The sequence below is a fragment of the Necator americanus genome, chromosome V (assembly GCF_031761385.1).
Source record: "Necator americanus strain Aroian chromosome V, whole genome shotgun sequence".
Classification (NCBI taxonomy): domain Eukaryota; kingdom Metazoa; phylum Nematoda; class Chromadorea; order Rhabditida; family Ancylostomatidae; genus Necator; species Necator americanus.
This window is the reverse complement of record NC_087375.1, coordinates 37,019,761-37,138,665: the sequence shown is the minus strand read 5'-3', so window position 1 is coordinate 37,138,665 and position 118,905 is coordinate 37,019,761. Positions and strand designations below refer to the sequence as shown.

The 118,905-nt window shown below is 40.0% G+C and overlaps 9 protein-coding genes across 19 annotated transcripts in view; 6 read left to right on the top strand and 3 right to left on the bottom strand.

The window, feature by feature from the left end:
* Positions 1 to 4,567: 4,567 nt before the first annotated feature.
* On the top strand, positions 4,568 to 21,495 carry RB195_016337 (uncharacterized protein; the record flags this gene model as incomplete). Of its 3 annotated transcripts, XM_064207449.1 has the most annotated exons (17): positions 4,568 to 4,576; positions 12,769 to 12,896; positions 14,841 to 15,025; positions 15,081 to 15,235; positions 15,792 to 15,956; positions 17,264 to 17,419; positions 17,472 to 17,554; positions 17,612 to 17,759; positions 17,960 to 18,073; positions 18,411 to 18,488; positions 18,627 to 18,722; positions 18,802 to 18,908; positions 19,049 to 19,202; positions 19,426 to 19,497; positions 21,100 to 21,183; positions 21,262 to 21,316; positions 21,377 to 21,495. In XM_064207449.1, the coding sequence occupies 17 exons, from the start codon at positions 4,568 to 4,570 to the stop codon at positions 21,493 to 21,495; spliced, it is 1,908 nt and encodes a 635-aa protein (XP_064063329.1). The 3 variants fall into 3 exon arrangements, with proteins under 3 accessions (XP_064063329.1, XP_064063328.1, XP_064063330.1); XM_064207448.1 differs by lacking the exon at positions 19,426 to 19,497; XM_064207447.1 differs by lacking the exons at positions 4,568 to 4,576; positions 19,426 to 19,497 and adding an exon at positions 4,646 to 4,648.
* A 1,280-nt stretch (positions 21,496 to 22,775) lies between these two features.
* On the bottom strand, positions 22,776 to 34,679 carry RB195_016336 (uncharacterized protein; the record flags this gene model as incomplete). The annotated part of the gene is made up of 11 exons (XM_064207446.1): positions 22,776 to 22,941; positions 24,498 to 24,640; positions 24,694 to 24,855; positions 26,323 to 26,430; positions 27,809 to 27,931; positions 27,994 to 28,131; positions 28,281 to 28,387; positions 28,466 to 28,584; positions 28,890 to 29,014; positions 29,925 to 30,090; positions 34,549 to 34,679. The coding sequence occupies 11 exons, from the start codon at positions 34,677 to 34,679 to the stop codon at positions 22,776 to 22,778; spliced, it is 1,488 nt and encodes a 495-aa protein (XP_064063327.1).
* Positions 34,680 to 37,124: 2,445 nt separating this feature from the next.
* RB195_016335 (uncharacterized protein) lies at positions 37,125 to 39,095 on the top strand (the record flags this gene model as incomplete). The annotated part of the gene is made up of 5 exons (XM_064207445.1): positions 37,125 to 37,178; positions 37,235 to 37,381; positions 38,311 to 38,346; positions 38,889 to 38,960; positions 39,024 to 39,095. The coding sequence occupies 5 exons, from the start codon at positions 37,125 to 37,127 to the stop codon at positions 39,093 to 39,095; spliced, it is 381 nt and encodes a 126-aa protein (XP_064063326.1).
* Positions 39,096 to 39,490: 395 nt separating this feature from the next.
* Positions 39,491 to 63,752, bottom strand: RB195_016333 (uncharacterized protein; the record flags this gene model as incomplete). 3 transcript variants are annotated; one of them, XM_064207443.1, is made up of 34 exons in its annotated part: positions 39,491 to 39,764; positions 43,897 to 43,967; positions 44,360 to 44,508; positions 45,651 to 45,731; positions 46,326 to 46,485; positions 46,536 to 46,703; positions 47,917 to 48,062; positions 48,135 to 48,205; positions 48,262 to 48,361; positions 50,075 to 50,230; positions 50,285 to 50,369; positions 52,423 to 52,498; positions 53,912 to 53,955; positions 55,426 to 55,530; positions 55,627 to 55,766; positions 55,852 to 55,959; positions 57,893 to 58,072; positions 58,155 to 58,280; positions 58,366 to 58,434; positions 58,640 to 58,738; positions 58,814 to 58,901; positions 59,467 to 59,550; positions 59,751 to 59,899; positions 59,999 to 60,066; positions 60,116 to 60,292; positions 61,247 to 61,314; positions 61,481 to 61,555; positions 61,654 to 61,751; positions 61,814 to 61,890; positions 61,957 to 62,060; positions 62,212 to 62,322; positions 63,035 to 63,130; positions 63,288 to 63,384; positions 63,730 to 63,752. In XM_064207443.1, 34 exons carry the CDS (start codon positions 63,750 to 63,752, stop codon positions 39,491 to 39,493), a joined length of 3,723 nt encoding a protein of 1,240 aa, XP_064063322.1. The 3 variants fall into 3 exon arrangements, with proteins under 3 accessions (XP_064063322.1, XP_064063325.1, XP_064063323.1); XM_064207441.1 differs by lacking the exons at positions 39,491 to 39,764; positions 43,897 to 43,967; positions 44,360 to 44,508; ... (10 more) ...; positions 63,288 to 63,384; positions 63,730 to 63,752 and having other exon boundaries at positions 55,402 to 55,530; positions 63,035 to 63,115; XM_064207442.1 differs by lacking the exons at positions 53,912 to 53,955; positions 55,426 to 55,530; positions 55,627 to 55,766; ... (17 more) ...; positions 63,288 to 63,384; positions 63,730 to 63,752 and having other exon boundaries at positions 52,423 to 52,602.
* On the top strand, positions 57,077 to 57,295 carry RB195_016334 (uncharacterized protein; the record flags this gene model as incomplete). Its single annotated transcript, XM_064207444.1, has 1 exon — positions 57,077 to 57,295. The coding sequence occupies one exon, from the start codon at positions 57,077 to 57,079 to the stop codon at positions 57,293 to 57,295; it is 219 nt and encodes a 72-aa protein (XP_064063324.1).
* A 4,473-nt stretch (positions 63,753 to 68,225) lies between the features above and the next one.
* On the top strand, positions 68,226 to 88,742 carry RB195_016332 (uncharacterized protein; the record flags this gene model as incomplete). Of its 6 annotated transcripts, XM_064207438.1 has the most annotated exons (20): positions 68,289 to 68,332; positions 68,500 to 68,595; positions 69,054 to 69,159; positions 69,737 to 69,858; positions 70,365 to 70,417; positions 71,268 to 71,356; positions 71,430 to 71,553; positions 71,626 to 71,692; positions 71,816 to 71,907; positions 71,976 to 72,052; positions 73,747 to 73,907; positions 75,269 to 75,381; positions 77,668 to 77,782; positions 78,515 to 78,575; positions 86,400 to 86,468; positions 86,553 to 86,667; positions 88,026 to 88,162; positions 88,269 to 88,376; positions 88,436 to 88,579; positions 88,638 to 88,742. In XM_064207438.1, 20 exons carry the CDS (start codon positions 68,289 to 68,291, stop codon positions 88,740 to 88,742), a joined length of 1,998 nt encoding a protein of 665 aa, XP_064063319.1. The 6 variants fall into 6 exon arrangements, with proteins under 6 accessions (XP_013302071.1, XP_064063319.1, XP_013302070.2 ...); XM_064207439.1 differs by lacking the exons at positions 68,289 to 68,332; positions 68,500 to 68,595; positions 69,054 to 69,159; ... (5 more) ...; positions 71,816 to 71,907; positions 71,976 to 72,052 and having other exon boundaries at positions 73,756 to 73,907; XM_013446616.2 differs by lacking the exons at positions 68,289 to 68,332; positions 68,500 to 68,595; positions 69,054 to 69,159; ... (10 more) ...; positions 88,436 to 88,579; positions 88,638 to 88,742 and adding exons at positions 70,299 to 70,314; positions 73,109 to 73,184; positions 73,244 to 73,251.
* A 2,113-nt stretch (positions 88,743 to 90,855) lies between these two features.
* RB195_016331 (uncharacterized protein) lies at positions 90,856 to 95,971 on the top strand (the record flags this gene model as incomplete). Its single annotated transcript, XM_064207437.1, has 12 exons — positions 90,856 to 90,927; positions 91,037 to 91,182; positions 92,097 to 92,235; positions 92,350 to 92,531; positions 92,600 to 92,676; positions 93,275 to 93,408; positions 93,549 to 93,649; positions 94,858 to 94,948; positions 95,101 to 95,176; positions 95,466 to 95,623; positions 95,683 to 95,787; positions 95,882 to 95,971. 12 exons carry the CDS (start codon positions 90,856 to 90,858, stop codon positions 95,969 to 95,971), a joined length of 1,371 nt encoding a protein of 456 aa, XP_064063318.1.
* A 1,498-nt stretch (positions 95,972 to 97,469) lies between these two features.
* RB195_016330 (uncharacterized protein) lies at positions 97,470 to 108,383 on the bottom strand (the record flags this gene model as incomplete). Its single annotated transcript, XM_064207436.1, has 10 exons — positions 97,470 to 97,636; positions 99,047 to 99,101; positions 99,172 to 99,267; positions 99,326 to 99,444; positions 100,920 to 101,031; positions 101,125 to 101,245; positions 102,573 to 102,750; positions 102,868 to 102,938; positions 106,414 to 106,526; positions 108,303 to 108,383. 10 exons carry the CDS (start codon positions 108,381 to 108,383, stop codon positions 97,470 to 97,472), a joined length of 1,113 nt encoding a protein of 370 aa, XP_064063317.1.
* An 8,046-nt stretch (positions 108,384 to 116,429) lies between these two features.
* The window catches only part of RB195_016329 (uncharacterized protein), a gene marked incomplete at both ends in the record, with an annotated part of 2,921 nt that continues 445 nt past the window's right edge, over positions 116,430 to 118,905 (top strand). The window contains 9 exons of one of the 2 annotated variants that reach the window (XM_064207434.1): positions 116,430 to 116,509; positions 116,569 to 116,845; positions 117,823 to 117,890; positions 117,958 to 118,028; positions 118,088 to 118,152; positions 118,216 to 118,392; positions 118,471 to 118,625; positions 118,693 to 118,806; positions 118,877 to 118,905. The exon at positions 118,877 to 118,905 is cut by the window's right edge and continues 98 nt beyond it. In XM_064207434.1, the coding sequence (XP_064063316.1) occupies positions 116,430 to 116,509; positions 116,569 to 116,845; positions 117,823 to 117,890; positions 117,958 to 118,028; positions 118,088 to 118,152; positions 118,216 to 118,392; positions 118,471 to 118,625; positions 118,693 to 118,806; positions 118,877 to 118,905 (1,036 nt within the window). The remainder of the gene's footprint in view (positions 116,510 to 116,568; positions 116,846 to 117,822; positions 117,891 to 117,957; positions 118,029 to 118,087; positions 118,153 to 118,215; positions 118,393 to 118,470; positions 118,626 to 118,692; positions 118,807 to 118,876) is intronic. The other variant, XM_064207435.1, reaches the window with a different exon arrangement.

Below are 118,905 nucleotides of genomic sequence, written 5' to 3'. Positions count from 1 at the left end.
GATTGAAACCACTAAATCATTGGAATTCGATCGCATATGGGCATCTATCGATACGAAACTGATGCTGAAGGCTCGGCCCAAACGAAGTCGCTGAAATTTTTATTACTAAAAGGAATAAGCTCTGAGCAAACTAGAAGATGACCGGTATAGGGAGCTTCACGAACTTCTACCATAAAACAAAGAAAACCGAACTCTCATCGTTAAGAAAAAACAGGAGAATAGAAGGATTTTGAAAAGTCCCTTCTTTTTAAAGAAAAGAGACCTTGACATTTTCTGCTTCGTCTCACTTTTCTCGCAGTTTTAAATTAGGCTCTGTTTGACTTCCCACCATAGTTACCGTTCTGATTTAAAATTATTTATTTACTCCAGTCTCTAACGGTAATATGGTTAGAAGTCGGGCAATGATAGGAGAGCATTGCTGGAACATTCCTTAATTTTCTTATAGTTTTCTCTTAAGAAGACCGAGTAACTCAAATATCAACTTTATCATGCTGTTATAAAAAAACAGTACCTTATCCGTCCCTCCGGCGAATTCCTATATACACTTATAAACCTTACGCCCAAACTTGGATAATAGTGAAAGAAGATGGTATGATTAAGGGCATAGTACAAAATGAAGTTTTATGTTGGAACGAAAGGAAAGATTTAAATTTTTTTGGACTCTACTACTACTTCAGAAGGAGAGCAAGGTGTTTGTGTTTTTTTCGGTTGGGGTTGGCCAAAGGCACTTGGTCAATGAACAGAATGCCGAAATGGCTTTAGCGCATTTTTGCTGAATATCTGTCTCATAGATGCCATCGTTTTTCAGCACACAGCCCAAATAACAATGAGCTCAGTAGGTTGTCCGTCCACCCCGATTCCCGTTGAGGCTCTCGAGGAGTCCCGCATCTGCTTGCATTGCATTTTATTATGGCGGAGTCGCAGTCCGCAAACTGCAGCTAATTTCTATACAAGGTTAACCACATAATGCGTCTTCGCGCTGCTTAAAGGCATCACCCCATGAATCTGAGGTGGTGCGGATTTCAGGTGGAGTATTCGTATACGGGATAGTAGATTATGGAGAGGTTGGTGATTCCGTCCATTTCTTCCTAATTGCCGTAAAAAAAACGGCCCGGAAGATGCGGCGCCGCACAAGGCTGGCGCGCTCCAGTCGAACTCCTTGTAGAAAATAGTGCGCCAAAACGCCAGAAGCCGTATCTTTCGGGCCGTTTTTACGGCAATTAGGAAGAAATGGACGGAATCACCCCCCCTCCCCATAGTCTCCCATCCCGTAGACGAATACTCCACCTGAAATCCTTACCACATCACATTCGTGGAGTGATGCCTTTAAAGCGAATATCATCATCGTATATAGCGACGGGCCTATTCTGTCACGTGTGTGTGGTGTGGTGTGTATGTAATGAAATTCCAGATCGCGTGAGGCGTGTTCAACGACGTTAAATAGATGTGGTGATGCCGTAAAGCGATAAATTGGTTTGGGACGCTTTCTACGCCGTCGAATTAGTGTGCCAGTGCCAATAATCGCTATTATGCGTTGCGACGGGTCTCATGGCGTCGAATTGGTACGACAGCGTCAGAAAGCGATAAAATATAGTGGGACGAGTCCCACGGCGTCGAAGTGGTGCATCGACGCCGATAATCGTAACTATGAGGTGCCATGGGTCTCATAGTGTTGAAATGATGCACCGACGCCAATAACGTTATATTGGAGTGTGACGGGTCCAACAGCGTCGAATTGGTGTGTCGGCGCCAGAAAACGGCAAAAGGTTTACGGTTTAGACGGGTCTCACGACGCCGCGGAGCAGTAGTACCGCGCAAAAACTCGAAGTGAATTTGCGAAGAAGTAGACGAAACGTGCGCACGATAGCTGCGGTTCCCTTTCACCCCTATTTACTCAACAGCATGTCTATTCCTCCCGCACGCTTATCCCATCAGCTGGATAATATCTTTCCTTCGAAATTTGGAAACACGCATGCAAACGGCTGCTTGAATAGCAGCCAGCAGTTTACATAATCTGAAGTGGCACCTTATCTTTATGCATACAATGATGACGTTCATCTCTTTTCATGTCAGCACATTATTCTGGGGTAATTGTTGAGGAGGAAGAGAAAAAAAGTCATTCCTCGAATTCTGTTTCAAAATTGTTACGATATCGAAGGAATGTATACAGTTGTAAAATTAAGTTTGACTACTCTCCAAACGTAAAACTGAAGCGTTTACGTAGAGAACTATGGAATCATCTCTTCAATTCATCATCATTCCATGAATGTTCTCAAATATCTGAAAAAAAAATGAGCGAAAGAAACTCCAAAATCTTTAGCAGGAGAAAAATTATGGGAAATGTTGTAGCCGCCGAGAATATTTGTCTTCCCCATTAGTCTTGGTTCCCTTATAATTTTCCTTTGCAGCAATTTCTTTTCGTGTTCGCAGCAATCAAAAGTCACAGTTTTCGGACCAGTTTTGAGGATATCGTACGAGTGCGTCTTGTTACCGCTTTTTTCGGGGTCGGTTAATCTCTTCGTTTGCCAAACAACATTAGAATGTGTTTTTAACAATATGTATTGGAGGCTTTTTGCTGTCACCGTGAACACGTCGCCTATTTTTGTGACCGTCCAGTGCGTCCTGTTCCCCTCTTTTTGGGTTTGGTATACCGTCGTATTTGCCGCACAACATTGCAATGTGTTTTGAAAAACAGGTATTGCTATCAACGTGGGCATGTTGCTCCTTTTTGTGATCTAAAGGTCATGTAGTTGGTCGACATTCTCTTGAAAGTCTGTCCAGCGCAGTGGGGTGAGAGGCGACACTGCGACGAAAAACGTTGCCGACTTCTTCGCAAGTTCCCTGCAAAATCGCTACAAAAGCTTCTTAAATGCTGCTTTTTTGCTTTTGGATGTTGTTAGTGCGGCCAAGGTCAACAGCACCGAATCCATAGTCTGATTTGTAGCCGATGACGCAGCCCGCTTCTATCCGGTGTGTAGCACGTGTGCGTCATTGTGAGTCGGTTGTCACCAACACACAAATCGATATCTATTCTCGCCGAATGTGGACCATGAATCTCGGTGTCTGGACAGCTTCTGCTTCTATCTGCGGCGCACTCGCTTATCCAATCACCATTCCTGTGTTAATCCGGGATACTTTTTCATTAAGGTGCCCGCTAACGTGGCGGCCAAGAATATGTTTAAGGGAGGGTCTTAGTGCACTTGCTAGCTAAAGATTTTCCTCGAGTTATTCATGAATGCCTAAGATGATTTTTGCAGCACTTTTTTGTGAAGTGGATTTTTGAGGAATTTTTGTGAAATCCCTCCTGCTAACTCTGCGTCTCCGAAGACATCATTTCTGAAACTGGATAGGGGGACATTTGAAGAGCATGGGACATTTTAATGAAAAAGATCATTGTTATTATTATTATTTAAATTGATTTTCTTGAGCTGTAGCCAGGATAGGTATTGATCTTCCTTTACTAAGCAACAGCTAACGTTTCGCCATTATTGCCTTCGTCAAAGCTTCATTTACTATAATTGGTTATGCAATGGACCATCACATACACTATTACTATTATTATTATTATTATTATTATTATTATTATTATTATTATTATTATTATTATTATTATTATTATTATTATTATTATTGTTATTATTATCATTATTATTGCTATTATTGTTATTATTGTTATTATTTTTATTATTATTGTTATTATTATTATTATGCATAGTAATACAATAGTATATTAGTATATGTATACTGGTATAGTAGTATTAGGACAACTTCAACCTAAGCTTGCATGAATTTTAGTTTTTTTTAAGGCATTCCTTCATTTTCCAGACATTTCGAAATGTAACAATGTTATTCATTTACTAGATTTTGTTATTATTATTTGTTATTTGAAGTTTTTGAGGTTTTTGTCTAACCTTTTCCACCTTTTTCCCTATTACCCACTAAACATCCACCTGTTATATTGGAGATGACACCAGTTTTCTTCCGAATTTCTCATTTTCTAGAATAAACGGCGCTGTGAAGTGTATGCGCTCGAAGATTGATGAAATAAATGCGTCCAAATGTCACATTAATGTCACATCATGTGGAAATCGTTCCAAACGACTTGTTCTTCTGTTGTTGTCGAATTTATCTAAGTTTGTAGCTGGCACTAAAAAAATAGAGAAAAGCAGGAAAGGAAGGAATAGCGAACGGGTGCCACCTAAACGACAAACCTTTAATTGAGGCTCGCCGAGGTTGTTTGTAATCGACGCGACTTGCATCGAACTCTTCTCTACCAGTCGCAATTTAATCGAGCTCTTATGGAAATGAGATTACTCACATGTCCATTCATTAGGGAAAATGCATCACTCACTCCAGGAAATTGAACTCATCTCTTTTTCTTGTCTCTCTGCCTTTCTTCCTCTCTCTCTTTCTACTTTATAATGAGTTATTGTCTTTTGTCCAGATCACTGGCTCGGCGACGATGTGACACCGTGGAATTGGAGGACAGTCTCGCCCTTCGCCTCGTTCGGAAAACGCTCTCATCGGAAAGAGGGCGGGGCAAACAACTGTATACGCCCGTTTTGCGATGAGCGCAGTAGGTTTTTCACCTCTTGGGATGAAGGTTTGAATACGTTCGCCACCGATAGTCGTCATATTGTCAAATATGGTAAGAAATACTCTGAAATTGATTTCTTTAATTGAGCCGGACACTACTACTCTAAAATTGTTTTCTACTGGAAATTCAACTCATCTGAAATAGTTTACATTAACCAAGACTGAGCTGAGTTCATGGCAGTCCTTGTCCTAAATTTTCCATCAAGGTTTTGGAGATAGTTGAGTAAAATCTTTTTTTCTGAAATTTCCATCTGAAAATTTGTTTCTTTTCAATAGATCCTGTTCTTGTGGTTAAATGCCTATTGCTATGATCTTTTTTTTTTCTATTTTTCGAATAAGTTCATAAGAAATCATCTAATTGTTTTAGATTTTATCATTTTCTTTTTTCTCTTCTTCAAATAATTCCCCGTTTTTTTTGGATCTGATCCATGTGCCCCTACTTTGTTTATATCATTTGGTGAGTTGTTGAGAGAAGCCATCAGAGGAACTGAAATGATTGAGTGTAGCGGTTAGAGGTTCCGCTTCCCGCACGATCGATCGGAGGTTCGAATCCGCGCTAGTGCTCACCAAGCATTTCATCTATCTTGTTTCGATAAATTGGTAGCAGATTAGTCTGGAGGATGAAAACACTGACTTGACAAATCGGCTTCGTAAACCTCAAACGATTCTGAATTGAAGTGAACGTGGGGGCGCAGGTCCCAAGCGGGTTGATTACCGCCAGAAACTTTAAGTTTAACTTCAAATTTCCATTGATCCAATTTCCTCAGAACGAATGCTCCCTCAATTTCTGGAAGGTTCGCTCCAGTAACCTCTTTTTACCGATATCAATGTGGGATCTATGTATTAGGATTTCAGCGAGAAAAACAATAATATTAGAAATATCTTGTCTGGCAAAGTGCGGATGAGATCTCACCAATTAAAAATAGTGCACAAAAATCTCAAATACGCTATGATTCTCACACATGCCACGCATAGACCACACACAACGTTATTCCTTCTTTCGAATCCTGGGATTTCTTACAGACCTGTCACTTCTATGAAAATCTACATAATTTCCTGACTTTCAAGAAGCTTTATTTATATTTTTGTAATTCATGTTTACATTCACTACATTCCATGCATAATAATGGGGGTTATAAACCAAACATAGAATAATAGTAAAGAGAATTGAATGTTTTTTTAAAGAGCAAAGAGTATTACATATGAAACAGACAGATCTGTTTCCTCATTTCTTTATGTTTACCGTTGTTCCGAAACTTGGCTGGATAAAAATTTCGCAATGTTGTGATTTTCGATTCAGCAGTGTTTTGAAATAGTGGACTGGATTCCTGGTGTTCTGGTGGTGGCTTCAGGAATTTCCATCCTTAACACCTTAAGTGGTTGAAGAATTTTGAAGCTGTCAAAGGAAGGTTTGATGAAAATTGGAAAATTTTCTCCTATCTTCCGTTAACGCGAGATAGAAAAAATCTCATGACCGATTGTTTATTTTGAGTTAGCCTCTTGTCTAAGTGTGTTGAATATGATTCGGTAACATCCTCTTTCAGGGTCAGGGTAAATTATGTACTCATAGTTAAATTTTAAAGGTAACAACGATCACTTCACTGATTTCTAGCAAAGGATTCAGAACTTCTTAATGAGTTAGTAATTGTGCGACTCAATTCTAATTCAGGATAGACGAGTGATAAATAAGGTCAGAGAACTTATTTAGTCTGTAAAGAGTAGAATCCTTTAAACAGACAAGAGAAAATCTCTTCACATTTTTTACATTTTCAAAGCATTATACCACTCATATTTTTGCTTTTTTTTATTTTTGCTGATCAGTGGATTACTGTCTCCTTAGTCACTGAAAACATAATTCATGTTCTTGAACAATGAATCAAGAGAACCTTCTCGTGAACGTCGCAGAAGATTTTTTCTAACGAGTTTTCCTGGAACTAATGATGGTGTAAAACAAGTGTGCGGAATAATCGATAAAAAAAGATCAAGTGTTTGGCGTTAATCAATCCGCTTGGGATGCGCTGAAACGGTTCACTTCAATTCAGAATAGAATGAGCTCTACGAACGTGTAGTTAGCCTCTACAGTGATTGCAGGGGCCAGCGGATGTGTCAAAGGTTATTATCCTCCCAGACAGGTTTGCTACCAATGTATCGATCCGGTAGGGATGAAAATTTGGATGGCAACTAGTGCGGATTTGAATCTCCGATCGATCGTGCAGACTCGTACTTCTTACCGACTGCGCACCATCTGCCATAGTGCGTCTTTTTTTCCTCTTTTTTTTCGTCCTTTTTTTCTTTCCTTTTTCCCCCTTCAACCCTTCCCACCCGCAGTTCTTAGAGAAATCGTAGAGAGCTGTGCTGAATCCTGCACGATTGTTATCCTTAGATAGCCTTTCTCACATCTGCTCTTAAGTCCTTCAAAGATATCGGATTCATGTGCCAGAAATAATTTCAAAATTCTCGATCTTCACTCTTCCGCACGCAGTTCATGGAAATGAGCTGAATTCTCTTATTTTTATAACGTATCAGGCTACACTACAAGATCAAAGTCGCAGCCATTAATTAATCATTAATTAGGCAATCGTTAATTAGTTGCTGATCAATTTCGTATTTGATTGAGGCAGCAGGTTTAAAATTACACAATAACTGCTCTTTTTTTCGTTGGAAGATTTAGACTCGCTGGGAATTATTATCACGTTTGGTGGAAATGATTGTTTCCGTTCAAAACCAAAGTGTGTACTTTGAGCTGAGTTGCGGATCTCGTCGAAGGATGATGACAAAGTGGAGATCACCTTCGAAATTGCATATGCGAAAAAATTGTAGAGTTTCCGAGTTACAATATGTTATCTTCCTGAGAATGACCAAATAACAAGGAAGTGAGAAGGATCGAGGTCTTGGTCGAGGATGGCTAGAGCCGTTATTCACTCATTTTTGGGATATTTTTTATGCTGAGTTAGATTATGTGCCATAAAAAAAGAACATTGCCATAAATCACACCTGACCCTACATATTTGTGCAAAATTCACTGTTTTTGCTTTCGCTTCATTGCATTTGTTTGCACAGTTTTCATCCAATTCCATTGCTAATTTAATACTAATAGTATTAAATAATAATTAATATGAAATGATATTAATTATTATAATTAAATGACGTTCTGGACCCCGTTTTCAAGTGCATTAACCTCATCGCCTGTATTGACGTCCAGTTGATCTTCGATCTATACAAACCACAGTGGCAATTAAATTCGTCCCTGCGAGAGCTGCTCAGTGGCTTCTGGTCCCTGAATGACACTAAGAACACCAGTTCATTGGCAGAGATCAGAATAGAAGTTGTGGATTCGTTTTGTTACTCTCTTCAGTGATTGCTGTATTTGATTTCTCCTTAGGGTTGCAAAAAGGCGTCTTGATATCCCAAATAGTTTACAGTCTTTGTTTTTTAGATAAACAGGATCTGCAGAAAATAATCCGACCCGAAATAATCCTTTAAGCGGCAAAATTTTAAGGGAAGAGACGTTTCTTCGTACCAGAACCACAACACGAAGCTTCTTAGCACCTTGTTTGATCGAAGAAATGAAAGCGTATGTCACAAATTTGGCAGTCCAAACGTTACAATCAGTTCTCGTCCAGATAACTAAAAAGAAACAGATTTTTGTGATATTTCATGAATGCGTTTTTAATCTGTGTAGATCTCCGATACCAGGATCTCAAAAGTTAAAGTGAGTAAGGCTTTGTCTTTAAGTCTAACCCTATGGTTTGTAGTTCATCTGGTTTCTCAGCGGGAATTCTTCGCCGACGGCAGATGGCAGGGACTTTTCTTCTCCTGTCGACGTGGCGATCAATGGTTAGGAAATTCCTAGCAGCCTAGCATATGAAAAGCTCCTCACGTTTGATTAATCAACGAAATTAGCTTCTATTTCTTTGGCAGAAATTGATTTTGTAGTGAAATGGAGTCATTTCTTTTGAAGTAACATCGTAAGTATAACGGTGAAGTGTTTGGCGTTGAAACAAATTGGTAAAAGACCTGTCTGTCGCCTGGCCTCCGGAAGTCATTGAATAACCGCCGGTAGTTAACCTGAAACAATATAGGATTGATTTATGATGCGTTGGCGCACGATAAGAAGGTTGATTAAGGCCAACCACCTGATCTTTTAACAATGGTGCAGATCCATTTCTCTTTGACTGCCCATTATTCAGTCACAATTCCGTACTTTCGCAAATCGCAGATGTGGAGAGTGCTCTGGACTTGTTCGTTTGATCAAAGTATAAGTTTTAGAGATCTGCTGGTATCATCTTCGTGGATCCTGCTATTTATTGAAAGGCTATCAGCTGAGAGACAAATACTAATCTCTATTTTCTCGTGAAGGCTTAAGAAACAGACAATTTTTCACATTTGTCTTTTTCTTACTGTATGTATCTATTTTACACTCATGACTCCTCTAAGAAATCTCATAAAATGACAGGAAAGAAACATTCAGAAACAAGAATCAGAACCATTAAACTGCTAAAAGTTCTGAGATGATGACAAGTTTCCAGTACTATAATTTCCTTTGAAGACCGAGACGAGGGATACTATGCCCTTCTCGTTTTCGGTTTACTTCAGTGTTCATTTCTATTCCTTGGTCCCCTTAAGCTGTTTTAACTTCCCTCATCTGTAGGTGCAAGGCAGTAGCTATAATACGAATACTTAACTAACTACCTTTTCCCGTAACTAGCAATTCTGCGTTTATAATTGATCCCTTGCATGAAACCTCCAATTTCAGACAGTTTCTCGATAAAAAAAAATCTTGTATTGACACTTTCTGTGTTTGATGCACTTTATAATTGGTGGATGGTGTGGGCTGACCGATTAATTTGTGATGTTGGTGTTCGGGGTTCGTCAAAAAGTCAAACTCTTTCTTCAGTGACCAAACATTACAGTGGCGCCGTTGTTCGAATGTTTGGAGAAGTCGAATCAATTTTTGTTCGATGAAAAACAGTTTACGCGCTAAAATTCGAAGAAATCGGTTAGGCTCAAGAGCGAAATAGCGGGAAAAGTGTTTTGACAGTTTTGAACTGCTTGTAACCGCTGATTTTTGATTGTTTTAGGTTTTTGGGTTTACTGTGCGCTTTCATGTTATCTATGCCAAAGTGCGTGGTCACTGTGAGCCTCGATAGAGAATCGATTGGATTCTGTGACAGTTTCCGGGCAGGAAAAAATCAGTTATCAGCGGAGAAGTTAGAAACGTCTATTTCGAAAGAGTGTCTATCACAAGGGGCTTGACAAATGTTCAAATTTTCTGTCTGTTCTCTAGAAGTTCATAAATATTTCGGTGCTTTCAGTCTGCCCAGCTGGAGTACAGCAGTAGTAGTGGTTACTTCCACTTATTGGGAAAGGAAGATTGTCTTGAGTTTATTTCAGTTCTCTCCCTTTCCCCTCTGCCGCGGCTTGAAAACTCTTTGGTCCTAAGTCAAACGTTACTTTGAAATTTCGTACTTCACCCACATATGCGTGCATGAAATGGACTGCAAGCTAGTAATCGTTATCATCATATTCGCCGAATTTCTTGCATCGAAATTACGCTTTGGAATCGCTCTCTGTTGTTTTGATTCAAAGAAAAAAATTTGTGGCAATTTCAACCCACTTCGGTTAACGTTTTTACTCCATCTTGCAACCTTGAACTTTCCTTTAAATGTAGAATGGTAATTCATTAGTTATAAGTTCCATTCTCACATGAAGAAGACATTGCCATCTCTTTTTCTGTACGGCATTTACTTGTTCTCCTAAACTTTGTTTTTGGGTGTGCTCTTTCACCTCCTTGCATTCTGGAGGGTAAAAAACCTGAAACGACCGTAGAGACTGTGATTCATTTGACTGTGCAGGGAATTCATGGATTTGCTCATGCGATTAGTAAATTCACAGCTTTCTCACTTTGCAGTTTTCTAGACCACAAAATTGCACAATGTAATAGGATGCTTTCACCGTCTGGCGTTTTGTCTTGGTCTCCTTTGCTTAATTATTAGCATTTTTGTCTGAAATTCATTTGATTATGAAATTACATACCACGCATCTCCCTTATTAGAGAGACCACAGTTAGTCGCGAGGCTACATAGCGATTCAATCGGTGATCAAAAGCGACTTTGTCCCTAGAGACTGAACTGTTCTTAAAATCTCCCTTTTTCTCTTAATTTCGGCTCATAACCCTTTTCCCCCTTCCGAGCCCACAGCAACGCACGCAGGCTTGAAAGCAGCAGTTGAGGACCTGATGATGCAAGTTAGGAAGATTGAGTGGGACGTCATCGGGTTGAACGATATGACACTGGAGATGAACTGTTCTTAAAATAGTGGGAAAATAGAGGAGTTGGTGGAGTTGGCGTCCTCGTCAACACGAATATGGCAGTAAACATCGACTCTTTCGAACAAATGTCGATCCGGCTTTACGGACGGCAAGATGTGGTTCAACATCATCACTGACTATCTTCGTCGTTTACGCTCCAACGTTATACTACGAAGAAGGAGAAGTCGAAGCTTCTAATATAGGTCTGGAGAAGTTCTACAAAAAAAGCTCATACCTTTTATAACGTCATAGTTGGCGATTTCAACGCCAAAATTGGTCTCAGAGGAACGCCTGAAGAACTTCACATCGGAACCCACGGCTTCAAAAATGAGCAGTGCGAGAGGCTTTCCGAGTTTATCATGACCACTAAGACCGTCCATGGGAACTCGCACTTCAAAAAGCCCTTCTCTGTACTCTGTACGTGGGAGTCATCCAAGGAAGGTATCGTAATGAAACTGACCACATCATTGTCAGTAAAAGGATTTGCCTCACTGATGACGCTGTTGTGCCAAAGTTCTGTACGGGATCAGACCATCGCCTCCTCTGGGGCAGATCTTTCACGCGGAAAAGAGAAAGCTGCAAAGTTCACAAAACGAACTCCCAGAACTATCACTGACTGGGAGCTCTTCGCTTCACTTGCCGGCTTTTGGGAAGATATCACTACAGAGAACATCATCGATGTTCTTCATGCCGAACATATTCTCCTTTCCGAAATTCTCCCACGCACGAGGGTTCTGGCCCATTATCTGTCGGACCGTTCGTTCTTAAGCCGCTCGAGCAAATCGATGAACGAGGGAAGCACAGGTGATTCAGGTGACAGGTGAAAACTAGCGCTTGTGGAAAGAACTTATCGACGCTGAGGAAGAAAGAGAAGAATTTGTTGTTATCTCAATGACGTTTTCTTCTTGAATCCTCCTATCACTTATACCAAGTATCCTTATAGTCTCAGAGTGGTGATAGAACATGACTCTTTCATTGGAAGGCAGAAGAAGGAAACCAGCACGGCCCTACGGGTCCCGACGAGACGCGAGGTGAAAGAAATTATCGTTCTTATATAAAAAAACATTCTACGCCAATTGTTCAATTATCAATCGCAAACTGTAGGCTACTATTTGAACAGCCGTTCGCATGCTTTTTTCCTGAAAAAGGCATGTTACCAAACTCAGGCAGAGATGCGGGGAAAGAGATTCGCAGAGGAGTCATAGAGCACCTGCAGTGGCCATTTCTATGAAACGGTTCACATCGTCCCATTTACGACTAGCTAAATCCATATGAATTAATTGTGCGATACTGCTCCACAACAGCACAACCCATCTTACCGCTTTTTGGCATTGACGCACCAATCCGATGATGTTGGACCAGTCTTCCTGCTTTCTGGAATTCCGTGGCTGCACATGCATGCATACACCTGACAAAATAAGCCTGTTATTATATTGCGTCATGATGGTACTCTCCACTGGGCAGCAGCTCGCTCTCGAAAACTTTAACCTTTTCTTTCTCATAGCTTGATGTTAGTGCATGTAAGCAAGAGATCTACTTTACCTGTCCAAAGAAAAGACGGAGCAGTATTCTTTACATCACAAACTCATAACTTTTTAGAGACTCTTATGTTGGTTTGAGTTTCATAGAAACGTTCAATGAACAAGTCTTTAGTCGAAGATCTGAAGAATACAGTTTCGATTTCTCTCATGAATGTCAGCAACAACAAAGGTTTTGATATTTCCATGACACAGAAGACTTTTTCAGAAAACGGAAACGCACAGGGAACAAATAACAAACATCTTTGCCCATTCCCAAAGAATCGCTATTGAATTTTAAGAAATTGTGAAAAGAAGGTTAATCACGCAAGAAGTGTTGTTCAGGTTTGCGAATCGACTTCTGAGGAAGATTCCGGTAAACATGCGAAAAAGGAGAAGAAGCAGAATCGCTGCATTGCCAATGTTACGAAAATCCTGACTTCTTTTATGCCAATTCTCGATTGGCTTCCGAAGTGAGTAATAAAAATTTTACTTGTACATTGCAGATCACTTTTCTGCGGTTGCGTTCTGAGTTACTTTGCATAAGCGTGTTATGTTACGTCGCACACCAGCCTAGTACCTCAGAACTGGTCCGAAACTGTGGAATTTCATTGCGATGAAATCTGCATGGATCAATTTTAGTGTCTGTCGCCATCAGAGGGGACTGGGAAGATGGAAAGAGTGAAGTTAGTAAGTAAAGAAAGGAAAGTTTATGCTCTTGCAGAATGCTTAAAGCAGCTTTTTTTTTCGTTGGTGTAAACAAGTGTACTAGACATTGCTCCATTACTCTTATTTCCCACACTAGGCAACAAATCTATCGCCTTTCAAAACCGCAACCAAAGGAAAATTAATTAAAGGAGTGGAGATGCACAAAAGGTCCATAGGAAACGTCAGTTACTCCATGTCCCTCTTCATTAGGTTTTTCATCTTTAGGTTTATGGGACGTCTGCTTGCATCACCACCTCCTGATTTGACTTTGCGAGTTGAGAGGGACTGTATTTCCTGCATAGTCGAACGTATCTGCATAAGAGCGCCTTTTCGCGAACACGAGTCGTTTTGTGTTTTGATAGGGAAGTACTTGCTAAAAAACTGGTTTGTCTGGTTTGGGACATGAGGGCAACGATTAGTGTGGAGCGCTAGGGTTAGATTTTTTTGCTCAATCGAATTTATTTGAGTCGAACGTATCTTAAGTGCACTTTACGTTAGACTAAAAGGGTCTAGCGAAACTCTCCACTTCTCGAATGACAGCATTTCGATGCTTAGACGGATACACATAATTAAAGTTGCTATTAATTACGATCACACTTTGCTTTATAGGGATTTCAGATTTTTTTTTTTCCCTCAAAAAGGTGTGAACGTCTTTGAGATCATGGTAGACAATCGTTCCGTAGATGACACTAACTAGCTAAGGAACGATTTGTATTGAAGAATGTCCCAAAATGAGGTAAAATAAATCTGTTGTAATCTGACAGAAAATGTTACCCACGGCAATAGGGGTTGCCTCACTAAAAGTCGAAAATCTATCTGTATAGACACTGTCTTCTGTTAGTGCCCTTGAGAGAAGGAAATGATTTTCGGTCGGTATTTTTCACGTTCACGTTTATGGCATAGCAATTATTTGTGAAAGGAGAAAGGCCAAGATCCGACCTCGGGGAATCTTTGAACCATGAAAACAGCATGCGCATAATTGACAATTCGGAGAGTTCCAATGTTGAACCCCTCAGTTTTTTTTTTCCAAATTATGTATTTATTATTTTTCTAGACAGTATCACAATATGGGGCGGGTGTGGTGTAGCGGTTAGAGGTTCCGCTTTCTGCACGATCGATCGGAGGTTCGAATCCGACCTAGTGCTCACCAAGCTTTTCATCCCTAGCCGGAGTCGATAAAATGGTACCAGACTTGTCTGGGAGGATAAAAACACTGACGTGACACATCGGCTAGCCAGCACAAGTCATTGTATAGGCCAGATACACGTTCGTAAACCTCAAACGATTCTGAATTGAAGTGAACGTGGGGGCGCATCCCAAGCGGATTGATTAACGTCAGAAATTTTATCCTTAACTTACTTTGTCCTTTTATCATAATATAAATGACAAAGGTTCTTATGAGTGACTCTAGTTGCATTTTTCTCAGGATTTCCCTACATACTTTCGTTCTTTGTTACTTCATCATATTGTTCATCAAATCGCCTTTGTGCTAACCAAGCCCATCATCCCTCAGGGGTCGATGAATCGGTACCGGACCTGTCTGGGAGGATAAAAACACTGACTTGATCATCGGCTGGCTACCCCCGAGTCATTTTATAGGCCAAGACGCGTTTTAAAACCTCTACGATTACGAATTTCAGTAAAACGCGTTGGTGCATCCCAGATAGATTGCTGCGCCAATGACTTGTTATGCATAATCTTTTCTTCAGTTATAAATGGAAGGAGTATTTCCATGGGGACTTGATCGGAGGTTTGACCGTGGGCATAATGCATGTGCCACAAGGAATGGCCTATGCAAGTTTGGCTGGTGTTCCTCCAGTGTACGGCATGTATTCGTCGTTCTTCGCATCCACAGTATACATGTTCTTCGGCACCGCTAGGCATGTTTCTATAGGTAACGACTTTCTCTTCACTAATACTCTCTTCTCAGAAGCGCTGTAGCTCTTTAGGTGTATTCGCTGTCGCTTCCCTGATGGTTGGCGCCTGCTTGATTCGGCTAAATCCGGATCCTGAAAATATAATTGGGAATTCAACATCTCCGCTTGCGGATGTGGGGACATTGGAGTTGACTAGCGCTTTAACGCTGGTTGTAGGTATCGTTCAGGTGAGCCCGTTTTGTAGTGCCAAACCCTCTTTTTTTCAGCTTAGATCGTTAACTTATAAATTCATTAAAGGCAGCACACCACGGATCTGACGTGGTGAAGGAAACCGAGGGAGGATTTAGAGTTAATTTTGTAGTTGCGGGAGTTTTAGTTCTGCTCATCTCTCCTTGATCGTCGTAAGAAGCGGCGTGGATGACGTCGTTATTTTAAGACCATTAGGATCTAATTTGCGATAGGTCGAAGATCAACTCTCACCTTTTTGATGTCTTCTCACCAACCTATTCAGGTAAAACCAATGAATAGGTGGTGAAGGAACCGAAACGTGTGCAAACGGTTCCTACGACGACCAGAGAGAGAATAGCGGAACCACCCTGATCCCGCAATCTACAGTCCCCTCTCTAGTTTTTCCATGGATTCCCTCACCATGCCAGATTTGTGGTATTCTTACTTTAAGCTAGCAAATTTTATCGGTAGGTAGAAGCGAAATGCACACGGTGATTAGTTGAGACCGCGTACTTATTTGGAAGTTATTTGTACAGAGCTCTAGAATTTCTTCAGATCCTCTTCGGAGTCCTTCGCCTCGGCTTTCTCACTACCTATCTCTCTGATCCGTTGATTTGTGGATTCACGACCGGTTCAGCAGCTCATGTTTTGGTTGCACAGTTGAACAAGGTGTTGGGAGTGAAGCTGCCGCGTCACGAGGGCACTGGAATGCTCCTGATGGTCAGTTTTGTGAAACGTTGTGCGCTGCTCCAGGTTTTTATCTGTTTTGGTAGGTTCAAAAAAGGAAGCGAGTTTAAAAATGCGCATTAAATAGAACAACAATTTATTGGATATTTCTAGAGAACCAACAGTCATGAAGAAAATCGCGTGGTGATAAGTTAAAATTGGAATTTACTCATTTATTTACTGATGTATTTGATTTTTCTTATATTTTTCTTATTTTATTTACTTGGAAGTTAATGTATCGGAGTTCTACTAATATACCTTCAAATCCTTTTTGGAGCATAATTCTAAAAAGCAAAGCAGCCATCAGGAAGTCATCAGAAATTGCCACCGTATCAGAAACAACATTGATTTCTTCGTATATTTCAAAAATGGATGGGAAACAATTTCTCGTCAAACACGTGATGATCTTTTAGATTTTTGATAATAGGATAATAGGATTTTTTTGATAATGGAATTGAGACTTTAGTTGCTTTTGCTTTGAGACTATGCTGATTCCTGCGATGAAATTCTTATTTTAAAAAAATTAGTAAAAGATGCCTAGGTTCCCCGTTAATCAATCTTTGGTGAGGTCACTGAGGAAACAGTAGCTAGATAGTAGAAAACATGGAAATATCATACAACACATGGCTGATGTGCAATAGAAATAAGTTAGGTTGAATAGTGTGGAAGAAAAAATATCCAAAAATATCATACCCAAAAACTATCAAGACATTCAGAAATCAAAAAGTTATCCAAAAAGTTAAAAAAAAAGCTATCCAAAAATCACGTCAACCTTATTACCTTCTTCTTCTTCTTCTTCTTCTTCTGAACATTTGCTCTTTAACGCAACAATGAAAAACGACTAGTCGTTTTTCTTCTTTGCGTTAAAGTTTAGTAAGCGTTCATGTAAATGTAATTACAATTGTGATGTGGTCATTGTCTTCGTTTATCTCAATCTCAAAATCAGAATGGCAAGCCTAAGTTGTGAATTCACCGTGTCCCTAAATGTACAATATGTAGGTGTGAGAGAGTAATGAGGATGCCTCCAAGAAATTGGATTGATTCTAAGTCGTCTGCAAAAAAATTAAAATTAAAAAAAATTAATTAAAATGGAAGAAGTCTATCTATTAAAGAGAGGGGCTGCTATGGTTTCTATCAAATCTAGCATCGGGGACCTGAATTACCCAAAATTTTCAGAGTTCTCGGATAAAAAAAATATAGGGAATTTAGTGAAAGGAATGAAACAAATTTAAATAGGTAAATAAGATCAATCTGCTAGAAATTCAACCTATTAGACGGTTTTGATCAATTTTGATTTTCAGATGGTTCGAGATCTGATCTATTCCATACCGTCGGCCAACATTACTGCTGTTCTCATATCTGTGATAGGAATTCTGTTTTTGGATCTTGGGAGGACATACATAAAACCATGGGTGTTGCGTTTCTCACCTATTCCTCCGCCGCTTGAGCTAATTTTAGTAAGATAATATTTCACCTTAATTTGACTAGTGCTTTTAGGTCTTGTTTTAGGTAATAATCGGCGTAATCGTTTCTGTAACGATGAATTTACATGAAAAATATCATATTTCCATTGTAAATACCATTCCAAGAGGGTAAGTAACTTTTGCTAGAGGTGCTTGAGGTATTTTGGCGAAAATACGTGCTCTAAGATTCCCGACACCTTCGCTTCCGAATACGTCACTCGTTCCTTATTTGATTTCTGACGGAATTGCTATCGCTGTGATTTGCTACATGTTTGTGATGTCGATGGGGAAACTTTTCGCAAAAAAACACAGGTATAAGACGAATGCCACTCAGGTGAGGAAATCATGACAATTCATACTTTTTTTTAATCTATTTCTGAAATCCCGTCGTTTTACTTCATTTTATCATGCTTTTAACGCATAGTAAAATAAAGTTAGGTTCAGGTAAGCCACGTCTAAGGCGTTCGAACTCTTTGAATCCGATCTAAACAATATTTGTACTCTTTGTTATTTATTTTTGTGAAATTGTCTCAGGAATTTTACGCAGTTGGTATTATGTCGGTGATCTCATCATTTTTCCCTGTTTATCCGGCTGGGGCTTCGTTGTCCAGATCTTCTGTATGCGAGATGTCCGGAGCAAATACTCAGGTTTTTGTCAATTTTATCAATATCAATAATTTTATGAAGAAAATTAGATGGAACGTGATGTTAGAAAATGTAAAAGGTTTTTTTTTGGAAAATGCCAAGTAACATTCTGGCGAAGATATTTTATTATTTGTTTATCCAGAAAGTCAAGAGAAGGAGAGTAAATCTTGCACTGTTATTGTGCATAGCGAGTAATTGTTATTTTTTTTTGTGTAGCGGAACAACCACCCCACGCAACAACAACGTAACCAGTAACGAAAAAAAACCTGCGTTTAAAAATTTGTTTAAAAAAAACAAAAAAAAATGTTTAAAAATTTTACGTTAAAAAAAATCTTTTCAGCTCTACACTGTGTTCTCGTCTGCTCTTCTTTTAACGGTCATTCTTTTTTTGGGTCCATTACTTGAACCTCTTCCTATGGTGAGTTTCGGTTCTGCGTTGCATATAAAAAAAATTATCTTATCATAAATTATCTTTGGTGTGATTTCAATAATCCTGCGAAAACTTTGCACTCCTGACGAATTTCACCTCATGTTGGTGTTTTATTGGTAATTTCAGTGCATTCTTGCTTGTATAGTAATTGTGAGTTTGAAAAGCCTCTTCCTTCAAGTCAAGGAATTGCCGAGGTATTGGAGAATCTGCAAATATGATTTTGTGAGTTTTATCTTTTTTTCACAAAATTATGGTGAAAACACAAAAGATGGAAGGGTCTTCTTAAAGCGCTCTTTTGAAGGCTATTTGGATTGTGGCGTGCCTGACCACCGTTTTTACCGACGTCACTAAAGGACTCGCCATTTCCCTTTCTTTTACCCTGCTGACAGTTGTGCTCAGAGAACAGTGGTATATGCATGCAGTTTTGTTTTATTTTGCTTGTTATTTATGTTTTTATTATTATTATTTTTATTTATTTATATTTTATATTTTTGTGCAATTGCAGCTCAACTATTTGTTAACGAAAGTTAGCTGAACTTCTTCTGTAGGCCACACTTTGCCGCCTGTCGTACGGACAACGTCCCCCCGCAGAACATCCCTCAAGGGGTATCCGTTCTGAAGTTCGAATCTCCACTGCACTTCGCTAACGTTGGATTGTTCAGTGATAGGATCTCGGATCTGATCGCGTCCGTAAAGGATGAGGTATGTTGAGCGGATTTTTAAACTATTACATTCCTGACATTAAAATGAAGGAGATTTTGATTGTAGTTAACAGAGAGAGTCTTAATGATTCTTTTGAAGTCGTTGGCAAGTTCTAATGTAATACTTTTGATATGGATTCGAAAATGGAACACATAAAGTACCCGGATTAAAACGAACGGAACGATCTGTCTGTTTTTTTTCAGTATTGCGAAGCTTTTTTTAGGATATCAGTTCTTCTGTGCCTCAAGTTTTAGCGTCTTCTCAGAAGACGGACATAAGCATGGTTTCTCGTTCAGTAAGTAGAATGATGATATTCTTAACAACCAACGCTATGCACCTCACGTACCGTCGCCTATAGTCGTCGCAAAAATTCTCAGTACTTACTTACATCCGCAGAACTACATACACGGCTTCACGGATTTCTATTTCGCACCGCTTGATGCTTCGGTGGCAGGATGTGCTCCGTCTTTCTGTGTAAATCTGGAACTTTCACGTTTCCTTCCACTAACCCTTCCACTTGCTTTAATTAATCTAAAGGTTTGCCTGAGCTTTCGTTAGCCCCACTACTGTTTTCCATCCATATCTCATTTATGACAATTTATATTGAGCTAACTAGCTAAAAGGTAAAAAGGTAAAAAAAGGTTTTAAAAAAAGTAAAAAAAAAGGTAAAAAACCTCACTATTCTGTGAAGGTAATGGATAATTCTTCCCATTTGTAAGTTGTCACCAATGTCATCATTGCGAAAAACTAATAGTATTATAATAAAAAGTATATGAAACGACTCAGAGGCGTTCCTGCCAATCACCTTAAGCAGTTCTATCTTTTCTTTCTTTTATCATTTTCTGTTCTTCATTACATTAGTTTTAAAATGTTTTGAAACCTTCTTCGGAAAGATGATAATAGTGAATTTCACTAGTAATTTTATTAATTAAGCAGCGCGCTCTCGCTCACCCGACTTTGAGTTGGACAAACAACAACCACATTTAAATTAAAGGCATCACTCCACGAATCTGAGGTGGTACGGATTTCAGGTGGAGTATTCGTATACGGGATAGTAGATTATTGAGAGGGGGTGAGTCCGTCCATTTCTTCTTAATTGCCGTAAAAAACGGCCCGGAAGATATGGCTTCAGGCGTTCTGGCGCACTATTTTCTACAAGGAGTTCGACTGGAGCGCGCCAGCCTTGTGCGGCGCCTCATCTTCCGGGCCTTTGTTTACGGCAATTAGGAAGAAGTGGACGGAATTACTCCTCTCTCCATAGTCTTCCATCCTGTATACGATAAATTAAATTATATACTCCACCGGAAATCCGTGCCACTCTAGATTCGTGGGGTGATGCCTTTAATTCGTTTTGCTGCTGACACAGCCTCACTGATTTTTCTTCCCGATGGCTTGCAGATGTGTCGCGTGTAGAAGGTAGGCGCTGGTTCTCCCAGCAGCCTCTTCACTCATTCTGCTTGATTAGGCTGCTGAGGGAACCGATTTTCACCAGCGGGCAAATACGACACGTATGCAGGGGTGCATGTACATTGTTATAAGGTCTCTCGTAGGAAAATTCGAACTCGGAGGTCTTTTTCCACGCCGTTTTCCGGGAATATCAGGGGAATTGAATGTGATTATGCCTACATCCATAAACTGAACCATCTTTTCGTGGAAAAATTTTCCTATTATCGTCAACTACAAATTAAGCTGCCTGTAATGGTGGATGAGTGGCTCGGGATTTTAATTGAACAATCCGCCATTAAGCGGTTAGAAAATATCTTGGATTCCCGCAACGAAATGTTGTTTTGCTTCCCCAGTCTAACCTCCATTCCATATTTCTTTGCTTCAGTACTGTATCTCTACATCTTGGGAATAGTAAATACATAAATTCTGCTTGCTCAATCTTCTTATTTAGGCGCTGCTCACGGACAAAGGGATTATCGTAGATTGCTCGGCGATGTCTTTTGTGGATAGCATGGGATTAGAGGCATTGAAAACGGTACTGTACTGCGAAAAGTTGTACAGAACAACATTTGTTACACCCTTTTCATCGTTGTATTAATCCATCCATTTTCAGCTTTATAACGATGCCAAGAAAATCAACATCCCTCTACTGTATTGTGGACTGAACGGTATGTTTCTTCAAAGTGATTCCTCCGTACTTTGACTAGATCCGAACACATCTCTTTTAGACTCTGTGCTTAACGTGATCGAAAACGACGAGATATTGCGAACCTCGATTCCACAGTCGATTCTTCGACCATCATTAAATGATGGTATTTTACATTTATCTACCCTTCAGAATATCTAGCCGGTTTTCCTTTCGCTCTGACCTCAATTTCACTTTGGAGACTATGTGCTGTGTCTGTTTGAAAACAATTACTCCCCGGCTTTACGGCTCTACCCCTTTACTATACGAATTTTGTCGTGAAATGTTGCTTTACTCAAGTGATAAACAAGGGTTTTCATCAAAAATTGTTTTGTTTGTTTGAGTTCTCATCAAAACTATCAAATGAAAACGTCTAAGCTGTTCTGATAACAGAGACGATCGAAAATGACTAAAAACAGATGTCTCATGGTCATGATTCATGTGTCTCAATACTGGATAACATTCTTGGGATAATTACAATTTAAATTTCTGATATCCATGGACTTTTTTTTTAAGATATGTACTTGTATCTGATGTGCAGTACCCTACAAACTCACAAAGATGTCTGCATTTTCATTCATACATTTAAAAAATGTCGGAGAACAAAACACATTTTCATTCAGCAATGAAAACGTGTGTTGTTCTCCAAAAATTCAGAATGTTAGAGAGGACACATGGAGAATCACTAGGCCAAAAATAACAGGTAATATCATTTTGCTCGCCGAGACTAGTAATGTTCACTCTGAGAGATTCCACAGCTGCTTCGCTTCGCTTGAAGGACTACACCCCAAGGTTCGTAAACGCGTAGACATGAACAACCTATGTATTCCCCTTACACTAATGAGCCGTGAGCGAACACGTGTTCATAAACATAGAAGAAGAAGCCCCTCTGCGCATGGACCTTAAAGCAAATAAACAATAGAAGATAAAGTGCACGGCGCGTTGATAAACCCCTATGAGGATGCGCCTTCCCACTTCACTCCAGAACCATTTGATTTTTTTGAGCTCGTGTCGACTGTAAACAACCGATTTCCAATTCTGGGTCTTGATAACTTAGCTTGTAGCAAGTAGAATTCAAATTCACACGAATCTTCTCTTTAATAAAGAAAAAGGCAGTACATAGATTAGAGTAGTGTGATGAGGATTGATGAGGATTGTAGGAATAGTATCGGTTGCAATCACAACATTCGCCAATAAACAAATGAGATCAGCTCTTATAGAGATCGATGCAGATTCTAAAAGTTTTTCCTACACGAAAAGTTCTCTCAAAATTCGACTTCAAATCGATTAGCCGCATTAATACAGCATACCACACCTAACGAACATACAAAGGACAACAAACAAGAAGTATTCATACAATTTTGAACAAAACTATCCAATTACGAGGTTATGAGGGCAGGTCGATAGAGGACAATTAGAGGAGAATTTCAAAGTTGAGCTGGCTAGGAGATTGCGCCTTTATGGGTGAGAAACTCCATTAGTGTCTCTATTTCCACGTTGATATTAGCCGTCGCTCTCCGGATTCGTTGTGCTATTTCGTCTGTCTCGCAATCGTCGAAACTTCGTCCACAGAACGAGGCAACCATTGCTTGCGCTTGTGCGTCCTCACTAAAAAAGAGTGCTGAGATTGCATGAGGAAGTTATTTTAGTAATTAGCAAACAAACGTAAATAGCCGAAAATAACGAACAACCTTTTAACGTGAGAAAATTCGTATTTACACAGTGCGCATTCAAACGCAGTTTAGATGTATGAAAAGTTATTTTTGTATGGCAAAAAAAATATAAATAAATATAAATAATAATATAAAATAAATAAATAATATAAAGACAAAGGATAAAGTGCACGGCGTTCATAAATTCTTGTGAGGATGGGATTGAAACGAGGGCGGTTTCGAATAAACAATCGTGTACAGTCACAGCCGAACCTCTTACCGACTGAGCCACACCGCAACAGGAAGAGAAAAATAGAAGATCTACAAATCATGTCAATCTGGCAGAAAAAATGAGAACATGCAAAACGAAATCTCAGATACCAAATTCAAGAATGTGGATCCCTAGAAGGAGGTATAAAAAATGAATATCCTTCCCGAAAGTTTGGGTTTTCTTCGTCGAATTATCCAGTGTTTTCATTCCGGGCAAAAATCAAAATTACAGCTATGCAAGATTGCAGTTGAAATGACAGATGACTAGATTTTAAGAAAAAATGAGAAAAAAAAACAAGATAAAATTAAAAAAAAATTAAGATCTCGAATATGGCTGAGAACATTTGGTTGCACGAGCAAATCCGAGCACGTGAGTTATCTATATGCATACAATCGGGTGGAAACGAGCGTAATTATGGATTTGTTTACCCGTGACTGCAGGACGTAACATTCGCTTAACATTATCTTGGAGCTGAATACCAGCCAGCAGCATGGAAAGAGTTCTTCTCCAGTGTCACACACAGCATTCAGTGAGTGGCGTCGCCTCGTCTCGGTCAGTCAGATGACATATTTAATTTTTCCAGTTTGAATCATCAGATCTTACATGGTCGCTTCCAATGCAAGCATACTTGGATTGTAAGTACAGATCGTCAACCTACTCCTTCTTTTCAGTAACCTAGATGACGCCTGCGATCCTGTTCTCGCCGGTACTACCGTAAGAGGGGTTCCTTGGGAGTCAGGCGACTCTTTTTTTGCCACTGTAACGTACACATAGCTCTAAAACTCAGTGGTCCCATAAGTCTCGTATTAAAAGCTGCCAATGAATTCTTTCAGTTCTAAGAGCTTTTGTAAGAGCGCTGCGTCCTTACGGACTGAACAAAGGGGCTTATTTAAAGGAAAAGACCCCGAACTGCCTCCGCTGCACCTCCCAGTAACTTGGATGCAGGCTTCCACTCGTGCTGACTTGCAAAATACAAAGGTACTATGAGTCAAATCTGGCACAGGAAAAAAAAATCCGTCCCCTGAATCCATGCGCGTTGGGATAAGGACAACTTTGTTGCTTTTGTTCCTCTGTTGCCCACATGTCCTCCACCTAGGAACGCCTGAGCCTCGCCACTAACCGACTGTGATTCCTCTAGTGAGGAAGGTCGTGGATTATTTATTATTAATTAATTATTACTAGCTGATTCACCGCTGTTCAGCACTCATAACCGAAAAGAAACGGAAGCAAACCAAGCACACCTTGCAACTGAGACATGAGAACCATTCTTCTTGTGTTCTGCTGATCCGCGCATCAATTTGTCTCTCAATTCGAGGAGATCAATAAACGATCGTCGTTTTGACGGAGTAGATTTGATCTTGTGAGGAGTGGCGGTGAGATCCAGCTGAAAAATACTACTTAATAAGTTAAATATTCATTGGAATGAAGATTTCGTGCCTGTTTGAGCGCGTCATTGAGATCGCCGCATTTGACTCGAAGCTCCGATAAGTGTAAGATGGTGTTTTTGACGATTTCATGGATTTCTGCCACCCAGAATTTCATCGAAAGCCCAAGTGCTCGGCGACATTCGTTAATAAACGATTGTGATTGGGCGACGGCCTGGAAGAAGTCACTGTGTTCATATCTAAAATGTTAAGGAATGATAAGGCCCAATCCAAGGAACTTTACCCAAAGATTCCTTAATCGCAAAGTGGCCCCTACTTGCAGCATAGATGCGGCCGTAAATGGAGTTAGTGAAAACCCGCTATTCTAAGGAATATAAATAGGAAGAATTTAAGAAAAATGGAAAAGACGTTAAATTATGCAATAAGTTTCAATTTACTGTCTCTGGAATAACACAAATGTATGTTTACCTAGATACTTCTTACAATAACAATCTTCTAATTGTGAAACAAATCTTGGTATAGAACCCGAAGAGCAATTAATTTCAATAATTTTCCACATGGAGAGGTTTGTTCGGCGCACATTGAGTCTCCAAAACACACCCATACTCGCCGCTAGATAATATTAAATATTTTCATTATTAGCTTAATTTGAAGTCGCCATCTTCTGTACGGTGAGCGGTCATTTCACATTTCATCGCATGATTCACGTTCGTTGCTTGCTCCAACTGATTTCGTTCGGACGGTGGTCAAGCGCTTCACTAGAAACCTTTGCTGTTGAGTCGAAAAAATTTCAGCGGTAGTGTTTACAAGTAGAAGTAGAAATTACCAATTTCCCGAAAACAAATAGGAGGAAAGAAGGAGGAAAGACCGACATTTGTGTCCGTGACATTGTTAGTCAGCAAATTTCCACTTTTCCTACGGAAAAATTTAAGAGAATCGTCTAGTGTGTATTGAGTATGTGTATTTTTTCTTCTTCTCCGTGTAAGGGTATTAATAGTGTTACTGTGCTATTCACTTTACAAAATAGTATCGTGTTTTCAACTTAGACGTGAAAAATCTTGGTGGTTCCGTCCATTTCTTGGTAATTGCCGTAAAAAAACGGCCCGGACGATGCGGCGCCGCACAAGGCTGGCGCGCTCCAATCGAACTCGTCGCAGAAAATAGCGCGCCAGAACGCTCGAAGCCGTATCTTGCGGGCCGTTTTTTACGGCAATTAGGGAAAAATGGACGGGACCACCCTTCTCTCCATAATCTACTACCCCTTATAAGAATACTCCACCTGAAATCCTTACCACTTCAGATTTCGTGGAGTGATGCATTTAAAGTGTGCAAACATATACAGTCCTGTTCACAGCGATAACTTCATCTGCCTTTATGGTCATAGCCGAAATTTGAGCAAATTTTGAGCGATTTAATCAAGCAGTAGTTGCCTATTCTTAGAACGAATAAGAGAGTAAGAACTATACGAGAAGCAGCGTGGGAAGAAGTTGAATGTTTGGAAGTCCGATCTCTGCCAGCTGTGTGGGGCTGCAATAGATTCACACCTAATGATAGGCATGGTTCACTACACTTCAGCAATGTATGTAGCTGAATTAGACCTGATTCGCAGTTTCTCTCAGAAATCTTCGCACAAGAGAATTTTTTGCTTGGTTTTCTTGAAAATTCCCAAGATGTCCTCTACCTTATCTAGATTATGGTTGTTCCACAAATGCAAATAATCTCCCTTGTGATCCACATTTGGCGACCAGTCCATAATCGCACACCAGTCTTTCATTAGCAGCGGCTCAACCTAAAATTGAAAATAATTACCAAACAGTATACAGTTTGAGGAAGATAATATTAAATATTATCATTATCAGATTATAAGAATTCCACAGAACAACTCCTTGTCATAACCCTGGTGTTAATCGATGTCGCAGGTATACGTCAACAATTTTGGTCGCGATAGCAACGCCTTGAAGGCAGAAAAAAAGCAGTTGAGCATAGCTGTTTAAATACCGTATCCCGAATTAAGAATCCTTAGATTCCCATAGATTTATTTCTAGAACTCGATCCCAAACTAAAGAAATATAGTTCAGAAAGGACTGCGCCATATACGTTTGTTTGCTCAATCTATAGGCGAATTTAAGAGCGGTGAAATGCTGGGAGGAAGGACGCAAATAAACTGCAGAGGAGTCGAATTTCGTGGATACGGAAGACACAGACAGGCCACTTCAAACCAACTTGTAGCAACCACGATAAAACATTTGGGCTCGTAAGCACTCAGACAGGCTGAAAACCTCGACGTGGGTCAAAAACGACAATGTAAAAGGATCTCGGAGTATACGATAGTCGTTCTGAGGCGAACAGATGAAATATTACTACCGGGATTAGAAATAATGTCAAGAAAAGAAAAAGAAAATTTACGTTTAATGGGATCGCAACTCAAAGATTGAAATAAAATGGTCTGAACATTCAAATATAACGCGTGAAAAAAGAATTTAATTAAAATAAACATTTCGTCCAAAAATTAATTCGATTATGAAAGATGAAAACTAATATCTAATAAATAAAAGAAATCGTATTTTTTCGATTTTCATTGAATCTTTTTCTGCCGTTGCTAGAAACCAATCAATATAGCGCACAAATTTTATTTACTTATCCGCATTTTTATTACGACTTATCACTATTTATTCTTATGATTATTTGTTTTTTTAGACTACTTTCAGTAGATACTATTATTTTTAGGTCTATCTTTTGAATTATCTATCATTTACTACCTAATAGCGATAAAAAGGCAAATAGTTCATTTAATAGATCTTTGGGGAAGTGCTGAGAAAATAACGTTCGGTGTGAAAACGAAAGAAACAGAAGAGAGAAGGAGAGAAGAAGAGAAGGAGAGAAGGAGAGAAGGAGAGAAGGAGAGAAGGAGAGAAAAAATTAAGAATAAAGCATACGTCTTCGAAAAGTAACATCAACATTCAAAATTAGATTTCAATCAAAATATCTAGTTTTGTATCGGTTATAAATGTGAGGCAAGGGCGAAAATTGTTAACATTCTTTATTAATAGCATTTATTTATTATTGTGTTGCTTCGTGTTAAAATTTCTCAAAAGTTGGAACGCTGCATTATCAGCGCAAAATATGGATGAATACAACGTTTTAAATACTTTGATACCAGCACAAACCTTGATGCCAGCTTGTAGCATACAGAGAATTCCTTGTTTTGTGTAGAGATCTCCTCGGTTCAAATGCGGATAGAGGAATTTCACAGTCATCTTCACGTCGACTTTTTTCAGCTCTTTTCTTACCTAAAACTTACAGAGCTCTTGAGAATTCGATTTACTTCGGCTGTACAAGGGAAGAGGCCTACTTTGCTCAGCAATAGTCCTAGCAACTTCGCGCATGCTTTATTGCTCTTGCACTCGTCCACTACTTCACATTTCGGGTCACAATCCTGATGAAAGCACGGGGACTTCGAAACAAAAATAACAATTTCCTGTAGTGCTACCTAAAGAAGTTCATATCTTTTCATAAATGCCAATTATTCACGACAAAACGGAGAACGTTCAAAAGAAATTCCACTTCTACGAAGTGCGGACTTCCACAAAAAAATCTCTTTTAGTAATTAAAAACGGATGAGCAAGCATAAGTAAGTACATTATATTTGGAGATGAGATCATATATATTTGCAACCAGCTGCTCCTCCACATGCGGTTCACCCCTGGAATCGTGGTAAAAGTCCCCTCGATAAATGTAATCTTCTCCTGAAAACATAAGGATTACCTGAGTACATTCGAGGGAATATGCAGTTTTTTCTAGGGGAAAATATGAGAAGCACTCACCTAATAGAGAAACAATCAAACCGCTACTTTCGTGTTTATGATCTAGAAAACAATTCTGGACGTGCTTTGGAACACTAAATTTTGACGTCCCGTTCGTACATGCACCACAACACTTACAGCTGAAAAGATCTGCGTTTAAGTGCTATCCTGGACATCCCCGGCTTCGAAATCTCCAAACAAAGCCGGCAGGCGCTTCCAAAACGAGTTCGCCGAGTAATTCAATTTGGATCTGCCGACGTATGGAAAAAACGAAGCAAGGGCTAAAAGCCACCCTCATCACAGTTGCCGAGAGGAATTCTTTTCGAGGAAACTTTGAGTTGAGGACCGGAACGGCATGAAGCCAACTAACAGCAATTTGAGAAGAATCTGTTCCCTCAAACTGCCAAGAAAATTAAAGAAGACAGAGAAGAGAAATATATTGAACCTGAGAGAGCAGAACTCGTAGAGTGTCCTGCATGGGCATTCCTTTTTCATGCACTGCTTTTTGGTCTTCGCGCACTGACATCCCTGGGCAGGCTTTGTCGTCTTCGCCACCTTTCTCACTTGTTCCTGGAAAGTGCCCCAAATTCACTACCGAAGGTGTTGGTCCTATTTAATTTAAGAGGTAACAACACCTCCATTCAATTTAATGGATTCTAGTGGTTAGACTAAAAAAATCTGATCTGAGAGCTAGAGCTGGCTGAGATTACAGCGCTACTTTTCTACACGTGAGCATGTTAAGACAGCACCACAAAGTTCCCGTCCTCGATATCTGGAACTCATCCTCAAGCACGCAACTGCACGGAAATTTGAAATGCCAACAATGTATTGCAGCGGCGTTTAAAATGCGTATTGAACCAATAAGTGCGGAAATTGAAGGCAGTGTGGCACGAAACTGACGATGTTGGACATCTGCGGAGAAATACAAAGTTTGAGCTGTAGATTACAAGAATATGTCGACACCCCATTCAATTCTTCTAAATCATCCTGGAAACAGTGCGGAAAACGGCGTTTGTTACTACGATGTACATCTAAGCCCTCCACTCTTGTGGAAGTGTTTCAACCACCGGCGAGCGGTTGGAAAAATCAAAGAGGTCCCACCAGCAGCCTATTCAAGTAAAACCATTGAATAATCTGCTGAGGAAACAGGAACGTGTCAATCTACGACCCCGTGTACGGATGCTCCACCTGATATCCGTACCACCCCAGATTCGTGCTGCTTTTAATAGGGTACTGTTAGAACAAATTTGCTTTGCATAACATTTTACATAACATAAAAAATTACGCTGACGCAGTTTGCACAGGAGACGATGGTTAATGGTACGGAAGTATTAGAAGGAAACTGCGATATTTAAGCCAAAGCCAATTCCTTTAAGTTAAGTCTTAAAGGCTTAATTTTGTGGACGAAAACAAAATAGCAAAATACATCAGGATGCCGTCTCTTTTGATCCAAAGATTAAAGAATACAATAAAAACTAACCTTATTCTTGCAAATCTGCCTGCAAGCGCATAATTTGCTGCATCCCTCTTTGATTCGCAGACAATCACACCGTTCTGCTTTGGAACATGCGTTTTTAGCCGGTTTTGCTGGATCCACCTCGCACGAACATTTGCAAATCGCTTGATTCAAACAATCTCCTCGATATCTGAAAACAGGGACTCAATACCTTGCCGTTGTTAACGCTTATACGCTTAAGTTCAGTTACTATCCAAACATTAATAGGTGTACATGTGACGTTGGCCATCGTTTCAACAACGATGGAGTTGTTAAGCGAGCCCTTGTCAAACTAGAAAAACCTCTCTGGCGAGGATCCTCTCGATTTCCTTTCAACCGACCACTCTCTGACAAGCATTATACTCGATGAATGATGCCACTCGGACGAATCGCACAATTTGAGGCGCTCTGCGAAAAACACCCGAGGGATTGGGGATAGTATCGGGTGATGTCTGACTAAGTAAAAACGTAGTAGATTCGGTGGATTTCGTACCTTCAAAGCTATATAACAAAGCCTACTTTTGAGCTGGAAGACTTTATGTTTTTCAACAGCAAAAAACTCTTGTAGGAGACTTGATGAGAGTGCATCCGGCTTAATGCTAGGAAGAGACACAAACAAAAACCTTCGAAAACATAGGTACTGGTGGTCAACTACTCCCAGCGATTTACAATCTACACTAGAAGCTTGTTTGCTGCGAGCTGTGGAATTGTATCACACTATTCGTTGCTGAAAAAATGAAGGAGAACAAATTTCAGGAATTAGGTCGATCTAAGAGAAATGCTAAGAGGATTTTAGAAAAACAGCAGAAAGATCTAAAATGCTCTAAAACGAGGTTGAAGATTTTCACCACTGAAAATTACGGGCCACATCTCTATGGTCGCTGTGGGTGAAAAGAAAGCAAAGAGAGGATCATTAAACAGAAGGGAAATATGAGCGAATCAGATATATTTGGCTATGTTGAAAAGGATTGCTATGTACTTCTAGGATATGGAAATTTACTATTCACAAAGAAGTTGGAAATACGCTTGAAATGGTCTATCGGACAGAAGAAAGCATAGATACGATCGTCCCGTGCTCCGATCCCCTTCACTTTTGGAAGGATTGGCGAAAGGATCCTCATTACCTGGGCTGCATCCCATGAACTATGCCCCCTTCAGAAGCGTAGAAGTTCCACCTTCCTTGAATCTTGGCATAAAGATTGTCGATTATTAAATGGAAGCAAGAGACAAGATTGTTAACATTTATTACGGCTAACGTTTCCTTTTTTATGCCAGCTTCACCTGAGAAGGGTCCCCTATCGCACAAATGAAAGTAAGCGAGAACTCCACTAAGATTTTTAAGCAAGACTCTTCACGAACATTTTCAAGTGCAAGACATCTTCAACACGGATCTTCTACTTTCCTCAAGTTACAGAGGATTTCTTGGTCACTGCCCTGATTATGTACTTGCTCTATGTTTTACACTTTGCCGTTGACTCCTTAATGCAACAAGGCAACCAAATGGTGAACTCCTCCATGAAGTTCACGCCCCTTTGCCATTATAGCCTGAACGAACCGCTTTATATCAGGAGGCGCTGATCAACATATTCCCAGTTGCGGGATGGCTGTCTTCTCACTCAAATCATTTTTCATCGCGTTTTTTTGTTCTGAAAAATGGCAGGGAATAATCGTCGTCTTATGTACAATCAGCCTGAACGTCCGGCTAAAAAAAGACTTCCTTCACCGATCAATAAGAAGTAACAGTAGCGGCACTTTTTTGTAAAATTAGAACTGTTGTTTTTTTCACGAATACTCTGTTCAGTTTTTTTCTACTCGAAAATTTAAGCACAGATGTAAGATCTTATGGTTTTTCTCTAAGCGCATCAGTTCTATATTTGGAGAACAATCAAATTTGATTTTGCGTCCATGTTCCTCTCAAATCTCCACAATTTGGAAACACTATCCAAAGCATGAGTTTCCTCCGTACTCAACTATTAACAAAGAAAGATGTGCTACCATGAAATAAACATGAAATGACGTAAATATCACTATCGTAGTGATAAAAATAACGTTCTACGTCAGATCGCGTAAACTGTTGGGTACTGTGTATTGCATTTAAGCAGCCGTTCCCACGTGTGTTTTCGAAGAAAGGATGTTAGCAGCATCAGGAGACATGCTGGGAAATAGATGCGAAGGGACCATAGAAACGCATTCTACCGCGCTGGGGCTCTCCTCCTGCGCAACAATCCGACACAGTGGAACCCGTCTCTCCCCACTCTATAGTTTTCTGGCACCGGCGCAACATTCCGACCACGTGGGACCCGTCCCACCCTATTCTACAGCTATCTGGCTCCGGAGTACGAATTCGACACCGTGACGAGGACCCGTAGGACCCGTCTCCTCCTAATTTTACCGCGTTGAGGCTCCACCGCTCCAAACCAAGGCCATCATATCCGTCTCCCTCTCTTTTCGGAATTTCTTGACTGAGACACACACATACAGAGACTGACACACGTAACAGAATAAGCTCGTTATTATATAGCATGATAGTTAGCAAATTTGGAAGTATACATTCACATAAAAGTTTATTTACCTTTACTAACATATGAGAAAAACTAATTTGACTTATCAAAGCCAACATACATCTGAATAGCTTTGGACAGTGGTGAAAACGTAGAGTGCTCGCCTATCAGGTGTATGGCGATGGTTCGGCACCTCAACTATGCAGAGTTTTGCATCACTAAGGAGTATAAGGAGTATTTTCGTGACACAGACACACACCAACACACACATACACACATCAACACACACATACACACACCAATACACACATACATACACATACACATACACATACACACACTGACTAAGCACGTTATTATATAGCATGATGGCACACTCCTGCAGCTATAGTTGGAAGAACGTTGATCGAATGGCCACCATTCGATTACAAGCAGCTGGACCAGGTAACAATAGTAATTTACAAAGGAGCGTGAGTCTCGTTGGGCAGTTGACCTCTTGGGTGCCTGGCCACAATGAGGAATCAATGGGAAAATCTCCAATTTTCGCCCTCCTTGTACGGTTAACAAGTGAAACTCCCTCCTTTTTTGTCGAAGTACTCGTTCATCTCTAAGAAGGAACGGTAGGAACCGATAAATTTAAGTTATAAATATTTCACAACAATGAAAGCATTAATCGAAATAGCAATAATGAGGTGATGGCAGAAAATTTTTGAAGAATGTCTTTCTCAACAAAATTGGGTGAGACAAATTCAGTTGGGCAGCGATGTTCTCCATCAAGTTTAATTCCCATAAAGAACCGTTAATTTTTTTTTCTAAGACGATTCCTCTGTTGAACTCCAGCAACTTTTAGTTTAGTTTTAGTTTTCGTTTTTGTTCCATAGGCTGTTTCTTCGAAGACTAGCTCAGTGAGAGATCAAATTCCAAAATGTGTGGTATTAATGCCTTGTTTTTTTTTTACATAGTTCTACGAAGCTTACTGAAAAATATGAGGATGTTTGCCAGTGCCGAAGCACTAAACGATGTTTTCATGTGAAAAGCCGTGCATTACTGAGATTGAATGGGAATCAATATGAGGAAATGCAACATACGGAGACAGAGATGCATAAAGAGCACCAATGTGAATACGTGAACGAGTGACGACACATTTATGCAGCATCGATCCACAGGTGAGCAAATAGTGCGAATATTTTGACCGATACTCCCTGCGAGCCAGGATAGTCAGATTAGACTGTAAGATGGTGTGAGGCGGAAAATCGGAGGATGAGAGGTGAGTTTAACAAAAGAGTTCAAACCAACACATCTCGAGATATGTGTTAAGCATGCTTCGAGAACAGAGAGAGTTATACGACAGTTTATAAACGGAATCAAGGGAATTAAAGAAAAATATTCGCAGAGATTGCCTGCAAGAACCTGTGATGTCACCATTTTGGAATTAGACAAACGCAGAGTTTTCCCTATTTTATTCATTACTATTCAGCCGAAGGCGATTACCCTTCACCGGTATTCTCTTCAAAAAAAAGAACTTTGAAAATTGTTTCTGCACTTCTGCATTGCAACAAAAGAGATATCAAAATAGTCCGTTTTTAATTTGTTTCTATCAGTATGTGTAAAATCGAGTCTTCCAATGGATATCAAGGGTATCACCCCACGAATCAGTGGTGGTACGGGTTTCAGGTGGGTTATGCCTTTACGGGGTCGTAGATTACAGGGAAGAGGGTGATTCCGCGCATTTCTTCCTAATTGCCGTAAAAAATGGCCCAGAAGATGCAGATTCGAGCGTTTTTAAGGTAATTAGGAAGAAACGAACGGAATCACCCTCGTCTCCATAATCTACGACCCCAAACAAGCATAACCCGCCTGAAACCCGCACCATCCCAGATTCGTGGGCCAAAAACAGAAAAAAGAGTAGATAGTAATGTTTCGAATCCACAAGGAAAACAATTGGTACGCCACAAAGAAGATGTCCTTCAATGTCAGTTTAAAATTGCTGTCTCCTTCTGAAAGAAAAATCGCACGAGTGAAATACACATATTTTGTAACGCCTACCATACACTTTCGGATGCGTGATCCCTCGGAATGATAACAGAGCACAACGGAAAGAAGCTAACCTGGTGCTTTCACAGTGCTCATCACACGTCTTCCTAGCTGCCACACAGGGACAGTTATCGGCACTGCATCGACTTTGAGTGGCTGCACAATCGCAACAGTAATTGTTCACGCGACTAATCTCACTCGTCATCGTGACGTGCGCGATGAGAGATCAACGTTGACCTTCTGAACGAAGTGACAAGGCACAGTGGCGACGACGAGACTGCTGGCGTGGAAAATCGATGTGGTCGGTCGCCAAGTGTTTCAGAAATAGCAACTAGCGGAGGAATACTCGTAAAGATGTAGCTGCTAAGGCTATGTACTAGTTATTAGCGTGGAAATACGAAAAACAACAGTAAATAAACAAAAAGACGAAACCAAAGCGGAGGGGTTGGAATGGAAGCCAAAGTGGCGTGGGTTTCGATTAGCGGGCTCTGAAGGGGTGGTCGCAACGAAGGCGAGGCGTGGCAAAACGCCAGATGACCAGCGGTCAATTGTGTCCGCGACGGCGTCGTCCGGCTAATTGGCACATTTCCAATAACACTTCTAGGCACCAGCCGCATGCCAGCCAGCCTGCCATACACAAAAGCACGCTATCTCACCTACCACTGGATTTCCGAATTCGATTGCTGGTGGCTGTTGCAGCTCGTGGGATTATTCCCAGGCAAAATTATCAATATCAGGTAAGCACAGAAAATGTATGAGGTGGAAAAGCGAAAAGAATTGGAATTACGCAAACTAGATTCCCATGTTACATTATTGTTGTTACTTACCTTATCTTAGTGTGTGAAGACACCGTTCAGGATTATAAGGAGGAGTGGATTGAGACTGCTAAAATGAGCACATTTGTCATCATCCACCAATGATTGCCTATACATTATCACTTGAAAAAGGAATTTGGTAGTCATTACTACGCGAGAAAAAAAAACATCTGCAACTGCAGATAGTAGTAAAACTAGAGCAACAAAGGGTGCATGCGATGCTAAATAACGACCCTCACAGCACATTTCATGCAGCACAATTTGTAGAGGTTTGTAGAGACAGATTTTGTCCACAGTTGTGGGGATAAGTCTCTATCTTTTCTAGTTTTTCTGGAAGCCAGCTGTGAAAAATAGCAAATCAATCTGCAGTAAAAGCGTACCACGAATCAGACGTGGTGAGGGAATACGCGGGAAAAGCTACAGTGGGGGTTTCAAATCGCGGATTCCGCAGTGGCTCCGCTGATCCGTCCCTAATCGAACTTTTCAACGTACTTCACAGGAACTAAAGCGGTCCCCACGCTGTTTTTTTTACGACGATCAGGAAGAAATGAGCGGAACCATCCCGGATCCGCAATCTACAACACTCATCTCTAGCTTTTCCTACGGTTTCCCTCACCACGTCGGATTTGTGGTATGCTGTTTTTATAAGTTTTTCTTGGTGTTCTCCCAAATAATGGCAACGTATTTTCTAGTCCCACAGACATAGTCACACAGGCACAGTCACACAACGAGGAATAATTCGAAAATTCGGATGTTTGGCTGCGTGTCGAAATGGGTGTAACTTCGAAAAAAGTTCAATAACTCAGCTCATAACGTATATGTAGGAACTTATCCAGCATAAAATGTGTTACAGAAGAGGATGTTTTTACCAGAAACTTGGTTTGTTTCCTCATACTTCCTTCATTCCCTAAAAAGTGTGTTCAGAAACAGCTCGGAAATTGGCCAAAATTCCCAACTTCTTCTCAAATATTTTTCGAAAAAGAACCCCACAAGGCAGCTAACATCTAGAACCTCGCTGTCTGTTCCACTGCACAAACCTTTCTGTATCAAACCTACCTTTAATTGACTGTCGAATGGTTTTTTTTTTGTCTCCAAGGTTTCCAGATTTTATAAATGTCTAACTTACCGAAATCTTCATCAGGCTCGCACTCGTTCCCAAGCAAGAACAGTGCTCAAAATCATCTCCAGATTGCTGTAAATGCTACAAGTGTATTTCTATTCACCTGTATTTACTTTGGCCATTCTTCATCGTATTGCTTTGCCGTCTTTCCCAGCCGACGTTGGTGCAGGAATATCGCCGTGGATACTTTTCGGACTTCAGCCAGCGTATATAAAGGCTGGTTCCCACTGTGCTGGATCCAGATCCATTTTCAAGTTACCCTGTATAGAGTTCAGTTTTGACGAATGTGTGGCCTGAAGTGGGGCAACAAAGTTTCCCCAATAGGCAATAGGGTGCGCGGTGATTCCTTGAAATTATGCTGAATGTTTGAAAAAGTTTCGTAATTAGGAGGTTACCCACATCATTTCATTTTGGGAGGATCGTGTCCCAAGTACACCCTTAACCTCGTTGCAGGGAGTGTTTATTGATTCAATGATTCGTGAAATGGTAATGGGCTGCAAGTGATGTTCATTTTCTACTGTTGCGTGTACTCAGACAGGGACAGTCTGTTGTTGCTGTTTCGACTTTAGTTTACATGTCGATTCATTTAATTTTGTAAGTTACATCTCCACCGGGACGTTCAGCACCACATACCTCTCATTCCATTACGACCGGAATATCAAATTAAACAATTTTTCAAGGAAAAGATCATAATTACAAAAATTTCTACTTGTCGATGTGCGTGCGGAAAAAACCGTCTAACCCAAAACTAGCACAAAAGAGTTTTGCGGTGAGAACATACATTTCGGGAACATTTGTAGTAATCTCCAAAAAAAATCATTCCAGCCACAAACAAAAAGTAATGTTTGTATTGTGGAACCAAGTGGTCGTCCTCAACCTCCTCCCGCTCTCCTGAATAACAATCCTATACAGGCTTCGTTCTCCAACAAAACGGGGAGAGAATCCCGAGAAAAAGCTAAGACAGATTTGAAGGTGCGCTCCTAAGTACGTGAAAGATTACGAGCGAAGAGCTCCTCAGACTGGGAAGTTCATATCTTTTTTAAGCATTTCAACAGAATAATTGGTTAATTTTCAATATAGAAATATTTTTAAAAAGTCACATGATTAACAAATACAGTAATTACACTTGAACGATGCTTAAATCTATCTTCCGATTAATCCGGAGATAGCCCCAGTTTCTCATTTCGGCTCGAATAGAAACCCATTAGCCATTAAACGGAAGCTGATCTGTGAAACACCATCAGTGCAGCTAAGTCCAAGTGGGGCATGTACCGGACTGGTTTACATCCATGTAGGCTTTTTTTTTTGACGTGCTTCCTCCCTGTCACCCTGCTCTCTGGACATCATGTTTACGGTGTTTCCACATTTAGAACAACTTCTTTGTTCGGGAGCAGTCTCTTATTTCCAACACCTTCCTCCTTAAAAGTGATGGTGGAAATAGAGTCGGTCTTCTTGATAAATCTTGATAAAATTATATCTTGTAACGAGCTGAGGTAGGAATAGAAAAAAACAGGATGATAACCAACACCCGAGCGAGTAGAAATCGTACACAAATAATCAATCATTGCCAAATTATCCGGATATTTCCTTGTTCCGCTGTTCCTACGTTTTAACTCGTTTTTGCTTTTTCTTGTTTGTGTTTCCTATGTACCAAGTCGACGAATTGGTGCTTCACTCAAAAATAAAGAAAAGAAACTGATAAACTAGATACTGGCCCATACCCTTAAATACGCTTTAGTTTTTTTTCGTTCTATATGAGAACATAATTATTTTACAGAATTCCTTGCTAAGGAATTTGCAGAATTTGCTCGTTTTGTGATTGTGCTCTTAGTAAGAAGCTCATATGAAAGAATTTATCTTCAAAAAAATACCTCATGCTACACTTATCTACTAATTTTCAGCCTATGCTTCCTACTGCGTTCGGGGCCGGTGATTTCGTAAGTTTCGATATATAAATTTTAAGGATAACATTCAGTGCATATGTGTGGTTTCTGAATTCTCATTATAACTAATTGTCTTATGACTATTGACTGTAAAAGCTAATTATATTCTCCGGGCTACTGTAGGGCCACGAAAATGCCAGTGCCTGTTGCCATTTGTACAGCGAGTGCTGCATAAGCCGTTCGTCTAGTACAGGTTATTATCATGAATTTAAAATTAAAATTAAATAAAAATTAAGATCACATTTCGAGAATCTCACATTTTTCATATTTGTGTGAACTTCCTCAGTTCATTTCTGTTTCAAAAACGCTCACTACCTTCAACATTTTCATCCGAGATGAAGAGGGCGCAGAATTCCCCTGCTCCTCGGTGTTCAGATGCACTCGGCAAGGGAACTTTAGTATGCTGAAAGCTTCTACTCTGTCCTGGTGGCAACAAGCGCCGGTGGAGGCGGCAGGCTTTTTTTACACCGATCTTCGCATGCTTACCGGAGCGGATCCCTCATGCTGCCCGCATTGACTTACCAGCTTGTGTTCAGATAAAAAGGCGGAGGGACGACGATACACTGCGCGAAGTGGGAAACGTTATGCCGGAGTATGACTGTGACAAGGTGAAACAACTAAACCGAGTATATCCTCACTTTCAACTTATTGAAGTAATTAATTTCTTCCAGGATGACCAGCTTAAAAACACGGTAGAGAAGACACAAGAAACCATAGAAAATTGTCCTGCAAACTCTTCCTAACGTTCCAAAAATAAAGTTATTTTGCTTCTTTCTGATCTCCTTCGTTATTGGAAATTCATTTTACACATGAGCTCTTGCTGAGTAAGGTTTCTTTCTAATAACGTTCATACTAAAAAAAATCCAGTTATACATGTGATAGGTTTATACGCTGCATCCATAGAGCTACCAGTTGTTAAGCTGAGCTGGAATTCAATGACGAAAATTGTCTTTGAATACAACTGAGTCAGATGTACTTTTCATAACGAACAATACGCGACGAGCTTTCGAAGAATTAGGAAATTAAGACGATAATGTTCACAGATGGACCAAGTACATGTCCAATCCACTGCTAAAAACCACTGTTAAATAATTCTTAGCCAAGGAAATAGAGGCACACACACACAGATGACACTATTCTACTCGTGCTTTGCTTTTCCCAAGAAAGAATTCCTCGTGAAAGCACTAAAGACTCGTACAAAAATGGCAGCCAATAGAAGCAGAACAACTAAAACTACAGCAATAACATCCAGATTGAAATAAATAATGGAATTCATTCGTGACCCTTCCACGTGAAGGACATCTAAGACACCATTGTCCACGGCAAAATTCGTCCATTTCACAAGGCGCTCTTCGGCCGAGAATGGTTTTTCTCGCATTAATTTTGAAAGTCGAAGCGCATTCTGCTTGTAGCTGAAATTCTCATTTACATTCAATCCTCGGGTCCGTTGTAAATGTGGAAATAGCGGATATGATTGCTTTTATCCCCTACCAGGTTGCTACGTGAATAGTCTCGCTCGACGTTTTGAATTAATTTCTAATTTCTAATTTCTGAGGAGTGAAATTTGCTCGAAAGTTTTATTTGTATTCTAGATGACATTACAAACATTTGTCAACGTAACTTCGAACTCGCTACCTTGAATGCGTGCAGGATAAGAATAAACGAGCCCGGTAATAAACTGACCGGAACTGAAATTTTAATTAAAGTTGTGGAGTGAAGCAACTATATGAAGTAGCAACTAACTTACATGACTTAATCAGCGGGCTGATGTCATCGTCTCACGCGATTACCCGCATCTTTGCCGTGATCTGCGTTCTTGAACTTAGCCCTGCCCAACTTTCTCGCTCTTCTGCGAGAGCTTTCACGGAATCAATCCATCCATCCAGTCTATATCCCGTGAAATCTTACGTTTTCAACCTCAACTGCCTATGCAAGCTTCAGGTCCTCTTTCACCACCTATGTCCGATCCGTTTTCGGCCAAGTGGCCTCTCCTGAAGCTTGAACCCGACAAACCCCTTAAAACTCGTTGAACAGGGCGATCCGCTGGTCTCCATAACATATGAGCACGTTCGAGCGTGGGTTGAGAATTTCGCAACAGGAGGTCGTAAGAGGGGTCTCGGAGCAGGAGTGTCGTAGTTCTTGTCAGAAGAGGAGGAAAATTTAGGGGAGCAAGGAAAGGCGAGGGGATGGTCGGTTTTGAATTAACACATATTGAGGGATGCAAAAATATTTTTCTTCTAGATTTTGCTGGTACAATTGCACACCTTTTGGTGCGGGACTTGTTTGGGCATTTGGGAGAATACTAGACAAAGAAGGACATCGAGACTAGGATAAATACGAGGGGTCGTCAGTACGGAGGCAAAAAATAGAGTTTAAAATGTACAAGGCGTTCTGAACTAAGCCTTACTTTAAAGTGAGTTTCGACAAGAAAATGGAAAATAGTGAGAGAGAGGGATCAAAACGAAATAGTATCCGGTATATACAATCAGCTATTAATTTGAGGACAAACCATCCAATAAAGAAGTAAATATAGCACATGAGGAATAATGTAATAGAAGTAGTCAGAAAATGCTCTTAGAATGCGTTCTGTTTCGGAATTGAACGTTTTTCTATTTTGCAAAAATGGGAGAATTCCGGCGGGAATCGAACTCCCAACCGTTTGTTTTCATTGTCGATGAATAAAATTGTGTGAACATCGTAGGAAATGGTGTGAAAATGGTTCTATGATGTTTTCTCCGTTGTTCTCCCTCGCAGCACTTTATACTAGTATCCGTTGTGGCAGTATTTATTAATATTAGCCATGTTATATATTTTTCATTTATTTATTGAGCTTCCATTTTGTTTCTTTAATTCTGTTTATTATAACTAATTTTTCGTCACTATGAGCGGTTGTACTAGAAAGAACGAGATGAGGGGGTCGTTTTCTTGGGAGTTTTTCCCAACTACACGCTTGACCCTGTATATGATCAAAGAAGCAAAGACGATTTTCTCTAGTCCACGAGTCAGGCATCCTTTCGTCCATCCATATTGAGCGGATGTTTTTGTCATCTCACGAATCCGAAAAAGGAGTAAGACATTTCAGCATTTCTGCGCTAATTTCGCCATCCCCACCAAATTTTCCGTTTCTTATCTTATATTTTGAATACAGACCAGAACCGCCGATTCGGTCAGTACTTCCTTGTTAACCGCATATGTCTGTGTATGAACGTGCTGGAGTTCAACACAGTTCAACACAACCATTCCATTGGTAGTGTTAAGGACTGGAGAACATCCTTTCATCGTGCCGCATTACTGCTTTAATAAACTCCTTGGTTGTTGTCCTCCCACGTTTTTTCAGACCCCTTCGCTATTGACTTTGTTATCGCGCTTCTGCTGCAGTTGACGATGCAGCATCCTTCTCAGACGCTTTTTTGGTTGGATTCACCAGTTCTGCGGGCGACACATACTTCCGAAGCAATAGAGCCAAGAGCGTTTCCCTTGCAGCCTGCAACGTTTGCTTTGTGAGGGAATCCGCATCGCGAGGCTTCTTTCTGGTCCGTACTCCAACATGAATAGACGGACATTGGCGGAAATTCGCTTTGCATTCTTCGTCTTTCAGACCCGCCATATCGATTTTCGGTTGAGGGCTAACTCCTCGATTCCTCTTGTGGAACCGTACCCTGAAACTGAGAAGAACTTCGACGGAGGATTGTTCCTTATAATTTAATCGAGCTGAAGTTTAAGAGTCCTCATCTTCCACTTGCGCTGTTGTTCAAGGATTAAAAAGGTTGACCACATGCCATATGAGCTGATGGCGTCCATGGTTCCTTTTAAACGTGGAGACGATGATGAGACCCGTCTGTTCACATAAGTCGACCAGACTGCCACCGCTGTCCGACGTGTGCTCCGCAGGATTTTCCTAGCATATCGGATTGTTGTTCGAGTACCATCTCCGAATTTGCTTCGATTCCGACAATGACCACCTGCTGGCTGGGTATTTTAGACATCAACGCATTGAATTCATCATAAAAGGCTCCCTTACTGTTGTCTCCAGTGGTTTCCGCAGGTGCGTGGGGCACATGTGATCCGAAGTCTACGTCCTCTCCCGCCGTCGTACAAACGCGCATTTAGACGACGTTGAGCTAGATTCCTCCACCAGGTTGTTGTAATCATTCATCCGTCCTCACAGACCAAGACACACTACAACGAAAAAATGTGTATATTCACCAAGAAAGTGGATACTTTCGAGAGATTTCAAAAACCTACAGTATCCTCCCGAATGGTATGGTAACAGCTTGCTGTCGAGCTAGTTGCTTTGTGTTTCCATTTAGTTGAATAGATACTGTGTAAGTGATAACTGTCCGAAAGAACCTGGGCTAAACGTTCGCGTACGTCACTGTTTTTTCACCGCCCGAAGGTTCATGTCTCCTTTCTGCTTCTTGTTCTTTTATGTAATACGATAATTCTGACCTTTTTAAGGAGAATTTTATTTAAAGCTATATGTATATAATTTGAGTACATAGCTTAGGGATTAGGAACCAAGGTTTTAAACCAATGATCTTTTTTTACTTCCCTGCTTTAGAGATAAAGAAACCAGTGAGCAATTACGTGAAATACTTGCGGAAGTCCAGTGAAGTGACTTACCCGCATTTGACGAGTGTGGTTACTAGAGCAAAACTTTACTCGAAGTCGGCGCTTACCGCATGTTAAAACCATTCCATTTCAAGTTCAATTGAGACATCAAAAAGATTTTATGTAGAACGGTCAACAAGCACATTGGAAAGTAGTCCCAAAAGTTCTCTTGGTCACCTTTCCTACGAATAAAAACGGTTCGCAAAGGGGCTATGTCAGATTTCATACTCTCAATCGCCGCTCGCACTTTTGAGGCAAGAATCGAGTCTTTTCTTGTAAGTGGAGTGTCGAGATTGAAGTGGGATTGTCAGATTGGCAACTAGAGATACGTGGACTTTCTACAATCGTGCTTTCCAATTTCTGTTTTAAGAAATGACGTATACTCAAACTCTCAGCTGATTAAATACCAGCAGCCTGTGCGGTCTCACACAAGTGCGTAAGCATGTATGTTACGATTCAGATCATTTCAGCTTACCAAGTGTCAGGTAAGAAAAAGAAGGAGATTTTTGCATGCTTTTGACAACATTTACAAAAGACATGTACAACTGTGTACATATCAGAGCGATAGATCGAGGTTTTCCAATGGTGATTTTTTGGCGAAGTAAAATTGCATAGGAGTTTCTTTGCTTTCCTATGTTAAATTCATCAATTCATCAATCAAGTGAGCGAAGCAAGTGCAACAGTTAATCGAATATATTCCCGACATTCAGGCCGGTAATTTGATAAATATTAGTGATGTGTTAAAACAATAATATGTTAGCTACAAAAATTAAAAAAAAACGGGAACGGGATGGACCACGCATGGTATTCATGAAGAGCGAATTCTAGATTCAAATTAACGTTTTCATATCGGATTCCATCATGCAATCACTTACGTTTCTACTCTTCATTTCTTAAAACCTCAAATCTGTTTATGTTAAAAACAAAACTTACCTCTCTTCGTTGAGGATTTCCTGGATGGCTCCTCTGATGGTATTTTCAGATAGATCCAGCTTCAGTATTACCTAAAGTGCAGTAAATTCTTCAACATTAGTCGACTATCCTTTTTTAACATGAAACTAATTCATAGCTGCATAGTTTTTAGGTCAAGATTCAAATGCATCCGTCGCGTTTCAACTATGATTCTGTAAATGATAACAACGGCGTTTCCAAACGAGAGATTCCACACTGCTTTAATAATTCTAAAGAACGTATGCTGTAGAATGGTCGAAAACGCAGCCAAGTAATCGATGGTAAAAAAGGGGTTTAGGATGCAGTCCTACCTCTTCATTCCCATGGACTTTGAAATTCCATATAAAATGAAATCAGAGAATTTTAGTGATACTCAACTAATGTTATCACTTTTGTCACTGTTAGCAGCCCTTTGGACTAGAGAAATGCAGCTGTATAACGAAACCTTGCCAACTCCTCGTTTCTCAGCATTCCTTCCATTCCGAAACTGATCAGCAAAAATTGGTATGACGACCACCGGAATTCCACCGAGGAGAGCTTCAGTCAAGCCGTTTATACCACCGTGCATAACAAATAATTTTACTTTAGGATGTGCTGAAATGCAAGAATTATACAATGTAGCAACACGTTTGTCACTAGCGTTTATCATGGTATCTGTGTAAAAAAAACTATTCACTACGTAGTGAACTGTTTGCAACAAGTCACGATTTACTTGATTTAAAGGCATCACCATAGCATAAGCATAGCCCACCGCACCACCCCACGAATCTGGGGTGGTGCGGTGGGCTATGCCTATACGGGGTCGTAGACGGCGATTCCATTCATTTCTTCGCAATTGCCGCAAAAAAAACGGCCCGGAAGATACGACTTCGAGCGTTCCGGCGCGTTATTTTCTACAACGAGTTTGATTGGAGCGCGCCAGCCTTGTGCATCTTCCGGACCGTTCTTTACGGCAATAGGAAGAAATGGACGGAATCACCCTTCTCTCCATAACTTACAACCCGTGTAAGAACTCTCCACCTGAAATCCACACGCGCCTAGGTCTGTCAGACGACTTCTGTTATCCGATGTTACTCCTGATCGCGGGATAGAGGCATTTTCCAAGCACATCGGACTGTTGTTTAATTCCCACCTTTGCATTCGCATCAAATCGGACAACTAGCGTCTGCTGGCTTGGTATCTTGGATACCAACGTATTGAGTTCATCATAAAAGGCATCCTTGTTGTAATCCTCTGAGGTCAGAGCATCTACGATTCAGTGCTTGAGAATCTGCAATCCCGCAATCGTACAAAGGAACATCTTGACGACGTTGAATCAAACCGCTTGACCACATTGTTGTAATCGTTCCTCACAGCTACTGCGCAACCTCCTAATTTCCGTTCAGTAGCATCACTGGATGGTGTAGTTGGCGATAGTGATGACGGAGCGGTCCCTGATGCTGTTTTCTGCAATGCAGCAATCGAGGCATGCAGATATCGCAGTAGTCTGGACAGACCGGCCTGCTGGAGTCCAATTTACAGCGTACAATTTCAGTTTTACGAGACGGATATTTGCTGCCAAAGATTCCATGCCTCCCTCAGGCATTTGACCTCTCAGGATATGAGCTCTGACATCGTAATAATCAGAGTTGTATATGCTTCCACGCAATAAGTCATACTGTAGTCAACAAGTCATCTACGGACAACATTCAACAATTGGCAGATATTTGCAGAAAAAGCATAAAAAAGTGGCGAACCTAGAATGTCCTTCTGTGGCAGCCATTCAGCGAGATGACAATTCGTGACACCTTCAAAAAAGGACTGCGTTGTTGTATCCTCTGAAAAAAGTGGAAACAGTGCCATAATATACTTTCTTAATGTTTATTCAAAATAGATCCATTTTGCGAATGCGTTATAAATGTCTAGAAATCCCAGTTGAATACATCCTGAAGATTAAACATCATCTTCAAATTGTGTTAATTACATTGATTCTATAAACATACTGCGTGACAAAAGACGGAGAGAAACCTCCGAAAACATCTTCTAAAACCGCATCACGTACGTATTACATATTCTAACCTCAATACTTCATCACATAGTCGGGTCAAAACCATGTGAAGCTCGGTGCAGCTGTGTGTGGCCAATGTGTAAAATCAGTGTTTTTATCCTCCCAGACAAGTTTATCGACCCCAGAGGAATGAAAGGCTTGGTGAGCACTAAGGCGGATCCGAACCTCCGATCAATCGTGCTGGTAGCGGGACCTCTAAGCGCTACACTACAGTTTTGGTTTTCTCTTTTTCTGTAATGACGAGAAGACAAATTTCCGTACCTATCAATTTTTCAGGATTCTTTTTCCTAAGCAATTGTATCAAAAATTCGAACAAAATTCAGCTAGAATGTTGACCAGGCGCAGTATTTACATTTACACCTACCCTTAGTGATCTTCAATATAAAGTGATAATCAGGCATTGATTTGATCACTTTAGCAAAACTCATTTTGACTTCCGTTGGAAACGCGTCGAATGGAGCGATAGTGCCCAATGAAACGACGATCACTCCTTTCTTGCCTTTACTCATTATCTCGGAAAATTTCTGGAAAACAGAATATAAAGGGTGCAGAGTTAAGAAACTGAGAAACACACCTCATCTAGTGGTTTAGGTGCACTAACGCCTAGGCCACCAATGTAGACAGTTTTATGTATGATCGGTCTTGGCAGATCAAACATCTCATCGGCATTAACGAAGCAGAGACTACTATTGGCAGCAATTTCGCGGACATTCGGGAAATTAGGATCGATTTTTCGGAATACCTGAAATGAATTGCTATAAAAAAGAGCGGTATTCTTGAAAGATTGGCAAAAAAGCTACCAAAGAGTAGAATGTTCATTACACTCATCGTGTAAAGAAAAAAAAAAACTTTTCGGAATATTTCAGTGATGAAAATGTTGTGGAATTATCTCCTAAATGACTTCTACTGTTACGGTCATCTCCACCAGAAGCATAGTTGGATCAAAGCGAACTGAAGCTTGGTCCAGTTACGTGAGTAAGGTGGTGGAGTTAGCGAGTGGAGTCGAGGCGCGAGGAAGGGTGTGAGTGCTCCACTCATCGCTGCCACTCGGATGAAGCTAGCAGTGGTCCTAACCCAACCGCTAGCTCCACCTCACCGCTTCGAACACTCCTGTACCAAGCTTCAGGTCGTTTTGATCCAACTATGTGAAAAGCACAGTTTCACCGCTTACTTAAAACATTAAAAGTACTGATGACAGTTTAATTAAAACCATTCTCCTCACTAAATGGCAGTTGCTTTGAGTCTGCTAACAAGAGAGCTTTGGTCCTCTTCGGTCTCTTAGGCATTTAAAGGCATTACTCCACGAATCTGAGGTGGTACAAATTTCAGGTGGAGTATTCGTATACCGGATCGTACATTAAGGGGAGGGGGTGATTCCATTCATTTTTTCCTAATTGCCGTAAAAAAACGGCCTGGAAGATACGGCTTCAGGCGTTCTGCCACTATTTTCTGCAAGGAGTTCGACTTTTTACTGCAATTCGTAATCGTTGAGGTTTTGAAACGCGTGTTGGCCTGCAGAATGAACTGCGTGGTCAGCCGAACTGGTCAAGTCAGTGTTTTTATCCTCCCAGACAAGTTTGGTACCAATTTATCGACCCCGGAGGGATGAAGGGCTTTGTTAGCACCAGGGCGGATTCAAACCATCGACTATGTGGCTGCAACGGACCTCTAACGACTGCGAGTGCGCAACACTCTCCCTTCTAATGCATTTAACCTTCAAAAAGTGAAATTATTTGTGCACACTAGTCATATTCGGTTGCAGTATTTCAAGGTTTTTAAGATGGAAAACAGCGTTGAACGTTGTCTTGAAAAATTCTACTTATGGCCCTCATGCATGCATTGTATGTAAGTTCAGAAAAAAATAAATGGAAGTACGCAGTCCCACCATTTTGGTACGATACTTTATTTTGAATTATTATATGATAAGTTCTTGAAGCATATTCCGCAATTTTGACCTCCGTTGTGATGTCGGTCCCCCATCGATGAACAAAAATCGTTCCAATGTACATGTAAAGATTAAAAGCCCTTTCTAAGAACGACATATTGTCGCCGTTGTCATTCTCTTCGATCGTCGGTACATACGAGGGGGGTGCAGGTACACCTGGAAAAAATCTCCGTCTTTCTTGGAACTTCTTGAACAGGAAGCGAGTTCACAGCTTTCTCTCTAACAAACCTAAATTGTAACTGACCGCATCCATAATCGGTGTAGTTGAAATCCACAACAGGTTCTTGATTCCAAGATATCTAAAGAATCATGTCCAAAAACTACATGGAATTTTATGTTGCACCCTCGATCTCACCTGATCACTCCTATTCCACAAAAGTCAATTTGCTCAGCGAACGCAACGTCAAATTTGTAGTTTCTTAGGTATTCCAGTTCGTCCCGACGAGCCATCAACGCTGAATACATCCTACAGCTTCCCATACTCCAAAAATGCTTTCTTTTCTAAATTTATATCGACCGAAGAGGGATCTCCAAGACAGTGTGGATTTTCTTAGCGAAAAAAAGAATCACTTAGGTGTTTTTGTAGTTAATCTCTAATCACTTCTCTTTAATTTAATTGATCTCTTTAATTCTTTTCGGCTAAGCCTTTTCCCTGCGGAGTGCTGGCATGAGATAAACATTGAAACTGATATTCACTATAACTCAGAGTCTGTAGTCTATTAAGAAGTTATTAAGTGATAATACACATCTTGGTTCAAATTTTTATTCATTTCCTCTTATTACCTTTCTTCTTTTAAGTTCCCTCCATGTGAAATACGCCTTTACGTTGGTACACTCTGTTTTTCATGCAGATCGCGGTTATAAAGGCTAGAAGAAATAACTCTTAAAATAAAACTTGGTTCAGTGTTTCACGCAATACCGTCATCAATTCCCCACAAGTTCATCAGTTTTTTTTTCACGATTTCGAGGAAGAGACTTCGTCAAAGGTGCACTACCATTTAAAGGCATCACTCCACGAACTCACTCTCTACATCACTTCCTCTGAGGTGGTGCGGATTTCAGGTGGAGTATTCGTATACGACATAGTAGATTATGGGGAGGAAAGTGATTCCGTCCATTTCTTCCTAATTGCCGTAAAAAACGGCCCGGAAGATACGGCTTCGGGCGTTCTGATGCACTTTTTTCTACAAGGAGCTCGACTGGAGCGCGCCAGCCTTGTGCGGCGAATTAGGAAGAAATGGACGGAATCACCTTCCTCTCCATAGTCTACTATTCCTTATAAGGATACTCCACCTGAAATCTGCACCACCTCAGATTCGTGGGGTAATGCCTTTAATCTTAAATCTTTCAATTGATAAATAAATGAAAGTCACGTTAAACAACTAGCACGCTGAACTGCTAGACAAATTTGACAATGCTAGACAATGCCAGACAAACGACCAACAGTCTATTCAATTTAATTGTGTCTTAATTTATTTTTATTAGAGAACACATCCCTTTACGGCTGCTATACTATTCAACAATAAAACGCACTAATTTCCTCAGAAGATTATAGTTGCGCAGTTGCGTACGCGGCTTCTCTTGCGCCGTTTCGAGCGCGTACGTAATTGCACCGCAACTACACTCGTGATTGATTCAGGACCCGACTATACGAAGCAAATGATAGGAAAAATATCCCTCGAAACCAAAATGACACCTAGTGAATATATCGATTCACATTGTTTCGAATAACAAACTAAAAAGCAATTCTCGGAGATTTTGAATGAGAATGCCACTGTAAAACAGAAAACGAGAGCAGCTATAGTCGGGTAAAAACGACATGAAACACCGACATTTGCGCAAGCGGCTGCGCTCAAAGCGGAGCGGTGGAGCGTAGCGGTTGGGATCGTGTAAGGATCCACGCTACCGCCACACACAGTTCACCATGGTCCCATCTCGATTCCAACCGCTGTCTCCACCGCACCGCTTCCGAGAGCGGCCGCTTGCGCAACGGTCCGTGCTTCATGTCATTTTGACCCATCTGTACGATAGCCAGGGTGTTAAATAACAGTTTTTGAGAACAACATCAAAATCAGATATCTAAATGCTTAAGAAGGAAAAGTTTCGAGTGGACTTCTCTCATACTAAGGTTTTGACTGCTACTATGTAGGAGAACAGCAACGTCTTACCTCTGCACATATCGGCAAGCGTATATTCGAAGGAAAGCCTATCAGCAAAGCCTAATCTCGTCTTATCCATCAGAACAAGTCCGGCGATGTCATCGTCGTATCTCGAACCGAAAAGAGAAATGAAAACTTTCGCATCCTTTGACATTTTTAGGTCACCTACAGATTAATAAAAATTTATCTGTAGATGTTTTAGAACATGGTTTCACCTACTAATATTTTTCATTCTCACAACTTTCGCATATTTCGTTCCGTTAAATCTGGACGTCTCCGACATGTACTCTGGTATAAACATGACCTAAAAATTACATTAAAATACTGTTAGGGAATGTAGCATTAATCAAAAATAAATTGGGAAGATCTTCAGACGTTTCTACAGAAATTCGTCTAAAAAATGTCTATGGCTGGTTTTAATTCTATTTTCACAATTATTTTTACTCAAACATCAATATCATTTATCTGAATTACTGTTAAAAAGAAAAGTTCACCCCCCTCTTCGACTGAACTCAGGCCAAAGAGGAGAATGAGATTGTTTCTCTTATTAAACTACCGCATCCATCCACAAAATCCAAAATTTGGGGTCCATATCGGAATCAAATCGACTTTGAGGAGAACACATTCCATACACAAAACAATTTGTCCAGCAATTCCTACACTGCTGCCTTAACAATTTCAGCAAATTTGTGTACTGATAGTTTTTTTTTGTTCACTGGTAAAAATAGAATATTTGTCTTTGTTGTAGAGGTAGTTCTTTGAAAAAATAAATCTTGAGGAATTCTTCACCACCCAATTTCTTAGCTTATTCATAGCTGTTGAGACTAATTGGGCGTACACTGATTTTAACGTGAGAAGCCAATTATCCATGTAATTACGATATTTGTTGCCGCTCTATTGATTTGCGACAACATGATGGAATTGGCAGCCTATAATTTAGATGTTTCCAAGGCTTCTACTTCCGTAGAACATTTCAGAGTCGTGTATACGACCCTGTTGTCTGTATGTTATTGGCACCTCTTACATGGTTTTAAAGTACTACTCTCCCTCTGTCTTTCTTCGCTCTGTAGCAATTCCTTAATTTGATTTGCTTTTTCAAGACGACACATTTCACATCGATTTTTCTGGAGGAAAACGGGTGACTTCTTCATGCCGCAGTAGAAAAATTGTTCCTTCTTTTTCATTTAGTGTGATGAGGATGAGCAACGAGTTGTTCCCCGGACCATTAATGAAAAGGCCGAGGAAGGAACTGATTGGAGGTTTAAAACATGTGGTGGTGCCCATGCGAAACATTAGATTGTTTAGATGAATATTCTTCTCTAATAAATGATAAGTTTTTTTTTCTCACATTCTGCTGCGTTCCAGTAAGGTGTTCCTAAAATAAGCTTTAAAAGGTCATCTCAAAAACTTTCACTTTCTGCAATTCAAACGATCTGAGAACTGTGACAACACAGCTGTCGCAAAAATGTCCAAGAAAAGCCTTTTTCGTTCGCTTTATCTGGCGGCAGACAAGGAACAATGTTGGAAACGTCACACAAAAGCTGGACAACATATTTCTGAAACGATTAAATTTCTTGGATTTGGTTAATTTGAAGTTTTGAACGATAGCTCGTTGTGAAGCAGAAAATACAAGGAGAAAGCATGAAGAACAACACACTCTACTTAACGCTGATGTAAACAAAACCAGCAATCTCGCAATGGAGACTTCTTCTGTCGTCTGTTCTACTCTCAAAAATTCGATGGGATTCATCTCTCAGTTTCACTCTGCTATAGCTATAATAGGAGCGTGGACAATTGCAATCAATCCAAAAGCATACGACAAAATTTTCTTCTTTCCTCTTGCTTATCGCTCATTTCGAAGCAGGACAGCAGGCAACTTTATACTTATATAAACTTATATAAAGTATATAGTTATATATAAACTTCATGAACTTGAGGAAGAGAACTTAGAGGACGTTGAGGAAGACTGAGCTGAAGCAGATAACAAGTTAACTTCAACTTATATGACGTTTGTCCAAGTGCACTTCTCAATAGTTACATAAGTATTTGATTGAAGATAACGTTCTTGGGGATTTTAGCGGTATTTTCGAGTAATTGATGCTAATAAAAAAAAGAAAAGATAATGACGTTGGTAGTACTGTTTGTTGGAGAAAAACGAACTGGCTACGCATGATGCTGACAGCGATAGCAAATAGGCTTCGTTGTGAATCAAAAAAAAAAAAACCAAATGAGTAAGCCTATAGTTTTTAATCCAACTCCCTCTTTTGAATAGTGGAAGCGAAAAAATAATACCAGCACTTATTAGCAATTTATTCCTCTACTAAATAAGGGAAGACTACAACTGGTTGTTCACCCACCACATCATGTCCAGCTCTCACCAGAGCATCGGCAATTCTTCCGTTAGATATTAGGTGACTGTAGCTTATCGAAGGACTATAGACGAGAATTTTTCCGGAATCAACATTTACGACCAACAGTAGCAGCCAAAATACTGGTAGTATCATAGCAGGATCCGCTCTAGTCATCCTTATCAACATTGAAGAACGCTGTTTACACAGAATCAATCGAACGTCGAACGATAAGAGGGTAATTCTTGGACTTGTAGTGATTTTGAGTGCTTGGAAACAGAGAGAAACGTCAAGGGAGAAAAAGCAAAAGGAAAAGCACTTTTGTCAAGGAGCAAAGGAACGACAAGAAGGATTAATCCATTGATTTGTAGATGATCGATTTAAAGTGAAGTATGTGTGTGTTGGTGAATCATATGTAAATAAACGAATTAGTTAAGGACTAGTTTGGAGAGCGCTCTCACTCACCACTGCAAATAATTCGTTGTGACAGAAAATTTCTTTTGTTAAAGGAAGTTTGTTTTTATGTGTTCTTTACAGTGTGCAGCCATCACTCTACAGTCATTGAGAGTTGTTTGATGTTAGAACCTGATGTATAAGATGTTCTTAAATCTTTCCTTGTGTAATTGAGATACAGGAGATTTCCATTCTTTGGAATTCTGGAATGTCCTTCAATGCCATGAGTGCTACATTAAGGACCCTCGAAACATAAGATGTTAAGATGTTGGACACATGATCCGTCTTGATATGAAGACCGTCGATCCGCTGCTTAGATTTCTTAACGAGATCACAGCAGTAACAAGTGTCGGCGTTTCCATTGACGATTTCATTGAAATACCTACTTGACTTGATCGGCAGCACGGTACCCGACACGGTTGTCCTCAATTTTGCTGAGGCATGTCGCCATCGTATATAGTTCTGCTCAACATTCTCGATCTGCAACGAGAGCCACAGAATCCCTCAATCAGTTCACTTTTCCATAGCCTGCGAGACTTCGGTGTTTTGCGTAGACTGCTTATCAACGCCGAGTGACCCGAACAAGACCTCAGGTCGACAATCACCGGCAGTTCAGCGTAACGAACACGAGTTGCTACAAAAGATCCCACGCTCCTTCTAGATATTTTACCTGTTCAGTTAGGTCTTTGTGATGTGCTGTACAACAGCACCTCCCTGCAACATCTTAGTAACTTCCGCAATATAACTGTGCACGTTATATGGCTCGATAGTGCCCAGAGTATATATTGAAACGCTTGATTGCATTTATTACAAGACTACATTTACATGAAACAGAACAGAACACGTATATATTCCCATACAAAAAGTCACGAATTAGCAGACATTTAACTCACTGAAATTGTACTTATCCGTTTATTAACACTAGTTGAAACCTCTTCAAAAGATCAAGGAGGATAGATTAGTGTCAAAAAAAGAACTGCTATCTCCAGAATCCATGAAGTTCAAACGGAAATAACTTCCTTCGAGACGTCCAAATAGCGATCACCTATCCGGTGAAATGTTGAATACGGAGCAAATAATGTGCTCCAACTAGAAACAACATGCACTACTTGTCAAATTATAATGCTTACAAACTAAAATGTTAAAGGACTGGCTGCTCGGCTCACACACTGGCGCGGAGCAATGAAGTAGGAAGACAATTACGAGAATATGAATATGAAATACGAAAAAAAAACATGTTCAAGTACAGCAGCAATAAAAACACCGGAGCAATTGCAAACCATCTAGCGGCTAGTACTACCGTGGAAAAACCGCGCGCATAACATAAAATGAACTCAATTTACAAAAAGATGTTCTTGCTGCATAGCTCCTCTACAAAAGAAATGAGGGCAAACGGTCCACATTCGCAGCTAATATTTGCCCAGTTATAGGGATATGACTAAATGAAGAGGATGCTGGCAGTCAAACTCGACAAATGTCATTTTAAGCGCTAGTTTTCTTCTTCACTATTCGGCTCTGTTCGGAGAAGCGACAGAACTACAGTTGTCAAGGTCCTCTTCTTCATATCAACACCTGTATGGACAACTATAACAGGAGTTGACCCGTAGTAGACCTCCGTCAGATACGTTTTATGAACTAAATTATGAACTAAAGCTTATACAGACTAGAACTAAGCTTGGGACAGGTAGAAAACAAAAGACAGTAAATTTGCTTTTGAAAGCGAAAAGTCCAAACACGCACGCCTTGTTTTCACTCGTAAGTTCCGCTGCCACTGTAAGTCCTAAGTTAACTGCATTGGATCAAATACTGCCCTCAAAGACAACAAACCACGAATTTGACGATGTCGGGACCTCTCCAGGAAATGATAGGGTTCGCGATGTAGATTACAAGAATGATCGTGATGAAGCTCATTCTCCTCCAATTGTCCCAAAACGTTATGGAAAACGGCTTTATTGACCGTTTCTGTCACTCTTGTACTCGCGTTGGTTTCCTCAGCACCTGCTTTTTCATTGGTGGTTTTACTGGTTTTTTTTTACTGATTTACATGGTTTTACTCGAACAGGCTGCAGAGGGAACCTCACTGTTTTTCGGACGCCCGCTACTCGACGCGTCCTCTGTACAAAAGTGACGCGTTCTAACGTATCTCGCGGAAAAGAAGCAGACAGTGAGACCGTTTTCCACGCCGTTTTTTAAAACGATTAGAGCATGAGCTTCATCACGCTTACACTATTAATCTACTAGGTGAGCTCTATATTTTCCTGGAGAGATCCTAACATTGTCAACTTCGTTGTATGCTTCCTTTAAGCTGACTTTCACTAATTCATGAGCTATTCAACTACTTTCAGATTGTAATAAAAATTCACTACGAGTCACAATTGCATCAACATGTAATGGTAAAGAGCAATATCGATCAAGGATAGGTGTGGAACGTTAAAACGAATCAGTGTCATATTGCGAGCCAAGAATTGAAGGTCTTAAATAGTCTTGACCTTTCGAATAGGTCATGATCACTATGCAGAGGACAATAACAAATATTCATGAAGATGTGGGGCAGTAGACCTTTGCTAGTGAGTCAGCACCAGCTGATCCAATAAGCGGTCGAGATGGGTGAAAAGCAACGCACGTAACGGAAGCATCGTATTTCTTCCGATGCGCCGATATTTCCTAAAATAATTTGTGATCTAAACTCACTAACTGGCTGAAGTACTTACTGGAGAGATTGAAAACAACAGAAATTTGAATGTAAATAGTGTTTTGTACCTGCAGACACACCCGCTTTTCCATATTCCACATTCTTAAGCTACCGTCATGGCTTCCAGATAAAAGATACAACCCATTAGGGTCTATCGCCAAGGAAGAGATTCCTTCTACATGAGCCACAGCACTGTGAGTTAGTTTACCTAAATAGTTTTAAAAAGGACAGATATATGTTACAGAAATTCAGATTCACTTTACATGCCACTCTTCAAAAACACGAAAACGTACCTGTATGATTATCAAAGTAGCGGATTCTCCTATCATCCCCAGCAGTGATGGTCAGAGGCATGGTAGGATGCGAGAGAATCCGAGTAATGCGACATCCAGGCACTACATCTTAACAGTTCGATTGTCTCAATTTTGCTGTATTTATTTTTATTAGATGTAGATACGAGATTGTTAATTGATTTTAATGGCTAACGTTTCGACAAATCACCTTCTTCAGACCCTGAAACGACTGAATGAATTCTCAATCTAAACGAGCAAATCTCTCAACAACTAAACAGGTAAACTCTAAGCCTACTTTCTCAACCACGATCGTCGCTACTGCATTAAATGCTCACCCTGGATTGGAGAAGCCCAATAGTGATCACTGATTAATCGCTCACGAAATCGAATGATTCGAATGTCTCACTCAAATCAGAAGAGGCATCCAAAATATGGCACGAGTTCCGCGTAGTCAAGAGACATTCACCTCTGCTAGCCAATAAAAAATATTAACAACCTCGTGTACAATCCATAAAAAATCATACGATATCTTACTATGCCGGGGTTCACTGAAAGTCGAATATTTTGATTGTCTCAAGTTTTGTTTCGCGTATATATTCGCGATTCTACAAAAGTGAAAGCACACTGATTTTTATAGAGAATTTTTCCCTGTCCCGGATTCACAGATTTTCCCACTAGAGGGATCACAGCTGGTTAGTCGCGAGACCACGTGGCGAGTACCCTGGTGGCAGATGGGGGGCTAATCGCGGACCAAAAGCGACCTTGTGCCTGCCTTGAGACGCAGGTGGATTCAGGGGATGGACTCCCTGTTTTTGCTGTGCCAGAACTGACTCAAAACATCGTTGCAACCAGCACGTCGGTCCGGCCAAAAGCCTGCAATCAAGTGACCGGAAGGTACAAGGGAGCCAGTTTGGAGCCGTCTCCAACAAATAAGCTCCACCTGTCCACTCCGGGAGAGCACAACGTTCTCCGAAAACTCATGTGGCTAGAGGCCTGCAACCTGTCCATGGGTTTTAAACTTATATGCGAAACACAGCAATAGAAAAGTCTCCTGATTCCGGAGGAAAGCCTGTTACAGTAGCGCCAGGAGAGGTTCAGGAAGATGACTCCTGGGGTTCCAGGAGTCATCTAGGCCACCGAAACGGGAAGGACTAAAATGTCGTTTGCAGTTATAACGTCCGTACGCTTGCATGAATGATGATCTGATGCGACCACTGAAGATCTGATGATGCAAGTCAGGAAGTTTAAGTGCGACGTTATCGGACTGACCGAGACGAGACGGAGCCAACCACTGAACTACGTGTATGATACTGGAGCAGAACTGTTCTTAGGAACATGCGACAGTAGAGAAGTTCTTGGAGTTGATGTCCTCCTCAACACGAGTATGGCAGTGAACATTGACTTTTCGAACAACTTACAACCCGAATCGGACGTTGACGGATGAGAAGATGTAGTTCCACACCAGCTTTGTCAATTTTCGTCGTTTACGCTCCAATATCAAGCTACAAAGAAGAAGGTGTCGAAGTTTTCAATATGCACCTGCAGAAATTCCACAAAGGAGGTCATACCTTCTATAGCGTCATAATTGGTTATTTCAACGCCAAAGTTGGACCCAGAAGAACGCCTGGAGAACTTCAACCCACCGCCTTCAATGGAATGAGCAGTGAGAGAGGCTTCCCGAGTTTATGATGACGACTAAGACCCTCCATGTTAACTCGCAATTCCAGGAGTCCTTCTCTCTACACTGTACGTGGAAGTCACCCGATGGAAGGTACCGTAATGAAATTGACCACATCATCGTCAGTAAAAGTTTTGCCTAACGGATGTCGCTGTTGTACTCGAGTTTTATTTGGGATCGGAAAATCGCCTTCTTCGAGGAAGAATTTTATTTCATACGGAGAGGAAAGAAAGCCGCGAAGTTCACTAAGCGAACTCCAAGAACCGTCATCGACTGGGAGCTCTTCGCTTCGCTTGTGGGATCACTATGAAAAATAAACTAGTATTGCTTACGAAACCCAAAAAGAATAGCAAGCAAACCTACCATCTCCAAAATCAAACGAGAGGATTGTTGTGCCAGTTTCGATATCGATTATGTTTGCAGTAGAAGATGTGTAAGCAGCCAGAAGTTGACTGGGCTCTGTCGACACGAAATCAACAGAAGTTGGAATTAAGCCAACAACGGGAGCTTCTAATGTTCGCAGCAGAGGCTCGCCAAAATTGCCTGTAAAAACGATAAAGAACATTTAATTTTTATACAGCATATTTACAACGTCCTATTGTATCAATTAAAAAAAAATGGATACCTGGTTCCCACAGCTTAATTGTACCATCTGAAGAGGCAGAAACTAAGCGGTTGTCAGATGAATGATAAGCTATCGACCATATCGAATCTTTATGACCTCGCAAACGTTCACTGAGCACCTTTGGATCTGAATGAGTTCTTATGAAAATTGCACTAAGCACCCGAATCAACAAGTGATAGCCAAAAAAAAGCCAAATTCTAAAAGGACTTACCATAGGCTTCGTAAGGATCACCTGTAGTGCTTGGAACGTTCCAACAACAGATAACTCCATCTCTTCCCCCTAAACGAATAGAATACACAAAAACGAACGCGAAGCAACACGAACTTTCCAGACCTGAGAAGAAAGCAGGATAGTATGTAAAATTTTGCATTTTTGGCGTTTCAACCAAAAAAAAAAACAAACACAGCACAGGAAAATGAAGTGAAAACCTATGATTTTAGTGCATGCAGGTCTGCAAAGAACAAAGGAAATAAGAAAATCATACCTGTGAACAAGTGGTCTCCAGTTGGGGAAAGATCAATACATAGCACAGGGCCCATGTGTCCACGAAATGTGTACACTGGCTCAATTTCAGAAGCGCCACCTAAACATACATAAAAGCTTATTATGAAATATAACGACATGACAGAAAATGCCACCGAGGTAGTCAACATGTTACCAGATTTTTCTTTGCCCATATCAAGATTCCACAGTTTTGCAGTACCATCTTCCCCAGCAGTAATCAAAACGGGTTCAACAGGATGGAACTAAAATAATCATAATACATAATCTTTCACTGTTGGAAAAATAAATATAGTCACAAAATTTGAAACTTTAAGGGAGCACACCGCACCAATAAGACGTAGTAAGGAAGTCCGCAGGAAAAGCTAGAGATGGGTTGTAGATTGCCAGATCCGTATTGGTCCCGCTCATCCCTCTCTAATTCTCGCGAGAAAAACTACGTGAGGAACGCTTTAGTTCCCACGAGTACGTAAGAATGCGCTTCTATGTGCACGTTCCAGTCCTCTCAGGATCCTATTCATTAGTTTTACTTCAATAAGCTGGTGAGAAGTTCACATCAATCTTCGAACCCGCAGGTGAATGCGGCGCGTTGCAATTCAAATAATCGTGAAAAGCGGCGTCTTCCACGTCGTCTTTTTTTACGATGATTAAGAAGAGATGAGCAGCACGGCACAAAAAATATACAACCCCATCTCTAACTTTTCTGCGGATTTCCTCAGTGCGTCAGATGCCTGGTATGCTGCCTTTGCAGCAGAGCTGTAGCTGAAAAAGCTAGTCTGAAAAAAATGAAATGACATTATTAAGGCGGACCTGCATTGCTCTAATTGAGTCAAGATGTGAACGTAGCGTCATTTTTACATTCCATTTAGCAGTTCGCAGGGATTCTTCATCGTCCTGAAAATAGCAAATCACGAGATGGAAATGGCCCAAAGAGAACAGAAATAGAACATAAGACAGGACTTGTAGAAAAGCAAATAAAGGAGTTGTCTTGCGAACAAAAACCTAAGTAGATCGAAGTATGAGAAACTGAAATCAGCAGAGAACAAATTCCAAAAGGAAATCCAGTGATAAGCGTAAAAGGGATGTGCACAAACCTCAACAATGAAGTCATCCTTGATGTCAATGTTTTCGTCCGGTGGTAATCCAAGAGCATCATTGAGATCCATATATTCTCCTCTTTTACCGCGCACTCCTGCCATAGGATTCCCAACGATTCCACTTCCTACGGACAGGACGGTGTCATCTGTTGAAAAAAAGCTCCTAATAATGACATATACGAAGTATTGATGAGAAACAAATACGGAAACTATAACAAATTAAGAGAAAAAAACCGTAAACCCACTCAAACTGTGTCTTTTTTCATCCGTCTCATCGGTGCTTCCCGAACTTCGTTTAATGCGTTTTTCACTTCTGAAAAGAAGTCTATTATGTGAGCGATCCTCATCTTGGCTACACTTACTTGTATTTCTCCTTCAGACGATCTATGACACCTTGGTCAGTTGCAGCCCATTCATCTCGACCAGTGGCACCACCAGACGACTGCTCATGAAGAAAATCGTCGAATTTCTCCAGAACATCAGCTGCTTCGGAGTCTAGCCCGCCGCGAGGTGCATTACGTTCGTCGGATTCAGAGTCACTGTTAAATTTTATATATATATATATATATTATATATATAATATATATATCAGTATTCAGCAAGCAAAACCATGAGCGTTTTCAGATCCAGATTTGGACCTTACCCACACATTGAACGAGTCCAGTGTCATTTAGAGGTCAATATGCAGAACAATTTCGAACAGTAGAGAACAGCAAACGGACCAAAGCTACTTGAACCTTGATCCACTTGCGTAAGCAGCGGCGCTCGAAGCAGCGCGGTGCAACTAGCGGCCGCAATTGGAACTACACACACTTTTCGATGAAGAGAGTGAACTTCACAGAGAATCCGAGTTTCACATTTAGGGTGAACTCGTGCGAAAAACTGTCATCAAACTATTGTTTCACTTGCACTAGGAATCACCTTAAGATGCTTTATAATATTGTTCTGAATAGGATAGCAAAGCGTGGAAAGTATTCAAATCTGAACATGTGATTAAACAAAACTCAGCACCAATATTTTTCAAGAAGCTCTAGTATAAGGTTAATTAGCAGAATGTAAACGACATTTCCACATCCACTTTCCATAATTTTTTTTTTGCAGCAAATAAATCAGTCATACGGGTTAAAATATATGTTTTTGAACACAGAAGAGAAGTGAATTGGTGACAATGTTCTCTTTCTAGCTAAGTGAACATCTAAATTTCTTGCTCAAATAATTAAAATCAATATCCTGCATAGAGTGAATTTCACCATCACTCAACTGGGCTCTTATTTCTGGACACTACATCCTCCTTTATTCTCTTAGTAACTTTAGCTTGAATGTCACAGATCTTCTAAGACCGATGTGTCTGCGGCTACGATTAATTTAGTTATTCAATTCCAGAAATAAGAGCGCGATTGAATGCTTCCTCTCTCCCCTTCCTCCTCGAACTACATTTTCCTCCGAAGCGGTAGCTGAAAATTGTGCCAAGATTTAAAAAAAAAGCATCCCACCTGTCTAAATCCTTCTTCTGAACAGCGGGAGTTTTCCCTGGAATCCTCTCATTGGACGGCCAGTCACCCTAAATTGTTGTCGATGGAAACTTAACAAACACGGTGTGAAAAGTATGTTGTAACTGATATCACTCGACCGCCGAAAAAAATTGTCTCGTGGAAAAGTAATAAGACAGTAATGGGTTTACATCCAAAGAGCTTGAAAAGTTACACGTTCAAGTCGCCTAGTACTACCTGAGGAATTAATCCCAAAAGATTTTTGACGCGGAAGGAACGCACGTCAAGGATCTGTTCGCTGTATCCAATTTCCTGAAAAAAGGATTGATGGCGTGCCTCGCAATAACCTTATAAGGACAGAACATTCACTTAGTTCCAAATTCAAGTAAACTGATCTTGATTGCAATTACCTGCAGATACTGTTTGAGCAACTGGCGACCTTGCTTCCATCCTAAAGCGCTACCTCCTTCAGCAACGTATGCGTCAACCTCATTTGGTATTACCACTTCTGATAAGCAACAAAGACAGTGTGTTTTCAAAAGTTCTGAAAATTTAATGAAACATACTTACCATTCGTTGTTTCGTTTTCTGCTTCATCGTATTCGGGTGGATCTTCACCATTATGCGTTAGTCGATAATTTTTAGCTCTAAACAGTTTTCAAAATTCTCTGAAACGGAAACATGACCAGAAAAATGAATTCAGTGAATCATGCCTTTCTTGCTTTAGACAATATTCCAACATTTTTATTCTTCTGATAAGGTCAGCTTTTAGATTTTCTTGGCCTTTCCGTTCGCCTTGCAAAAAGCTTATTCGCGCCTGGAAAAGAGATGATTGCAGAGAGAAGGAAGAGAGCAGTAGAACCTTGAGGAATCGAAATTATCAAGCGGTGGAGTTCCAACATAACAACATTTGTCACATCTAACTACAGATGTTACACTTTTTCAAATACTACCCAAACAAACCTAACCTGCATTTCAGCCCTTTCCATTTCCCATTTAGCCTTTTCCATTTCATATTTGCTCCATTCATGTTGCAAAAAGTGGAGTACCCCATGCATGGTGTATGGCGGTCGCCGGTTCTGAAAAGGCGATGAAAGGTGAGCTCAAAGATTAACAAGCTAACGATCTACTCCTAAGCAGGATTTTTCAAGATAGTTGATGCAGGAGCACAAGCTGTCCTGGACCCCCTTCACCTGAGGAGCTGGACCCTCCTCAAGTGAAGGGGGTCCAGTTCATGGGGAGCATGTCAAGAAATGAGGATGCCATCGCCAACCTCCCAAAAGGTCCTTTAGTCAACAGTAGAAAAGTAAAGGGATTCGGAGCACCGGCTCCGGCTATCGCATGTATGGTTATGGAGTTATATTGCCAGGAGAGAACGATTCAAGACAGCTAATAATTTGCGCACACATAATCTGGATGCATTAATTAAACTTAAATTTTGTGAGGAACTCAGCAAAATATTATTCATAGAAGCTAAAAGCGTTATCATTGAGCAACATGGTTCAGTTTAGGATACTTCGCAAGCCACATAATCTTGGAAGTCATGAAACATCGGCAAAGCATCAAAAATAAAGCAACGGAAAAACCAATCCAATTTATCAATTGAAACAAACGTTGTCCCATTTTGTTAAACAGGAATTAAGTGAAAGAAGAGTGAGAACTCTCATTTTACCCGATTTATTTCTTTTGACTAACGTTCTGTTGACTTTAATATAGTAATAAATTAGAGGAACATTCAGGGACTGCAGAAACCTCTAAGCACAATACTTGAACATAGTCGAACTCCATCACCTGTTCATCCTTCTGCTCACTCTGCTGTTGTTGGGCAATTCCGTTTCCGGATTGGCCATCTTCTGCCGTGCTTACCACCATCCCAAATCTATCTGACTGAAAACCATTTATTAGTATTCAAAGCAGTAATCTATCCGCCTATAAACACAAACACCAAGTTCACTCAAGGACGTTTTGCCTCAAACACTAACTAAAAGGAGGAAGTAAAATAGGACAGTGCGTATTTACATAAATACACGAGACAAAGGCAAACCTTTCGAATTTCTTTAGATAAGTTATGAAGTTCTTCTGTGTTTTGACAACCAAATGTTCTGTAAACAACAAATTGTTCCCTCACATAAGCATTAATGCTAAAATGTAATGCTACCAGCACGATAGACAGACGAAGACGGTCGATCACGCTATAGTTCAATAAAAAAACTATTATTTTGTAATACCGATCAAATGATTGAAAACATTAGCTTCTTCTGTCAACACTCAAAGGTTCACCGCTCAAGCACTCATGTCCACGCTTACGAACGAAAAGTACCGAACAACAGATGAAAGGAAAATGCGAAACAGTAAGTTGGACAAGGACAAGGAATCGTTAGAAGCACTGAGGCAATTGTCAGAAGCTCATAAAAAGAAGGACCATCCATAACTAATTCAGTGAATTCCAAGAAAATACTACATCCAAAAGCTTGGGAAAAACCCACGAGAGAGTGACGTCAACCGACATGACCTCTCGCAGCTGCGGTGCAACTGGCGGCACGGTTTTCCTAGTGGAGCACCATTGCTGCTTTATTTCATTCATTTTCATTTTCATTGATCGATAATTCGCTTTACTGGATCTGTTCGGCAGGTTCCCGTGCTGTCTCTATTTTGGATACCATATTGATTACATACATACTAAGCGTGGCAGCCTCTTAATGTTGTACATACATGATGTTGTATTTCTACTCAGGACACACCGAATACATCAAGTTTTTGCCTCGGGACCCTCCAGAATTTTTGTACTGTTTTCTTCTTCCTCCCTGCCTACGTAATAAATAACGGACGACCCCGGAATGCTGATTCTTGTAGCGGCTTCCGTTGCAATGCGCAACGTTTGCGCCCCAACGTCGTAAGAAACAGCGTTCCGAGGTTTTCTGTTTCCACTAATACAGGGAGAAATGGACGGAATCACTCTCTTCACCACAACCCCGTATAGGCATAACCTACCTGAAACCCATACCACCCCAGTTTCGTCGGGTAATGCCTTTAAAACTTGTATACATTTGATAATGGCAGCGTTTGGGTGAATTTTCGATGTGACTTTCTTTCCGCTAGTAAACATAGTTCGGCAAGTATTTGGTTGTGGAATGATTTGTGGATGCTTTTTTTGCACGTATTTGGTTGTAGAATGGTTTGTGGATGTCTTTTTTTGTTTTCAATAACCTAAACATGTACATAGAAGCAATATTGGCAAAATTAAATTGGTGCAGAATTTTCTTCTTAAGCAGTTGGTGTGCTTGGTTTTTTTTTTAAATAGAACGGTGGATCTCAAGTAAAAAAAAAACATTTCCGACGCCAATCGAGGTGTTAACCCATCGATGTTGCTAGTGAGATTTGTATTGAAGGAATGAAAAGTGTGAAAAAAAAACCCTGAGGAAGACAAGAAGACCAGAAAAGGAAAAAAATCAAGGAAGTGATTCAATGATGGGGAAATTGGCAAACCATAACATATAGTCTTAATTAATTTGTTGTGGCTTTTTTTTTGTAATAAAGTTTTAAAAAAAGCTAGTGAGTCCTTCCACTCTTGAAAACCCAATAGTTTTCAAGAGTGGAAGGACTCACTAGCTTTTTTCAAAACCTTGCGAAACCTCGATATCGTTCTAAGTACACTACGCAAGAACTCCAAAAGGAAAAACAAACCGACTAGTCTCAGTGTCTAGCGGGGCTGAAAAACCGCGTTCTTACAGATCGCCACCAAAGCTAATGATATCGGCGCTCTGTGCAGTATTCTTAAGTATTGGTCTCTGGATAGCGTTAAGGAACTGCATGTGGGACAATTTGATAGCTCACAGAGTGTTACGAATGGCATGAGGTCGTTGGTAATTGATGATCACTTTTTTCTCGGATTCCTGGCGGAATTTCAGAATGCTTCAAGTGCTGTCTCAGCAGATATTTCGTTCTCGTGGGCTAATATCGTACACTTTATTTCAAACTCATTTCCATAATGTTTCTCATTCTGGTGGCGCCCTAATGATGTAATCGTGTTTCCACGTCTTTTACCAGCCGAATGCTCTTTTATACACGGGGTTAGCATTCTTCCATTTCCTCCAATATAGGTGTCTTTGCATGTAAGGCATTCTATCTGGTAGATTACTCCGATTGCAATTTCCAGTTCTTCTGAATGAACAATCAACGCAGCAATCCGATACACATTGCCTTTCGCAGAACCTATTACAAACCAACTATCACTTGATGCTGTTGTTTGGGATGTTTACTAAAACAACAATGTCTTGCATTTGTGCAAACTCGCAAAAGAACTATCTCTAACTGAACTATCTCGCAAAAGAACTCTGATTATCGAACGTTAAAGAATCACTCGTGTTTAAACCTAGTTCTTGTCATATATTAACGTGATTTAAGTGCCGATTATCATCAGTACGGATTCTCTAACTAGGAGCAAAATATGCAACACAATTACATGCTGGGAAGTATAGACAGGATAAGAAAAGAGAGTGACATTAAAAAGAAAGAGTGGAAAACGGAAACAGAAACAAGGAATCAAAGGGAAATGAAACTATAAATTGTGTAAGGAAAGCAATGCAAGAGCAAATGGAAAAACGAGAAGGAAGTCAGAGGAAGAGTGAAAGATTTTAGCTATGCACTAACCTGAAGTGATCGTCGTTAGATGCATGATAAGGATGAAAAAGCCTAAGTTCAATCTCATCCCTTACTCAGTTTGAAATCTGGAGATCATTCTTCCTTTCTTTCTTGGATTAAAGTTTCTTATTCCTCCTGAAGCAACAGAGGAAGTAGTTACTCTGTGTCCCATTTTGAATTTCGCGGCCGTAGCATTGGTCCAAGGGGCGGGACTACCCGCAGCCGGTGTATATAAGTTTAGATACGTGTTCTTCGGATTTTGGAGTAATTCTGGGCTGAGGTTGCAACATGGGTTTTCTGATAGTTGTGTATCTAAATAACTTCTGATATATTTTCTTGTTCCTCTCTCCAGCTTCCTTCTTGTTGTTCCATTAGTTTTTTCCATTATTTTCCTTATTTTATTTGCATTTTCATTTCCTTTCTCGGGTTCTGCATAATTTCTTGTTCACTTGTCTTGTTTCTCCATTCTACTTGTTTTCACTTGATTTACATAGTATCAAGTATATGTATAACTTGACACGGTAGCCGAACACCAGCTTTTAATCTTATTATTGTTTTAACTTTAGTAACAGGATAAGAAGAAACGACATCGTGTTCTTCACTTTGCCGAAGTCCCTCAATGGTTACGATTTGATTCTATGTTTTCTTGAGAAGTTTCCCGTGAAGGCATTGTTTCCCACTGTTTCCTTTGTCTTCACTCTCATATATTCCTTTGCAACGGCAACCGTAGTATCTTTAGAGTAAACTGAGAGTTGGGAGATGGTAAAATTTGGAAACACAAATGAGAGTAGTCATACTTCGGCAAAAACGAAAAACGGAAATAAAATTAAACTTTAGGTTTCATTGTTTAGCAGGGTAATAAGCACTGTCAGTAATTTCCGTTCATTCGTTTACTCCTTTTCAAAAGCGCAACGCTTAAGCTTGAATATGACGAGAATTTGATTTCCCCATCTATTTCCAAATTTGGTTGAATTATAGCAGAAAACTGTTCTTGCAATGAACCTCCCTGATCTTATTTTGCACCTTTTCATTATTTAGTTCAGTAATGGAGTAGTGTAATCTAGAATGTCTTGATATCTTGCAGAAAAGGTACTTCCTCCAATTTGAAAGACATGAAGACCCAAGATCCTTTACTTTTAATTGCGAAAGTTCCACTATTTTTCAGTGCGAGTTGTGTTGCTTTAACTTTAATGTTCCTGTCATGTAAAGAAGTAAAGACAAAGTGGAGGAAAGAGAGCAAGTCTAAGGAGGAGTGGAAGGACACAAATAACAACAAAAGGTGCAAACACCGTGAGATACACGAAAATGCAACAAACATGAATAAAGTAAAAGTGGGGAACAAGAGGTACCACATGCTGGATGAACGAAAAACAGAGAAGTTGGAATCAAAATCACTTGTGATGAGACAAAAAGAACAAAAGAGACAGAAAACCTAAGAAAAGGTACACAAAAACAACATTAGAAGGCAGACAAAGAATACAAAACAGTCATAATAACCGTGGGAAGAGAAGAAAAGTGGAATAGATAGACACCGAAAAAAAAAAACAAATAGAATCGAGAAACAAGGCCGGTAAAACAGAGATGATGCAGAAGGCAAGGAAGGAAACGAAGTTCAAATTAAATAAGGAAAGCAATGGAAGAACAAGTGAATATGTGTTCATGAACTTTTCATGTACATTTCGGAAGCTGATTATTGTTGTGGATCGTTGTTTCTCAATTCCGTGTTGTGGATTTTTGAGAGTAAAAGTCGAAAATTTGGTCATAATTACACGAAATGAAACGACTCAGAAAAAAGAACTTATCCACTTTCCCGCGTTGCCAAGTTACGCTAAGAGCTCTGTTTTCCTTTTTCGTCATGGTATCTCTAGCTTACATGTCGTACATCCTCTAAGGCTAATGCTAAGGTCTTAGTGTCCGTCAAACGTCCCCCGTCCCCCCTTCCCCCCACCTACTTTATCCAAGGAAGTGATGCATTATGTCACTCCGGAAAAAAAACAGAAGAAAAACGGGCTTATTTCGGACGATTAGTCTATGGTAAGATAGCTTAACTCCTGGGCCTCTCGTTTCTTTAAACAAACTTTCTATGAACTAACATAGGTGCATCTTCACGGGTAAGGACTAAAAAATTTCGCTAGACTACTATTGTTATGAGTCTGTCTTTTTATGCATATGTGATGATTGTTCTCTTTCATAGCGCCCCTATACATCGTGGCTCGACAGACGAAGAGTTTCGTTATCTTCAGGTACAATCGCTTCCTCAAGACTTATCTTCAAGAGGGGGTGCACGCCATTTACAAAGTTATTGAGTGTGACTCCAACGCGCTGCTCAAAACCCTCAAATATGGCTGGCCTTATTGGCACTCACAATGGAAAATTTCATTGCGACGAAGTATTCGCGTGTTTCATGTTGAAACGACTCAATCAATTCAGAGACTACAATGTATTGAGGTTCGTTTTTTTTGCGTAATGACCTTTGTCCAGAGAGTACGACGCGCTGGAATAGTTTGACTGATTTTGCTTAGAAAGACTTTGACTTTGGATGAGTTCTGACCACATTTGAGTTTTTTCTTGTTTGAAGTAATGTCGTGCTACTTTTGGTTTTCTCTTCATCTTAGAACCCGCGATCCAACGGCTCTGGGCAAGTGTGATGTAGTTGTTGATGTTGGAGGAGTCTACGACCACGCGCACAAGCGCTATGATCATCACCAAAAGTGGGTGTCATCTTTATTGTGAGATTATGTTTTCACGCTGTGTTTCGCATAATTCCGTAAACTGTGGTGGGAAGCTTCATTAGCTCTTCAGAACGTGTCAACAAGGTGTCCTAGTGATTCTTGTGCTAATTTATCTCCCTAGAATAATGGGGTGTACAAAGCTGAGAAAGATTAGAAAATAGTTACAAAGCTCAAAGATAACAATTGCTGATGGGAAAGAAATATTGCCTGAGTGCATTTTGATAAATGGACACTCTTGTTTGTAGTAATTTACGGACTTTTCATGGAGTAGTTCTTGACATCTGCAAACATCGAAGAGTCTAGTTTGTTAAGGCTTATTTTCTTGTGGTAAGAGTTGTTTGGTACGTCTTTTTGACAGAAAGTTGAGTCCACTTCCTTTCGCTGATATTTTCTTGTGAAATCAAAATACGAATGTCTGTCTTTTGTATTAATTTCAGGGAATTTGCAGAAACAATGCAAACATTGGGTGTTCTTGATTTCAACACTAAACTGAGCTCAGCTGGTTTGGTTTACGCTCACTATGGAAGACAGTTGATTGCAGAGGTTTCTTTTTTTTCATGTTAAATTTTCGTATCGATTTTGGAAGGAACATGGAACTGAGTTTTTCAAAGACAGAGAAATCTCTGGATCTGCATATCAAAATCTTTAAATCACATTCTTCTTTAAGAAATTCTGGAAGGAATTCACTGGTCTCTAGTACTGCCATTTTATATATTATTCGAAAGAGCGCCACATTCTTCGATGGGAAAGGAATAGGCTGAACGTGTTAGCGTGAAATTGCAATAGGAAATTGAACATTTTCCATGCTCTTCAGATATTGCGTTTCCCGATTTTCATCTGTTCCGGTCTTTATACAATAGTTTGAATGGCACGAATCTCAATTACGAGGAAGCTGGAGAGAAATACCTCATAAAACTTTCCGCAAAAAACAAAGTTCCTTCACCAAAAATAGTACATACAAGCTAGATTAGATCTTCTCCGAAAGCAGTTGTGGAGAAGAATGATGTCTCTATGATTGACCGGTTTAAGTGTATTGGTTAGAATTTAGCCTTCCGAATTTCAAGTTCTAAGTCGGAATTTCTGTAGAAATTCTATACATGCTGAAGTAACTTGAATCTAGATCCTCGGTTTATGTCACGATGACAAGATGGTTGGAATTTTCTACAGAAAGCTCTATGAAACATTTGTGGAGGGAATAGATGCTATCGATAATGGTATTCCTCAGTACGATGGGACACCGAGGTAAATTTTTAGTTGTGGTTTTCATTAACAGACTACCGACCACAAGTTTTTTCCTCAAATTTTCAATTGAGAGAGGGACCAGAGTGTTGTTTTTGAACTTTCGCATATCTCAACCACCTGTCAGTCTTATTGTGCTCTATGCCATTGTTTTTCGTCGGCTCGTTTCTCCTGTTTTTGGTTTCTATTATTTTTCCTTTTCCATCCTTTTTCCATCTTTTGCTCGTACGCATTTAGCCGTTTGGGGTAGTACGTATTTACGTACGCATGTTTATTTAAGTATTATTTTATGAAAAATGGATGGAAAAGTGATTTACCCAATACTACAGCCTTAACGTACTTTTGGGTACCATTTGTCTGGCTCTACTTCTTCACGTATTGGTCAACTAAATCCTCACTGGAATGAAGTCGATCCTAATCCTGACGAACGATTTCGGCAAGCCATGGAACTTGTTGGAGGTTAATATTCCAATTGTTTTTTGTTATGGATTCACAACGTTGTCTTTGAGCACATTTGTTAAAAGCCATCCCTTAAGTGTTTATGTTGATGACATGGGTATAGGTGCGATGAGGTGTAGACGGAAACTTCCAAAGTGAAGGCGGACACCTCCAATATTAGACATGTTCACATGAAGGTGGTAATAGGTGGTTGACTCGGGGGAGAAATGAAGGGATGAAGCACAAGAGTGCATATAAGCTTCCCCACATTGGTAATTACTTTTGAATTAAAGGATAAAAGATAAAGTGCACCGCGTTGATCAATCCCTATGGGGATGCACCTACGCGTTCGACTTGAACTCAGACTTCGTTTGAGGTTTGTGAATGCGCGTGCAGCCTTACAATGACTTCCGATCGATCGTGCAGGAAGCGGAACTTCTAACCACTACACTACACCCGGGGCGGGTCGGTGAACGGGATTCGCATCCGCCTTAGTGCTCACCAAGCCTTTCATCTCTCCAGGGTCGATAAATTGGTACCACTTTTGTCTGGGAGGATAAAAACACTGACATGACACATCGGCTAGCCACTGCAAGTCATTGTATAGGCCAATTACGCGTTCGTAAACCTCAAACGATTATGAATTGAAGTGAACATGGGGGGCGCATCCCAAGCGTACTGCTTAACGCCAGAAACTTTAGTTCGAGTCGAACGCGTAGGCGCATCCCCATTGATCAACGCCAGACACTTTATCTTTTTATTCACTTAATATTTGATTCCTATAGACGACGAGTTCTCTTTTTTCTTTTCTCGGATACTACATCTTACTTGTACCAGATAGAAACATTTAGACAAAACACTCAAGCACTGAATTGCAAACCAACGTCGGTTTTTTGTCCAACCATGCTCTATTAATCTATTAGTTCATTTTTTGGCAAATTTGCTCATAATTACAATAACCAAGCATACTTTAGGCGAATTCGAGGCCAGTGTCTCATATTTGGCTAATGTCTGGTGGCCGGCAAGAGAAATTGTAGAGAAAGCAATCGATGAAGCTACTCAGGTTATTTCTTGTGAACCGCTGCTTTAATATCCTCAACGTTGATTCTTAGCTGTCTTAATCAGCTCCGTTGCAGACAGACAGCAGTGGAAGAATTGTTCACATTTCATCAGGTGGTGTTCCTTGGAAAGAGCACTTCTTTCAGCTGGAGGAAGAGAAAGGTCTATCGTCTCGGAATATGACTTATATGATCTATGAAGGTAACTGTTCGAATCGGAGATTATTTATTCTATTTCTCCTGCTTGATGTGGTAAACTTTGTTGGAACTTTAGATACCACATCTAACACCTATCGCATACAAGCAATTCCAACTAACAGTTTTTCTACTTTTGATAACAGGTTAGTCAAGACTATGATGCTGCTTCTTCAACGATTAAAAATGCGCTAGAATATTTAAATAGTTACTACAACATTTTCTTCCTTAACATGTATTATCGGTTTCAATCTGCTGAAATTTTTTAGAATGCCTCTTCCTAAAGCTTGGCGAGGTTTACGTGATGAGGAGCTATCAAATATTTGTGGAATTGAGGGATGTATCTTCGTTCACATGACCGGTTAGCTTGAGAATAGTTCATTTCGCTCCGATAGAAAAAGTTGTTTCCGCTTAAATGTGATTGCTCAGGATTTATCGGTGGGAACAAGACTTTAGACGGCGCTTTAGCCATGGCTAGGAAAGCTATTCAGATTGGTGATGCCGAGGTTCGTTTTCGACACTAAACTGTAGCTTCAATATGTGGTGTCCCCATAGTCGAGCTAAGCAGCCCCTCCTTATCACTGAAAATTGAAAAACTGTCATTTAGAAGTAAATTATAATCATTTCTTAGAACAGCTATGTCACATTGAGAACTTTCAGAAATAAGGTCCTTTCAGAAGTTCCAGTGTTTTTCCAAGTATAGTCGGATCAAAAGGACATGAAGCACGGTGCAGTTACATAAGCGGTCGCCCACGAAACGGCGAGGTGGAGTGTAGCGGATAGAGTCAGGTGAGAACCCCTGCTACCACCGTCCATTGCTGCAATTGCGATGGTCCCACCTCGATTTCAACCGCTGTCTCCACCGCGTCGCTTCGAGCGCAATCGCTTGCGCGACTGCACCGTGCTTCATGTCGTTTTTGACTACTATGCACGTTGATCGCTCACGCTTTGTCGGAAAAGTGTAAAAGTATCATCTAAGTGGGAAAGAGTAAGGTTGTTTGGAAATGAAGTGACCGAAAAGTACTACTCGTGAGTTATTCGCACGGAAAAAGGAAGTGTGCTGTATCCACGAGTAGACAACAGCTCCTACTTTTTATTTTGATTTAGAACTATGTGTTGACATATGTACTACTTGCCATGTGTCTCCTGTAAATTTCGCTTACTCTGACTTTCCTCAACTAAAACAAAATACAGTCTTGATTATAATCAATGTTCAACTGTACTTAACCTAAATCTTGCCATGTTGAATACGTAGCTTTTCTTATTGATTTGCTTGAGATGTAGCCGAGATTGGTACTGATCTTCACTAACAGCTAACGTTTCGTCGCCGTCATTCTTACTTACTTGACCTAATCGGCGGGCTGATGTCATCGCCTGATGCAATTACTCGCATCTTCGCCGAGGTCCGCAAGCCATTGCCTAGGCCAGTTACACGTTCGTAAACCTCAAACGATTCTGAATTGAAGTGAACGTGGGGGCGCATCCCAAGTGGGCTGATAAACGCCAGAAACTTTATCCCTTATCCTTTAATTATGTCATAGAACCTTGGTATTTTTCTTCAGCTGATCCTGAAAGCAGACGAATTGGATACTAAAAGGATGAAGTTGAGTGCCGAGGAGGATCTCACAGCCGAAAATGGTAATTAGCTTGGCGTCGAAATTTCTTAGTTTGTATTGAATTGTACTGCTTTTTTTTAGAATTCTGAAAGTTTTCCTCAGTTTATCGTTTACGTAACCTCATTGTTTTTCTTCTTTGCCGGTCCTTTTCTGACAATGAACGATCATTCTGAATGAAATACGTTATCCTCAATTCTCATTATAGTTCTTGTGTTTCTACATGTACCTTGTTGTTGAAAACTGGTAACTAGTGACGTTTGCTGTTGTAGGGAACGTGTTTTTTTTTTGTATTGGTGCCATATGAACTTTATGTTTACGTCAGTTAGCGTCAATTAGTTTTTTTTTTATAGCTGTCCAGTATTTATGCTTATAATCTACACCATTAAATCAGTTTTTTTTTCGAGGTAGAGTTACCTTTCTGCGATTCCTCGTTGTTTCATTTTTATAAAATTCATAAATGTTAGAGTTCTAGAAAGCGGTGTTGTCATATCTTTGGGTTTTCCCCAGTATCTGTATCTGTAGAGGCTTTGTTCGGAAACCTATCCCATTCTTTGAAGTAGGTATTCTCGATTTTTGTCTTCTAGGGATTAGTCATGGATGAACGCCCAGCAAAAATAGCCAGCAGTGTAGCTGTTACCGCGACAATCGTTGGAGTTGGAGCTGCTGCTGCGTATATTTATAGCAAACATTTTCGTTCAATACGAAGACAAAATGAGCATGTAAGGCATGCAATAGAGGTGTTAGGGTACGTGGTCCGTATAGCCGCGTCAAAACGACATGAAGCTCGGTGGGGCCGCGTCGAGCGACTGCGTTGGAGCTAGCGGTTGGTATCGATGTGGAATCATCGAGAACCGCAGCGATGAGTGTTGTTAGCAGGGATTCTCCTTCGATCATACCTAGGTGAAAGGTAGTTGGAGGTGGGGTGGGGAGAGCACTCAACCGCGATCTCTCTTGCATTTCTCTTGCATTATAGCACGGAATAAAACGTCCATAGAGCACAAATATCGTTCCTAACTGTAAAATGTCTTTCTGTCTTTCCCATTTGAAAGGCATTTGGGAAGGCGCTAATTAAACTGTGCTTTCGAGCGAAAAACATCCATAGAGCAAAAAATCGTTATTGAGTGACATATGTCTTTCCCATTTCATTGAGAAGGTGATAGTTCGCCAATCGACTGTTCATCACTGGAAGTTAAGTTAGTCGGGGCCCTAAAAAATAATCATTGGTTTTCGAGGATCCATGACTTGTAAGCCTAATTTACTAAGAGAAAAAGGATAGAGTCGCGAAATATCCATCTATTCAGGGGTTCCCTAACACAATAGCCTTTAAAAGGATACAACACTTAGCCATAACGTTCTCTTTAGGGCCATAACCTTTCAAATACAGATCAATGTGTGACTAATAATGGTTCTCTTTCTTCGTTAAAAGTACTATGTGATATGACTTAGCTTTTCACTTTTAGTAAGCCTATTTGAAGAGTCAGGTAAATTCAAAGCATCAGTTGTTCCTGCTCTGTCTTTCTTTTTTCTCAGTAGCCTTAGCTAACATGGGTGCTCGCAGACTAACGCTTATGTTTTAGGGTCCTGACTGGCTCAGTTATTCACTTTCAGTACTGATTTGTCTATCTATGAGCTATCGCCTTCTTAAATGCTTTTCTGCTTTTCAAATGGGAAAGTCATTTACATAGATGTGACAGTCGGAGCTGGTACTTCGACGACCCTCTTTCCTTTAGGAAGGTTTGGGAAAGAAACTCCTTCCGTTTTGATCGGTTGGCGAAGGGATCCTCATCACTTGAACTGCACCCCATGAGCTAGAACCCCTTCACCTGAGGAGGGTCCGGCACCTCCCTATCATACCTTGTGGTTATTCATCACTAAAAGACGTCCCTTGTCATCTATGGACTTTTTTTGCACGACGAAATACAAGTCAACAGGTCAAGAGAGAACGTGGTTGAGTGTCCCCCTTCCCCAACTACCTCTGCATCCACATCTATCCTCGCCCCAATCCATCGCCCCGCTTCGAGCGGATCGCAACTGCATCGAGCTTCATGTCATTTTGACTCCACTATACATCTGCTGAGTTTGCTTTATTTCTGTAATGGTACTTAGTTCGGAGATCCATGCCTTGAGAAAGGAAATCATGGAATTGAAGAAGCAAGAGAACGGCGTCATTCCTCGAACACCTTCAAGAAATCGTGGCCGCCTTCGAAACCTTGAGAAAGGTATGTAGTTTTCGTTCCACCATTCGTTTTCATTCCATGTTTGCATAATGGTTATACGTATGTTTTTGCTGGGAATGGTATTCGATTGTTTGCTACTGTACAATGATACTGAAGATGTGTAATTCTCTTATAAGAGTTCAAAATATGGTGCCATCGAAATCTATTTAAACGGCTGCGCGGGTGGTCGCGTCGCGGCGCGCCGGCCCGCTGCCAATTCTGCCAAATCGGCGGCCCTTCACAAACTTGAGGGCCTTTAGTGTTAAAAGGCACTCGTAGCTATTCGACCTGAGGTAAAAGGTGAAGGTGATAACTTCTACCTTCGCTATATCTGCTACATCGCCTATTCTAGCTTTAAATGTCTGCTAGCTAAGGTACGTTATTCCTATATATGTATTCTATGTTGTGACTTCTTTCTCAATTAAGTAGTCTTTATTTCTTGACATGTGCTAGCATGGAGTTGTTTCTGGCAGGAACGTTAATGATTCGTGGCTTCTACAACTTACGGCTGGCACAATCCTTTCTAATAACGTTCAAGTAGATCTAGATGAGACCTCAAAATATGTTTTGTATTTCAAACATGGCGCAGCAGTTGATGCATATCTTAAGGTTTAAGTTTCAGAGTCCTCACAAAAAAGTATGCCAGTATGCAAAGTAAAGTATGCCATTGAGTAAGAAACAAGTCTCTAACAAATACTGCACTTTTGTGCTGGGTTTTACGTGACTGAAGCGCATCATTTAGTTGCGGGTTCTAACCCAACTTCAAGAATTCATGTATATAAAGAGCGAGAACAGAGTTTTGTTGTTACCTGTGAATTAGACGGACTTCCTTATCACCTAAACTGGATGAAGGTTAGCAAAAGCTAGAAAGTTGCAATACTGGGAGTGTTCTTTTTGACGTCTTCATCTCTATCTTTTTCATTATTTTTTTTTAAGAAAAAAGTCCCTCCAGTTCAGCGCTTTTCGGGCGCATTTGTGTTTTTGGTCTGATCTTTATGTTTGTGTGAAGAGACTGGAGCTTAATATTCCGTACATTCGGTTCCGTATGATGGAGTGGAAGAAATCGAGTTCATTTAAGATCAGGAGATTTTTTTTTGGAACGAAACCGAGGTTCGCATCTGAAAAAGAAAGATAATTTTGGAGGCAATTAACTGCATCCACATTTGGGCTTAGAATATACAGTTTGATGAGAGCGGCCCTATGACAACAAGACAGGTCGTTTCACAATATGATGTGAGCTGTTGCGTTCTAAGCTACTCGGATTCGACTGTACGCACTTCGTTGCTGCGCTGCTAGTCACCGTCCTATTACAGCTGGAGGGCGGAATTGAGCTAGGATTCTAACGCTCAATCGTCTACTTTTAGTCGGTCAGAACGTAGCTCGGAGATCGCAAATTCTCAACTCGCTTGTAGAACACAGTTGTGGTTTTCTTCTGTTGTGTTGCTGTTCTTAACTGGATGGTAGAACGCAGTTGTAGTTGTGGAGGAGATTATATGGATTTGGAAACTTGCAAATTGTTCTACACATCAAATGTGACCCCTTGAACGCGATTTTTTATGAACTTCTCGAGTTTTGCCCAATCTTTTAAAGAAATTGCACATCCTTTTTTCCACAAGATATGTGAACCTCCTAGGAGGTATTACTAGTTTGGACGTGTTTGAGATAAATGTGTTTAGGAAATTGTTCCTGGTTTAAGGATCATTCCATCCTTATTCAATAGATGTGTCGGTATATGAATGGTAAGCGTTGGCGCTTTCGTGACCATTTTGACCCGTTGTTTCTTTTTTCTATTCTTGACTTATTTTCTCTTCATCCTGTTTTAACAACTTTATGCTACAAGTGGTGTTTACTTCTCTGGTCATCTTGATAAATTAGATCACACATACAATATTTTCAACAGTCTGCTACGAAAAGTCAATGCAAAAATGATGTTTTCTTCGTGTTCTTTAGCGTCAGGAATTGTAGCGTAAGGATAGACACTTTGCACAGATCTGAATTAACCAATTTCCCAGAGTTAGAATCCAGTAACCTTGATTCGCTCGAAAATGATAAGTATAAAGTGTTCGGGGTTGAATAATTTTTTTTCGGATGAGGCAAGCCGTTCGACTTCAACTCAGAATCGTTGGACGTTTCCGTACGCGTGTGCGTCTTGCTGTAATGGGTTTCTGAGACCGGATGATATTTTAAATCAGTGCTTTTGTGTTCCCAAACAAACCTGCTATCAATTTCTCAACCTCGAGGGGGTGAAAATGCACGCAGATGTTTCTTACATATTATTATCATACATAGGTGGTGCTGGAGATGGTTCTTCTACCTCTCAGAAGTGCAACCAAATATATGGGCGAATATCGAGTTATCAGTCACTAACGTCCGATACCGATTATGCTGATGCTGAGGAGGAGTGGTAAGGTTTTAGTGAGTAAAGTGACAAAATCCGAATGTTGTCGATTCTTCACGTAATGGATTTGTCAGAAATTGAGTGCAAAAGTAGTTAGAGAGAGAGAGAACTCAATGCTGCTCTAATTCAACTGTACTTTTGGGCTAAGAACATCCGTTGAGCACAAAAATAGTCTCGAGTGACAAATGTCTTTCCCATTTGAGAAGGCAAAGGGAGAAGGCGGAGAAGTACATCAATTGACTTTTCTTCATTGGAAGTGAGTAGCTGAATCACTTAGTTAGCCTAAGCATTAGTCTTCGTGGATCCATACCATGTTGGCTACAAAGAGTTAACATAATAATAGTAATAATAACAATAATAGTGCCAGCTCTATTTTCCTTTTCTCTTAGTAGCATTAGCCTCCATGTCATAGACCCTCTATGACTAATATTCAGGTAATAATATTTAGGTTCCAGGGCCCGATTGACTTACAATAGATATGCACTTCCGGTGATGAACTGTCGATTGATGAACTATCGCCTTCTTAAATGTTTCTCGAATAGGAAAAACACTTGAGAGTCAAGAAAAGTCTTTGCGCTCTAAGAACGTCTTTTTGGCGCGCTAAAATAAAAGTCAATTAGAGCAGTGTTGAGTACCCCGGTCCCAAACTCCTTTTCAACCAGAAATTGTACTGGAAACAACAGCAGTTTTTTTCTGTGGAATCTAGAGATTCCAGTGTATTTAATTTTATATTTTTAGGGAAAGTGAAGTTGTGTTTAGTTCGCCTTCTAAACAACCAGCTGTTCCACTTCCATCAATGGTAAGTATCTGAAGGGTGGATTTGACATAAGTGTTTGGATTGCGTGGAGTGCGAAATAAAGGCGGATATCTAACCAAGTGAAGTTGTAATTCCTCAGTTTCCATGAGAAACCTTCTGCATCGCTCCCATAGTTTTATTTTTCCACTGAAAAATAATAGAAGAGTTCTACTGATGTTAACGAATGGAGTCGTAGTCGGGCTTTACTCACCAGCTGAACGCGGTACATCGTTGACAAAAAAGTTCATTATCCGCCTTTGATGAATCCTTTTTACGACGTAACAGACAAATACTTGCTGGCTATGTATGACTTCTCAAATCCTCGTCCACATTGTTTCCAATGATTTGTTTGAATCGCCATTTGCGGAAACAACGATGAAGACTTTGATTTTTCTTTTTCTCAATGCTGTGCTTTGAATGAGACAAATTTATATTGAGTTAGAATTGTTTAAGAAACTGCTTTATATTGATTATGATTTTTCTCTCACTAGAGCAACTATAATTGATTATCTATGATTGCTTATAGTGATATCTTCCTCAAGATTTGGCTCATGAAGCTTAGAACTAAGCGTAGATCGCTAGCTTTGTTTTCGCACAATTCTCGTTTCTCGAATCAATCCGGGAATCGAAACACCGTCCATTAGTTCCCTTTTTTCCCTCTGAGTGATTTTCGGCCTAACAAATGACTAGATGTGTCATCTTTACCGAATATATCTTGATTTCATACTAATATATTTTTTTGTAACAAGAAAGTTCTACGCTGCGTGCCTCAGTTCACTTTATGGTGCATCTCTGCTTTCATGGGTAGTTCCACCATCAATCCACTTTACGTACTTTCATTGAATCAAGACTATTCGTGAAAAGAGCGTCATAATGAAGCTGTCATAATGTCATAATAAGGTGAGGCTTCATCTGTCCATCGAGACCATGCCCACTGCATCTATAGCAAAACTTTCCCGTGTATTCTTCAGTTCTCGAAGATTCCATGCCGAAATCTACCTGCTGATGAACAGAACTCTGGAAATTTCTCCGAACACTTTCAAAAACCACCTAATTTTTTTCTACAATTTGACCTATCCATTTTAATAAGATGTTCCCTCTCTATGTGTTTGTTATATCCGAAATGTCTTCATTATTTATATTTTATTATTTACTACTATGTACACGCTCCGGTTCCTTCGGCATTCTATAGTTGGTTTTACTTGAATATAATATATTGGTTTTACTTGAATAGGCTGCCCAGGAAATCTCATTGATTTCCGAACCTTGCACGTGGATGCGGTCCGTGCAGATTGGCGGCAGGTTTGTAACTTAAATCGTAGGAATAAACGTCGTTTTCCACGTCGTTTTTAAAACGAGTAGGGGAAATTGAGCGTGGCCTTGTTCATATTCCTTATTTACGTACCGAACTCCCAAAAAAGCTGATAACAACTTATCCTCCACGTTGAAATTAAATGTTGGTTGGCGTACGACGGTTTCCAAACATTGAGCATATAATGGTAGCGCTCTACCACTGCGCTGCACCCAACCTTGTAATATACTATAATTAGGTAATGGATTATATTATTAGGTCATCCCATAAACAATGCGATTTTTCTTCAACTACATAAATTAAACTCAGTGATGGAGACGATAGAACGTGTGCTAAAATTCTAAACGTTATTACCTTATTTACCTTGTCTTAGGCTAATTATAGATTTAAAACGGCCTAGTTTGATTTCAAGAGCTATTTCTGCAGAATTATAATGCGACTCAATAAGGGACGTGTTTGGAATATTCTCTCATGGGTTCCACAAAGATCAACAAAACAGCAACATGACATGAAGTGCGGGGTCTAGGTATTGTGCATGAAGAACAGTGAGCAGAAATGAGTGTCAACGGTGATTCCGGAAAGTACTCGTCCTGGGAGATGTGCAGAGCTCGGCGTCCTGCAAACCTAGTGGAAGAAAATCCCATCGTATCTGTTGAGGAACTAGCTGAGAAGATTTGCTTTGGTCATTCAGTTATCCATTGACCCCTGAATCTCAGTGGAAAAGCTAGCAAATTGCATCATTGGATACCTCGCCTACTTTTCGAGAATAAACGCAGCGAGGAAGTGGATGTTTTCTTTTTCGTACATTTCTGCATGCCATTCCTTATGCTTGTGATTCGACACCGAAAATTGTGGTTCCACTATTGAGAGTACTTCACCAAATTCACTATGGATGGCTTGAATGGATATATAGACGTGCGGTTGTTGGGAAGGAGAGTTTCATGTATCAGCTTATTTCCGAAGTTCGTTCTCTTCTTCCAAATTGCTGTTCGAGAAATATACATTAGAGGCATAGTTCAGACTGCTTGTTTGATTTGCTCGCATGGAGGTCGTATAGCTGCAGCGATTCGAGTTCGCGACGATTGCATCCGGTTTGCTTTTACATCGACACATGAAATCTGCTGCGAAGAGTACCCATCAATCTGTTACATAGTGTTCAAACGAACCATCCCTTATACGAATTTTGGGCGAACGGCTGTATAGGGTGACCTAGAATCACGTGAAATCATGCATTTTCCTTGCACATGTTTTTAATGTCACCAGACTGAACATGGGCATCTATGGAGCTTAGTTGATACTTCATGTGTATTCAACAACATTTCTTGTAATGACATACATTGCTGAATCTATTTTAAGATGTTTTCTCTCAAATTCTTCCACATTTCTGTGTTTCTGATTTTTAGTTGAAGAAATCGTGGGTACCTTCGAAGAGCTCATTGTGCAACATTATTTCAAACTTTTGTTATGAATTGGTTTCCTATTTTCTTGTTGTACTTCCGAGTCATTAGAGACTTTAAAAAAAATGCCGAAAATCTTCGACTTTACTCACCGTTTCAAATAACTATAGTACGAACTAAAGGAATTGCTTTGTGCAGGAATTGAAGTTGAAAAAAATAGGACAAATATAGTAGAAGTAAATGTGAGAAAGCTTCAGTTTATAGTTATACCAGCCTGAAGGTGCGGCTAAAGCTGGACTTCAGGTTTTTTTTTTGGTATTCGTTTCACCGATCAATAAAAAATAACAGTAGCGACAATATTTGTAAAATTAGAATTGCTTTCTTCTATCAACGCTCTCTTCAATTTTTCACCCAAAAATTTAAGCATAGATGAAAGATTTTACGGGTTTTTCCTAAACGCGTCAGTTCTATATTTGGAGAACAATCAAACTTGATTTTACTTCTATGTTTCTCTCAAATCTCCATAATTTGGAAACGTTATTCAAAGTATGAGTTTCCTCCGGTCTCAACTATTAGAAAAGACCGATGTGCTAAAACGGAGTGACGTGAATATCGCTGTTTTTCTTTTATTATTTCTCCACCTATTCATTTTCCAGTATGTCCAGAAGTTTGTTGTACTCGTAAACAACTGCAGTACAGCTGTTGACCTCTCTCGGGTCAACAGCTGTACTGCAAAGCGAGAGAAATTGGCAGGTCTCGTTCTCTTACCATGTGTCACTTCGTCGGAATTTTTTTTTTTGCCTCATCCCCGCTTTCCTCTCTTTTACGTTCTAGCTTCTTTCTACAGGACAAGATCATTGAAATTGCTCTCCTGCCGAGTGGAAGACGCTCTTTTATCGAAAACAACGGAGGAAATTCCTATCATTGCTATATCATTGTAATTCGGTCGTTTTAGAAAATATCTGCTACGGCGTCTTTTCCGCCCAGAAAAATAACGATAGAGCGCGCGACTGAAAGGGTGAAACTGGGAGTATCCCGCAAGTCAGAGAAGGGGTCTGAAGTTCGCTCTCACCGATGGAAGCTCAGAGACACTGCCGCATTTCCCAAGGAAAGTAGAATTAGTAGAGCCGGACCCGTGATGAGTTTTAACGTCAATCCTTGGACTAGAGTCGCGAGAGACTGAATACCACGCGGCATCAAATGCAATGCAGGAAGACTGCCGACTTGATGGTCAGATCCCTTTGCTTAGTCCTGCAAAGAAAAGTACGGTGCTTTTCGAGTCTTTTGAGAAAAGAACCCGCCGAGCAACCCTTGGGTGCGATCGGGACAAATGGAAGTATTACTGGTGCCCGTTTTTTCTGCAATCTACGATCCCATATAGACTTTGACCATCAGAAATCCATATCACGTCAGATTCGTGGAGTGATGCCTTTAAGGCTGTTCATGGAAATGTTATGGATTACACAATGCTAAACCAAGTCAAAAGATCGAATGAAGTTGAGAATGAAGACAAAAGAAGTCAGTAAGACCGATATGGAGCGGGTATAGCGCAGTCGGTAAGAGGTTCCCCTTCCTGCACGATCGATTCGGAGGTTTGAATCCGCCCTAGTGCTCACCAAGCCTTTTATCTCTCCGGGGTCGATAAATTGGTACCAGATTTGTCTGTGAGGATAAAAACGCTGACTTGACACATCGGGTAGCCACCGCAAGTCATTGTATACCCCAGTTAGACGTTCGTAAATCTCAAACGATTCTGAATTGAAGTGAATGTGGTGGCACATCCTAAGAGGATTGATTAACTTTATCTTTTATCCTTTAAGGCCGATGTGGGTGAGGTGGGTATTCGCATGGCGTAATGGTAGCCGTATTCACTGGACACGAGAGCATGGTTCCGTACTTTCTCATGAATCTAAAGGAAATTTTAAGAAAAGCGCGAAAACCAGAAAAATACTTGTTGAACTGGAACTCCTAAATCGTGGTAATATACGTGGTCATTGGGCGCGAATGTACCTAAGGTTGCCGGCAGAGTTCGCAGCTGAGGACTTGTGGCTGCGAATTCGGTGAGAAAGCGTTATTAATAATTACTAATGAGCCGGAGGAACTCTAATGGCGACCAGTCCGAGCTTTTGTCCCGTACCATGCATTATATAATTGGTGTGATGATTCAGAGAGCGGTGGTGTCGACATTCTGTCGTAGTGTACTGCTTCGTTGTTCTTTCGTAATCCTTTCTCTGATATTTGCGTGCTAGTTCGTGTTGTTCGGGTGCTGTACGATCTGCTTCCCCAGTGCGAGCAAACGTCCAGACATTTCGTACTGTTTCTTTCGGAGGTTTGTTTTCATCGAACCATCTCGCTATTCCTCTGTCTCAATACAAAGCAAGGTTGTTGGTCACCGAGTTTGAGTAGAACGACAAAATACAAAGACAATGAAAAATATGATTCTAATGGAATATACTAGCGAATTTTCTTTGGATATACCACCGCAAAGTGACAGCTCCATTTCCTATCACCTTAATCCGATATTCAATCAGCTTTATTCTCATTTTTCGGCAACAGCAAAGGAAGTTTTTTTTTATGATCTAAAATAAGCATCAAAATCTTGGTAGGTAAATTGAATAGGAGATGCCCTTTGGTCCGCTGTTCTCGTAAATGAATCTCTTTTTGAATTAACAGGAGCTTCTAACTCCAAATCTATGCAATATACTCATTTTTCCGAAACACCTTTAAGTTATAGTAGCTGTGGTTTCGTTGCTCTCAGGTGTTTCACTCCTTATAGTAGAATTGTAATTCTCGAAATCCGTCCATTTCTGGGAGGCTAGGAAAGCGAAGGAGCACCGCGCTATCTTCACTGTTCTTAATTATGCTACATTCATCTGACAACTTACATATCATTTGTATAATTTAATTCATATAATTTGTGGGTGATGTGCATACTTCCAATGATAATTTAAGATAGACATTGTCTTTTTTCGATCCCAGGAAATAGTGGAACTAGGAAATTGTGGTGGTAACTAGTCAGTTGGGACATTAGTTCCAAGCATTTTTTGCTCAGTGCGCCATTTTAGTGTGTTCAAATAAATGGAGAATTAATTGATGGCACCTGTCTCCATGCACGACTTGAAAAAAGTTTAACGGCAACGATTGTCGTTTTAAAGTGAAATGCTCGCAAAAACACAGAAACTTGGGCTTTTGTAGGTCGGCATTTTGGGATTTGCTTTGTTCCATATTTGAAATTTTTAATCTTCTGAAAAAGGATATGTTTTCTCAAAGGTTTCAATAGCGCGGTCTTGATCTATTGTCCATGTCAGATCATAGCAAGGAAGCGAAGCGAAACGTTATTTGCGCTCTGCTCGATTCGTCACAGCGGTTGGTATTAACATAGATGATGTGTGTCTCGACACGATCATCAGTGCAATGACATCCTTCCGAACATTCAAGTTGGACTGTTAGAGTTATACTCCGACTTGTCGCTTCCACCTCTCTTTCCCTTGCGCAATGTAAACATCGGTGAAGCACTAATGTGGCGTTCCATCATTGTTGCGAGCACATTGTGACTCAAATCGATTTTTTTTAGGGGATGCCGCCTTTGCTTAGTAACACGTATTTTCTTTCAACCTTTCTTCTCCTCTGTTGTATGTGCCGGTTTTTTGTTTTGTTTGTGTTGTCGTTATGGTGTTATCCTTGACACTCCCATATATTTTCAATAATCGCCTTCTTTGTTGAGCTATTAAATATTTGTATAAGCTGTCAAATTAGCGGGAAAACCTGAGGCTGTTGTTTAGTGGGTGACTATATCTGTTCTCTCCGCAAAGCAGTTTCAACGCATCAAAACTGTTCTGTTCAAGTTTTAAAGTTTTATGTGGTGGCTTATATATATATATATATATATATATATATATTTATATATATATATATATATATATATATATATATATATATATATATATATATATATATACATACACACATATACACATATATATGTATGTATACGGGTGAGCGGTTGGAAATCAGTAAGGTCTTCCTCAGTAGCCTGTTCAAATAAAGCCGAAGAACCTAGTATTGAGGATTTGGAGCGAATACAAGGAAGTCGTATCTAAACGTACACTCGGTGCGGGAGGCTCTGCCCTTTGGACCGATGCTAACGCGCCGCTAAATTCAAAAATTCAAATTCAAAATGGTATAGCGCGTAACTACTTCCTCTACTACCTCGGCCCAACCCTCCAAAAGTGAAGAGGACCCTTTCGCCAACCGGTTGAAAAAGGAAGAGGCTCCATTTCCAAACCATCTAAAAGTGAAGAGTTTCGAAGTATCGGGTCCGACTGTTGCATATACCTGATACAGTACCATTTCATGCTTCTCTTACTAGTCGTTCTCTTTTCTTCCGTTTCGTTTGGAAACGTATTAGCTTCTAGTTATCTTCGAAGAAGCGGTTGATCCCTCAAAGCTGATCACGAACGGTTGGAGACAATTGGAAATACTCTCACTCTTTACATTTTATCATTTCGTTGGTTCACATTTAGAAATTTTCCTACATCTTTCTGCATTCACCTGATTTTTTTCTTACGTGGACTACATGTTATCGTAAATTCTGGAAAAGATTTGTTGATGGCTTTGCTTATCGGACACTGCTCCATTCGTAGTCTTATCAAAATGCGATTCTTCCATACACTTCACCCAGTTTAGCCGGTCGCACCGTCCTCCGTCACTGCACCTTCCCCAATACCTAGTCCCCGTAGTCATGGTAAGTAAGATTGAAGCCTACATGGATTTTTTTTTAAATCAAGGATTTGCCGCTGTCACTCGTCTTTGCTCTGCAATTACCTCTCATGGTTTCTGCACTTTTTGAAGATTGCTAACGTCTCCGAGTAATCCAGAGTAATCCCTTTTGAGTACTGATAAACGCGATTGTATTCCTGATTTTTATCGAGAGGGGAAGAAAAAACTTATTGTGATTGTTGGTTGTGAGCTGCAGCGATGGGCTAAGAGTTCTGTGAAGCTAAGTAGCCTCTGGTAAAGTAATTGCTTTGCAGAAGGAACATAACAAGAAAAATTTTACTATTAAGGATGAGAAATCTTTTGTGACAGTTTATCCTTTTTTATCAATAAAATGTTTAGTCTTTCGCGGATATAGATCAAATTTTTGGCACAGAGAACGTACGACCGGGCTACGACATTCTTAAGAAGGTAATATTTTAATTCTATATTTCCTGATTTCCATGTAGAAGTTGAATTTGTCGCTGAAAAAGTATAACTATGTCTCTGATGCAGCGCTACGAAGAAGGCGACAAGTCGTCCGAGCTCCTTTGGCGGCTTGCCAAATTCTGCCATGAAATGGCCTGTCGCACCTCTGACAAGAGCAAGAAGAAGGATTTCGTACTGGAAGGTTGGGAGTATCTTCATTTGGGGTTTCAAAGCAGTGATATGTGGTGATATTGTCGGAAAGAATGTTATTAACAGCTGTTCAGAAGACAAACAGAATGTGAATGAAACCACATTTTCGAATTCAAAGTTCAAAGGCATCAACCCACGAATCTGAGGTGGTGCAGATTCCAGGTGGAGTATTCTTAAAAGGGATGGTGGATTATGGAGAGGAGGGTTATTCCGTCCATTTGTTCCTAATTTCCGCAAAAAACGACCCAGAAGACGCAGCGCCGCACAAGGCTGGCGTGCTCCAGTCGAACTCCTTGTAGAAAATAGTGCGCCAGAACGCCTGAAGCCGTATCTTCCGGGCCATTTTTTACGGCGATTAGGGAGAAATGGGCGGAATCACCTCTCTCCATAATCTACTATCCCGTATACGAATACTCCACCTGAAATCCGATTCGTGGAGTGATGCCTTTAAAGTTGAATTGATGTTTGTTCTTTGGCCGTTGAACGCCAGACTAAAGCCGGAGTTTAGCCTTTCTGTAATGTTCGCTTCGCTCATCTTCATCGACCAGTAAAATTTGTTGGTGGTAGCATTTCCTGTAAAAATAGAATCCTGTTTTTTTGAACAATGCTTTCTTCCTTTTTTATGAATTTACACGAAACATTTCATAGTTTTCTTTCTAAACGCTCAAGTTCTACATTTCGAGAACATTCAAACTTCAGCTCGAAACACTCCTTCGATTCCAATGTAATATATACACGTTGTTTTCACTTTCTGAAGGCATTAGTCATGTTGCCTATCGAGGCAAACGTTCTACGAAATAGGCGAACGGAAGAGTCGTAAAGGTGAAACGTAACACAGGCAGTGGCCACGGCTATGAAACGACTGCCGTCTTTTGCAACATGCACAAGAAGTTTTTGCGGGATTCAATTTCACGCCTTTTTTCTTGGAAGATGACACAGTGCTTTTTAATGTTGATCCTTTATGATATTTATTATCTTAAATGGTTCATTCGGTTTATCTCCCTGAGCTCAGACGAAGCACATATCGTTGCCCTTCTAAACCCTCACTTTCTTGGAAGACTCTGAAGTTGACTAGGAAAAATGGGGAAAAATGTAGCTAGGGGGAGAGTGTACTCAGTGACGCCCTTATTTCCTGAGGCTCTAACCTACTTTTTTTCTCTTAGTAATTTTGATTTACATGTTATAGATCCTCTAAGACTAATGTTTTGCCTTATGGCCCCGATAGATTTGATTATTTATTTCGAGAAATAAGGACAGCACTGAGTGGCCCCCTCCCCTCTCCCAGCTACATTTATCGCGGAAAAATGTCTGACCACTCGGCTATTCTTCAACTCGTACCAACTGTTTCAGGCAAAGCATTTGCTCTAGAGGGGCATCAGGCCAATGAGGATGATTTTAATGCGTTGAAGTGGGCAGCAATTATGACCGGGCAATCAACAGATTATCTTGGAACCAAAGAAAAAATAGAGGAAGGTGGAAAGTTTAAGGTGAGCTAAGTGCTGAAGTTCACATAGGTGCAACCACTTCCTTTTTAGTTTCTCTCCTCTCGTTCTTGTATTATTCTCTCGTATTCGTATTTCTCCGTATTTACAGGAGCTATTGGATAAAGCGCTTGCTAGAAATAACAAGGAATTTTCATTGTTGCACATGAGGGGAAGGTACTCGTACTCTGTGGCGAATCTCTCCTGGATCGAACGGAAGGTGCGAGACAGCGTTTGTTTCGCGCTACTTTTCAAATTAGCTTGAAATCTGAATATCAGGCCGCTGCGGTGTTCTACGCTACACCTCCTACGGCCTCAATGGAGGAAGCGTTAGATGACTTCCTAGCAGCTTACGAAGAGAAACCAGAATGGATGGAGAATTTGATCTATATTGCGCGTATCTACTTAGCTAAAAACGACAAGGTGGGTGAAGTGTTGGTGTTTTTTTCACGTTTGTTGACCGAAATTATGAGAGTTGCAGGAGAACGCCAAGAAGTTCCTCAACAAAATACTTGCCATATCACCATCTGATGAGTCAGAGCGTGAACTTCTGCGAGAAGCCAATAAAATGCTGGTGAAATGCTAGGACGGGTGTGTATGAATACGATTCTTGTAGTATAGCGATATTAAACATTCGACATTTTACTGTTGTTATTTACAACTTTTTTACATTACTACCTTCATACAACAATTGTCAAAGGTTATATTTGGCAATATGTAGACTGTACATTTATTGTTTTTCTAATGGAAACATGAACGCTCAAATAAGTATGTTTGGGAAGAAACATATGATACAAAGATACATATGTTTGCTTTTTGCTGCTGTAAAATAAATGTCTTAAATTTAAAAGAGATACGATGTTGCAATGTTTTTAAACAATTTAAAATAGCTGTTTCAAATGCAGAAACTGAGGTAATTCGACAATGATAAGAAATAGAGTCGCACAAAACATCTTTTAATGCTTCAACGTCATAGCTATCAATTCTGAAATAACGGATTGTTGGAAGAGCTAACTCAACTCAACTCAACGCAACTGCATAAACCATTGCATGATGCTTCACCTAAATTCTGAAGAGGTTTTTTTAATGTCTACGCGCCAGGTTATTTCTTGATGAAACTGGTTTGGAACGTCATTTATTGGAATATTTCCCAGTTATGTGGCGGAAGACGGTCCTTAGGTACCTACAGCCGATTATGTGCAGCCGGATAAGTGCCTGCAGAAGGGGCTGTCGGTAGGCTAGAGCAGGGATATCTTAGCGTAGCTGTGAGCATTAAGCTACGCTCACCCATCACCATGTCGCTGAAGCTGTGCACCGTGTTTGTATTCCAATTACTTGATAGAGTTGGTTTCTACGAGGATTCAAAGAGCAAGAAGGCATAGTTGGGTCAAAACGACATGAAACACGGACCGTTGCGCAAGCGGTCGCGCTCGGAAGCGGTGCGGTGGAGACAGCGGTTGGAACCGAGGTGGGACCATGGAGAACTGCAGAGGTGTGTGGCGGTAGCGTGGGTCCCTACACGGTCCCAACCGCTACGCTCCACCGCTCCGCTTTGAGCGCAGCCGCTTGCGCAATGCTTCATGTCGTTTTGACCCGACTATAACAACGTAGCAACTTGGAAAAGGGGGAAAAAATTGTAAAGAATGAAGATTTTGAGAATGAAGCAAGGAAATTCAGAAAATTCCTAAAGAACAAAACAACATCAGAAAACTGACATAAACATAAGGCTGACAAAATTCCAAAATAATGGGGTTTATAACGGTTATTGTGTAAGAGTTGTAGTAGCTGGAAAGTGTTTGCTAGATTTAGTCAAGACATAATCGTATTAACTCCACGAAACCGAGGATAAAACCTGACTTTTTTTGAATGTTGACTCGAATTAATTTTCTTCTTCTATATTCATCGTTTATGCGCTATTTTCTTTTGTAGCTCTTCTCGCATTTAGTCACACCTCATTTATTTTATCTGTCATTTTTGAGTTTTTTTCGTATTTAAGTCGTCTAAAAACGACTTTTATTATTACATTACTCTGCACCTTAATAATGGGGCTGAATTGATCATACATAGTTACAAAAATGTCTATTTTTCTGCAAATCAAAAAGCTGCTGCCTGCATCTCCATACAACTGAACATCCCACTTCTATATGATATCAACACTTGTCATACAAAATTGATTGACCTTACTTTTGTAAATAGAACCTGGTGGAAATTCTTTTCTTTCATGTGTTCTGGGTGATTACCTACAAAGCTGTGGTTTTATAACCATATTTTTTTGTAACTCAACACTACCAAACGTTAGTAGGATACCTGTTGTTGGTAGAGTATCAGTAAACTCCAAACCAATGGTAGAAGCTAAAGCAACCGAGAAATAGCCACTTGACTGTACTACAAATCACAAGGAAAAAATCAATGACTATTTCATCGAACTTTGCAGTGATTCTAAGAAAAAAAAACCTCAGGAAAACAACGACCAGCAAAGCAAAGTAATCCTTAAAAAATACACTGGACAAGAAGAAATACATAGAATGGACAAGAAATCCACGTTATGTCTGAGTGATGCCCTTGACATTATCTTGAGAGTGCATCAGCGCCGCGGTTCGAAGTTCGCACACGATCGACCTATTACTGACCACCACTATTCGACCAACTCAATCTACTATCGAATATTCATTCGAACTCAGTTGTAGCCAACTTGCAAAATGCATATCTCAGCGGAAAAGAAAGTGGAACTGCTAGAGAAATTGGATGAATTTTTCAGCAGAACTGATAAGGTAGTAACCGTTTTTCTTGATTTTAAGTTCTTTTTTTCATTTGATTTCCCCCTCCATTTGAGTATTATCTCTTGGTAACATTTTCGTGTTGCACTTACCTTCGCTTTAGGTATCCGGGCCTGAAGCAAATGTATTTCGGCAGTTGTATCGACAATTTTTGGAAGAGAAACATTATATCGATTGGAACAGTTGGAAATTTATTGCAGAAGGTGTGCAGCGGAATCATGACGACCTATCACCGTTTGATGTCAAAAGGTTCCTGATGAAAACTTACACTTTCCATTTGTTTCCACGCCCATTTACCATAAGGTTGATAAATAAGTTGTTGAATTCTATAAAAAAGATCATGTTTTGTTGAAGAAATGAAGTAGCTCTATAATATTAGCGGCCTGAAAGTTCTGGCTTAAAAATGAATTTGACAAAAATGAGCTAACATATACACTTCCTTGTATTCTCGAAAACAGTATCTTTAAGAAATCTATTGGAGTTTTGTTTCTTTCTGGATTTTTCGTTATAAAATTCGTTTTATTGGATCTATGTCACTGCTTCTGCTTGGTGACCGTGTAATAAAACAAAGAAGGCAAAACCCTATGGCAAAATGTTTAGAAAATATGGAATGAAGATTTTCTGAAAAAAAAAACAGCTATGAAAAGTCGAAAAATTAGTTTTTGTAGCTGTTAGTGATTAGTACCACTGCAATTTCATATAACTATTTCTTATTATTCAAACATGCTTGGTTTTTTTTCCCCTGGAATTTCAAACAAACATCCAGAAGTGCTATTCGTATATGAACCAAACTAGATAATGATTTCTGGGTTTTTCCTGCAGAATTTTTCGGGAGTTACGAAGAAATTTGAGATGTTTTCGGAATTACCTCGGAGTACCTGAAATATGCTGATATACTGCGTTACGTTCAAAATTTTGGAAAATTTCAAAAACCTCTCCGATTAATACGGATTCATTCATTTAACAACGACATAAATGTGTGAGAAGTACAGTAGTTGTTGTCTCTGCAGGATCGCCCATCTTAGACTATATATAAAATGATTTTTGTTGGGAAACCAGGTATGCAGTATTTTTTTCGTGTTAAATTGTGCTTAGTTTTAGTCACCACATGAAAAACAATATTCTCATCTTGAACTTATTTTCCAAAGAACGCCAACGTTCAGAAAAGATGTCCTTAATCGTTTGGTTGTGGTGAAGCTGAATGGAGGTCTCGGCACGACTATGGGATGCAATAAACCTAAATCTTTCATCAAAATCAAAGGGGATCTTTCATTTCTCGATATTGCAAGACAACAACATGAGGTGATTTCGAATTGTCCTTTTTCTTTTTTTTTTGGAATACTTTCTAAGCAAACTTCTTCATTTGTTTTTCCTAAATTTCCTGTTTTCAAGCGGCGTAATGTAGAAAAAGTTCAGGTTTTCAACAAAACTCATGAAAGCAAGGTCCCGTTGTTCCTTATGAACTCGTTCTACACTGATCAGCAGACAAAGAGCGAGCTGGGTCCCCACAGTGATGTACGGACGTTTTGCCAGTCCAGGTGCCCACGGATTTGGGCTGACTCATTGCTGCCCGTTGAGGACACTGGCACGGATCAAGAGTGAGAGATTCTTAATGCAGTTCTTTTCCATTGAGACTACTTCATGGAGCGAATTGGATTTTTTCCAGGTGGTATCCTCCAGGACATGGGAACATATTCCAAGCTTTAGGCGCCACTGGGGTTCTTGATGAGTTGCTCAACCAGGGTACGGTGGAGGTTGATGTCTCTGATAAAAATTTTGATGCGGTAGCTTTCGTACCTTTCGGATGATGTTCTACTGAAGTTAGGATTTTTCCATTAAAAAAAGGCTTTGCAACAGTTTTCCTAACGAACAAGAAAAAAAAAATTCTGCTACCAAGTATTTGTATTGCACTTAGTTGCTGATGAATTAGTGATTTTATTCACTTAAAGGCATCACCCCGCGAATCTGAGGTGGTGCAGATTTCAGGTGGAATATTCTTATAAGGGATAGTTGATTATGGAGAGGAGGGTAATTCCGTCCATTTCTTCCTAATTGCCGTAAAAAACGGCGCGAAAGATGCGGCGCGTGCACAAAGCTGGCGCGCTCCAGTCGAACTCCTTGTAGAAAAAAGTGCGTCAGAACACCCGAAGCCGTATCTTCCGGGCCGTTTTTTACGGCAATTATGAAGAAATGGACGATATCGCCCTCCTCTCCATAGTCCACTATCCCGTATACGAATACTCCACTTGAAATCCGTACCACCTCAGATTCGTGGAGTGATGCCTTTAACTTTGAATTTGCTGATAATTTCATCGAAATTGAATGCTCATACATCTGTCAGGCCGAGACATAATGTTCGTGTCGAACATCGATAACACTGGTGCCGTGCTCGACCTAAAAATCGCCCAATTCGCCTGTGACGAAGGTGTGGACTACATCATGGAGTGCACGAAGAAGACGGAGAATGATATCAAGGTAACAAAAGGACTTTCCCAGCTAGGAAAATATGACTGTTTGTTTTGAGCATAGAAAATATCCTGAAAGTACTACCGTAGAAACAAGTGAACAATCACAATGTTTTCACTATATTCTATTGGACTTTTATTGTTGTTTAGGGCGGCACATTGATCGACATTGCTGGACAACTAATGCATTTGGAGATCCCACAAGTCCCACCAGAACATCTGGATGAATTCTGTTCAACCCGAACGTTTAAGTATGTTATGATTTACAGATTTCTCTTGTGTTTTCCATATGTGCACCTACATACGTCTACCTTTTCTTTATTACACAATTTTAATATAATTTTGAAATTTTAATATACTTTTGAAATTTTCTCCTCTCATTTGAAAGAGTTCTGAAGAAATATATCCTTGAACGGTGTTAAGGCAGTAGTTATTGGGTTGACAGAAATTTTGTGAGAATCTCACAAGGTTGCTTTTCGATTTTTAACACAGTAATTCCGTCGAAGAACTTCCCAAAGCTTTAGTGGAGATAACTATGCTACTGAAGCCTACTTTATGCTACTGACGCTTTGCTTCTTTGAATTCGAAAGTTGAAAAATTTGAAATTTTTCGAATTTTTGAAATTTTTGAACAGTTATCCACATTATTTTCGTAATGTCGATGAAAAAATCATGGCTATCGCGCGCAGTTGCGATTCAGATAGCACTTTGAAAGCGAAAACATAGAAAACCAGCGCTCAACGACCTGTGACACTAAACAGGTGAAATTGAATGCTCATTTAAACGCTGCCGAAGGATGTAAGTGTGTGTAAGTATCAACTCGACCGCATTGCAGCTACAGGTGATGGTCATAGTGCGACGAACAGCACAATAAAAGAATGTGGCGTATGATGTGCTTCTACGGAAAGAATCTTGGGAAATTTACCCTATTCATGTTTGGATCAGCAGACTTTAAGGTGTTGCTGGTGGGATCCTTATTGTTTCCCACCTAAAAAGTATTCTGACATTGCTACGCGCTACCCACATCGAATTTGATAGATTCACTACATTCTATAGGAGGATAACCTATAGGTCCAGTGGTGTTCCTCGGAGGTCCAGCAGGAAAGATGTACTAACTGATCCAAGAAAAACGTTGCATTCTTTAGCTTCCTACTTTTGAAGCTTGTTTAAAGTTGGGATGGGTATGAGCGTTCTTTTATTTCACGTTTTGTTTATATTATTTATTTATATTTTATATTTTATTTGCTTTCACAACATGGCCAGTTTTCATCGTTAGCTACCAAATACAAATAATTAAATACAAAAAGTTAAAAAGTTAAAAAGTAAGGTTAAAAAACAAATAGTTGGCATTATTGTGGGTGGAGTCGAAATTCCCAGACAAAAGCAAATCAATCTCCATGCAAGTTTTGTCGACTTGTGGTGAGTTTACTGTTCATTAGAACTAACTGATAATTTTATAGAATATTCAATACAAATAACATCTGGGTGAATTTGCGATCTGTCAAAGAGCACCTCCACAGAATTTCCAGCGAGATCATTGTAAATAAGAAGGTACTTTTTTGCTCTATTTTCCATGTCGCTTTGATTTTTCCTGAGTTGCCCCTTTTTTGGTTTTTTTACTATTTTTTTGCTATTACTCTTATTTTTTTACCATTGAAACGGTTCAACGTTAGATTAATATGAGAAAAAAAACTAATTTCCAGTTACTGCATGGCCGAGGAGTGCTCCAGTTGGAAACTTCGATTGGTGGATGCATTCGTAATTTTCCACGAGCCTACTGTAAGTTCCTTTTGCAGCCTTTTTGAAACGTTTATCGTTCTAAACACATCAGAATAAAAAGGACATGACTCGTGGTGCGAAGTAAGTTGTAGGCAGTACTCATGGCATGCCGCCTCCTGCACGGTGAATGTGCTACCGAAGTTCTTATGAATCTTACGAAAAACAGCAGGTTTTCAAGAGCAAATTACATATGAAGAGAAAGAGATTTTCTAAAATTTCTTCGAGTTATCCCGAATCTTTTTCCAGAGCAGTTGAGTAAAACCATAACTACTGATACGTGCTTTTATAGGTGTACATGTTGGCCGCAACAGATTCCTACCCGTGAAGAAAACAGACGACCTGTTGTTGGTTTCCTCAAATCTTTATTCTCTGAGTGATGAACGTTCATTAGTGCTAAATCGAAATCGCCCACCACCAACTGTGGAGTTGGGAGAGTTTTTCCAATCTGTACGTATTTTTTTCAAGAGAACTAGGGATGCTTCTTGTGCGAAAAGAATGATATCTAGGTTGACGACTTCCGCAGTCGATTCGAGGACTATCCGGAAATCCTTGAGCTCGATTCCTTGAAAATTAAAGGAGATGTACGGTTTGAGAAGGGTGTAGTTCTGAAGGTGATGTTGCTAGATCCATATTTTGTCAGGAAAAATCGTTTGCATACATATATTTTTTGTTCCTCTACTTCTTGTCAATTATGCAATTTTTCAGGGAGATGTTCAAATTCTGAACGAAAGCGGAAAACAGCAAACGATTATATCAGGAACTTGCATAAATAACGACCAAATTATATTTAAATAAATGTTCTCCGTTTACACGCTTTGTTTGGAGCATCTGTTACAAATTGCACGCAGTAGAACAAGAAAATGACCCCATGGAAAGAAAAATTAATATATGCAGTCTAATCGGTAGTAAAATGTACAGAGCACTATTATTCCAAACCTGAAGTTTCGAAATCTTATGGGGTTTCGAGAAAGAAGGCTATTCCCCAAGCACAATCTTCCTTTTCATAACACCGCAACAAGATGTTCCGAGATTGTTGGAGGCTTTCTCATGTCCGGATTTCACAATTACAGTAGCAAGTGGCTATCCACAACCGGCTTTCTTTCCTGCTCAAAACCCTAGACCACCTTTTGTAGAGTCCATATTTTATATTTCGGTATATATTTTGTTTTATATTTATCGGTATATATTTATTTTATATTTCGGTATATATTTTATTTTATATTTATCGGTATTTATTTATTTTATATTTCGGTTTATTTCGGATATCACTGCATCACTACTGACCACAGCACACTCCTTGCGACTCTCTTCCTTTACAATCCCCCCCCCCCCATTCCCCCCATGGGAAAATCCCATCACACGCTTGACCGTGCTGATAAGTGAATTCTTTTTAAAACCATGTGATACCAACAGTCTGCGTTGTGGAAAAAAAACCTGACTACGACTAACACAGTGACCCACGCTAACAGGATTCTCTCATTTTCTTCCAGTAACTGCGAAGAGGAATAAAAATCAATTTAATTGTCTACTAGTCCTGAAAATAGAGTGGAATAATCCCGCAAATAAGATTAAGGGAAGCAACTGCGTCCACAGCGTAAGATTTCTATGGTCGACAACTCACATTAAAATTAAATTAAATGCTTACATTAAATGCTCACATTAAAAGGATGAAAAGATATGTTCCCCATTCTTCATCGGCTATTGTTTCTGCTCAAAAACAAACTTTTCCACTAAGGAACACTCTTTCCGCATTAAACATTAAAATTTAGTTTGTTTACTATGCGTGGATGGTGAAATTGTGGGAAATTCTCATCATTACTCACCGTGAAAACTCCGGTGACTTGGTGGGGTGCATCGAAGCAACTGATAATCCTATAGAATAATCAATACATATAAAGTCTCCTTTGAAATGTACTATAACCAACATCAACTTCAGCTACTGTAGGAAGAAAATCACTGTATGCTTGAGAAAAAAATTGCTGTAAAGTTCTGGAGAAAAACTGTATTGATCTACACTAAACCCGAAAAAGTCTCCTTTTTGAGGAATAACAACCGCATCGATTCTCTTTCAGCGCACAACTAGTTGAATTAAATAAAGGGATAAGAAATATAATCGCGTGAAGTAGCTCTAACAAGGCTAAGTGACTGCAATTGTATAAAAATCAAGTCAGAGAAGTGGGAATTCATAGGAATTCCCAAGGACTGCTATTAAGCAAAAGATGTAAATAAGACTGTGTAAATATGAGAGCAACCGGTTTCGAATATGAGTAAAAGTCGATTCAAGGAAAAACGGTTAAAGCTGTGCTGCTTTTGGATTCGGGTCGGTTGAGGCGTTACTATGAGCATCTCGCTGGATCAGAGCAAGCATGACTTCGACCATCTCATCCATTCCGTACTCGATGTGCCAACCCCAGTCTTTCTTCGCTCGAGAATCGTCGAGAGAACGTGGCCACGAGTCCGCTGAAAATAAGAATTCCAGGTTAAACGTTGATTATTTCGGAGGTATTATCCACAGTGAAATTACGTGTATGAATTTTAATAGATTTTGATGTGTATATTGCGTGGATGGGTTCGGGTGTAGTGTAGCGGTTAGAGGTTCCGCTTCCTGCACGATCAACCAACCGTATTCATTTTGGGATGGTCTTCGTGCAAAGATGAAACATAATTAAAGACAACGAAGAAATGTGGAAGAAAATTATTTCATAAATTTCATGCAGCTATTTCATTTATTTCACACTATTTTACTATTATTTCGTGCTTCACTTCTATTTTTCAGAGTTAACCGTATTTTAGGGCGGGTGTGGTGTAGCGGTTAGAGGTTCCTCTACCTGCACGATCGATCGGAGGTTCGAGTCCACCCTAGTGCTCACCAAGCCTTTCATCCCTCCGGGGTCGATAAATTGGTACCAGGCTTGTCTGGGAGGATAAAAAAACACTGACTTGACACATCGGCTAGCCACCGGAAGTCATTGTATAGACCAGATACACGTTCGTAATTCGTAATTCTGAATTGAACTGAACGTAGGGGCGCATCCCAAGCGGATTGGTTAACGCCAGAAACTTTGTCGTTTATCCTTTAAGGCGTGGATGTGAGGTCATGCCACACAGAACTCTTTAATCATAGTTCAATTCTATAGAGAGAAATATTCTGGATTAACTAGACCTACATATGTGTTCACCCTGGCACTGCTTCAATGTAATAATGTGACATATCCCAAGGTAGCGCTTTGAAATTTAGAAGTAGGAAGGATAAGTGCTGTAAATTAGTCCATGCCTGTCAAAATGTGTTTCTGTAAAGTTTTTTTTTTCCACGAAATCTGCCATTCCTTTGGAGTGGTTCTCTAGGAATCTGAAGTACATAGTGATCTGGAGTTGGCTTTTTTCTGTGAAGCAGAAAATAAAAAAATAATTGGGTATGTACAAAGGATTTTTCTTATGCAGTGTGTGAATTGGAAAATTCGAGAACAAAAGAAAGGAGAATAAGTGTTATTAAATTTAATGTGTTAGCTGCTACAATGCCACTATCCATGTCGTGAAGAGGTGGGCAGAGTCAGCTAGATGTACAGCAGCGCCTGTGAACCTCCTCTTCATCTAACCGTGAAGCCCTAATGTCCATGAAAAAAGTAAAACACGAAAAATTTAAAACAATTCAAATTAAAGAAATTTCTTCTTATTTCAAGTTCAGCAACTTTCCGCTATCACATGACTGGGTGATTTTGCTTGTCGTACATAAAGATCTACAAAATCGGAACTACCTCAAAACCAGTACTACGAATTTGAGGTATGTTAAGATTATTTTTAGTTAATCTCGCTGCCGAAATGTACTAGAAATGATAGTTTTTGGAAACTAGAACTATTTTCTCAACTTACCGATCCCTTGTCGGATTTTGCAAATGTTATAGTCGATCTCAAAGTGAGGTAACACCTAAAGCGACTTGTATTACTTCATATTTTAAAATTCAAACACTACTACTAAGGAAAAAAATCGTTGTCACCTTTTTAATGGCTTTTGCTATTTGATCAGGAGTGAACGAGAAACCGGTAACGTTATATGTGCGAAGTGTGAGAGAATCGTTGGGAGCGCTCAGAAACTGAAAAATAAATTCTTACTTGAAAAAAAAACAAATGAGTTCTATTTGTTATTTCCACCTGAACAACAGATGCCATGCAATCCGTGTCGTACATCATCGGGAGCATTGTGTCAGGTCGAAGATAACATGTGTGGCGTCCTTTTTCTAGAGCATCGTAGAAAATCTGTATGGCGTAGTCTGAACAGAACCATTCACTTCGGGACTGATTCCTTTTGATTTGCGTAGCTACAAAAGAAGACGACCACCGCGAAGCGTGAGCGATTTGTAGATAGCGAGACCCTGGATGGTTCCGCCCATTTGTATCTAATCGCCGCTAAAAACGGCGTGAGAGCCACTTTGGTTACTACGAGGTGCGTCAAAAGCATCACTCCACGAATCTGAGGTGGTACGGATTTCAGGTGGAGTATTCGTATACGGGATCGTAGATTATGGAGCGGAGGTGATTCCGTCCATTTCTTCCTAATTCCCGTAAAAAACGGCCCGGAAGGTACGGCTTCGAGCGTTCTGGCGCACTATTTTCTACAAGGAGTTCGACTGGAGCGCGCCAACCTTGCGCACGCACCGCATCATCAGGGCCGTTTTTTACGGGAATTAGGAAGAAATGGACGGAATCATCCCCCCTCCCCATAATCTTCTATCCCGTGTACGAATACTCCACCTGAAATCCGTACCACCTCAGATTCGTGGAATGATGCCTTTAAATCCAAAACGGTCCATTCCGGGGAATACTGCTCCGTTTTCCAATACAGTTTTCTTTATTTTCTATTTCGATTCGATTTTTTCCGTTTTTTTTTTCGATTTAATACGTTACTGGTTTTCCAAATATTCTAATCTCCTTTAGAAATTAGGCGGTACGGTCCGTTTAAAGCAGTACGTTCGATAGAAAGGAAATCTTTTCATCCATTAAGTCGCTTTGCTATCCTTGAATACCGACCGATACGTAGGCGGATGATAACTTTATCGGCAAGTCTTTCTAATTTTTTTCTTGACTTTTCACTTTCTGAAGTTTTTATTCTCTATTTTCAATTTCATACTACATAGTTCACCGCTGAGTTTTAATACAATTATTTATTAGTGTCACCTTTGATTGGTAGTAAAATAGTACACATTCATTGATTAAAATCAATAAAACATACGGGGGTAAGCGTAATCCTCACGTTTTTTTTTTGGGAAAATTTGAGCATTTTACAGCGGTTTTTTAATAGTTGCTGATGCATGACATTATACAACCAGTACATATTATGCGGATTTTTCTCAAAACTTCCGCTTCATTACGACCATACGACCAGCTTTGAACTATCTATTAGGTTGGTGCAAAAGAAATGCAGGTTTTTCTATATTAAATCCAAATTAATATAACTCAGATCTAACAAAATTTATTTAATCAAAGTAATCTCCATTACAACTAACGTACTTTCGCCAACGAGAAACGAGCTTCTTAAAAAAAAACATGCATTTCCTTTGCAGCAACCTAATACTAGTGAACATTGCCACAGAGTGGGCCAAAAGTACAAGAATTTTGGCATGTGTAGTCAGTATACCTTATTCTATGATACGAGGTATATTTTGAGGCACGTACAACTCACTGGTTACCCAGTTCACTTTTGTTCTCTCCAGAAATCTTGTCAGACTGAAACTCTCCGAAAACCTACCTGTGGTTCCTCCTCCTGGTTTTGTTGCCGAAATAATTCCTGGGAAACGGAGACTGCGAAAATCCACCCCAAACCTGTGATGATAGTATTCTCCAAGGCGTTCTGCATACACCTGTAATTCGCCTTTCAGGTTTACGTTAGACTACATATTTGCTCACATGTCATCATCGTGTATTTGAAAAACCAGTTCGACCCGGAAGCACACCTTGGATACTCCGTAAATGGTGGTTGGACACTGAATCGTGAGGTCAGGCACGTTGTCACGAGGAGTTGTCGGCCCGAAGGCGCCGATGGTGGATGGGATCAATATCTTGAGGTTATGTTTCCTGGAAAGTGACCGAATTGCGTGCGAGTTGCTTCTGCTCTACGGTAATTTTAAACAACACAGTGATATTTTCTTTGAAAAGATGTTTTCAACCAGTTACTCAGATCACTTGTTCAATACGTATAAAATACATGGGATGTCAGTTTCCACAGTTTTCCATCTATTTACGTTTTTTTTGGACTTCTCCACATTCTCCAGCGTTGAAGTCTCCATTTCTGTGAAGCAGTCAGCAGACCTGTGTGTTAATTTTGCCGACCATGGCACGGTACGGGTTTTGATCACGTGGGTTGTAGAACACTATTTAGAGCTATTCTATTTGCTCTATAACATAACATTAAATCCAGAGATGAAGAAATATTCAGGTAAAGGAAATTAATGAAAAAAATGTTTGCTCTTAACAATGAACTTTCTCCTTTTTTTTCGAACTCTTTATTAACTGTGGAAGGCTTCAGAGCTTTAGCATTCAAATCCGTTTTCCAGAAGAGAGGATCTAGGGTCGCTTGAGGAAATTAAAAATTCTAAAGAACCAACTGCTACTATGAACTTCAGACTTTTTCTGGAGCGTATGGTGCAAATGAGAAGTGAATTTTAAGCAGAAAACCGAATGTTATTTTGGACGTCATTGCCAAATTCAGAATATTAGAATTGTAGAGTAGGTTGAACACTTCTACAATAAATATAATAATAAGTGATTCTTAGGCAGAAGACGAAAAAGACGCGGATTCACATAATTTTTCTCATTATTTTTCCGCATTATTTTACTGAACATTTTCGGTACAAGCAATTTATCATCTGGATCTGGATTTCTTATACGTGACTCTGTCTAAATTGTATTAAATTAAACTTAAATTAATTAAACTAAATTTTAAGAGGATTTCTCAGCATCTAGTACCGATTTCAAGTTGACAAAAATGTTTTCATGTAATACTAATCCCTATTAAAACTTGGATCTACCGCTACTTTGAGTCCTCTATTTTTTTTTGCTTGGTTCAAGTCTATGTATGTACAGCTGGACATCTTAGAGTAGGAGGAACAACGAGGTCCAGACTGTACTACAAACCCACTACAGCTACGTTTCCGGATGTTCTTTCAATTGTCTTTTTTTCTTAGGTATAGCTAAAAAAATCCATGGGTTTTGTGAAGGGTTGTTTCGAATTCACTATTCCGTGAAGATTTCTCAAAAGATTAAGCGTAAACAACCGCCAAACAGTTTCACACCTTTGGCAGCGTTCTCCCCTCCTCATGTCCTATCGGAAAATTTTATTTCCATTATCAAATTCTAATTTTCAACTGGCTATAAGAAAACTGATTATAATAGCAAAGCTTACTTGGCAACTTCCAGGACGTTCTCCACTCCACGGCAATTTACTTGCAGGGCTAAACTGACATTTTGCTCTCCTACTGCACTGAGAAGTGCCGAATAGTGCACGATTGTGTCGATTCCTTTGTCAACCACCATACGTTCGATACTTTCTTGATTAAGAATATCCAAATAGGAGTAGTTCGCTGCAAAAAAATTGACATATTTGCAATATTCATGCAAATGTAGTGGTGGCGAATCATCGTATTCGTCTTTTTTTCATCGCCAGCTGTGCAAGAGGCATGAGGAATCGGAACACTTACACACATCTGCAGCGTTACGAGGAGCTTTCACGATATCGGTCATAACAACGCAACCATCTCCGTACATGTATCTAAAGAGGAAGGGTGAGTACGGGACCTCTTCATTTCTTTACTTATCCTATGGTCATTTCAACTAATTTGAAGATGTTGTTATTTCGACATAAAAGAATTAAATTTAAGAAATAAAATTAAACAATCGAATAATTAAATAATTAAATAAAATTAAAAAAAAATTAAGAAATAAAATTTAATCTTAAAAATTTGAAGAATATATTGATCTCAGTGCGAAAATATTGTATTTCAGTGCTATCATTGCAGCTGTATTCTTATGTCTGAATCTTCGAGGGAACTCAGAACTACGAGTAAAATAAAAATTGACTTTTTTTGAGGGCCATTTCGAAATATCGAAACCAACTGAAAGGGGGGGGGGGCGTTACGTACCTGCAGCCGATTATGTGCAGCCGAATAAGTGCGTGCAGAAGAGGCTGTCGGTAGGCGTCTGAGCAGGCGTACCTTACGGTGCCCGCAGAGTTCAGAGCCGCGCGGGCGTGTGGTTCGGCTGCGCTCTGCGGTATTGGTGGTTATTGAGCGTACTGTTCTGAATAATCAATAACCACCAAAATCGCAGAGCCGCTAAACCGCGCTTCCGCCCGTCACTCTGAACTCTGCGGGCAATCTTAGACGAGTTGTGATCACTAGGCCACGCCCACCCATCGCTGCATCACTACGCTGATGTGGCGTATTTGTACTGCAGTTACTTAATATAGTTGACGTCTAGGAGAGTAGCAAAGAACAAAAAGGTAACAACATAGCAACGTAGAAAGTGGAAAATAATCAAAGAAATTGTAAAATGGAGTAAAAAAGTGAAAATTTCCCTGAAGAACAAAACAACATAAAAAACATAAAGCTGATGTTGTTGAGCTGTTGAGGTTTGTACTGTTCATTGCGTAACAGTACAAGTAGCCGAAATCTTTGCGTTTGGTCAAAATATCGCCGTATTGACTTGCAGCTCCGAAACAGAAAAAAATGTAACACTTTTTAATGTTAACGCGTATTAAGCCTTTTCAAATCACTCCTTATCTTCTTCATCTTTTTTTGTCGCTCTTCCGTGATTTCGTCATACCTAATTTATTTTATTCATCTTTTTTTGGAGTCTGCACCTCTAAAAACCACTTCTATTACTATAATATATAACTCTGCAGCTTAAATATGAAGCTATAGCTCAAATATTTCTTCACGGTCCCAAAGATGCTTTTTTTGACCAGATCAAAAACATGTTGCCTACATCTGCATACAATAGAACATCCTCTCTTTAAATTTTGAACTGGATCTGTGTGAATTGTGGGCAAACGTGAATTCATCGAGTAACAACTGTTCAAATTTCCTGCTCCGATCTGCTCAATTAATACAGATTCTCTGAAGTCAGACAAAATAAAGTCCTACAAAATATGTCGGTATTGATCGATAGATCATTTCAGTTTAGCTTCTTGAGCTTTGAGACATAAAAACTCTTGATTTGTTTGTTCTAACAAATAAATATCCAATTATTTCCTGTTTCTAGCAGCTCTCGTGCAATCGTTTGATATATCTCTACACGTGAACGATCGATACTCCGTACAGAGGCAGTAGCAGAGCTGGCGTTCCCCTGCGAAGCATGTCTCGCACCTCATCAGACGATGGGACGCCGCTGATGGACGATGTGGTGAGCGGGGCGGGCCATAAGGGCAAACGCAGCGCAATGCTTTGCTGACGATGTTAACTGCTGCGCAGCGCAATTAACGACCTCCGTTGCCAGTCGTTCCCCTTGATGATAATGATAATGATAAGCTGTCGTCGAAACTGTGGGTACCTAACAATACGCACCCCCCGAAATAGTTGACATGGAACATTTCAAGTTGACATTTCAAGCTCGCAACCTCAATTATGTCCCGCTACGTATTATTTGGGAAAAAAATCTTTTTTTTTTGTTTTTGAAAAGTTCAGTGTTATGACAATTGAATGTGCTTCGAACAACATATTAATTCTTTCTAAGTTGTGCCCCTCTATGACTGCCTAGGAAAATGTCATTTCCTTTGTGTCGCGCGACAAGTGCACAACGAAATCATCATCGGAAGTTCCAATTTTGTCAATGCTATGACCTCCACATTGACTCATATAGGACTGACTAACGGAACTGACTCAGAACTCATATAGCTTTTGCATGCCTAAACAGAAGGCCACCAAGAATGATGTAGAACAACTTCAAGATTCCACCTATAACTTTCATTAGTTAATTTAAAGAAAACCACTAGCAAGGACGTTATCGTAAACCTAAAAGAGACACCATTTTGGGACCCAAAGTTGGATTTTTTCCCTTTTAAGAATAAATGTAATCAATGAAATCATGCTGTCTACACTTATACCTTTACATTCATATATTATCGAGCTGCTTGCCTCTTGACGGTTTGAAGACATCTACGTGGTTTCACAAAATATTTCAAAAAGTCAAGTGCTATCAATTATAAAACTAGGGAAAAAAACCACTAAAAACAATGCATCCTCAATGCTTTTAAGCTAAAAGCTCCCGAAGGGAAAGCAATTTATAAACTGTAAGTGATACGATCCTCTTCTTCGAACGTTCTTCAGAAAATCTTTGTGCAATCAATGCAATCAATGTGTCATCTCGAAACGGGACGAGCCCCCACGTGATAGATTCAAACTGCAGGCATCCGTAGAATTTGCATGCCATACGGCGGACGGCGATCTCGATGACGCTGACGGCTGACGCATCTGCATCGCGCTCATCTGTTTTTCTTTCTGCGTTGCATAAAAACCAATAGAGAACAGCGTTGGAAATGAAAAGATTCAACAGTTGTACAGACCAGAGCTACTAGTAACTAAATAATCTAAAAGTGAAGAATAATCTCATCTATCAGAATATCAGAAGCTGGTGAACAGTTTAGGGAGCGCGAAAGTTCGACTTTCCTTGAATCTTCGCATAGAGACTGCAAACTTGTCGATAGTCCAATTTAGCAACAGCCATTTAAACTCTTTTGGTTTCGATTCAGGATGTAGCATCATAGGGAATGATGACTTGTTGTTCTGGATCAGGCATTTCAGAGGATATATCACAAATGATCTGACTTTTCAGGCTCTGATAAAGGCGACGACGACGCCGAAACGTTTGTAGCCGTAATAAAGTTTGTTAACAATCTTGGATGTTGCTAAATTGGACTATCGAGAAGTTTAGGGAGTTTTTCCACATCTCTGCACATTTTTTAATTTACCAGATTGATTGTAAGGCTTTTCTGTACACTTGGCCCTTTCTTCAGTAGTTATTGGAAAATTAAATTTAAAAAAAGAATGCTTCAGCTTGTTAACCATAAGGCCTGGGCCCATGGGCCTGGCAGACATAACTGCTTAATAATTACGACACTAAATGTTCAAATCACTCGTTTCCTGGAGTTATTCCGAGTTTTTTTTTGAATCCGTAGCACTTTTTTGAATAAATCTGCATCTATTTTTAAAGCACTACGCACAATTCAAATATACGAATAGGAAGCCCACTTGTAGACGGTGTTAAGCCCACGTCCAAGTTGTCCAAGAGAACCAGTAATAAGCACGCGTGGGCGTTCGCTGGTGGCGGATGCAAGTGCCTTAAATCTGGCCAGAGGATCGGCCTGAAATCAAAGTTGTTGAGAAGTTTAATGAGACCTCGTTTATGCGCTCCTTTAATTCAAGAGATATACTGCCCGAAGAAGAATTTCCGGATGCATATGACTTATTGAAGTATCTGGCTTCTTTGCACTCTTTTTTCACATTCAAAATTATTGACACAACCAAAGAAAAGAGATTTTTAAAGTCCCCATTTGCTATATCATAAATGTCAAAAGGACAAAAAGGATAAAATGTCTGGCGTTAATCATTCCGCTTGGGACGCCGCGCCATCGCGTCCATCACTTCAATTCAAAATCGTTTGACGTTTACGAACGCCAGACAGTTTGTACTGACTTGGTGGGGCTAGACGGTGTCAGAAGTCAGCGTTTTTATCCTCCAGACTCCTCTAGTACCAATTTATCGACTCCAGGGAATGAAAAATTAGGTTGGCACTAGGGCAGATGATCTGAACCTCCGATCGATCATCATGCTGCAGCCACAACGCGGAACCTCTTACCGACTTCGCTACACCGTGTTTAAAAACAACAACGTGGTAAAAATTATTAGTAAGAGAAAAAGGAGAAAGAAACAAACCCCTTTTTTGCTTACAGTCTGATTTGCTTCGCTGTAAAAAAAATTATTTCCTATTTCGCTTGTAATAACATCTTCTTGGGCAGAACTCCATATATAAGATCGCTTGGAAATGTCCTACTGTGCTTGCAAACTAGAAGTTTTGAAATTTCACAGAACTTTTTAATTCTTCACGAAAGGTTGAACTAGAGGCAAGTTAATGGGGAAACTATTCGTTCACATCTACGTTTTACGCGACAAAAAAAGCGGCCGTCTTTGTTTTTTTCAATATGCCCTCTGATTGTCAACAAAAGTCCCTTTAGTCAAGTTTGATAGCTATTTAGCACATTTTTAATGTTAGTTCTTTGAATCAAACTAAGGTTAACGTCAAAAGGACGTGGAAACGAAAATCATGCAAGTTCAGTGCAGATCACAGTCACTCACTGATGATTCCTGCAACTAATCCAAAGTCCCGCTGCAAACAAATGGTTTCGATCGGATCGAGTAAGGTAGAATGAGAATAAAGGATTTCAGATAGTGATAGGAGAAGCCATTTGCTGTGTATTTTGGTCTTTTTTGAGTACGGAAGGCGGACTGAAGGACTTGAAGGAGGAACGGAGTATGAAGAGTATGAAGAGGATGAAGAGGTCTCACGGAGGCTCAAAACTTCGCAAAATTCGCCTTTCCCGTCACTGGATCGATCACATTGATCTCCCTGTGTTTTTTGCATCAGAGACATTGGCAGATAACACAGCCACATTTATTTTTTCTTTGCCTTTGCAAACTTGCGAAATATACATAAAAAGTCAAGCACAGATGGAAGGTAATTTATTGTGAGAAAGAAGCAAATGAGAAATGCGAACGGACCAAAAAAAAAAAACTAGCAGAAACACGGATCATAGGAAAACTGAGACTTTCTCAAGAAAAGACTCGCGCTAACGATATGGACAGATTTATGCGCAGCTCGGATTAATCAACTGATCGAATTGATCTGGATGTGATGTGGATCTCTCACTTTATCAACTTACTGCAAGGAGAAGCAGCAGACAGCTCCTGGAGCCATGAGAAGGACTAGCTAAGAATCCTAGCACCTGATCGTAAATGTCGTTTCACTAAACATCTTCTATTGTCAGTATTCTCTATATAGCTCGTGGCTATTTGGAAGCTATATAGTTGTATCTCTCGTTCTTTTTTTCTCAATATATGTATAAAATATTCCCCGCACTTACTGGGAGTGAATAATTTCTTCTGGTAGATGCGTTCAGAAGACATGCCCCACTTCTGACAAGCTTCCGTGAAATCGATGCCATTCCAATGAGAGAACACCTGTGCTGACGGCAGTCACCTCAAATAGAAAAGTTTTGTTAGGAGCCCAAGTTGTGCAAACATTCGAAAAATCAATCCTCTTCAGATAAAGACATAGAGGTAGTTACGAAAGCGTTTTGATTTTTATATGATTATTAATTGTAGAAAATTGCAACAAATCCGGATCTATGATTTCTACAGTCAGCGATTCAATGAAGTTTGGAAGATGGTGTTGTTCTCTTATTATTTCAAAGATTGTTGAAAGAGGTGTGTGGAAACAAGTTCCAAGAGCCGGGTTTTCAGGGTAACGAAACCTTCGTCAGAAAAATGAATTAAAAGAGAACACCGAGGATCACTATGCAACCTTTAAACTATCAAACAATCGTAAAACAAAAACCTTTTGTCGAAAAGAATAAGATCCAGAATTTTCTCAATAAACCACAATCGTCCACTACAATGCACCCCAATGATGTCCAGAGAAAAAGTGTCTCCCACGATCCCACCAAGCACTTGTTCACTGCAAAAACCGGCTAGCTCGTAGCGCAAACGTAATGATTTCAACGACACAAAACAGTCTATATCAAATCAAATGAAGAAATTTCTCATCAATTTAGCCCCCTTTTCGAGAGAACGACTCTACGTTTCCCGTGCGCTACTGCTCTTTGGCCTCGCCCCTAAGATTAATTTTTACAGAAAAACGTTGAAATAAACGTGGTCCTCATGTGCGTAAATTAGCATAGGAAATTGTAGCAACGATATTTTTGTAGGAAGATTTAGGAGTAAAATGAGAGATACTACAAACTTCTTGTTCAAAAGAATTTCCTTCAACTTGGTTTTGGTCGCTCACATCGTGGACCAAAACCAAAACGACTGATGTGAAGAATAAGGCTGTGTCTGTGCAGTGGTAGAACAATGAAGTTCTATCACTATTCCTAAAGTCAGGACCTATTTTGAAAGAAACCGCTGCTGAGGAAGAAGTGGAAAATCGGACTGATGTCGTGCGTTGGGCGGCGATTCTTCGCCAGCACACAGGTTACGGTAGTAGAATACGATGCGTATGCACATGTAACTGCTTTCGACGCCTCGCACGTGGTGGGCGGCACCGGCGCCCGCCGCATTCCGATTTCGACGTCAAAGCGTGGTCATGTTCTCAGCAATCTACCACAACATGTTTGCCGAGGTCCACGTGACCGCTCAACGCCATTCAGGAGCTACGGCGAGTACGTAGGAGTGCACGTCGAGCAGCTAAAACACTTCTGGATGTGCCACCGTGATGATGGATTACAGGAAACAGAATTGCTCGAATACCAAGAGAGGTGGAATAAATAAATAAACAGCTGTGGGGCAAATGCTGTCGGTAAAGCAGACGTTCTCCTCATTCATCAAGTTCTTCTGAAGTAACGTGGTGAAAATAAATTCACTAGGTTTAAGTCGCTCGTCGAGCCGGTAGGAAGCGTCATATCTCAGGAAGGGTTTGAGTAACTTCCGATAAGATGGCTCATTTATAATGAACGTGCGGGGATCTGAAACCTCATGAAATTATTTTAAAAAAAGGATGTTACTGTGGGTGCATCCGATGAAACCTGCGATGCAAAGAAGTTTTGCTGAACTATATGTTAGAAAAACCGTTCTTTCGCCAGAAAAGTTATATCTTCTGGTGAGGATTCGAAAATGAGATAGGAAGAGATGAAGGTGACAGAAAGCGAAAAATGTTTGAAAAAAATGTTTAAAAAATGTTTAAAAAATTACGTTAGAATTCGATCAGATGATTTTGATGACTGCGAGGACTTGTAAGCCCTTGCCTATTGTCAGTATTGCATTACGTTCCCATATTTAACGGGATGTGTCATCAATAAAAATGGTTACGGTGCAGAAATCCATAAAGAAATCAAAAGCAATCAATCAAGCACATTTTAGTCCTCTCTGGGGCAAAGTGTTGACATTATTACGTGTGTTTAAAATGGATTCAAACATCGTTCTTTATCTCCGTAAATTCAGAGCTCTTTGGGGTTAACTTATCGCTCTTCATTGCACTCAAAAATTTGAACACGTGGGCTTACGCTTGACGATACGGTATTATTCTGTGCAGTTCAGTTTGAAATTTCCACAACACGAGCACAGAACAGAAAAAAGAAATAGAAATGAGAGCAAAAAACATCTAACGTTTTTAATGAACCATCTCATGCTATTACGGGACTTACTGTATGTTCCAACTTTATTAAAAAATAACCAAACTTTAATACATCGCTTCGCGGCACCACTTTGTGTCCAAAACACTCCAGAGATTCATGGCAATCTTCAATGGCCGGCTGCTTACAACTCCTTTTTAAGAATTGACTTCTTTGATCGTTTTTACAAAAGAATGCGTCTATTTTTGCTCATAATCTTTCTCGGTGGTGGATAAGAGCCAATGAAAAATTATTCAAATAGATTTTGAGAGGGAAAAAATTGTAGGGGTGAGCAAATTTTCCCCCCACTTAGTCAGCAGAACCGTTTTTTTTACAAGAGAATGCGGAGAATTACACAAAATTGTCACAGCTTCAGAGCGAATCTGAGCAGACTTAGTTGATACTCCATAGATTAACCATACCTTTGTAGAAATGGTAACCGATCCTGTAGGACTTAACTTACTTAGTTACTTAACTTATGTATTTACAGGATAAAAGGGCAAAGTGCTTCACGCCTGTTAATTTTTTTTGGAATCATCCAACTGCGTTTGATTTCTGTACAGAATTGTTAGGGTATAAGCATGGCTACGGTCTATTATTCGATTTGTTGATTTTGTCACAAAATTAGCTTTTTTGTCTTTTTTACCTTAAAATGTCTTTGTCTTAAACTTTTGTCTTAATGTAAGCAGAAGAAAACCGCCTAAATGAAACTGAAACTCTTTCAAATGAGGTATAGATGAGGCACTCGACGTATCAAATCAGTGTTCTCATATCCTGGGGATAGATCTGGCCACAATTCATCAGTTCTGGAGGGATGAGAAGCTACTATGCTATCCTTAATTTAGAGCCTACGAACCATCCAACGAAAAGTTGCGGCGTAACCTCCGTTACACTTGGTTACCACTGAAAGAAGTCGTCCCCTAATAAAGTTTTTATTAACGTCTTGACTCTGATTAATAGTCAGCCAACTTTCCTCTTTTCTAACCGGCTTTCACCAGACTCACGAGCTTTGATCTACGAACTAATCTTCTAAAACCTCTCCTAGTTATTCATCACCCTATGGGCTGTTCACTCTAATTTATGCCCGTATTTCTATATAGTACAATAAAGCGGCATTTTCTCCGAGTATTGCCCATGTTCAACGTTTGGATGCTTTCTGTAGGGGGGATGAGGTGCTTGAGAGGATAAATCACTGATGGCTTTGATTTTTTCCAGGCTCTGACGAAGGCGATAACGACGAAACGTTAGCTGTTGTTTATTAAAGACGATCAATACCAATCTTGGCTACAGCTCAAGAAAATCAATTAAAAATCGACATTCTATTATGCCCCTTTGCAGTATTTTCCGCCGAACACTTGTCAATTGTTCTCTTCCTGGAACGGGCTCATTACTCAGGCAACAAATGATCATCAGAAGTTCGAAAAAAGTGTTTTGCCTCACTAAAGTGTAACGTGAATGTTCAGTCAGCACTCGCGGTATGAAAGCAGTTTTTTTTTCTCTCTCTCTGAAAACGCCTTCATTGTTTACACTGCTTATACGTGACCGAATTGCTTTGTATTTTCATGGTTGTGTGTGCGTAGGTTTTGAGTTTACAACCTTCTGCGAGTTAAAAAAAATAATAGGAGGAATGGTCGCTGAAAATTTACAAAGGAATTCTTTGCTCATTTTTTTATGATGTGAAGCAGTGAAATATTCCAGGAAAAAACGTAGAATCGGAGGAGGAAAAACTCAACAAAGTTTAAGAATTCCATATAACCACCTTTTTACCTTGTAAATACTTACTCACTTACTTCTCTCTTGTAAATATGTCTGCTCTTCCATTAATTTTTTTTTAAATGTGAAAATTGGTGAACCAACCTATCAAAGCCTGAAATATTCTTCAATTAGTTGTTTTGAGTAATTTTTTCAGCAATAACACGAGTGGTAAGGTGATAACTATGATATCTTCACTCACCAAACAACGTATTTTTACTATTTATTTTATTGTTATTTTTCATTTTTTTAAATTATTTTTTGTTATTTATCTTGTTTATTTATTGTTTAACATTGGTCATTCCATATTCGCAAGCAAATAGAAGTCTTTCCATAGCATTAATAAATCAATTCTCTATTTTACTCCCCTAATATTTTTCAAAGTTTGCAAGAATACCCCAATGATTCTGATCAACAAATCAAAAAAAAAAAACAAATCAAAAATGAAACAAAATAAAAATTAAAATACTTTGAGAAGAATACGAGGAGAATAAGAAGCTACATACGGAAATCGCAACGATTTCAAAAAACCATCAAAGAGAACTACTAAATAAATACTAAAATATATAAATAAATAATAACTACTAAATAATAAATGAAACTTTCAATAGAGTGAAATATTCACGAACGAACGGTTACGAAATCACACCACTCTCTTTCAAATGTATTAAGAATTTAACATTTAGAAATACTTTCAAACAGCTTAGTCATTTAAACTATTGTCATAATGATATTAGAATGACATTAAAATTTTCAACAAATACAAAGATACACAAGATTGTTTGATTACACAGTTCCCGATACAGGGATGCGTAATATTTTGCATTTGCAGATGCGAAGCTCCTCACATCTGCGTTTCCTATCAGATTCCCCCAATGAATGCAGGATAATGCAGTACAGATCGATCGTTCAATCGTCTTGTAACGATCGGCGCGGTCTAAAAACCACGGAAGTGCAGTGTGATGGATGTTATTCACAGTTTTCTTTTTCTGTCGTACGTATGTCTCTCGTCTTTGGAACGTAAATGTAAAAAAAAAGCAAAAAAAACAAATGACGCCACTGGGTTGCAAATTCAAATGATGTCAGGTAACAAGCTAACACGCGCACAGCCGTTTTAAAACTGTTTATTAGTATACAGTATTACATGTAAATGTAAACACTAAACAAATAAATATTTACAACACATCAAAAAGGAAATCAAACCATTATGCGCAACAATTTCCATATTCTTTTCAATTTCCAAATGCAGTGATGAATCCATATCCGCATCCACTCATATGGTTTCTCTTTCTCTTCAAATTCATTAAAATGCGCAACAAAAGAGGTCCTAAACGGAGCCACAACTCTTCTAGGCAAAATACAGATCAGAGAACTAGAATGAGAATTTTAAAGGGGCGTTTTAAACAATGCTTTCTTCCATCGCCATCATTCTGTCTTCTGTACACTAGAAACAACCTGTATTCTTCAAGCGGGGCGGGTGTAGTGTAGCGGTTAGAGGTTCCGCTTCCTGCACGATCGGAGGTTCGAAGCCGCCCTAGTGCTCACCAAGCCTTTCATCCCTCTGGGGTCGATAAATTGGTGCCAGACTTATCTGGGAGGATAAAAACACCGACTTGACACATCGGTTAGCCACCGCAAGTCATTGTAGTCAGTCACAGTCACCAGCCCGTAAACCTTGAACGATTCTGAATTTAAGTGAACGTGGTGGCGCATCCCAAGTGATTTGATCGACGCCAGACACTTTAAACTTTACTTTATTCTTCAAGCATGAAAATAACAGGATTATCTTACGCTCCTAGATGGATAAAAATTCTCGCCACGATCGCTGGAAATGTAAGCTACGGTGGCACCTCGACAGAGAGGAAAAGCAACAAGAAGATAACTAACAAATGGTAGGTGATAGAAAATATGAAGAATACAAATGGATAAGGCTAAACAAAAAACTGCACGTGCAACTGTATTTGTGTTCGAAATGCCTCGACGACTCGAAAAAAAAGCGAAAAAGATTCTATTTCTGAATGGAACATTTGTCACCATAGAAGATGTAAGCACACGATGAGCACAGAAGTTATATAGTAACGGCACTTTGTGTAAAATTAAGATAGTCTTTTCTAACAACGCTTTCTTCTTTTCTTTTAAAAAATAAATTTAAGCAAAATACTTCATGGACTAGGACAGATTTGAACCTCCGCTCGATTATGAAGACAGCGGAACCTCTTACCGACTCCGCCACACCTCCAAGTGCCTAACTAAATCAACAAAATGGTAAAAATAATAAATAAGAAAAAAGGTGGAGAAAGAAAACCTTTTTCTGCTTACAGGTTCCGGTTTGTTAAGTTAATAGTTAATAGGGGAAATGTCCTTTCACCTCCACGCTTTAACGGCAGTCTTTGTATTATAATATAGACACAATTTAAGAGTATTACTCTGAGCATGGGTTTTCCCAAAACATTTATCACAGAATGATTTTTCAACTTAAAATGACGTCAACAACATCATTGAACTGATAAAGAAAACGTTCCACGTCACCTCATATTAACTGATGGCCTCTATTTAAAGGCATCACCCCACGAATCTGAGGTGGTACGGAATTCAGGTGGAGAATTCGTGTACGGGATCGTAGATTATGGAGAGGAGGATGATTCCGTCCATTTCCTCCTAATTGCCATAAAAAACGGCCCGGAAGATGCGGCGCGTGCACAGAAGAGCGCTCCAATCGAACTCCTTTTAGAAAATAGTGCGCCGGAAGGCTCGAAGCCGTATCTTCCGGGCCGTTTTTTACGGCAATTAAAAAGAAATAAACGGAACCACCCTTCTCCCCATAATCTACTATCCCGTATACGAATACTCCACCTGAAATCCGTACCACCTCAGATCCGTGGGGTGACGCCTTTAAACTTTGACCCACCGATTCGCAAATCACAGTTTCGTCATATGTCGCGCACCTGTTATCGCTCTTATCTGAGTTTCGCCGAATTTGCTTCACAGTATAAGAGTCTACTAATAAGCAGTCAAATTATTATTTAGTTGGACGTATCTCTCTCTTCCTTGCCCTTCGAAACTTTGTAGAATCGTCGCAGAAGGGCCTAGTAGTCTCTAAGCTTGTCTACATGTCTTAGAAACAAGTAATTGCTAGCTAGCCATTCTTCCGACATCTTCTGATTGTAGACATAAAAACAGTTCCAGGCAACTATTTATTGAAATGCCAGCTCAACTTTGCAACATTTTGAATTCCAAAGAACGGAGCAAGGCCAGCTGCTATAGCGGGGTCAAAAGAACCTGAATATCGGCGCGCTAGTAGTAGTTGCGTTCAAAGCGGCGCGATGAAGAGTGGCGGATACAATAATTACAAATATTACACTTACAATTACAAATAATAATTATAATTAATTAATTACGATTACAATCCACCACTCTTCATCGCGCCGCTTTGGGGGGTCCCACCTCGGTCCCAACCGCTAGCTCTATTGCGCCATTTGGAGAGCTGCTTGCGCAACTGCACCGAACTTCACTCAAATCCAACTATATTGTAGTTGTTTATCTTCTGCTGCCATTAAGGATCGAATAATTAAGAATAACGAGAATAAAGGTAAAAATAAAGCCCCTTATAGTCTCTTTTCAGTTGACAACGTATGCTTCAGCTGCGCTTTGTCCCTTTACTTCTAGAATATAGACCGGGGACCGGCTAAATATTTGCCCCTAGACTCTTGAGGCCCTGATTTTCTTTCAGCATAATGTTGAATCTTTTTGCAAAAATAGATAAATATTTGTACCTATTAACTTCTTGTCCGATTTTCCGACCGCGGAAAATCTAATCCGGTCTAATCTAGCTAAATCTCTCTTCGAAAAGTATTCTGCAAACCTGCAGGCCATCTCAAATAAGAATTGAGCAATTCAGTTTTATATAACTATGCATTGTCAAGCCAATCTGCAAAATCATTTCCACTACAAAATAGACCCGCTTTCAACTCAGCCTATTACTAGCACCTCACTAGAGGCCCAGATTTTCTTTCAGGATACTGTTGAATCTTTTTGAAAAAAAAGAGTATGTGCTTACTGCAGCAGCAGTGTAAGAATCACAAAGTTGTGTAGTTTTGACCATGCTATGGTGATCCCAATAAGTTTAGGACCATGCATGTGATTTTTCGTATCTTCCTTACCCTAGCCGTATGCAAAATAATTTCGTCGAAACTACATCGAATAGGACTACGGTAAGCGTTAGACGTAAACCAGCTGAAAAAAGCTGATATTTATATGTCTTCTTTTTCAGATACACTCCATCCTTGAAAATGAAGCTGTACCAGGAAGGAAAACTTGAGCAATATTTAGCACAGAAGGCCGCTCACATAACGAAGAGTTCACAATTGAACTCTGCCGGGACTCCCGTCATCGACTTCGACGATATGGCCTACATGGCTCAAATCACCCTTGGGACACCTCCTCAGACGTTTGTGGTTTTCCTCGATTCGGGATCTTCGAATCTTTGGGTACCGGATGTAAGCTGTGCTGAAGGAGAATCAAATACTTGTGGTACATACTGCAAGCAGGTTAGTATACTATGATGTTTCTACTTAAGGCCAGAGGGCGACAATACGCGATTGCGATTGCTCGCAACTGATTTCGACTTAAAGGCATCATCCCACGAATCTGAGGTGGTACGGATTTCAGATGGAGTATTCATATGTGGGATAGTAAATTTTGGAGAGGGGGTGATTCTGTTCATTTCTTCCTAATTGCCGTAAAAAACGGCCCGGAAGATAGCTTCGAGCGTCCCGGCGCGCTATTTACTACAACGATTTCGATTGGGGCGCGCCAGCCTTGTATACGCGCCGCATTTTTCGGGCTGTTTTTTCATGGGAATTAGGAAGGAATGGATGGAGTCACCCTCCTCTCCACAATATACGACCCCGTATAGGAACTCTCCAGCTGAAATCCGCAATACCCCAGATTCGTGAGGTGATGGCTTTAAAGAAATTGTGCCGCGAGTTCTTCATTCAAGAAATGAAGTGCTATAAATGAAACTAAAACTGATTTACCGGAACTTTTGTAATCTTTTCTGACTCCTATTCTGCTACTCCACATAGCTTTTTAATCCTAACGCAGCTTCGAGAACAAGTAAATAAATGAAGCTTTGGAAGCCGTAGCTAATATCAAAGAGCCGAGATTTTACGCTTATAGCAGGTGGAACTGAAACCTGGTATTCATTCTCTTAATCCAATAAAAACCTCATAATTACTTCTACAAAAATTCTTGCCACTTTCCATCATATATCAAAGGAAAGTATCTGTGGTGTGTGGTTTTTCTGTGGTTATAGTGAACCTACGTATTTTTATACACTCGCTGAACAACCACTTTCACGTAATTGCATCCGACGACTAAATCAAAGAGGTTTTTTTTTTCCTTTTAGTTCTTTGATGATCTTCTAGAATCGTTCATCGGCATCACATCGCTTCCAGAGTTCCACAGCATCTCGTGGATTCTTTTTTTTCTCTCTTTTTCTTTAGTTCAGACCTCTTTCTTTCAGACAACCCATGACACCTGTCTCACGTTTTGTCAACCAAAATGTTGCACAAATTCAGGAAATGTCCTAGAGTAGGTTAACAACTTTTACATCATTACAACTCCATCCCAGTCACATCACTGCATGTTGCCGTTTTAGTACGAAGAACGCCTGCACATCAAAGCACACCTTCAATCAGAGTTTATCCAGCACATACGTTAAGCAATCAGGTTAGTTATGTAGGTTTTGGAGTTTTCAACACAACAGAAAATCAAATTTCCACTAATAGGTTCATTCAAAATTTCCTATCAAACGGGCGATGTCAGCGGATTCTTTGGAGAGGACACTTTCTGCGTAGGTATCCAGAAGAAGTTAGTTGTCTTACATTCTTCGAAATTGGTGATGGACATATTTTAGCTCTCCAATACTACATTATGTGCCACCGAACAGATATTTGGTCAAGTGACTACCATGGGTGAAGGATTCAATAAACAAGCCGAGGACGGGATGATTGGTCTTGGATGGCCCGCTCTCGCACTGAATTCGATCACACCTCCAATGTTTAATCTACTTAATCAAGGCGAATTAGACCAGGTATTGGATGCTGTTCATGTGAAACCAATCATTTTAGTCATTTTGAACATTTTTGCTATTTATACAAACATTTTTCAGCCATACTTCGTTATTTACATGCGGCATGTCGGCGCACATGCCGATATTGATGGGGGTCAGTTGACTGTGGGTGGTCTTGACACTGAACACTGTTCATCTGCATTCGACAAAATCCCATTGACTTCAAGAACATACTGGCAGTTTAAGTTGTCGAGGTAAAAGCTTCACTGAGGGGAGGACGCACTCTCTCGGAATCTCCCATCTCTAAGAGAATAAATGTAGGGTGAGTGTGGGATCATATTCGGCTGCACCCAGCTCAGGATGGCAAGCAATTTCCAACACAGCGTCCACGTTCATTGGCGGCCCACAAGCCATAGTGGATAGTATTGCAAAAGAGTGAGCGATCAAAAAGTAGATCCTGTTAAAAAGGATGGGAAGAAAGTGTTCATTTACGATTTTCTTGCAGAGCTAATGCGAAATGGAGGGAATCGCTAG